The 122500-nt window shown below is 41.9% G+C and overlaps 3 protein-coding genes, 1 long non-coding RNA gene and 1 other non-coding gene across 5 annotated transcripts in view; 4 read left to right on the forward strand and 1 right to left on the reverse strand.

The window, feature by feature from the left end:
- Nucleotides 1–18618: 18618 nt before the first annotated feature.
- LOC119265470 lies at nucleotides 18619–18733 on the forward strand. Its single transcript, XR_005131664.1, has one exon. It is a non-coding gene; the product is annotated as a U5 spliceosomal RNA (small nuclear RNA).
- A 2878-nt stretch (nucleotides 18734–21611) lies between these two features.
- On the forward strand, nucleotides 21612–69271 carry prag1 (PEAK1 related, kinase-activating pseudokinase 1). The gene is made up of 6 exons (XM_017721057.2): nucleotides 21612–21799; nucleotides 31442–31840; nucleotides 33979–35513; nucleotides 53535–53677; nucleotides 59607–60352; nucleotides 65195–69271. Exons 2-6 carry the CDS (start codon nucleotides 31574–31576, stop codon nucleotides 66287–66289), a joined length of 3786 nt encoding a protein of 1261 aa, XP_017576546.1. The 5' UTR covers nucleotides 21612–21799; nucleotides 31442–31573; the 3' UTR covers nucleotides 66290–69271.
- Nucleotides 37458–38373, reverse strand: LOC119265409. The gene is made up of 2 exons (XR_005131638.1): nucleotides 37765–38373; nucleotides 37458–37565 (listed from the first exon to the last, which is right to left on the reverse strand). It is a non-coding gene; the product is annotated as an uncharacterized LOC119265409 (long non-coding RNA).
- A 7167-nt stretch (nucleotides 69272–76438) lies between the features above and the next one.
- Nucleotides 76439–85104, forward strand: oaz1b (ornithine decarboxylase antizyme 1b). The gene is given in 6 exon segments (XM_017681993.2): nucleotides 76439–76644; nucleotides 78708–78759; nucleotides 78761–78847; nucleotides 81082–81254; nucleotides 82323–82408; nucleotides 83954–85104. Coding segments are annotated over 6 exon segments (663 nt in total). The 5' UTR covers nucleotides 76439–76513; the 3' UTR covers nucleotides 84088–85104.
- Nucleotides 85105–89580: 4476 nt separating this feature from the next.
- LOC108410755 (E3 ubiquitin-protein ligase UHRF2) overlaps nucleotides 89581–122500 on the forward strand; it is a 112969-nt gene continuing 80049 nt past the window's right edge. Inside the window, exon 1 of the mRNA XM_017681998.2 lies at nucleotides 89581–89922. Coding sequence (XP_017537487.1) covers nucleotides 89770–89922 — 153 coding nt within the window. The 5' untranslated portion in view covers nucleotides 89581–89769. The remainder of the gene's footprint in view (nucleotides 89923–122500) is intronic.

The raw sequence follows: 122500 nt of genomic DNA on the forward strand, positions 1-122500 counted from the left end.
AGGAGTCAGAAATGTACTGAGAGGATGATGCGTGGCTGTGAAGCCTGAATTCTGACCACACTTTAGTCAATTTTTATTGACGACTGCATGTCATAGTATCTGAAAGCACATAAGCAAAGTATTTCTGAACACCTGGACATGGTTTGAGGCGACTATGTGATGATTTAGGCCTACAATTAGCAGTATGCTAATTAGCATGCTAGTAATCGTCTATTATTAGCAACATTAGCTTCATAGCTCCAGTGTAAAACTAAAACTAAACTAAGGTTCAGACATATTTTATCACATATTTTATATTTTATATTTACAAAAATGGCATGTTTAGAGAGTATTGGTTTTTAAGCCCACTCTGTTCTGATTGGTCAACCTCCAGAGTGGTTCCACCCCTCCATGTTCCGCCCCTGTCCTGCAGTCTGAGCAACGCATCATTTCTGCCGTATCAGTTTGATTCATTGTTGACTCTGAAAGTCCGGTCAGCATCTTCCCCACATGGCCACAACACTGAACACTCATCAGAAAAAGGTTCTATAAAGAACCATGAACTCTTAAAGAACCCTTTGCATGATTCAAGGGTTCTCTGCATCTTGAAAGCATTCTTTAGATTAATGCAGAATGTGCTGTAGATGGTTCTGTACAGAACCTTTTTGAAAAGGGTTCTATATAGCACCAAAAAAGGGGTCTTCAAACGTTAAGATTGTTAGATTTCTTTGCTAAGGAACCCTTGAAGAACACTCCTTTTTAAATGTATACAACACATTCTCCATCACTTTGAAGATTTCACCAATGCCGAGAACCATTTAAGCATGAATTGGCTTGGAATTCATGTTTGTAAAGGAACTCTCTCTTTACCAAAGAACACTTGGAGAACCATCTTTTTGAAGCGTGGGTGTTCAGGGATTAAGAAATTGCAGAGCACAAACATTCAGAAGGTGCAATTACTCTCTTAAGAAGATGGTGCTTCAAGGGTTCTTTAGTAAAGACAGTGGTTCTATAAAGAACCATGAACACTCAGAGAACCCTTTGTATGATTTAAAAGGCTTTCTGCATCATTATAAGGTTATTAAGAATGTGCTGTAGATGGTTCTACATAGCACCAAAAAATGGCTCTTCTGTTGTAACAATACCACAATACAATAGAATAACCATTTTTGGTGCTATGTAGAACCTTTTTCAAAAAGGTTCTGTGTAGAACCAGCTGTAGTGCATTCTCGTTCAATCTGAAGAACCCTTTCACCATGCAAAGAACCCTTTAATCATGCAAAGGGTTCTCTGAGTGTTCATGCTTCTATATAGAACCGCTTTCTTTACTAAAGACCCCTTAAAGAACCATCTTTTTAAGTGTGTAGATCAATTAGAAGATGAAAGGCTATTAAAGGCATCGATTGAGGATGTAAGCTCTTTGCCCACCACACACGTCAGAGGTTGTGGTCATTATGTGTGGACAACTGGACCGAACTGTCCTCTTATTAAATTATAATGATCCCTGTTGGTGGTCTGGAGGTTCAGGTGGGTAAGGATGTGTGTAGAAGCTTTTACCCCCGGCTGAGACAGCCCTCCTGGGGTAGTGGCTGAAGTAACCCCCGACACCCCCCCCACCCCCGCCGCCGCCTTCTCTGAGTTAGAGGACAGCGGTGGTGTGTTAAAGCCATTAGCCGGCCATGTAAAGCTGCTAACACACGCCAGAGCCGCTGATGGCAAAGCCAGATGGCAGCGTGTGTGTTTAGTGCTGCTGCAGAGGCGCAGATATACAGGAGAACAGCAGTGTGTGTGTGTGTGTGTGTGTGTGTGTGTGTGTCTGTGTCAAGTACATTACCTACACCAGCTTGAGTGTAATAAGTAATGGATGTTTGTGCATCGTCCAGCTGATGCTTCCATTAGTGAGGAGTGACCCCAGTGAGCATGCTCAAGAACCTTCGATTGACCCAGAATCCATGGCTGGCTGGCAAGGGATGCAGGATGTAGGGGAGCTGAGGGGGCTACAGCACCCCCAGATTTCAGGGCTGTTTTGCCACTTAAATGGCCAAGGCCCAAAAGCAGGCCTACAGTTTTATTACACACTTCTTGACCCAGTGGTCACTTCATTAGAAACACCCACTTTGTGCCTCCACTCTCTGGCCACTTTATTAGAAACACTCACTTTGTGCCTCCACTCTCTGGCCACTTTATTAGAAACACTCACCATGTACCTCCACTCACTGGCCACTTTATTAGAAACACCACCACCTTGTACCTCCACTAACTGGCCACTTTATTAGAAACACCACCACCTTGTGCCTCCATTCACTGGCCACTTTATTCGAAACACCACCACCTTGTGCCTCCACTCACTGACCGCTTTATTAGAAAGACCACGACCTTGTACCTCCACTAACTGGCCACTTTATTAGAAACACTGACCATGTACCTCCACTCACTGGCCGCTTCATTAGAAACACCTACCTTGTGCTTCAACTTATATGAATATACTAAATATATCATCTGAGAATAGCTCAGCCAGTTTGCACTGAAGTCTCTGTAGTTACTGAATCACACGCCTCAAGAGCTTAAGGGGTTAACTGTGAAAATGATAGAACAGTAACAGGTAACACTTTATTTTAGGGTCTGCTTCTTAACAAGTAATTCACTTTTAGCAGGTACTTAATAATATAGCCCTCCACTTCTTCCTTTTGAGACTGTCCTTGGTGCATTTATTTGTATGTTTGGGATCATTATCCCGAAGGTCCACAGATTGTTGTCTCATGTTCTCCTCAAGCTCTCTCTGGTATGAAAGAAAATCCACAGTCAATGGATTGTCTATATTCGTCTATATAGTCTATGATTGCAAGTTGTCCAGTACCTGAAGCAGTAAAGCAGCCCTAAACCATAAGACTACCACCACCATGCTTTGCAGCTGGTGCGAGGTTCTTCTGATCAGATGCTGTCTTTGGTTATCACAGAACAAAGCTTCTGGTGCTGCAATCAAACAACTATCTTTGTCTTGTCTGTTCAGAGCACATTGTTTCAGAAGTCCTATTCTTTGTCTAGATATTGATTAGCAAACTTTAGTCTTTAGTCTCACAGGCATCCTCCTGATGCACCTTCCATGTAAGTCACAGGCAAATGAGTCCATCAGCAGTGGCAAGAGCTACCTGCTGAAATTTTGGGGTTCTTAGAGACCTCTTTTAGCATCTTACAGTCTGATTTTGGATGAAAATTGCTGGGGTGGCCTGTCATGGATAACACACAGTGGTATGTGGTGTTGATACAGATAAAGAATATGAAAGGATGGCTGTGTTAGTGAAGTCGTACGTGAAAGGCAGAGCTGGGTTCATTTTTTCCTTGTGCTGTAATCGAGAGGGCTTTGTGCTTATAGCCCTGCCCGCACTATAAATTATGTTTTCAAGACTTTCAAAACATCATTTGGAGGGACTTCATTTCATAATCTGCATGCCAGGGAATCTTGTTGGAATCTTGAACGGCTTGTTTCAGCATGCAGTGGGTGAATGAACGGTGGGTGGAGAAACAAACGCGGTTAATCTGTGTATGTGAGAGTGTATATATAATACATATTATATACACTACATTACTGGTATTAGTGTTATTGTTACTCGTAGATACACACAGTTAAGATATCGCTGTTGTTAGGAAAAAAAAACCTTGTATCTCCATTTCTGAGGTTTTTCAGTTTTTGATATAATCTGAAAATGCCTGTTGTTTTTTACATCACGTGTAAAGTTCATGATAAATGGACCAAAAGAAACGGCCCAAAATGATTTGGAAAGACGTCTAGTTCCATTGACTTGCATTAAAAGTAAAGTAGGTTTTTTCCTTGTCCTGTAAAGTTACCATTTTGGATATATGGGACATATTATTAATATTATTATTACATGTGAGTATATATATATATATATATATATATATATATATATATATATATATATATATATATATATATACAACAGGGGGGACATATTTTTGTTACATACTCTTGGGACATATTATTATTATTATTATTATTATTATTATTACATATAGGTGCTTTGTGCAATTAATATACATGGAACCTAAGTTCATTATTTGAAACTGTGTATCTTTGCTATAGTTTAAGTGATACTTGTTAGTCCCACAAACAGGGAAATTCCACCTCCGCATTAAACCCATCCATGAAGTGAAACACCACATACACACTAGTGAGCACACACAGTAGGGGACAGTGAGCACACTTGCCTGGAGTGGTGGGCAGCCCTATCCACAGCACCCAGGTAGCAGTTGGGGGTTAGGTGTCTTGCCCAAGGACATCTCAGTCATGTACTGTCGGTGCTAGGGATCAAACTGGCAACCTTCCAGTCACAGGGCCAGTTCCCTAACTTTCAGCCCATGACTGCCCCTGTGTAAAACTGTATGTCATTATAATAAATGCAAATAAATGTATAAACACAGTAAAAGGTAAAACAACATTCTGGATTTTTTCTCAGTGCCTCCAGCCATACATGGATATGTTCAGTCTATCACCAGCACACTTGACTTAACATAGTGGAGTTTTGATTAGATACTCCAGACTATTGACACTCCAGACAATAGACTATTGGATGATAACTATAAATAACACTGGCCTTCCTCAAGGAGAGGTTTGGAAATGATTATACAAATACACTGGCATACATAAATTGGTACTTTTTGTATTCATGTTATTTTATCCTTTCTTCTAATATTTTTGTGTTTAGAAATACTTACTTTTATTTCCTTTCCTTTATTTTACCAGGAAGTCCCATTGAGATCAAAGACAGACCAGGCAGAGATAGCAGCCATACAGACTAACAACATATTACAATACAATTATATGACATAAAATATGACATATAGACCCTGATGAATTGAGTTCTCTCAAGAAAAATATACACATTTCTTATTCATCACATTCTTTATGGTGCATTTAAACTTTTCAGTAGACATGCACTTAATGGGGTTCTTTATTAAGAACACCTGTACATTCATACAATTATCTAATTAGCCACTCGTTTGGTTAGCAGTGCATAAAATCATGCAGATACAGAAAAAGTGACCTCAGTGATTTTGACCATGGCATTATTGTTGGTGCCAGACAGGCTGGTTTGAGTTCTATAACTGCTGATCACCTTGGATTTTCACACACAGCATCTCTAGAGTTGAAGCAATAAAGAAAAAAACCTCCAGTGAGTGTCTGGTTCTGTGGATGGAAATGCCTTGTCAGTGGCGTGGAGAATGGACAGACTGGTTCGAGTTGAAAGAAAGGCTGCAGTAACTCGGATAACCACTCTGTACAACTGTGCTGAGCAGAAAAGCATCTCAGAATGCACAACACGTTAAACTGCTGAGGTGGATGGGCTACAACAGCAGAAGACCACGTCTGGTTCCAATCCAGTCAGCCAAGAATAGAAAGCTAAGACTGCAGTGGACACCAACACTGGACAGTTGAAAGCTGGAGAAACATAGTCTGGTCTGATGAATCCAGATGATAGAGTCAAAATTTGGTGCCAACAGCATGAATACATGCACCCAACCTGCCTTGTGTGAACAGTCTAGGCTGGTGGAGGTGGTATAATGGGGTGAAGAATGCTTTCTTGGCACACTTTGGGCTTGTTAATACCAATCAATCATCACTTGAATGCCACCGCATATTTAAGTATTATTGCTGACCATGTTCAACACAATTTACCATCTTCTAAAGGTTACTTCTAGCTTGAAAATGCATCATGTCACAAAGCACAAGTCTCTGACAATGAGTCCAGCCTTCTTTCGTGACCTTCCCAGCCAGTCAGTCCAGTAGAACACCTTTGGGATGTGGTAGAACGAGAGATTCACAGCATGAAAGCGCAGCTGAAAAATCTGCTGTCAGGTCAACATGGAGTAGAATCTCAACGGAACATTTCCAACAGCTTACGGAATCCATGCCATAAAGAACTGCGGCTGTTTTGAGAGTGAAGAAAGGCTGTACCCAGCATCAGTGCAGTATTCCCAAGTTTTTCCCCCAAGTTTTCCCAAGATCTGTCAAACCCCAGGGTGCATGCAAGAGCAACCAGCTGGTAACTATCTGAGCTGAAACAAAGAAGAGTTCAGAAGTAAGTTGGAAGTTTACCTAGTATCACTTTATAGCTAAAAACATTATCATCATCTGTGAGTGGTCAGTGATGTCCAGACTTTGCATTTCTGTTAAAACAACCAGGCAACCAGACGAATCGAATGTTCTCAGGTGCCTTAAACTTTTCTGCAGTACTGTAAACACACTGACACCAGAGAGAGTGGATTTTAGGACGATGCCTGTTTTGTCACTCATTCAGAGCAAACACAGCAGGACACTGAACTCTGATCCTCCACCTTTTGGAGGAGTGTGCGTGTTGTGGGTGTGTGTGTTTGAGACGAGGGGGTCGGGGCGGGGGCACGAACGTGTGCTTTGTGCCTCAAATACATTCCAGGACAGCACGGCGTCCTCCTGTACAAAATAAATCAGAACAAAAAGCATCACCATTTGGACTGGCAGGTTCATTATGCTGCAGTTTTGGAGGCTGGTGGTGCTAACTGGTGAGTTATAGGCTTTCATTGCCTGTTAGCTTCAGTGCTAAAGCTAACTGACTGTAATCAGTTACACAGAAACATACAGTCATATGCAAGAAAACACCCCCAAAAATTGCACCTGTTTGTTGAGTGACAGTACGTTAGGACGTCTTCTACAGGGAACAAATGGGAATATGGTCATTTTCTGCTAATTTCAGGGCACAATTTCTGTTCATTTACTTGTTTAATATCATGGGGAAACATAAAACATACCATACGACATGCGTCATAACTTTTCCACAGGTCACACTGTAGGTTATATTTTTCCAATATGTTAAATTGGCAGTAAGTGTGTATCAAAATGTGCAGGTGTGTGTTCTCTGTGGAGGATGTGTAAACTTATTCACACCCAGAAAATGAACAAGTGCCACCAAAAATGAAAAAATACACCCAAACTTTTGCATTCATCTGTATGTTGACTAATTGCATTCATCCATCCATCCATTTTCAAAGTCGCTTCTCCATCAGGGTCGTGGGGGGGGTTCTGGAGCCTATCCCAGCAGTCTTCGGGCGGAAGGCAGGATACACCCTGGACAGGTCGCCAGTCCATCGCAGGGCAGACAGACAGACACAGAGAGTCACTCACACCCAGGGGCAATTTAGCATGTCCAGTTGGCCTGACTGCATGTCTTTGGACTGTGGGAGGAAACCCATGCAGACACGGGGAGAACATGCAAACTCCAAACAGAGAGGACCCTGGCCGCCCGGCCGGGGAATCGAACCCAGGCCCTCCTCGCTGTGAGGCGACAGCGCTACCCACCACACCACCGTGCCACCCTAACTGCATTCATTAATTATCTAATTATTTACACTCAGATTCAATTTGCATTTTCATGTATTATTAATGACAATCGCATAGTTAGTTAAATAATGCATTACATTCACAATTGTGCACAAAGGTTTGGGCGCCCTGGTCAAGTTACGTGTTGTTGATTGTTGTTGAGTGTGAATAAATGACTGCACAATTACTGTTTGTTTACAGAATTTAACATGGTGGACAAAACAGAAATTAAAATGTAGCCTGTGAAAGGTTTTGGCACATGCTGTATCGGATGTTTCATGGTTTTTCTGTTATGTTAAACTCCGGATGTAAATAGAAATTGTGCACTGAAATGAGCAGAAAAGTTACATTTGGCCCATGTAGAGGACGTGTTAACTTAGCATCACCTAGAAAATCAACAAAACATGTTATTTGATGGGGGAGTTTTTTTGTATATGACCGCATGTCACTGTGTGATGCTGATTACAGGCAGTTTTAGTGCAGAAGCTATGAGACTAATGTAACTACCAGGTAATGGAAGCTTGTACCCCACCGATTAGCACCACCAGCCTCCAAAACTGCAGCAGGATATATGTATATAGGTTATATTTTTTTTTTCACCAAAGATTTACAGAAGAATATTGTATTTAAGTTGCATGCGATAACTTATTTTCACTTAGATAATAACATATTTTACTTGAGAGGTGTTATATTATTATATGTGCGTTCTGTCTAGACATCTTTTCTTTGTTTTAATGTTAAATCTCTGGAGAACGTCTTGGTTATTTCATCTAAAGATGCACAAAGCCTTCAGAATACTTGGCCTAATGGTGCTAGTGGAAAATGATTTAAAGACACAAATGATTTTTCAGTGCTCCTCAATATTGTGTCATTAAAATTGCATGTGCAAACAGTTTTGCTATCAGCTAGGGGTCAGTCAGTGCTTCTCCTGAAATGAAGGTATTAATAGTGAGTTTGTGCTGCAGTAACAACCTCCACTCATCTGGAAGACTTGAAATGTTGGAACATTGCTGTGAGGACTTGATTGAGCATTAGTGAAGTCAGGTACTGATGTTGGATGGTCAGTTCTGGATCACTCCATCTCATCCCAGAGGTATTGGTTGGAGCTCCATCACTCCAGAGAACACAGCTCCACTACTCCACAGCCTGGGGGGCTGTATACCTTTCTAGCAGGAATTTGGCATGGTTGTGGTGAACCTGAACTATTCTGTTGTCCCATTCTGCTGGTCATTGAAGTTCTGTGGAGAATTGGCCACCTGTATCAGAAAAAAAGTGCACTTTGAAGTACACTACATGGGTAAAAGTATGTGGACACCCCTCCTAATTGTTGAATTCAGGTGTTTCATCCACAAACATTTTTAAACAAATGTTTAAAATCGAGCACATAGCCATGTAATCTCCATAGATACATACTGACAGTAGAATGGGTTATACTGAAGAGCTCTATGACTTTAAACATGGCTCTGACATAGAACATGCCACTTTCTACCCTGCTAGATCTGCTATAGACAACTGTAAGTGCTGTCAATTTGGAAGTATTTAGGGGTGACAGCATCTTAAGCACAAGGCAATAGACGATGCAAACTCATGGAGTGGAGCTGATGTGCTGAATCATATAGCGCGTAAAAATTGCACATCTCCTAAAATGTCCCTGGAAGCAACATCAGCACAAGAACTGTGTACCAGGAGCTTAATGAAGTGGGTTTTCATGTCTGAGCAGCTGCACACAAGCCTTAGATTACTATGTGCAATGCCAAGCGTTGGCTGGAGTGGTGTAAAGCATGGCCACTGAACTCTGGAGCAGTGGAAAGATGTTCTCTGGAGTGATGAATCAGTTTCTCTATCTGTCCGTCTCGTGATGAATCTGGGTTTGGTGGATGACAGGAGAAAATTACCTACTGGTATACATAGTGCAAACAGTAAAGTTTGGTGGAGGAGGGATAATGAGCTGGGGCTCTTTTTCAGGCCCCTTAGTTCCAGTGAAGAGTGATGTTGATGCTACAGCACAAAGACAATTTACGCAATTATATGCTTCCAGCTTTGTGGCAGCAGTTTGGGAAAGAGCCTTTCCTTTTCCTGCATGATTGAACCCCTGAGCACAAAGCAGCTCCATAAATACATAGAGTGACCAGTTTGGTGTTGAGGAACTCCAGTGGCCTTGACCTCAACCCCACTGAACACCTTTGGGATGAACTGGAACATCGACTGTGAGCCAGGCCCTCTCATCCAACATCAGTGTTAGTGTTGGACCTCACAAATGCTCTTTTGACTGAATGGGCACAAATTCCAACAGACACACTACAAAATCTTGTAGAAAGCTTCCCAGAAGGGCGTAAACTTACGGTTGCAAAGGGTGGCAACTTCATATAGAGTGACTGCCTTTATACTTTTAGAGATATAATGGAAATAACAAGTAATAACATGACGGATTCATGGAGTAGCTACCTCTGTAGCAGTGAGAGGATAGTAGAGTTGCTTCCAACACTGTATTGGATCCTGTTATCCAGTGAGGAACCAGGAGTATTACAGTTAGGCCTTTACTTTGAGGCATAAACGTCAAAACTCAGTCAAAAAACAAGAACACTTCTACAATAATGCTAGTTTCTGCTGGCACCACTATGGGATTTCCGACAGTATGTTAGCTCTGAGCTTAACTGGTGCATATGATCAATTTTTGGCTGTTCTATATTAACCACAGACACCTGAAGCCTTCAAAATACATTGCATATGTTTTATTTGAAGCTTATCAAACAAATTAACAGATAGCCTTGTATATATCAGTTTTACAGTGACTCCCTAAAGTGTCCTGGTGCTCCTGTCTTCCATTCCAAACAACTAACCCAGAGATACATCTAGAATGTCCAGAAGGAGCAGGGTGGCTTTTTTCACACTTATTGTAAATCAAAGCATGCTCTAGTGTATCTAACATGTAAGGTCTTCTGTTTAGCTCCTGAAGTCCTAAACAATGGGAGAGCTTGCTTGGCTGTATCTGCCTAGCCACCACAGAGAAAACGATTCTGATTGGACAGTTTTGCACCAGGCATTTCTAAGATGCTTCCAACCAAAACTGAAATAAGAATATTAGCAAAATAATTGCACCGTTTAAATACAAGCATGATGCATTTATTTAAATAGAAAAGAAACAAAGGTATTTGAATCATTAGACCTTCTCTGAAGGCTCAGAAGCCTCCTCAAAGCTTGTTATCTTAATAGACAAATGTATGTTGCATGAAGCTAACTGATGTGCTAACATTATTTGCTAACCACATTAGCCTTGTAGCTCCAGTGCTAAAACTAAACAAGCAAATTTCAGACACCAAACACGTTTTAGCTGATCTAATCTAAACTAAGCTTATCCCACAAGTGAATAAAACACATCACACAACACTGTTATGCAAAAATCATGTATATTCTTTTAGATTTTGTCCTTGGTTTGTTTTTGCGTAATTTGAAATCACCAGTTATCCTTTAAACTCTGCTTAAACATACAGTATAGACCGTACAGCCCGTACATGGAAACTAAGCCACAAAAACAGCCTGTTTGGAATGAATTGCTGTGGATGGTGAATGAATGGTTTTGTGATGTCACAAAAACCTACACATTTAGGCCTTGTTCAGATCCCCAGCCCACCCAAAGTAGGTGGTTTGAATGGCAACTCTAGTCCGATTTTTACAGATGTATCTTTGTTTGGACGCTCTGGACGCTCAAATCGGATTTCAAGGTAACTTTTCCGTCACTCCCAACACGACAAACAGTGACAATGTCAAAACGCCCGAGATGATGCTCCTCCATCTCTCCTGCATCCACGTTTGAAATATCAGGGTAGCTACTAAGTTTGTGAAGCCTACGCCATTACCACGGCAACCCATGCAGATAGACCGGTGATGTCTGGACGCACAAACCTGATCACTCGCAAACAACAGGGCAGACAGTCGAATCAAAACATCTGATCTGAGAAATTCTATAGAGACGTATATTCAGCCCAGTTTTAGCCCCGCCCCTCAACACTGAAGATATAAGGAGTGTTTCATCCTGCTTTCTGTATGAGGCACAGCCAATCAGAACAGAGATAATTTACCTAAAGGCACAGTAACAAAATTAGGTCTGGTAAAGATGAAAATGACTGGCTTTGTTAGGGTTAATTTGACAAACCCACTCACTGGCCAGTTGTTTAAGGGAGGCAAAGTCAAAATTTGCTGCTGTTTGGTGGTGCTTTTGTTTTTTCCGTCCTTCCCTCCTTTTATAGCACCTGTGACTGACTGTGCACTCATCACTCCCCCCTAGAGCAGAGAAGGAAGGTAGATTTTCTGAATTATTAACCCAAAGGTCAGAAGTCAGGGCACAGGCCAAAGGGACACTCCTGACAAAAGCGGTGCTGATGGGAACCAGCAGGTTTTAAAGTGATAGTTCAGCAGACAACATCTAATTTACACGAACCGGATGAAATGCAGGCTTTAGTTCAGTCCAATTTAATTCAGTTCAGCTTTATTTAAAGTATACATATACAGAGGTGCATAAATATCAAGACAACCACATGAGTGTACATGTGCTTGTCCGTTGACCATCACTACATATACACAGAATGTCCACTCCATTTTAACACATTTTCATAAGGTTTCTTTATTGTGCATTCATAACATCAATAAAACTGCAGTTGGATTGTTCTGATTCTGATTCAACAAAATACAGGTTACTCACAAAATTAAACTTTACTGAAGTTTATATATTTCTGTTTTGTTTATTAGCGACAGATAATCCCAGTGGTCATTTCATGTTTCAGAGTGAAAACCATTTAATGGACACAAGTTTCTTTGAGGTTGATATTTAACATCTTTACTATAAAACAAGCAGGTAAAGACATTAAATCTGAACACAAACAGCCGTTGATGGTCAGTATTAAACATCTATAAGTTCAGAGCTCGGACAGTCCTCGGGCTGAATCTCAGGCAGCTCACTGCTCCCTATATAGTGACTATGAGTTATGATATTTTGTCTTTTAAACCCAAATATTGGTCTTGGTGTCCAGTATGACTTGTGCTCTTTGTAGGGAGAAGGGAGCTGTTTGAGATTCTGCCTGGAACAGTTGGCGGCAATGTTAAGTCGCCTGACCCCATTACTGCAATCTGATTGGCTGAAAGGAGTTATCGAGTTCCGCTGGAGAACAGCGCTGGCTGTAAAATGTGAACTTGTGATGCCTTGACGATGAACAATAACATGACATCTTGCTGTAAATGTTCTGTAAGTGTGGGTGGGCTGCTGCAGGGGCTTCCGCAAGGCCCTACATGAGGTAGTTTCTCAGGATGCTGTCCACTGTGGACCTGTAGAAGCTGTAGAGAAGCTGTTGTGGCAGACTGACTCTCCTCAGCTTCCTGAGGAAAGTCAGAAAAGGCTTTGTTGGGCTTTTTTGATGAGGTATGAAGTGTTGAGTGACACACTTTATTCCATGTTTATAGATAACTGTATATGTCATACTATGTCAGGTTTTGAGGTCAATGTGTTGTTAGCAGCATTAGTCTTGTGGCTAAACTACAGAAGGAAACTTCAGACACCAAATATGTCCTAGCTGATCGACTACATTTGGGGTAAGAGGCAAAACAGCAGGACTTTTTTTGACAAATGATCACTTTGTGCTTGTGAAAAGAAAGAAAGTGAATCGTCAAGTTGTCCTATTTGAGTGAGAATGTTTTCACTGTCTGTCCATGCTAACTAAAATGTAGGATTCTCCCCATCTTGCCAAGTGTCTGTGTACATATCTCCAGTACAACTGTCGAATCTGCCAAACCTGCTGCTCTCACAAAAACGATGCAGTGGCCTGCCAAACAGAATGGATTTGGCTTGTTAGCCACCCAAAGCAGCTTGCGCTGCTCTCTGTCCTGCTGTCCTGAGCGAGAAGTCATATTGGGACAGAAACGTGTTGTGAGGACAACCAAGAGCGTCTCATCTGAGGGACTGAACCCGACCCAGGCACCTAAAGAAGAAAAGGTTTTGGGAAGCAACATCACGTTGCGCTATATTATGGAGCCATTCCGCCATATTCGCAAAGAGGAACACTGAGGACCTTCCAGGCCTTCAGAGAAAGCCTAATGATTTCTGGGAGCTAAAAAATACATATATAGCTCCAGCACCCCCCGCGGCTCTGAGGGCGAAGCAGCTTAGAAATGTGTGTGTGTGTGTGTGTGTCTATATATATATATATATATATATATTTTTTTTTTTTATTTTTTTTTTTTCATTTTTATTTAATTATCACATTATCAAGTATCACAGTACTATACATATAAATGTTTGGATAGAAAATGTTCAATTCTTAAAATACAGAGTGGAAAATAGGCCTTGTGGAATAGGAATTGTGTTTTTCCCCTGTGGTCTCTAGGTAGATATAGCTAAGCAAGCTTTCCTGTTGGTTAGGACTTCAGGAGCTGAACAGAAGTCCTAATGCATCAGATTAGCTATCAGCATAATTAGAAAGTGAAAGGAATCAACCAATCAGTTTTTGGTTTCTAATGGGTGGGACCAATTGTGTGAGATAAAACATCACTCTAAACCTGCTGGAAGTTCAAGATAAGTTATTGACTGATGTAATGCCTATATTCAGAGTCAGTTATTCATTCAACCTATTGAGAAACTGTAGAACAGATTTATATCACTACACACAACACACACACACACACTCAGAAATATATACATATATCCATCCATCCATCCATCATCTTCCGCTTCTCCGGGGTTCGGGTCGCGGGGGCAGCATCCTGAGCAATGAAGCCCAGACCTCCCTTTCCCCAGCCACTTCCACTAGCTCTCTGTGAGGGATTCCGAGGCGCTCCCAGGCCAGCTGGGTGATATAGTCACGCCAGCGTGTCCTGGGTCTTCCCCGGGGTCTCCTCCCCGGTGGACTTGCCTGTGACACCTCCCAAGGGAGGCGTCCAGGAGGCATCCTAACAAGATGCCCGAACCACCTCAACTGGCTCCTCTCGACGTGAAGAAGCAGCGGCTCTACTCCGAGTCCCTCCCGGATGACCGAACTTCTCACCCTATCTCTAAGGGAGAGTCCAGCCACCCTGCGGAGGAAACTCATTTCAGCCGCTTGTATTCGCGATCTCGTTCTTTCGGTCATTACCCAAAGCTCATGACCATAGGTGAGGGTGGGAACATAGATAGACCAGTAAATCGAGAGCCTTGCCTTATGGCTCAGCACTTTCTTTACCACAACAGACCGGTAAAGAGCCCGCATCACTGCTGACCCAGCACCAATCCGCCTGTCAATCTCCCGCTCCCTTGTACCATCACTCGTGAACAAGACCCCGAGATACTTAAACTCCTCCATTGAGGCAATAGCTCATCCCCGACCCAGAGAGGGCTCTCCACCCTTTCCTGCGTGAGAACCATGGCCTCGGATTTGGAGGTACGGATCCTCATCCCGGCCGCTTCACACTCGGCTGCAAACCGATCCAGTGAAAGCTGAAGTTCATGGCCTGATGTCCCCAATAGGACCACATCATCTGCAAACAGCAGCGATGTGACCCTGAGGTCACCAAACCGGACACCCTCCATCCCCTGACTGCGCCTAGAAATTCTATCCATAAAAATTATGAATAGAATCGGTGACAAAGGGCAGCCCTGACGGAGTCCAACTCTCACTGGGAAAAAGTCTGACTTACTGCCGGCCATGCGAACCAAGCTCCTGCTTTGTTTGTACAGGGCCTGAATGGCTCGTAGCAAAGAGCCATGTACCCCGTACTCCCGAAGCACCTCCCACAGAATACCCCGGGGAACACAGTCGAATGCCTTCTCCAAATCCACAAAGCACATGTGGACTGGTTGGGCAAACTCCCATGAACCCTCGAGAATCCTGGAGAGGGTAAAGAGTTGGTCCAGTGTTCCACGACCAGGGCGGAACCCGCACTGCTCCTCCTGAATCCGAGGTTCGACTATAAGCCGGACTCTCTTCTCCAGTACCCTTGCATAGACCTTACCAGGGAGGCTGAGGAGTGTGATTCCCCTGTAGTTGGAACACACCCTCCGGTCCCCCTTTTTAAAAAGAGGCACCACCACCCCAGTCTGCCAATCAAGTGGCACCACCCCCGATGTCCACGCAATGTTGAAAAGGCGTGTCAGCCAAGACAGCCCCACAACATCCAGAGCCTTGAGGAACTCGGGACGGATCTCATCCACCCCTGCAGCCCTGCCGCCAAGGAGCTTTTTAACTACCTTAGCGACTTCGGCCTCAGTAATGGACAAGCCTATTCCCGTGTCCCCAGACTCTGCCTCCTCACTGGAGAACGTGTTGGTGGGATTGAGAAGGTCCTCAAAGTATTCCTTCCACCGCCCAATGACGTCTTCAGTCGAAGTCAGCAGCACACCATCTCCACTATATACAGTGCTAGTGGCACACTGCTTTCCCCTTCTGAGTCGCCTGACGGTTTGCCAGAATCTTTTCAGAGCCGACTTAAAGTCACTTTCCAAGGCCTCACCGAACTCTTCCCACACCCGGGTTTTTGCCTTGGCAACGACTGAAGCCGCAGATCGCTTGGCCTGTCGATACCTGCCAGCTGCCTCTGGTGTCCTACAGGCCAACCATGTCCGGTAGGACTCCTTCTTCAGCTTGATGGCATCTCTGACCTGGGGTGTCCACCACCGGGTTCGAGGATTACCGCCCCGACAGGCACCAACTACCTTGCAACCACAGCTACAGTCAGCCGCTTCAACAATGGAGGAGCGGAACATGGCCCATTCTGAGTCAATGTCCCCCACCTCCCCCGATATCTGGTCAAAGTTCTGACGGAGGTGTGAGTTGAAGATCAATCTGACAGGTTCTTCTGCCAGACGTTCCCAGCAAACCCTCACTATACGTTTGGGTTTGCCTGGTCTGACTGGCATCTTCCCCCACCACTTGATCCAACTCACCACCAGGTGGTGATCAGTTGACAGCTCAGCTCCTCTCTTTACCCGAGTGTCCAGTACACATGGCCGCAAGTCCGCTGACACGACTACAAAGTCAATCATTGAACTGCGGCCTAGGGTGTCCTGGTGCCATGTGCACTTATGGACATCCTTGTGTTCAAACATGGTGTTCGTTATGGACAAACTGTGGTTTGCACAGAAGTCCAAAAACTGAACACCACTTGGGTTCAGATCAGAGAGGCCATTCCTCCCAATCACACCCCTCCAGGTCTTACTGTCGTTGCCCACGTGAGCGTTGAAGTCCCCCAGTAGGACAATCGAGTCTCCAGGAGGAGCACTTTCAAGCACCCCTTCCAAGGACTCTATGAAGGCTGGGTATTCTGAACTGCTGTTCGATGCATAAGCACAGACAACAGTCAGGACCCGTTCCCCAACCCGAAGGCGTAGGGAAGCTACCCTCTCGTCCACCGGGGAAAACCCCAACATACAGGCGCCGAGTCGAGGGGCTATGAGAAAGCCCACACCTGCCCGCCGCCTCTCACCATGGGCAACTCCAGAAAAGAAAAAAGTCCAGCCCCTCTCAAGGAGATTGGACCCACAGCCCAAGCTGTGTGTTGAGGTGAGCCCGACTATATCTAGCCGGTATCTCTCGACCTCGCGCACCAACTCAGGCTCCTTCCCCGCCAGTGAGGTAACGTTCCAAGTTCCAAAAGCCAGTTTCAGCAACCGAGGATCAGAACGCCAAGGCCCACGCCTTCGGACACTGCCCGATCCACAATGCACCGCACCCCTACTACTGCCCCTCCCATCGGTGGTGGGTCGATGGGAGGGATATATATATATATATATATATATATATATATATATACATATATCAGAATGTACACTTACGTAAGATTATCTGCTGTTATTGTAATTATTATCAGACTTTTCTAAGCAGCGCGATGGAGTCCGCAGGTGCCTCCAGGACAGGAAGCACAGCGCAGACTCCTGGACATGCCCACCAGCTTACTTACGTCCGTGTGCATCTAAAGCCTGAGAGGCTGATGTGCCAGTGGCGGCTCTCAGTGGGGCTGGACATGCCGGAGCATGTTCCTGTTTCACGCACAGCCTTCAGAAGCCTCGGAAAGAAAAGTCCTACACAGCCAAACTGCATTCCAAATCAACCTCAGACCTCTAATCCACAGTCTGAAATGGCTAACTTCCCCTCTGAGCTACAAACAACGTTCAGAGCCGGAATGTATAACATCTTATAGTGACACTTCTCCGAGAAATCGAAGTTGCACAGTATTTCACCTGAAAACGTAGCTCATCACTCAGGACATACTGGCTGTCTGAAGTTTGTTTCCTTAATTTTGGCACTGCAGCTTCGAGGCTAACAAGGAATGGAAGCGTAGTGCGGTTAGCTAATTAGCATGATGCTAACAGCACGCCTAAATCATCAAACATTTGCCTCAATTATGTTGACTTGTTAAATAATTTCAGATAGACTTACTTCCGCTCACTGCATGACATAATGTTCCCCAAAAACATGTAAACGAGTACATTAGCATAGCTAAAAACAGTTGTAGCAGCCATTTTGAAGAATCTCGTCTGTGCTTTTTGAATTCCTGCTGAAAGAAAGATAGAAACCTTTAAGTGGTTTTACAACGTGGCTTTTTATTGGGCTGATATCACAATGTAAAGGACCCTAATGGTCTAGCAGGTGACCAGTGTCCGATTAAAATGTATTTGATAGTTTCCTACTGGGATTTAAAGGTGTTCTACAGGAAATGAATGATGTCTATTGGCATTAGAAAGCAAAAACATTAGGTTGTAGTCCTTTTCCAGCAGGGATACACCTAACAACTAGACATAGTTTGAGGCAAATGTGATGATTCAGGCATACAATTAGCACCATGCTAATTTGTAGGGTGTTAGCATCTGTTACTTCTCGGCTGTGTCCCAATTGTGCACTACACACTAATACTGTACACTATATACTGCATGCTAATCTTAGTAGCATGAGCTTGACAGGTAAGTACACAAAATATTGACATACTACACCATTTTTACTATGCTTTGGTATGAAAACGCACATCATAGCAACCTAGACTCTGAAGGCTAGCTAACAAATTAACGTCCGTTTGCAAACAAATTTCTTCCAGAAACACTAACAAATGAAAACATTAGTAAGTAGAACACATTTGGGTTTTTTTACAGAATATATTACAAACTTGGAACAAACTCACATTTATACACCATTTCTGGTCCTGCTATGGCCGCAGCTGCTGTCGCGTTGCCGTCCGCCGTTTTTTCAGAATTTTCCAGACGCAAGAAGCTCCTCCCTTTCCATTTCCCATTGGACTGTGGGACAATCTCAGGATAGCTCGGGTTTCTCTTCATTCACGCACAAATCTTTCGCCTTTTACTAAAGATTTCCATGGAGGGGAACGTTGACGAGTTCTTCTTATTTTTGAAGGCTAAATCTGGGGCAGTCGTGGGCTGGAGGTTAGGGAACTGACCAGAAGGTTGCCAGTTCGATCCCCAGTGCCGACAGTCCATGACTGAGGTGTCCTTGAGCAAGACACCTAACCCCCAATTGCTCCCCGGGCGCCGTGGCCCATTGCTCCGGGCAAGTGTGCTCACTGCCCACTAGTGTGTATGTGGTGTTTCACTTCACGGATGGGTTAAATGCAGAGGTGGAATTTCCCCGTTTGTGGGATTCAAAAAGTATCACTTAACTTAATAGTGTCCATCCTTACTATACTCAAAAGTCAACTGGTTCTAAGTAGGCATTGTGGATTTTTGAGTATACTCAACTTTGACACTTGTGACTATGCTACATACTACATACTCAAACACTAGTTAGTATTAGTATTAAGCGTGTAATTGGGACGCAGCGCTTGACTACATTAGCCTCTAAGCTCCATTGTTAAAACGAAAGCAAAATTCAGACACCAAACATGTCTTGTCTGATCAGCTAAGGGGTGAAGACTTTGGGGATTTCATTTTTAGCCGAACTATCATGTTTAAAAGTGCCTGATTATCACTTATTATAGTTGATAAACACTGTTTTGAATCACAGCAATAGATTCCTCAAAATAATGGGGAGTCTAGCAAGCTAGTTCTCTCTGACTAGCACTTCACTCTGTCTTTGTGTTGCCAGTGATGTTTCACCTCTGCATTGTAGACAGATTCAGTCATCCAGCCTCATAAAGAGAGCCGTCAGGGGGTTCTTCTGGGAGGCTCCAGCCCAGCGCAAGCCTCTCCACGGGGGTTCTCCATTCATCCCACACTGCTGTCACAAACAGCAGCCTGTCAAAGGCCTCTGGAGCAGCTTTAAATGTTGACTTTAATTAGTTTTGGATTATTTTCTTTGCTCTGAGAGAACCGTCCAGTCATTAAGCCCACTCCGAGAGGTTGTCATCACTTGTCACCAGGCCAAGATATCCTTGCATGTGATGGGAAGCAAGATGAACAACCATTGAGTTCCCAAAGCAGCTTGCATAGAAATGCAGGTGCAGCCCTTCATTAAGTGTCACCAAAGGAGACAGTGTCAGAAAACAAACTCCTTAAAAACATGAGGAAGAACTACTGAGAGGAACCAAGACTCAAAAGGAAACTCCCTATGAGAATGAGGAAGAACCAATAAGAGGCACCAAGACTCAAATGGAGAAACTCTCTTAGACCCTGACGCAAGTTTCCACTGACAGGAACCAAGATTCAAATGAAGAACCTCTCTGAAAGCCTGAGGAGGAACCACTGGGAGGAACCAATTCTCAATGGAGAACCTCTCTGAGAACCTGAGGAGGAACCACTGGGAGAAACCAATTCTCAAATGGATAATTAGAGGTTCTCTTAGAGGCTGAGGAGGAACCACTGATGGGAAACAAGATTCAAAAGGAGAACCTCTTTAAGAGCATGAGGAAGTACCAGTTGGAGGAACCAAGATTCAAATGGAGAACCTCTATTTGAGCCTGAAGAGGAACCACTGAGAGGAACCAAGATTCAAAAGGAGAAACACCTTAAGAACATGAGGAAGAACCAATGAGAGGAACCAAGACTCAAAAGGAGAAACTCTCTAAGAGCACGAGGAACATATTTTTGTCTACATATGGACATTCTAAATTTGATGCCTGCAACATATTCCAAAAAAGTTAGCACAGAAACATGTTTACCACTGTGTTACATCACCTTTTCTTTAACAACCCTTATCAGTCGATTGGGTTTGGACAGTTCTGGACTGCAGGGAGGCCGGTCTAGGACCCACACTCTCTGATTACATAGCCATGCTTTGTAACAAGCAGAATGTGGCTTGCAGGTGTCATGAAGTATGTATAGTTGTTGATGAAAATGACATAGACAAAGCGTGTTTACATCTCTCAGCATTAGTGGTGCATTCAAAGATGTGCAAGTTACCCACAAGTGTGAGAGACCCTGACTTGAAATTTATGCTGGTAACAGTCTGGATGGTCCTTTACTTCTTTGGCCTGAAGAACACAATGTCCATTATTTCCATAAACAATCTGAAAGGTTGACTCGTCAGACCACAATACACGTTTCCACTGAGCATCAGATGAAATCAAACCCAGAGAAGTTGGCAGCATTTCTGGACATTGATTGATATTCCACCATGTATCGTAGAGTCTTAACCTGCATTTGTGGATTCAGTAGCAAACGATATTCATTTTTTAACATCTTTGCATCAGCCCATACAGAGATCTCCAATACAATAACATGCCTGTTTTTAATGTAGTGCCAACTAAAAAATAATTCACAGATGTTTGGTTGGTTTTCATCCTTTTCCTTTATGCACAGATTTCCCTGAGCCTCAGTGCCGGCTATCACTATGCTAAGGCTAATGTGGTTGGTTAGTGTAGTGGGTAACACCTCTGCCTTCTACACTGTAGACTGGGGTTCAATCCCCACCTGGGCGAACACCCTACACTATACCAATAAGGGTCCTTGGGCAAGACTCCTAACACAGCCTTGGCCTACCAATGTAAAATGATCAAACTGTAAGTCGCTCTGGATAAGAGCGTCAGCCAAATGCCATAAATGAAAATGTAATGCTAACGCTGAGAAAAACCCAATAGGGTTCAAACAGTTGTTTGTTACAAGAAGAGCACAAAGCAACCATATCATGATATAATTAAGCATAGAAGGAGACAAATTGGTAATTTATCCATTTACATTTGTGGAATAAGATGTTGACACGCTAATAGAGAGATTAATGAGAGATTAATGCACTGAATATTCCTCAAACAGAGCCCCTAAGGCCAGTGGGGGCGTGGCTGATCGAGCTCAGGCCTGCGTGGGCGTGTCTTCAGGTGGCCCCTCCCCTCTGCAGGAGTTTTTGCAGCTCACTCTCTCTCCCTCCATTCAGTCTGGCGCGCTCTGGCCACAGCAGCGCGCTCTGCCTCTGTAACCTGTCTGATGTGGACTTAAGGATTTAAGACTGTTTTCCTCCAAACGCCTAATCGGACCGCTCGGACTGGGATTTTGATCTTTTTGTGACTATTCTGACCCCGCTGGCTGTTACCCGGTGAAACCGAAGAGTCCAGGTGAGCTACACGGCCGCGTGTGTGCGGGAAATACAGTGAAACGCTGGCTTTGACCTGATGCCATTTTGAGCATGGTGTTAGGTCGCGTTAGAGAGACCAGCTCTGATGTTTGTGGTTTATAGAGAAACGACTCTAGCTGTTCTAGCGAGAAGCGACTGGACACGAAAACACGTGGTGTTTTTTTCTTTTCCCACCTGATTTTCGGAAAGTCCCGCCCCTCCCGCGCTGTGATTGGCTTGTGCGCGCCTCGGTTCTCTGCTCGGATTGGCTAGTAGTCCACGCTCTCGAGTAGTCCGCCTAGCGGGGCTTGCCGGAAAACGGGTGTTTCGAAAAAATAATGCAGCAAGCTCGTTTATGTTGGAGGTTCTATGGGATGTACCTACGTTTACAGACCTTGTAGACCAAAACTGACCAGAACTGACCTGTTTTGGACATCATCTGCAATTGTTGGTTCCCTTTTTCGCTCCAAAAGCGTGTCAAGAGGTGTAGAGACAGGTGTCGGGGTGGGCGATGTGGTATATAATATATAAAAGAGCTAAATTAGTCTGTTTTATCTGAATTTAGAATTCAGTTTTTATGTTACTTTTTCAAAATGTAGAATAAATATGGTTCGTTGGCGAAGACTATAGAACCATGAACACACAAAGAACCACTTGAATGCTTCAATGGTTCTTTTCAATGGTGAAATCTTCAGATTGGCTGTATATAACCCCTTTGAAAAGGGTTCTCTGTAGCACCAAAAAGGGTTCTGCTGTTTTTATGATGTCAAGCTTGTAACAGTAGAAGAACCCTTTTTTATAGAACAGTGGTTCTATATAGAACCATGAACATTCCAAGAATCCTTTGCATGACTAAAAGGTTCTTTGCAACAACAAATGGTACTTCAGAGGAATGGAGAATTTGTTGCATATGGTTCTACATAGAAAACGTCGGAAAAGGGTTCGTAATGGCACCAAAAAAGGTTCTGCTTTCCTTACGATGACAAGCTTTTAAAAACAGAAGAACCCGTTTTGGTGCTATACAGAAAAATATAGAACCATGTATGACCCATTCTCCATCAGTCTGAAAAACAATTTCACCATGCAAATAGAACTCATGTTTCTTAATAGAGCCATTGTTTTCACTAAAGAACCCTTGAAGAACCATCTTTTTTTGAAAGAATGCAGCACTACCGGCTCCTGTTTCTCAGTCTCAACTGTCCGGATGTCTGAAAAGGTAAATATCGTTACGTATCGTGATGTTCTCATGCTGCCGCATCGCTCGGCTCTAGAATAAAAGCCGGCGGGCAGGCCGAGGGTTCCGCTAAGCCCACATCTTTAGGTGAAAAGCCCCTCATTGTTGCAGGAGCTGTCAGCTGCTGAGTGTTGGTGTAACAGAAGCCTCGCCCTCTTCTCCTCTCGCCTATTGACTTGTCAAACCTGCAGCCAGCGAGTCTAACAGCATGAGCGAACTGGCCCTGAGCAAACAGAGGGGCTGTAGGGGGGGTAACTCTTCGCTCCTACAGACGGCTCTTCAAGGGTTCTTTAGGAAAGACATTGGCTCTGTTTAGAACTATGAGTGCTATATGAAACCATTTAGATGATTAAATGGTTCTCTGCATGGTGAAATGGTTCTTCAGATTGATTGAGAATGTGTTGAGTATGGTTCTGTACAGAAGCTTTGGTTCTATATAGCACCAAAAAGGGCTTTCCTGTTGTAACAAACTCGACATCTGACAATAGCAGAACCCTTTTTGGTGCTACTTACAAAAATGTCCTATATAAAGATAATAGATAAATGATCCTTATTAGTTCCACAACGGGGAAATTTCACCTCCGCATTTAACCCGTCCGTGAAGTGAAACACCACATACACACTAGTGAACACACACACAGACACACTAGGGGGCAATGAGCACACTTGCCCGGAGCGGTGGGCAGCCCTATCCACGGCGCCCAGGGAGCAGTTGCGGGTTAGGCGTCTTGCTCAAGGACACCTCACGTTTACTTTTACTTTAGCCAGTTTTCCTTCAGACAGCTTGGGTCGTTTGGGTGTTTATGGGGAGAACTTTTTGGGTGAAGTGGTTCAAAGGAACCCAGAGTTGATTAACTGTGTTGTCCTTTTTAGTCCAGATCAACGTTCTGGACTGATATGATATGAAAACAGCAAAAAAAAGTTGTTTTTTTTTTTACTAAAATAAAGTAAAAAAGTAATTCCGAGTGATTTTAATGTAAACTGTTCACAGTGGTTTTGATAGGAACCAGACGTCCACCTCTAAAAGCTCCCTCACACAAAGTCATTATTCATGGTGGAGGGATACATAACATGCAGGGCGCCGTGAGGCAAAATAGTCCCCAAAGAAAATGTACTATTTCAGATTTTCTGTATTTTCCATCATCAACGTTCCATGTGAATTCAGAAGGCTTGCTTAGGTTCACTGGTGGTTCTAGATAGTATATAAAATGTCTATATTTTTGTTGTAGTCATGGTGACCCCTGGTTCCCATCACCACCACTGTAAAGACATCTGAGCCACTTCATACCAAACTGCTCTGAATCACTCTGTTTACATCTTAGCAGTAGTGTTCCACTGCATTTTTGAAAAATTGGTGGAATTCCCCTTCAACATACATTAGGGAATGTTTGTGTTTCCTTCTCCAGGGACGTTTTTGAGATGCGACGTTTTTATGACAGGTGTATTTGGGGTTCGTTAAAAATGCGCCTGGTTTTCTGTCTCAGCTTTGTTAAAGCAAAGTAAACCTAAACCGGATCCGACAACACAAAATTCCAAATGTGGTTCAAGGAATTCCTGAGCTTTTCCGAGTTGAGGTCAAGGCACCTTCTTTAGGATGTTAGCGCTTTACCTGCAATGCACCTTCCAACTCCTCTCTGACAAACAGAGATGACAAAAAAGCAAACAGAGTGCTGTTGGAGAACCAATATTGGTTCCTTAAAGAGTCTTTCAGTAGATTTACTCTTAAAATTCTGCACCAATTAAAGGTTTTTCCTAAAAGTGAGTGTAAAACTGAACATCATGGCAAGAGCCTTTGCTTTTAGGGGGGTAGAACCACATGGCTAAGCCAAATGGTTTCATTTTTTGTAAGAGTCTAGAACTGGACCTCCAAGCCATTATTATTAAGAAAGTGTAACCATACCTCCAAGCTGGGAAACCTGTAGGAACCTAGAGGCCAGGTTGAGATGGTTTGGACATGTGTTGAGGAGGAATAGTGGATATTTTGGGCAAAGAATGTTGGAGATGGAGCTGCCGGGTAGAAGGAGAAGAGGTAGACCTCAGAGAAGGTTTATGGATGTAGTGAAGGTGGACATGGAGATGGTTGGTGTGAAAGTAGAGGAGGCAATGGATAGGGCAAGATGGAGGCAGATGAACCGCTGTGGCGACCCCTAAAGGGAGCAGCTGAAAGAAGAAGAAGAGAACCATACCATCAAGCCAAGAACCCTGTAGGAACCTTCTTTTCTAAGGGTGTCTAAGTAAAGAACTATTTAAGAAGCTTTATTTTTAAGAAAGTAGAACCATACCTCCAAGCCAAGAACCATTTAGGAACCTTCATTTCTATGAGTGTCCAAGCCAAGACCCATCTAGGAACCTTCAAGCCCCGACCCCCAGTCTAGAACCTTTCACCACATGAGTAAAATGTGAGTGCAGTGGTTGGTAAGCAGGTTTTAGGCCGCAGACAGTGAGCTGTGACGGTGCTGAAGTCGGTTCTCCGCGCTGCTCTCGGCTGGTCGGGTTTCTTTGTGGTGACTCACAGCTGCTGAAAAGTGAGGCTGGATTTATAAACCTGTCTAAACGTCTGTTGTGATATCGGACGGCGTCACGGGGGCGGAAGAACCCTCGGTGCTCGTGTCCACAGTGCCGTGTCAGGAACGCCGGTGATTTATCTGATCTGCTCGTGGGCCGCGTTTGATGGGTGGGGTGCTGTTGCCTCAGAGCCTGAATCAGGTTCCTGTGACGAAACTGAAAACAGTGGCCTGAGGACAAAGGTAAAGAGCTGCGCCCAGTTTCAGTTCCTACTGTTGCTCTTACTGCTGGACCTGGACATAGTTCTCAGAGAACCACGACACTGCATTTAACATGGACCAGCAGACAAGAAGATAAGGTGAACGGGAGTGTAAATACAGTATAGGCCACAGTGTAAACATGGGACAGGATACAGAACAATCAAAGGGGAATTCCACCCATTTTTCTAACTTTCTGCATAATTAAATGTTTAAGATGTAAATGAACAGAGCCTGTCAGAGTGGTCTGGTGTGAAATGCTCTGTTCTAGAGAAACGTAATTGATCAGTGTTGGTGATAGGAACCAGACGTCCACCTACATGAAATACTTATGAATACATATAATCTATACATAGTATTACGACCACCTCCTTGTTTCTACACTCATTGTCCACTTTATCAGCTCCACTTACTGTATAGCTGCACTTTGTAGTTCTACAGTTACAGACTGTAGTCCATCTGTTTCTCTGATACTCTGTTACCCTGTTCTTCAGGGGTCAGGACCCCCAAGGACCCTCACAGAGCAGGTACTATTTGGGTGGTGGATCATTCTCAGCACTGCAGTGACACTGACATGGCGGTGGTGTGTTAGTGTGTGTTGCGCTGCTCTGAGTGCTGGAGCATATACGAAGTGCACCTATATAGTAAGTGGATCTGATGAAATGGACAATGAGTGTAGAAACAAGGAGGTGGTTGTAATAGCACGTCTGATCTGTGTGTGTGTGTGTGTGTGTGTGTGTGTGTGTGTGTGTGTGTGTGTGTGTGTGTGTGTGTGTTTGTATATTTTGCATATTTGGCATCAAACCTTTCTGAATGACCTACACGTCAATAACCGAATTGAGCAAAAAAAAATTTAAAAATGGTGAAATTCCCCTTTAACGGTAAGGCAAAGTGTACAGTCAGCAGTAATAGAGCATTGTGTTAGTTTACTGAGCACATTTAGTGCAACATGAGCTGAAATAGACGCCCAGCCTTTTCAGCTTGAAGGGGAACCCCACCCATAATCTCCATAATTCAGTGTGTGAGGTGTAAGCAGAGTGATTCAGAATTGTTTGGTGTGAAATGGTTCGGATGTCTTTACAGTGGTGGTGATAGGAACCAGGCGTCGCCATGACTACAGCACAAATATAGACATTGTTTTTACTGTCCAAACCCCCAATGACCCTACACGAGTCTTCTGAGTTTATATGGAACGTTGATGATGGGAAAATAGTGGAAAATCTGAAATAATACGTTTTGTTTGGGGACTATTTTGCCTCATAACGCCCTGCATGTTATGTGTCCCTCCACCATGAATGTAGTTGAAGTTCTCACAACTCTCATAAATCAGCGTCTCAGTCATCAGGCAGTGAATTCAGAACCATTTCATGTAAGAACTCTCTGTGAGGGAGCTTTTAGAGGTGGACGCCTGGTTCCTATCACCACCACTGTGAACTATTCTATTTGTGTAGCTGTTTGTCTTGTTATGGTTACTAATACTAATCTATATTTTCTATTGGTGTTGGTTTAACATAAATACCAAATGCACAGTATATAGTATCACTCTGGAAGTAGCTTAGATGTACAGTAAATAACATTTACAGTTGTATTATAAATAGTAAGCACTTTGAATGATGCATATATATGAGTATACGCATCCTCTTCTGTTTGGTGGAGAGGGCTCCGGACCCCCGGCAGAAAGAGAGGCTGTGGTGTGTGAGTTTTCTCGCTGCGGGGTGTTTGCATGGTGTGCGAGGGGGCACGGTTGGACACTGTTGCGGCGTGAAGCTCACCATGGTGTGAATCTACCCCCCTAACCCCCCACCAGTGCATACCAGTCATTCCAGAGAACATTCCTCTACCTCTCTGCTAGGACGTGAGAAAGCGTTCTGAATTCCACACCACGGACCCCGACGATCCACGGGGTCAGAGCTGAGGACCTCTAATTTGGGAATCCTGGGAAAAATTGGGCGTGGCTTTTGATCTATTGTCATATTGCCCAGCCCTACTCCTAAATATAAGAATCCCAGTTCATTGGCATGTAGAGAACCTTTCAGTGGATGGTAAATGTGTGATGTGTGACAGTCTAAATGGTGCTTTCAGACTTTTGGTTCCACCAAAACGGGTCCTGGTGCGAATGCTGTGTTAGTGCAGTTCGTTAGAGCGAGTGTGAACGCTGCCATCTAATTCTGGAGCACTGGATAAGTGAGTGTGAACGCTAAACTAACCAGAACTAAAATACAACGACGTATCATAGATGGCATCTATCTGTCTGTCTATCTCCCTACCTGTCTGTCTGTCTGTCTTTCTGCTTGTCTGTCTATCTACCTACCTGTCTGTCTGTCTATCTGTCTGTCTGCTTGTCTGTCTATCTGCTTGTCTATCTGTTTATCTACCTACCTGTCTGTCTGTCAGTATGCTTGTCTGTTTGTCAGTATGCTTGCCTGTCTATCTGTCTGTGTATATGTGTTTGTATCTGTCTGTCTGTCTGTCTGTCTGTCTGTCTGTCTGTCTACCTGTCTCTGTCTGTCTGTCTACCTACCTGTCTCTGTCTGTCTGTCTGTCTGTCTGTCTATCTACCTACCTATTTATCTACCTGTCTGTCTGTCTGTCTGTCTGTCTGTCTGTCTGTCTATCTGCTTGTCTATCTGTTTATCTACCTACCTGTCTGTCAGTATGCTTGCCTGTCTATCTGTCTGTGTATATGTGTTTGTATCTGTGTATCTGTCAGTCTGTCTACCTACCTGTCTCTTTCTGTCTGTCTGTCTGCCTACCTACCTATTTATCTACGTGTCTGTCTGTCTGTCTATTTACCTGTCTGTCTCTGTATCTGTCTGTCTATGTAATCTGTCTCTGTTTTTTTTTTCTGTCTGTCTACCTGTGTATTTGGCTGTCTAGCAGTCTGTCTCGTTGTCTGTCTGTCTAGCCGTCTGCATGTCTGCCTGTCTGTCTGCCTGTCTATATAATCTGTCTGTTTGTCTATCCATCTGTCGGTCTCTGTTTTTTTTTTTCTGTCTGTGTATTTGTCTGTCTAGCCGTCTGCATTTCTGTCTATCTGTATTTCTATCTAATCTGTCTGTCTCTCTGTCTGTCTGTTTATCTATTTGTCTGTCTAGCTGTCAGCACATCTGTCTGTCTAGCTGTTATACTGATATGACTGATACATGCGCAGTGCTTTCAGTAAAGCCGAACAATTTTCAAACTTGAACTGGCCACATTGACCAATAAAAGATTGACTGCATAGCCTAAGAACTTATCAGTTTCTTTCTTTAGCTGTTAGTTTACGCTACCCTTCAACCGATATCAGCAGTCTTGCAACAAAGTAGTAGGTTTGAGTGGTTAGCGACTAGCACTCCCTGCTCGGTGCTGCACGGTTGTACCAAATGTTCGGTGGCACTGCTGCAGTGCTCTGTCTTAGTATACCAGAAGAGTTATGGCTGATTAGTGGACTTAGTGGCAGGACTGCCCTGTTCAGATTACATGCTGCAGACAGAACAGTCAGCAGTGGCAGGGTTAATAGTTTACTGGCACAGCGAAGGCCATTCATCCAGAATCAGGCAGGGCACTGAACCCATTAATGGGTCACTTTTTTTTTTTTTTTTTTTTTTAAGCTCCATTTGGTTGTTTTTAGGGAGCAGCGTTCAGATTATCTTTCATAAGTAGGGTGAAACAGGCCGGAGGAAATCATGCAGAAGGAATCAAGCCCACAGCCTAATGAACAGCTCTCTATCTTAGTTTTGCTTTGTAAAGTTTTGTGAATGAATCATTTGCACTGTTTTCCATGCTTGTGTTGTGTGTGTGTGTGTGTGTGTGTGTGTGTGTGTGTGTGTGTATATACACTGTATTGCCAAAAGTATTTGCTCGCCTGCCTTCACATGCATATTAAGTTTTGGGGAATATATATATATATATATGCATACACTGCTCAAAAAAGGGGACACTCAAATAACACATCCTAGATCTGAATGAATTAAATATTCTCATTGAATACTTTGTTCTGTACTAAGTTGAATGTGCTGACAACAAAATCACACAAAAATCAATGGAAATCAAATTTATTAACCAATGGAGGCCTGGATTTGGAGCCACACAAAAAATTAAAGTGGAAAAACACACGACAGGCTGATCCAACTTTGATGTGATGTCCTTAAAACAAGTCAAAATGAGGCTCAGTATTGTGTGTGTGGCCTCCACGTGTCTGTATGACCTCCCCACAACGCCTGGGCATGCTCCTGATGAGGTGGCGGTGGACTCCTGAGGGATCTCCTCCCAGACCTGGACTAAAGCATCCGCCAACTCCTGGACAGTCTGTCGTGCAATGTGGCGTTGGTGGATGGAGCGAGACATGATGTCCCAGATGTGCTCAATCAGATTCAGGTCTGGGGAACGGGCGGGCCAGTCCATAGCTTCAATGACTTCATCTTGCAGGAACTGCTGACACACTCCAGCCACATAAGGTTTAGCATTGTCCTGCATTAGGAGGAACCCAGGGCCAACCGCACCAGCATATGGTCTCACAAGGGGTCTGAGGATCTCATCTCGGTACCTAATGGTCAGGCTACCTCTGGCGAGCACATGGAGGGCTGTGCGGCCCTGCAAATTTGGGCTGTTGGGCTGTGAGCACAACCCCCATCTGTGGACGTCGGGCCCTCATACCATCCTCATGGAGTCGGTTTCTAACCGTTTGTGCAGACACATGCACATTTGTGGCCTGCAGGAGGTCATTTTGCAGGGCTCTGGCAGTGCTCCTCCTGTTTTGATTGAAATTGATTGTCAATCAGTGTTGCTTCCAGTTTGATTTGAAGTGGACAGTTTGATTTCCTCAAAGTTTGATTTACATGGAGTCATATTGTGTTGTTTAAGTGTTCCCTTTATTTTTTTGAGCAGTGTATATGTGTGCGTGTGTGAGAGAGAGAGAGATTCAGTTTATATCACAAAACCTACATTTAGAGTCGGTTATTCATTTCAAATGATATTTATTTTCAGTGTTTGAAAAGTATTAGAATAGATGCTAGAGCCTGGACACAGCCTGTAAAGGTCAGTTGAGTGGAGTATGAGTTTTCTAAATGAACGCCGGTGTAAACAGTGAAAGAGGATTGGAGAGTTTAAAGTAGGTGATGGCTTTTGGCTTCCCCGGGCGGGTGTTAGGTACTTTCATCTGATCGCTTAAGCCGAAGTCACTTACATAAGCCAGTATCCCATTCAAGAGACGAGTGTGTATGCGTTAAGCTGCAGAGAACAATTGAGCACAAAAATTGTTGTGGAGTCCCACAAGATTCAGTTTTAGGGCACTTGCTTTTCTCTTTGTATTTGTTACCTCATCAGGGAAAGTGACATCAATTTTCATAGTTTTGCTGATGACACAAAGACATACATTTTGTGTGGTGATTGACACCATAAATGTCACAAAATAAAAAAAATTCACCCAAAACAGACTGGGCCACTATCTTTTTCATAAGTGCCTGATTGGTCAGAAGCTCAGTCCTGATTAATCAAAAAGCTGTTTATGATATTTAATCCCGATCTTAACCTGCGTTGGAGCAGGTAAGCCAAGTGTTATGGCAAGTTGCCATGGTGATGCAGCTTATTGTCTAAGCCAGAAATCCCGCTTTGTGAGACAGACCCTTGTTTTTCTTCTGATTCTCTAATTCTGTTCCTCTGTTCTCAGGCTTCTCCTGCGGTCACCCACGCTCCCTCCCACACATGCTGCCCAAATGCCCCACCCTGTGCTCCACCGGCTCTGCCTGGCAGTGACCCACAGTTAGTCCTCCTCTTGCGGGACGTTCAGGTTCCCGTTAAAATGTCTGCGTGCGGCGAGTTTGCAGAGCACGTATGGAAACCTGGCTCGTGTAAGAACTGCTTCCACCCGCGCAGCGCCCACACGCAGACGGAAGCGGCCGGTGGCGTCTGCCGAAGCATCTGCATCAGGACCAGTGTGGGTGGGGATGAGGAGGATGGGGGCACTTCACCCTCCCCCTACAGCAAACCCACCATCGCTGTCCGGCCGACTATGATGAACACGGACATAAACGAAACCGCAACACACATCAACATGAACTCAGATCAGGTAAATGAGTGAAACGGACAAATAAATGAACTAAGTAGACATGTTCCGATTACAGGGGAATTCCTTTTTTTTCCCCCGAATTTCTGCATAATCAGTGGTTTGGTGAGAAATGGTTGATTTGTAGAGACTCAAATTTCTTTACAGTGGTGGTGATAGGAACCAGGGGTCGCCATGACTACAACACAAATGTACCCATTTTAGTCGCTATCCAAAACCACCAGTGAACCTACACAAGTCTTGTTTTTTTTATGGAATGTGGACGCCCAGGTCCCCTCAAACCATGCAGACATTGTTTACATCTTAACCATTCAGTTATGCAGAAATATTGCAAAAATTGCAAATGTTAAACCTTCGTCTTAATGTGATGTCATGCTAGTATCGGCAACTGTATGAACATTTCTTGCCTGGTTGCCCGCAGAGAATGTCAGACAGTAGTGGTGACTTGTGCTCTGACCACACAGAATCTGGACTGCGTCATATGTTAACATGAGGTTGAATTTCATATTTAAGTGTAAAACCATTGCTGGTATTTTTTCTAATCTTATGCACCAACACTTGTTACCGCTAAGAAGCTCTCCTCAACAGAGGAAGTCCTATTAGTGAAATGTGGTGTTTCATGGTTGAGCACAGTTTCAGCATCTGACAGGTTCAAGTGGGGTCTGTCTGGCCTGCAATACATTTCACAGACACCAGGCACGCTTTAATGAGCCAGAGTCAAAGCACGTCTTAAGCATCTCCGTGACTCATTACAAACTGTACTCATGTGGGAAACATTAATCACATCAAGGGGACATCTGCTGAACTGGGGAATAATTGAAGTGGCTTCCACAGATGGGCTGCCTATTATCAAATAGAGCGCAGTCTGTTGAAACGCTTTCTTAAATATCTAGATAATCTAAGTGTGTTTTCTTATCGCATCAACAGCTGGACTGTGGTTTCCTGGCTCAATATGAGGGATGTTTGACAAAGCTGGATTTCTCAGGAACTTAAGGATATTGTAGGCCCAAAATGAGGACCATCCAATAATTTCTTACCCCTACAGTTTCACAGGCTTAGGGTGTTACCTGCCAGCTAAAAATCCTGCTCTGTGAACTGTTATGACCTTTTGGGATATTTTTATATTATATGACCCATCATTATTAAGCCTTTTCCAGTAAAGCCACTGGTCTAGATTAAAAGTGCGTTCGGGCATTTGGGAGTGAACGATATTTGGAAAAATATGTATTGATTTCCTGACTGATACTGCGATTATGATTTTAATTGCGATTGTTTTCTATATAATGAGCCTTTTTTGGGCTAAGAAGACCAGCTTAACACAATATCTAAATTACTGTTAATAATAACAGTAATAATAACCTGGTATCTAAGTTCAGTAACGCAACAGCCTGCCACTTAATTGTGGTTTAGATGTTGAATGTGCACTACTTCAAATTGCAATTTCGAGATAAAAAGTAATAATATTGCAACCCTACTTTGCAGTAATGCTGATAAAAGGTCGATAAACGTGGGCCAGAATTCCGGACGTTCTGAGCTAAGACTGGGCGTTCGCTACATGGCTTAGCAAATCTTAACAGGTTGCTAAAACGAGAACATCACAAAATACCAATTTCTTTTGTTTTTGTTGTGAGGATGCTCACAACTAGATGACAAGGCAGAACAAGAGAATAACATGCATAACGAGTTTCAGCTGTGAGTAAGAACTGATAATATGTGGTGGAACCACAGTTAGCTCATTTTACAACAGCAGGTAAAAACTTTCTCAGTTAACTCAGGGTTAAACACTTGGGCTGTGTATGCTGCACATTAAAGCATAACATTTTCAGCAAATGGCCAATCACATGCAACGTGAAGGGGAAAGAAAGTAAGAAACCTGATGAGGTATCCTGGCAAAAAGTTAACCACCATCATGAGACAGAAAACCCAAAATGAGACTGAAGTAAGTCTCAAATTTGTTGGCTAAGCAAGAAATCCTTAGGTCTCAGAATAAGGATGCTCAGGAACCTGTAGACTCTGAATTTTATGAACCATGCGGGCAAACACAGCTGATGTCTTAATTAAAGTGTGTCTGTCACAGTGAGGTCCTCACCGGTAAGACCTCAGCGGTGCACTTTCACATTGGGGTGTGCATTGTGTTTCAGGAAACCCAGAAGAGCCCTGTCGGACTGAAGAAGATTCTGGATTTGGCTCCTCTGTACATAGACAGCAATGGCTGCAGTAAGGCACTGAGGGAGGCCGTGCTGCAGAACAGTATTTCCAGCAAACTGGATTATCCTAGCAGGTTTTCCCCGAGTGTGCTCTCTCCCACTGGTTTCCCCAAAGACTCTGTGATAACCAGCAGTGTCTTCGTCACTCAGGAGGATGGCCTCAACTCTCATAGTCTAAAGGAGAATGGGAATCGTGACCCATACAGGCCACAGGTGGCCAAATTGTCCAAGAGCACTTATACAGGTCCCCAGGATTTGATTCTTCACAATCAGGGACAGAGAAACCTTTCAGGAAGCTGTGATGGGGTTGCAAACGTAGGGTCTCCTGTACAGGACAAGCAAGCACCTCTTGGAATTGTGGCCATAATGAGTGTGCCTGGAAATGGTGTGAACTTTGTGAGCAAGGAGATGTCAAGTGCTTCATCTTCCCCTGCAGCAACCCCTGACTCCCGGAATGTCAGTTTGTCAGACTCTTGTTCTTACCGCAGCAGCACAGACTCAATGAGCGGAACGGATGTTTTCCACACTTGTGGTCCTGAGAGTACCTCTTCTTCAGGGCAGGCAAATGGGCAAGGGGATGGTGAGCCAATCTATGCTGAGAGTACCAAACGGAAACGGCGTCCACAGGTCAGTGCAAAGCCTCAGCAGGTGGATGTGGAGGTCAGCAGCAATGTGGAAAATCAGAGGGCAACTATAACTGTCATGGCAGCCCACACAGAAGAGAACAACCGGACTTTCTACCTGAGCAGCCCCGATTCTGCTGTGAGCACGCAGTGGGTTCACTTCAGTCCCACGACCCCAGACGACCCCTCCAGCCCAGCTTTCAGTTGGCCATCTTCTCCAGCTACCACAGAGACGACCCCTATGACCTCCACAGCTTCCATCCAGATGAAACCCCAATCCAGCCCACCCATTCCCCCCAAGAGAAACTCCCGATCTCCAAAACTGGGCACCTCGAGCCTGTCCCCGGTTCCCCTACCTGAGCTTAGTTTCCACTTGACTCTGGTTCCCAAAGAGGTAGCATCCAAGCCACCTCAGATGGACACCCTTGCTAGCACTCACCTGGAGTGGCGACAGAAGCTCCACAGCAACTCCAGGAGTCTGGAGGGTCGTATTGAGGAAGTAGAGGAGGAGTGTGAGCCTGAGCAGGGGACTGCCCAGAAGGGAGTCCCTCAAAATGGGTCCAGCAGCTCCATCAATGGTCCTGCTGTCTGGGGGTCAGACGCGAAAGAACTGAACCCTGCAGGGAAGGGCGAGGGCAACTCCACACCAGGCACCAGCAGCAACAATAGCACCAGTCAGAAGCAGGCAGGCGTCCGAGCCCAAGAGGGCACACAGTGTGGCAGCATGCTGGCCAGAGCCAGCTCCAATCCAGCTCCGCTCACAACCTCTCTAGAGCTTGCTTCATCAGGGACTGCAGCCAGCACTGACCCCAAACCTCCTCCACCACCTCCCAAAAAACATCACAGGTAAGAAGCAGTTTTGTGGGTATTTTTGGGGTTGTGTGCTTTTGTTTGTGATTCCTAATGTTGACATTTGGACTAACTGGCAACATTCAGACCAGTAGATATTGAACCATTCTTCAGTAGATAAATGAATACATTTTACACCTTAAAATTGCTCACTTGGCACAATCTTATTCTTATTGAGTTTTATCTTTAGTCAGGTATTTTATTTTAGGTTCTTCTTTTAAGACTTTTTGCTCAGTTGTGAGAGATACGTAGTCATGAATATTAATGCACTTCCACAACTTATAGTACTGGCTCAGGTGCTCTATTCACTGAAATAGATGTGATATGCTTAAATGGAAATTAGCTGTGAAATTTGTGCAATACCAAGAGTCAATGAATTTGATAAAGTTCTTGAGGTTGCAAAGAATGACTTCTCATGGCTGATCATTTTGACTAGTTTTAGAAAACATGAATGCAAGAGTTTCCCTTATCCCTTCAAAACTAGGTGTCAGTTTCACTCTGAAACATTTCTTTGCTCAGCACCAGCTTGGTCCTAAATGAAATGTTTAGCATTCAAAAGGCATCCGTTTAGCATTCATTTAGCACTCTCGCTCAGTCTGTCTCTGTCTCACTTTCTCTTTCTCTCCATTTCAAAGCCCATCAGCTGACTGTAGCCAGTGTGCAGACCCCGTGCTTCTTTTGGGCAGATACACATAGAAACACACCATAACCCCCCTTGTTTGTTTCCAGCGAGGCAAGCCAGTTGTCTCTCTCTCATTCTTTTCTCTCTCCATCTGGGGATTATAGAGCCTCTATCAGCCTCCACTCCAGGGCCTCACACTGTTTGGACCATGCTAGAATCCATCTGAAAGAATTCCTTGTTCTTTTAGCAAGTTGTGCTAAGTTGTTCTACTAGCTGTAGTGTCCTTTCTTCTTGTCAAAACAAAGTGGGTCATAAAAATCACATTGTTTGTTTTTGTTTGTTTTGTCTTGGACATTGCAGAGTACAATGGCCTAATTCTGATTTCAGTGGTACCCATCAAAGAATGGATATTCTTGTCCATATTTTATTGCTTAAAGATAAAGAACTGGGGGAGTACATTTTCAGCATGCCTTCTTTTAGGCATCCAGCCAGGCGTTCTTGAAGTTTGAGGCATATTTTTAAATATTTCACTTTAATGTAGCCCATTTGTAGAAGGCTGTACTAGTCAACATCAGGGATGCTTGAGTAGTCAACTCTTCCAGGCCGCCTCTCAACTACGCTCAGCTATTTTGATGTGGAGACAAGCTTTATTTTCTGTCTGCTCCGGATGACTCAAGCAGCTGAAAGCAGAAGAGGGCCAAGGACGGCGTTTGACTCAGTCAAATGACCATATCAAAATAAACCCCTGCTTAGGTGGGCATGTTTACATTTAAAACACAACTGTGAATTCCTCTCCACTGTTGCTTAGCTGCTTGAAGGCGGGTTAAGATACAACAGTGTGTTTGGAGATGGTATCCAGGCTCCCAGACGCCTGTTCTAACCTGGGATGAGCTGTAATCTGTCTCTAGGACCAAGACGTTGGCAGTTATGCATTATCATACCTCCGTTCTTGGGGATTGATGAGGCGTGACATTCTGGGAGCTGAAAGCCGCCTGGGCCTGTGTTTTTTGCATGGCTCACTAATGCACAGATTACCCCGACACTCTTCGACTTGTTCCCTCAAAGCCTCTTCACCCCTGAAAGACTGTCCATCAGAAACCTGAAGTTTTTAAGAATGGAACAGTGGCCAGGTTAGAGACTCAGGCTGCGGAGTACCCAGTAACGTTTGCTGATCCTGTTTCAGAGAGACCCTTATTTTTGTTGTAATACTAGCTTGGAGATGCATCTGCCCCCTATTATTACACAGCTAACATGCTGCAGATAAAAATACCGTAGCACCCGCACATGTAGGAACTCGCCTGTGTAAAGGACTGATCTGCTTTTGGGTATTTTGTGTTTATTGTGCTTTCATTGGGATGTGCAAATGCAACAGGTAATGCTGCGCATAAAATCCTCGTGTTTTGACAACAAGCCGTAGACACTGGCTCCTGCAAAGACAAACGATCCTGAGGTCAGTTCCACTGAAGGGTTCAGTTTATGTACAGTACTGTGCAAAAGTTCAAGACCATCCTTTAATTTCCCTTAATTTCCAGTCAAAATGGCCATTAAAAACGAGTTACTCGTTTTTCAATAACAGCTAAGTATAATACTGGCATTTTCAGTATTGTGTAGTGTGTCACTCTTTACCTTTTATTCCAGCTTCCATTCTTTTCAAGAGACTGTTTCGGTTCCTCAAAGTAATCTGCAGAGATACTTTTTCATATCTCCGAAGTTCAGTCATAGAAGTTCGTTGCATTTTCTGCTGTTCACCATCCAAGTAATCCTGAACATATTCAAATGGGCTCTGGGGAGGCCAGTCCATTGTTCTGAGAACACCAGCCGCTCAGGAATGGATTTTTAGCAGCTACGCATCCTTTCAGACCCATAGTGTTGAGGTGTCTTTTCCAAAACAGTTTGGTGGTCATCCAGGTCTTCTTTGGTTGTCATTAAAAGAGCAGAGCAATAGGTGAGATGATGTAACCCATCAAATTCATACTCGACACAGTCGCTCCTCTTCCTTCCTCCCCAGGCTAAGCAGCATTGCATCCAGCTTAGCCTGAAGTCACAACCATAGTGGTGCAGGCTGAGCTATGAGCAAGCACTTTTTGGCCTGTTGAATCATTGAAGAAGCAGATGGTGGAGGAAATCTGTTTTCCCCATCAGCAACAGCAGAAGCTGAGATCATTCTGAAAGCAGAGCTGTCACATCAGCCGCCACTACAGCAGTGGCAGGTGTTGTAAGGCTTTGTAGTCAGTTGGATGCTCGGCCTGATTGCTTTTTGCCCGACACCTCAAAGCAGTCTCTTCACCAGAATTGGCTAGGCTAAAGAAAGTTCTAGAGAAATGTGATGGGGCAGATTTTTGCCCCTGGTGTTTTGCTTCTCGTCCAAGCCTCTCCATGCCCTAGGACTCACTCTACCCCACCTCCCCTCCTTTCACGTACAACAGAGAAAAGATAGCATGTTGCTAGGTACGAAAGTCTTGTTCAGAGCCGAGCTAGCACGCTACAAGATGCAGATATTTTAATACGCGGCAGTTCATGTCGCCATCGCTTTATTTGTAGGCAAGAGACTTAAAATACACCCGCAGTGCTTGTGGTATGTGAACTGAAGTGCCTAAAAGCATGATGTCTCTACCGTTAACCTCAGACACCTTTGCTGTCTCCTACAGAGGTAGGTGCAGGTTGTTCTTAGCATCTCTTTAGCATTTCTGAGACTGTGTTGAGTTTTTTTGTAACGTGTTCCAGGTTTTTGGAGGTTCTTCATCTTTGAGGCGGGTTTGAATCTGGTGTTGCTAGCGTGTAGGTAGCAAGTTGCTTTTGTGTTTTTTTTTGTTTTTTTTTTGTGGGTGTGTTTGGGGGGGTTCTTTCAGGCAAATCTCCTGCTGCTTGACTTAGCAGAAGCTAGACCTTAGCAGTGCTTCATGCTGCTCTGAACCCATCTGTTCACTGACCTTTCCAAAGGTCCTGCTGGACGACATGTCAGGAACATAACATCTACGCTTATTGTGTTCTATTTGATGTTTATAACAGCACAAAGTCCTTCCTCTATACTGAACTAATCCGCTCCCATGGGGAATAACTAACGTTGCGGCGCTTGGTATTAGAACTGGCTGGGAATACCCGTGAAATCATCCAAAAATGGACCGTTGTCGTTTGTAGGCTAGTGTATGCTGATTGCTATGCCTTTTAACTCTTGATTAGCACTTTCTGCTAAGGTAAAACTCTTCCAGTGTTACCTTGACAAGTGAATTCATCTTAAATCTAGTTAAACTGTCCAGTGTGTGAAATGCTCCTTGGTATTCGAGGCTCTCATGTGGACTGGTTGATCCAGTGTTGGCTAACTACTAGCTTACTCACCATAGCGACGCTAGTGCAAGCTTTAATGGCGCTAAAATGTTCTGTTGTTCTGTAAAGTCTCCGTTCTACTGTGGTTCTGCGCTTGTCCTCACATTAACTGAGATCTTCCTCATCTCCTCTTCGGTCTACAGTGTGAGAAATGAGGAACAGTCACTCTTTACAACAAACTCTTGGGGAAACTGGGCGAGTTTTCAGATTTACAGACGTGCTGCAGCACATTGTAAAGTGTTTCAGAGGTATTCTGAGCATAGGTAAGCTATGAAGGACCAACTGGGTGAACTGATTTGCTACAGCACCACCCTGAGACAGAGTACTGCTGTTAATAATATTAAGTTCATAGATTGTGAACCAGATAAACAACGACCTGAGTTTGTATTTGAGTGTCTTGTTTCTCCCTAATGGACAAGAAAACTTCATGATGAGTCTAAGGGACCAGAAAGAATGTTTGATTTTGAGACATTTTGGGGGTCAGAAAGATTAATTTGCACCTTGGATGTAAGGTTCTAAGTCATTTAATGTTGTAAAATATTCCAAAACAAGCAACAAATGTCTAGAAACAAGTAGCACCAATCCCAAAGTGAGACTCACTAGATATATCAACTGGATCCAAGTTCATTTCCTTTCCCTAGATATTGTTTTCTGCAGACTAACTGCCCATTTAGCCGGAGTTGCACCATTTTTTTTTTTTCCAGCCTAAGGTATTTCCCTAACACTCTCAACCCCGCTTGACTGTGCCAACTCTTGGCAGGCTCTTCCTGGCACCAGGAATGCCAGGCTCATGGCTGGCAGCCCAGATCAGACTTTCAGTGTAAAACGTAAAGGCATGATAACTGAGAGCAAGAGTGAGAACCAGTTCCCCTTCACAGGTTTCTGATTACATAAAGCCCCTACAGCATCCCTGCCCTTTCCTGAGGGACTGGTAAGCGGCTGGCGGCATCGATCCAGACTCACTGATGCGTGAACAGGTTTCACCTAGAAGCCACGATACCGGAACGTTGGAACTGGTTGAATCCAGTAAGAGCCGTGAACTGTGCTTGACTTGAACATGCTCTGGGCATGTCCGAATGAATACCAACACACTGCCAAACGCTAAGACGGAAAGATTTCACAGAGAGAGAGAGAGAGAGAGAGAGTTCCACCATATACCTGTATGTGGTTTTAAATATGGATGAGTTTTGTCAGAGGGGAGATCTCAGAGCCTTCTAGGTCTTCAAAGAAGGCCTAATGATCTCTGGGAACTGAAAAATACACACCTGTCATTTTTATTTATTAGAGTCATCACACTTGGCGTATTCAAGCTCTGCAGGTGTTGTGGTAATGCTCTCGTTTCATTGTGAACTTGTGCTTAAATATTGAAAAACCATGTAAAATCGTCCAATCAGGGTTTTTTTTCCCCCATTGTGGTTTTTAGATATAGTCTAAAATACTGTTTTAGATACAGTCTCCCATTGGTTAGGCTTTCCTTTGCTGAACTGAAAATCAATCAATCATGTTTTGATTTAAAATTCACAATGGATGGAAAAGACTGGTCAGCTTAGTCTTTCTGGAAGTTCTAGATACATCATTGACTGTGAACAGGGGTGCAACTACATTCTTTCTGAGGTGGATGCAAACATATTATTGGCGCCCCCCCCCCCGCCCCTTAACTTAAAGTGACTGAAAAAAATTAAAATCAAATATTTAAGCAGGCGAGCTAAAATAAGGAACTTTATAAACAGAATACAAATTAAATGGTAAGAGCAAAAAACAAGCAAAGAGGATTTAATTAAGAAGAAATAAAATAATTCAGAATAAACTGATAAGTGGACAGGCTAAAATGTAACGCAATAAAATAGAGATTAATAATTAGAATAATAAAATATAAGCACAAAGAAAGAGGGTTAAAACACCAAGTTTATATAAAAAAGTAAATTATGGAAATAAAATAAACAGTAAAACAGAAGACAATAAATAAAAGGAAGAAATAAATGAAATAAAAAGGTAAAAGGTGAAAAGTATGGAATAAAATAAATAAAAAGGTAAAACAGAAAATTTAAATAAATAAAAGGACCAAATAAATAAAAATGTAAAGGAAAACTCAACTAAAACAGTTACAGGCTGAATGTGTCTGAATGTGGCTAGAAACTAAGAGTTTAAGATGATTTAGTGCCAAGAGGGAGCTGAGCTTTAGACCAGGCTACCACGGTTAGGATATTAACTAGAGTGTTGACTAGCTAGGTTAGCTAGCTAAACAGGCTACTATAAAGAGCTATGGCTTGACTAATGTCACTCGTTTTGAAGTTAAACCGACAAAATAACCAGTTCAGGGTTAATCAGTTAATCAGGTCGTAGCTGGAGAACCAAGTTTAGCTTTAACGTTAGCTTGCTGCCTCACTGCTATCGTTCATCTGGCTGGCTGGGTAATATTAATAGGGCTAGCCTTAGCTAGCACAGTAACATACACCTTAAACTGAAAAGGCGACCTCTTCTGATTGTGTGAATCTATTCACATTTTTCTGCAGTTTTGACATTAATGGCCTGATATGAAGGCTAGGCTGCAATACGGTTTGCCACTGGCGAGTGAAATCATCTAGTTGATGTATCTCTATATCTCATTTCGAGGTTGTTCTATGGATATCTAAGGCTGTTTACTTATTTTCAGACATTGTTTGTTTTAAGTCTTTATCTTTTCAAATAGTCTTAATCTGCCAAAACCAGTAACAAACCTCTAGAGCTAGAAAAGCCTAAAGATGTTGAGGCGTTAGCTTAGCGCTAACATACTGTTAAACATCCCACAGGGGCGCTAGAAGAAATTAGCATGATAGTAGAGGTGTTTGTTTCTCATTTTCTTGACCAAGATTTGGAAATTTATGACCTGAAATGAAGGCCTAGCTCTAGTAGTCATGGCTCACCACTTGCGAGTGGAATTTTAAGTCTACTCCTAGTTGATGTATCTGTAGATCTCATTTTGAGATGTTTGCACAGATATGATAAAATAGTGTAACTGATTTCTAGACTTTTTCTTACTAGTTTGCCTGTCATTTGGTAAAATGGTGCCAGTCTGCCAGAACAAGTACCAACATCTTAACCTTCAACTGCCAAAACATGTGAAAGCATTACCTTAGCTCTAATGTACTAGAACCCTACAATGGGACAAATTAGCATTGTAGCAGAGGTGTTTTTCCTCATTTTCTTAACAAAGTTTTGTCATTTAGGACCAGAAACGAAGGCCTAGCTCTAGTAGTCGTGATTCACTGCTGGCGAGTGAAATTTTAAGTCCAGGTCTAGTTATAACTCAAACATTAGCTTAGCACTAACATACTAGAAACCCCATGAGGGCGTTAGCAGAAATTAGCATTATAGCGTAATTGGGGTTTTTCTCCTTTTTTGAGCCAATTTTGACATTTATTGCCTGAAATGAAGGCCTAGCTGTAATGATCACAGTTCTGGACTGATTAAAATGGTGAAATCCAAAGCAAGGGAGATGGAGAGAGAGCGCGATAGAGAGAGAGATTAAGACAGAGAGGACCAGAGTTAGAGTGATAAAGGTTGTGATAGCTCCAGTTGAGTTGGCGGGTGATTAATATGAAGGAGATGCTTTATTGCTCTGTGTGTGTGTGTGTGTGTGTGTGTGTGTGTGTGTGTGTGTGTGTGTGTGTGTGTGTGTGTGTGTGTTCACATGACCCTTTCACAGACAATGAGCTTCATTCTCCTCATAGATTAATAAGTATCTGACTGCAACAACTCCAGGCCTGTAAACCCCAACCACAAACGTGTAACTGTTTCATTCATTCTCTCAGTTACAGCTGATCTAGGATCAGATTCCCCTCCATTTAACTCACTATGGGCTAAAATCTGGCTGATCTGTTAGGCGTTACCTGATAGTGTTGTGAATTACCTATAGATTGCCAGACTAGCTGTTTTTAACATCAGGTAATGCACTGAGTATTTTAGATGGACAAAACTAATCAAGCTTGTTTACTTTTAAAGTGTAGGCCATGTTTATATCAGTCTAAATACGCCGTCTGTCTTTGAGCTCTCTGTAGCAGCGCGAGGCAGCCGTTATCATGCTTGTTAAGCCGATAAAGCCGTGCTGCAGTCCCCTGTGATCGGAATGCCTTCCCCGCCGTTATGTTAAAGTTAATAAATACAAAAAAAAGACAAAACCTGTTATAGTTACAGGCCTTAGCTCGCTCATACAGATTGCTGGTGAAATGTGACTTATTTTTATTTATTTATTTATTTATTTATTTATTTGCTAGTTTTGAAGGGAAAGCAACAGGATGCCAGTGCAAGTGTATCTCACCTTCAGTGAAATCCTCATCTCTTATATTGTATTGTTTTGTAATGTATTGTGTAACAGACAGTCTGCTTTGTTCATTAGACATTAAGAAATCAAACTGAGGTAGACAGAAGGTCTGAGATGGTTTGAGTGTGTGTGCGTGCGTGTGTGTGCGCGTGTCTGCGCGTGTGTGTGCGTGTGTGAGTCATGGGAAACCGTGTCTGCAGCTGCCTATAAAGTGTGTCACTGTGGTTTTGGTTCATATTTACCTCGTTTTTGCGTCAAGTGAAACCACACGGGGTCTTTATTTAGAAAAGTGACCTTTTAGTATTGCTGTTTGCTCACGCAGTCAGAAGTGTATAATGAATATTAACTGGCAGTATGTACTGTCTGCTCACTGGCCACTTTATTAGAAACACGTACCTTGTGCTTCCACTCACTGGCCACTTTATTAGAAACATCCACCTTGTGCTTCCACTCACTGTGGAACTCCAAGTGAGGCGTTTCTGATAAAGTGTCCTGCAGATGTGAGTATTGAGAATCAAAGCTCAGACCACAGCTGCTCTCAGATGTCGCTCTGTCCTGTGATTATGGCGTTTTGAGAGTATATTCAGCTCTATTAATACAAAACAGGACCGGCATTCATTTCTGCTCACGGTCCAGTAATAGAATTTAGTGTAGGAAACGGTCAGTAATGTCCGCTTTCAGAAGAGATGATGGAGACAGACGTGCTGCAGAGAGTGAGAGTGAGGAGAAATGCACACTCGCCACTCCTGCAGCAGCTGCATTGATCACCACGAGCTTCCCAAGGTCAACTCAGACACAGGGCGAGAGACATGATGGGAGACATGATGCGCTCTCCCTTTCTTTCTCTCTCTCTCTCTCTCTCACACTCACACTCACACACACTCACACACACACACACACACACACACACACACACACACACACACACACACACACACACACACACACACACACACACTTGCTCTCCCCTTTTTCCTATTTTTCTCTCTCTCTTGTTCTCTCACACACACACAATTTCTCTCTAGCTCTCTCTTTTCTTTTTTCTGTCTCTTACTCACACACATTTTTCATTTATCTCTTTTTATCTCTCCTGTCTCTCTACAGTCTTTCTCTTTTCTTCTTTCTCTCCATCTCTGTCATTCTTCTATCCCCCTCTTTTCTTTCTCCCTTTCTTTTCTCTCTCACACTCTCTTGCTGGCTCTTCATCTTTCTTTCTTTCTTCTTTCTCTCTCTTGCTATCTTTCTTTTTTCCCATTTTTCTCTCTCTCTCTCACACTCTTTTCTTTCTCTCTCTGCCTCCCTTCTTTCCTTCCTTTTTTTTGTTCCCTCTTCTTTTCTTCTCTCTTATATTTCTCTTTCTTCCCCTCTCTCCTTTTCTATCTCGTTTTCTTTCTCTGTATTTTTTTTCTCCATTATTTTTTCTTACTTCTTTCTCTTTATGCCCCCCCCTCCATCTCTCTCTCTCTCTCTCTCTCTCTCTCTCTCTCTCTCTCTCTCTCTCTCTCTCTCTCTCTCTCTCTCTCTCTCTCTCTCTCTCTCTCTCTCTTTCTCTCTTTCTCTTTCTTTTCCTTCCTCTATGGTCGTCTCTCTGAATTTAAAGTTATTTATATGAGTCTGTTTCCCGTCTTGATCTGATAAATCAACACACTTTGTCATCTGTCTGCCACCTCTCTGTCTCTGTCTCTGTCTCTGTCTCTGTCTCTGTCTCTCTGTCTCTCTCTCTCTCTCTCTCTCTCTCTCTCTCTCTCTCTCTCTCTCTCTCTCTCTCTCTCTCTCTCTCTCTCTCTCTCTCTCTCTGTGTCTGTCTGTCTGTCTGTCTGTCTGTCTCTGTCTCGTAACTGCTCCCATTTGCTGTGAATTTTGTGCTCGTCTTTAAGTGCACTTTCATTAGTGGATGCTCTGTATTGTCATGTCACTGAACCTGTGCAGCTAATGTATGGCTCAGTCTATGCAACACTAAAAAAAAAAAAAGAAAAACACTGTTCATACACTGTATGGCTAAAAGTATGAGGACACCCCTCTTAGTTATTGAGTTCAGGTGTTTCAGCCACATCCATTGTTAACAGGTGTATAAAATCTCCATACACAAACACTGGCAGTAGAATGGGTCATACCGCTAGGTCTGCCATAGGCAACCGTAAGTGCTATTACTGTGGAATGAAACAGCTGAAGTGTGAAAACGTCTTTAGAAGCTAGTTAATCATTTTCTGAAGTAAATAAAGTTGGTTGATTTTGTTTTTTGATGTTGAGGTCTGGACTCTGGGGTGGTCAGTCCATTGTTCAGCTTCTTTGTTTGATGTGTCCGTCTCCTTTTCTCACTGAGGTTCTTCTTGACAGCTACACATCCTTTCAGACCCACAGCGCTGATTCGTCTTCTCACAGTGGAAGGATGGACAGAAACCCCTGTGGATGTTTTCAGATCTGAAGAAGCTTGATTTCCTCCTCTCTCTCAAAGATGAAAGCTTGAAGTGCTGTTTATCTGATGAGGCAGGTTTGGTGTCTGCCAGGTCTTCCAGGTAGTTGTTAGGAGGCCCGTTTTCTCAGGAGCTTTTGAACAGTTTTTGTCCTTTTTCCATTTATTGTCCGCCCACTTTCTGCTTCCTTATACAAGTGGATTATCTCATATCTGATCTCCTCAGAAATATTTTCTGAAAAATGAACACATTCTACGTAAGGACTGTTTTTGACTAGAAGTTCAATAAATGGATCTGCCTGTATGTTTAAATTGAGCTTAACTGTGCAGTCAAACCTAATACACATTTAATACATCATCCCGCACATAGAACATATCTGTATGTGTAAATGTCTTTGTATGGATTCCTACACACACACACACACACACACATACACTGGTGCCAGTAAACCCTGACTCGCTTCATTGGCTTGTCCAATCAGGGGAGATTTATGGTTCCCATGGCAATAGGATGGACAAATTAAGATAAACGTGCCATTGTCCGGTGTCAGAAGAGTGACCTTGGAGAAGGAGACGCAGCCGCTGATTGGGTTATCAGAGAGTGATTTAAGGAATGAAAACACACCTGATTCTGAAGCAGAGAGAATCATTTTTACAAACCTCTCCAAAGGAAAAGTGGAATAGCAGTGAGTGTGTACGATGACTTTAGGATGCACTATTGGATGCATTAGTTTTCTAACAGTTATTTTTTTTTTTTTTTTTTTTTTTTTTGTAAGTCAATCAGAATCAGCCCTAATGACCTGACCTGCTGGCTGGTTTTAGAACATTCTGTAGCAGCATGAGATGTGCATGAGATGTGCAGCCTTCCACACACCTCGCTGAAGCTTGGACATGGGCTTAAAAGATTTTTCCATTGTGATACGATTGTTAAAATGAAAAATGGTGCTACGTTTTGCTTTAGCCACTTTATTATTTTGTTAAGAGGCAGTTTATAGGACGTGTAGCAGAAACTACAAAACCACACAAAACAGCAAACCATACCAAGAACTATAAAAAAGAACTACCCCAAAAATAACAACCATTCCACAAGAACTACCAATCAACACCAAAAATGACCAAAGAGCCAAGCCATACCAGAGACTGCCATCAAACCATACCAAGAACTAGCAAACCCCACCAAAAACAAACCAAACCACACCAAAAACTACTCAACCTCACTAAAAACAACTAAACCTTGCCAAAGAGCTCAACCATAAAAATCACACCAAACTTAAAAAAACACCAGAAAAGACAAACCCTTCCAAGGATTGCCAGACCACACCAGGAACTACCAAACCATACCAAAACAACCAAACCATGCCAAGAACTACCAAACCACACCAAAAACAACCAAACCCTACAAGAAACTATTTAACCATACCACAAACTACCAAACCCTACGAAGAACAACTTGACCATACCAAGAACTACCAAACCCTATGAAAAACAACTTAACCATACCAAGGACTACTAAACCATGCCAAGAACTACCAAACCACACCACGAACTACTAAGCCCTAACACGAACAACCAAACCATACCAGAAGCTACCAAACCATACCAGGAGCTACAAGACCACACCAAAACCAACCAAACCATACCATGAACTGCCAGACCATTTCAAAATAGACAAAAGAAATTTACCATACCAGGAACTACGAAATCACACCAAAAACAACCAAACCACACCAAAGGAACCAAATCATACTAGAAGCTACAAAACCACAATAAGAATTACCAAACAATATTTTGTTGGCCTCAGAGGTAGCAGACATGTAACACATGGATATCCTCCACCCTTCCTATTCCACAGATTGTATTGGTCCTAGTGGGTCTGAGGAACGTCTTTTTATTCTGCATCTAAATGATGATTTGTACTGATTTCTTAAAACGTCAGGATGCTTTGGTGTGAAACGCTCTTCTAGAGGAACTTACCGAGTCAGAACTGCTCACAGTGGTGGTGATAGGAACCAGACGTCCACCTCTAAAAGCTCCCTCACAGAAAGTTACTACATGGTTATGAATTCACTGCCTGATGTCTGAGACACTGTTTTACGATAGTTTTGAGAAGATTTTGGCGTTAAACTCCACTCATGGTGGAGGGATACATAACCTGCAGGGCGCTGTGAGGCAAAATGGTCCCCAAAGAAAACTCATATTTTCCACAATTTTCCATCATCAACATTCCATATAAACTCAGAAGACGTTTCTTCTGTTCACTGGTGGTTTTGGACAGTAAATAAAATGTCTATTTGTGTTGTAGTCATGGCGACCCCTGGTTCCTATCACCACCACTGTAAAGACATTCTTCAGTTTTTTTTGGTTGTTTTCTGCATTTTGCAGTTGGATGTCACAGCACTGAAGAGGAAATACTATCACAGAGTAAGATGAAAGGGGTTTAACAGGCAGAGAGAGAGAGAGAGAAAGAGGGAGAGAAAGAAAGAGAAAGAAAGAGAGAGAGAGAGAGGTAAAGAGAGCAGCTCTGAGACACTGACAGGACTTCGGAGGAGGAGAAAGAGAAGAATGGACTGATGGTCATTTGAGTCATTAACTGCTGTAATGGGTGTCTGAATAGCCGTCACTCAACCTAATTGAGTTCAGTGATGAGACAGAAAAGAGATCCATTCATTCCTACAGAGATACGCACACTAATGAGGAGAGAGAGAGACACACACACACACAGAGAGAGACACACACAGAGAGAGAGAGAGAGAGACACACACACACAGAGAGACACACACAGAGAGAGAGAGACACAGAGAGAGACGCACAGAGACACAGAGAGAGACGCACAGAGAGAGAGAGAGAGACGCACAGAGAGAGAGAGAGAGACGCACAGAGAGAGAGAGAGAGAGAGAGACGCACAGAGAGAGAGAGAGAGAGAGAGACGCACAGAGAGAGAGAGAGAGAGAGAGACGCACAGAGAGAGAGAGAAAGAGACGCACAGAGAGAGAGAGACAGTGACAGAGACACAGAGAGACACAGAGAGAGAGACCTTTTAAAGCCATAGTTTTGGGTAGAAATCCTCATTGCTTCGTAAATGTTATTCAGTGCTAATGCATGCGTTATGTAGTGCCTATGCAGTTAGCCTTGAAATAAAGTCTCGCCTGAAAAACGAAATATCGTGGCGTATCGTGTTGTCAAAGTGTCTTGAAGTACCATGATGTTATTGTCCATCCCATAGGCAAGTCTGTTACATAATACTGACCACCAACACAGTCTAACGCAAGCAAGAGATGATCGAGGCCCACACTTAGCGCTGTGCTACTTGGCTAGCACTCATAAGCTTCCAGTACCTGTTAGCTTAGCCTCATAACGTCAGTTTAAAACTAAAGAAGCCGCCAAACATGTCTCGGCTGATCAACTACACGCTTAAAGTTGGTTCTTCGAGGGTTCTTTAGTAAAGGGAATGCTTCTAATTAGCTCCATGAGTTATACATAGAACCATTTGCATGCTTAAATGGCTCTTTGCATGGTGAAACGTTTCTTCAGAGTGATGGGGAATGTGTTTTACATGGTTCAGTAGAGCACCAAAAGGGTTCTTGTAACTATAGAAGAACCCTTTTTGGTGCTAAATAGAGCCATTTTCAAAAAGATTCTGTGTAGAACCATACGCAACACGTTCGCCATCAATCTGAAGAACGATTTCACCATGCAAAGATCCATTTAAGTATATGGATGGTACACTCTTAAAAAAAAAAAAAAAAAAAAAAAAAAAAAAAAGATGGTTCTTTACTAAAGACTAAGGGTTCTGTATTGAACCATGAACACTCAAAGAAGCGCTTGCATTTTTAAAAGGTTCTCTGCATAGTGAAGTTGTTCTTTGATGGAGATTGTATATGGTTCTATGCAGAATCTTTTTGATGTGGGGTTCTATATAACGTCATGCAAAGAACCACTTGCGCATGGAGATGGTTTGTTGAGTTTTCATGGTTCTATATAGAACCTTTTGCTTCACTAAAGAACCCTTAAAGAAGCATCTTTTTAACGAGTGTTAAACGGGCATCTATACGCAACCATCTGCATTAAATGGTTCTTTGCGTGGTGAAATGGTTCTTCAGATTATTGATCTTCAGAATGGAATGTATGTGGTTCTATATAGCAGCAAAAAGGGTTCTGCTATCGTTTCAAGGCTGAAAGCTCTTTTTGGCTTCATATGTAGAACCACATACAACACGTCCTCTATCAGTCTGAAAAAACACTTTGCCATTCAAAGAACCCTTTGATCCTTAAAAATGGTTCTTTGAGTGTTCATGGTTCTGTATAGAACCATTGCCTTCACTAAAGAATCCTTGAAGAGCCATCTTTTTTTTAAAGTGTACCAATGCAGGCAGAGTCTATCTAGAAGCATTTGCATGCTTAAATGATTCTTCAGACTGATGATCTTTATGATGTGTTATATATGGTTCAATGTTGCACCAAAAAGGGTTCTGTTATTTTTACAAAGCTGCTCTATGGAACCATATACAACATATTCTTCATCAGTCTGAAGAACCATTTCATCATGCAGAGAATCCTTTAGTCCTGCAAACGGTTCTGTAATTTTTCATGCTAATAAACAGAACTGATGTTTTCACTAAAGAACCCTTAAAGAACCATCTTTTTTTTTAAGAGTGTTCCAGTGCAGGCAGAATCTATATAGAACCATCTGCATGCTTAAATGATTCTTCAGATTGATGATCTAGGATGTGTTATATATGGTTCTAATGCATAACACCAAAAAGGGTTGTAACAATAGCAGAACCCTTTTTGGTGCTATATAGAGCCTCATACAACACATTCTCCACCAATCTGAAGAACCATTTCACCACGCAAAGAACATTTCAAGCGTGCAAATGGTTCTTTGAGTGTTCATCGTTCTATCTAGACACATTTGCCTTCACTAAAGAACCATCGTGGAACCCTTGAAGAACCATCTCATTTTAAGAGTGCCGAGTCAGCGGGATGAGGAGAGGTTTGAGGTTTTAAGGTTCAAAGGGGGGCACGTCTGCATGCCCCCACACGAAACGCACTTCACACACTTCACACTCTCTCTCTCGCTCTCTCTCTCGCTCTCTCTCTCGCTCTCGCTCTCTCTCTCTCTCTCTCTCTCTCTCTCTCGCTCTCTCTCTCTCTCGCGCTCTCTCTCGCGCTCTCGCTCTCTCTCGCTCTCTCTCTCGCTCTCTCTCTCTCGCGCTCTCTCTCTCTCTCGCGCTCTCTCTCTCTCTCTCGCGCTCTCGTTCTCTCTCGTGTGTTTACAGTTAGCCCTGTGAACATGTGCTCCCTTCCACACTCGGCCTCTCTGTTCCAGAGTTTTCCTTCCTTAATTTGGCTTTATTTCATTGTTCGAGGTGAATGAAGAAACACAAAGTGGGTAGTAGCACTTCCGCCTGAGTGTGTGAAATGTTTTAAACCCGGTACGTGTGGTGTGTGTGTGTGTGTGTGTGTGTGTGTGTGTGATGCAGGAGGAGGCCTGCGCCGCTCGTTTGTAGTTCAGACAGGTTAGCTCATGTTCACACACTCACAGTCACACGGCCGGGTGTTTCGATAGGGAGATCAAGGCCTTTCTGAGACGTTCCCGCAGCCGAGCCGCTGCCCGAAAGCGCTCCAGACGGGATGGGAGTGGGGAAGGAGGACAGCGCGTTAGATTCAGTCTGAAGTAGCACCGTTCCGATTTTCTGCCCGTTACGTCACACTGAGCTGCGATGTGTCGCTGTAATCCTTACAAATGCAGAACAAACAAACAACAAACAAACAACAGAACAAACACTGGTTCCCAACTGGAAAAAGACTGTAAAGCGTTCGAGAGGGCCAGGTTTGAAGGTGAGTCTACTTGTTTATCTACATTCTTGAAGAAGATGGTTCTTCAGGGGTTCTTTACTAAAGAACATAGTACTATATAGAACCCTTTGCCTACGTAAATGGTTCTCTGCATGGTGAAATGGTTCTTCAGATTTATGGAGAATGTGTTTTGTAGCATTAAAATGGGTTCTGCTATTGTTACGATGTCAAGCTTTTTGGTGCCATGAACCCTTTTCAAAGAGGTTCTGTATAGAACCATCTACATGAGTCTGAAGAACCCTTTTGCATGCTGAAGGACCGTCTGCACGGTTTTATGGTTCTTCAGATTGATGGGGAATGTGTCTCTGTAGCACTAAAAAGGGTTCTGCTATGGTTATGAAGTCAAGCGTTTTGGTGCCTTGAACTCTTCAAAAAATGTTCTATATAGAACCATCTACATCTGTCTGAAGAACCCTTTTGCATGCTTACATGGTTTTCTGCATGGTGATAGCAAGAAATGCTATATATAGCTTTATGTAGAACCTTTTTGAAAAAAAGAAAAAAATTTCTTTATTAAAGAACCCTTGAAGAACCATCTTGTAAGAGTGTAGGTGTGGCTAACTGGACGCTGCACATTGAGTGTTCAGACTGCAGGCGAGTCGGATTGTTCCTCAGATCAGATCTTTGTGAGTCGACTGTCCGCTTTGCCATTTGCAAGTTATCAGATTGTATTTGTGTGTCCAGACATCACCAGTCTATCTGCATGGGTTGCCGTGGTAGCAACGTAGGTGTCAGTCACTGTGTAGCTACGCTGGTGATGCGGATTTCAAACGCGGGTGCGGGCGAGATGGAGGAGCATCATCTCGGCCTCCAAACTCCTCGGAAGTCTGAATCTTTTGGAGTTCTTCTTGAATCCCAGCACTTCATCACTCTGGATTTGACGTCGTCGTTGTTTGTCCTGTTGCAAACAACACAAAAGACACTTGGAAATCCGCTTTGAGCATCCAGAGCCTCCAAACTGAGGCGCAGCAGAAAAAATCTGAATGGAGTCGCATTTCAAACCACCTCCAAATGTGGTTTGGATCAGATTTTTCGTGGGCTTTTTGCTGTCCAATCAATCTGGACATGACAAAAATCAGATTTGGGCTGGCAGACAGAACGAGGCCTTAGAGCACTCGGCCTTGGAGTACTTACAGCCAAAAACAAATAAAACATGATTCAAGGGAAAGCTTGGACAGAGGGCGAGCGAGAGAGAGAGAGAGCGAGAGAGACTGAAGGTGTTTATTGACCTGTTGAGTTGGTATGAGGGTGTGTTGGGGCGAGTCGGTCCAGAGACAACAAGGGAGAGATAAGATTTTTTGTTTATTCTGTAGGTCAGTTTTTACATTTTAGCGTCTGTCTGCCTTTGCTGAGTGTTCACATGCACAAACGTGTTGGTTAATTGTGTTCATTACACTGCAAGACATAAACAGTCAGCTTTAATTGATATAAAATTTGCGCAGATTTTTGCGAGTTCAACACGTAGAATCTTTTATTAAATATCTTGCTGTTTTTTTGCAGGGTGTGTGGTAAGCTGAGTGCGAGCAGTATGGAGCTGGACCGTCTCAGCCAGCAGGGGTCAGTAGAGTCTCTGCCTCACTCCCTACGAGGAATCCACAGCAACACGGCCTCAACCGACAGCCTGCAGGCACTGTCCGACTCTGGTGAGTGGACTACATCTACATACTACAACAGTCTACGTGTCTATAACAGTCCATTGGACTACATCTCCCACAATCCACTGCACCATATCTCCCACAGTCCAGTCCACCGAACTACATCTCCCACAGTCCACCGAACTACATCTCCCACTATACCTTGGATCACCTGTCCCACAATCCACTAAAATACATTTCCAACAGTCCATTCAACCACATCTCCCACAATCCAACAGATCACCTGTCCCACAGTCAGCTGCACCATGTTTCCCATAATCCACTGAACTACATCTCCCACAATACACTCAATCACCTCTCTTTCAATCCTTGGGCTGCGTCCATAATGGCGTACTTCCGTACTGTGTAGTATGCGAGAATAATGCATCCTAATACGGTAGTATTCATCAAACATGCAAAATTTCAGATGCCGTACTTCATTGGTTGAAATGCTGAAGCAACATGACGATTATCCCTACACTATACCAATACCTTGGGCAAGACTCCTAACACCACCTTGGCCTACCTGTGTAAAATGATCAAATTGTAAGTCGCTCTGGATAAGAACGTCAGCCATAAAATGTAAATATAAATGATAATCTATCTCTTCGTTTTAGTGTTAGGTATTCATAATTCTGCTATATATTTTGCTAAATCCACTCATTGTCTTGCAATAAACGCTCAATATGAGGTTCTAACAGTACACATTAGCGTTAGCTATGCTACCGGTATGATGCTAACTGCAGTCTCACTGTCGACTCTAATGCTGTTTGATATGCGCTGTGCCTCCATCCTGCTTCTGCAGTTTAAAACTGCAACGACGCGGCACAAGCGGCAAACCCGAACTACTCCCGGACACGGTTGTGGGGAAGCAGAGAGCATTTCAGTCCACATTTCTGTGTTTTTCTCCCAGTGGAATTATTTACCGTCAGATCGTCAGAAATGTGCTTTGCCACTCACGCACTCTGTTAATATTTCATATGTTTACAGGACGTTGGGCTACACAGGACTTTGCGAGCTTTTTGGGTTGTAACAGGATTTCTTGGCCAATGGAAAACCTGGATGTCATTAATATTTGGCAATATAATCACACTTATTATGAAAGTCTCAAACATTAGTAAGAGCTAAATGTCATTCCACCGATTTTTCCCATTTGAGTGTGTGGGATGTAAACAGAGATTCAGAGATGGTTTGGTGTGAAATGGTTCGGATGTCTTTACAGTGGTTGTGATGGGAACCAGGGGTCGCCATGACTACAACACAAATATAGCCATTTTATTTACTATCCAGAACCACTAGTGAACCTACACGAGTCTTCTGAGTTTATATGGAATGCTGATGATGGGAACTATTTTGCCTCACAACGCCCTGCATGATATGTATCCCTCCACCATGAATGGAGTTCTCAAAATGGTCTTAAAACTGTGTCTGTCATCAGGCAGCGAGTTCATAACCATTTCATGTAGTCATGTTCTGTGAGGGAGCTTTTAGAGGTGGATGTCTGGTTCCTATCACCACCAATTCTGAGCGTTTCACACCAAACCACTCTGAACGACTCGGTTTACATCTTAACCGATTGCTTATGTGGAAATCTTGGGAAATTGTTCCCCGTTAAGATGGATCGGTGTGATGCCAGGGTCTCGAGCTTGGGTCCTGGAGGGCACCGTTTGGTGAATTTCTTGCTTAAACACACCTGATGCACCTTAATTGCTCGATGTTACAGCAGTGAAATCATTCAGCTCTGCTAGTCGCCACCCCCCCCAGGCCTGGAACTCAAGACCTTTGGTGTACCAGCCACGTTCTAACTCTCCTTAAACAGTGAACGAAGACGCGATTCGACTTTTTATGAAAGGCATTCATTCAGCGTCAGCTCACGCCGGGTCTTACTTAAAGACTGGTTGGTGTCCCATAACTGCACGTAAGCGTGGTTTTCCAGGGAAAGAGGAGGGATAATGATGGAGAGAGGGAGATAAAGAAAGGATAATGATGGACAGAGAGAAGGAGATAAAGAAGGGATAATGAGAGGAAATAAGGGTGTTTTAGTCGTTTATCACAGGGAGTCGTTCCGATGTTCTTATTCCCCAAAGAAGCCACTAATCTGTGTCCCCACCTCTTAATTAAAGCTCTCTCTGTCTGTCTCTCTCTCTCTCTCTCTCTCTCTCTCTCTCTCTCTCTGTCTGCCTGAAGGATAGTGTAGTGAATGAAACCACACTCCATTCAGAACTGTTACGAGTTTCCCAGCAGCCCCTGGGTTGTGACTGCAATAATGTGCCGCTGTGATTTTTGACGTTTCCAGCAAAACGACACTGTAACCTCACTGTGATTAGCGTTAACAGTAGATTACTGCTCCAACTGAGGGATAATATCAGATACATTGCAGTAGAACGTTTGGAACAGGCATGCAGTGGTGCTAGCTTGTATACTAATAGCTTCCCTGTTAACTAGCTAACCAACTAAACCAAACGTTTTTTCTACGCATTATTTGCAAAACTAGCAACCAGCACATTAGGCTATCTTTATAGTTTCCATCCTAGCGACGAATTAGAGGTGTCCGTTTACGAAGGCTCTTCTAAAGCCCAAGAATCTCAAAATCTTGGAGGGAGGGCAGCTGATATGAAAGCTAATATGGAGGTTCATTGGGAAGCTAATAGTTCACAGCTCTTTGTGGTCTTGACAGCCATAAAAACCAATTATATACAGTTACTGTAACATACTCAACCAACATTTTCCAGCCTTTCAGCTCTGGAACATTGTTTTCTTTCATCTCCACATTTTTAAATTCGGAGCGTTGCTGTAGCTTGACGTCAGGAAGCGAATGCGAAAGTGAATAGGAAAGCTAATAGGGAGGCTAATAATTCATGGCTCTTTTGTGGGCTTGTTGTATACAGTTACTGTAACATACTCAACCAACATTTTCCAGCCTTTCAGCTCTGGAACATTGTTTTCTTTCATCTCCACATTTTTAAATTCGGAGCGTTGCTGTAGCTTGACGTCAGGAAGCGAATGCGAAAGTGAATAGGAAAGCTAATAGGGAGGCTAATAATTCATGGCTCTTTTGTGGGCTTGTTGTATACAGTTACTGTAACTTGCTCACCAACATTTTCCAGCCTTTCAGCTTTGGCTCATCATATATTTCTATATATTTGTCGTGTTGCTATAATTGGCGTATAGTCCACTAATATGCTCTGCTACGAGTGCTACCATCGCTGTTGTTCCGCCATCTTGATTTGCATTCGGTTCACCCCATTCTAGTGAAAAGACATCTGCACCCATCCAAATCATTGAATTCAGGTGTTCCATTCACTTCCATGGCCACAGGTGTATAATCCAAGCCCCTAGGCCTGCAGACTGCTTCTACAGACATTAGTGAAAGAATGGGTCGCTCTCAGGAGCTCAGTGCGTTCCAGTGTGGAACCGTTATTGTACGGCACCTGTGTAACAAGTCCAGTCGTGAAATTTCCTCACTACTAAATATTCCACAGTCAACTGTCAGTGGGATTATAACAAAGTGGAAGCGATTGGGAATGACAGCCACGAAGTGGTCGGCCACGTAAAACAACAGAGCGGGGTCAGCGGATGCTGAGGTACATAGTGCAAAGAGGTCACCAACTTTCTGCAGAGACAATCGCTCCAGACCTCCAAACTTCATGTGGCCTATAGATCAGCTCAAGAACAGCGTAGAGAGCTTCATGGAATGGGTTTCCATGGCCGAGCAGCTGCATCCAAGCCTTACATCACCAAGCGCAATGCAAAGCGTGGAATGCAGTGGTGTAAAGCGCCGCCACTGGACTCTAGAGCGGTGGAGACGTGTTCTCTGGAGTGACCAATCACGCTTCTCTGTCTGGCAATCTGATGGACGAGTCTGGGTTTGGCAGTTGCCAGGAGACGGTACTTGTCGAGTGAATACTTTGGGCAATATAGTGTATGTTGATGCTATAGTCAGCGTATAATCATCCGTGCTCTGCTGCGAGGGCTACCGCCACTTTTTATTTTTGTGATTTTAGAGGAAGCAGCGCAACCCTGAAAGGAGTACCTCCAGTACAGAAGCCGCGTGACAGTAAAAAGGCCCTAAATACATGTTCGATTTCAAAACTCGACGTGCCTCTTTTTCTGTCCAGACTGAGTGAATAGGTCTTCATTGTTATGTTGGTTTGGATCAGGCAGCATGGAAACACACACACTGGAGTGTGTGACTGTTGGCACAAACGCTAACTTCCCTCGACACACACCGTCTCTCTCTCTCTCTCTCTCTCTCTCTCTCTCTCTCTCTCTCTCTCTCTCTCTCTCTCTCTCTCTCTCTCTCTCTCTGTCTCTCTCTCTCTCTCTCTCTCTCTGTCTGTTAAACAGTAACTCGCCCACACCAGGAGGCAGGCAGTCTGTCTCTGCTCTAATCATCCGTCTGAACCTCTCTAGCCTCGTATCGCTGCTCTGTTATTGATAAAGTGGCAATAATGAATGTACACGAGTGAGGAATTTGAGGCGTGTTGAGCTGTGGCTGCGATTAGCCATCATAACTCCGTTATCAGTTCATCTGTGTTTCCTGGAGACAGGTCTTTATTTTCCTCTCTGACATTCCAGAGAGAGGGAGAGGATGGAAGGTGGGAACGTGTACAATGAATGGAGCTGCTTTGTTTCCAGGAAAGAATCTTCATCTGTGATATCGATGCTGTGATGTTAGGGAATCTAATTTGCCATTGACTGAACCGTATAGGAATGGATTGCGCTTGTGCTCACTTGTTCGCACGTTGATTTTGGCACCCTTCCGATAATGTATCATCAAATAAAACTCTTTAAAGTGCCCCCACTCCATCTCGCTTTCTCTGACTCACCCTGTCTCTCTCTCTCTCTCTCTCTCTCTCTCTCTCTCTCTCTCTCTCTCTCTCTCTCTCTCTCTCTCTCTCTCTCTCTCTCTCTCTCTCTCTCTCTCTCCCTCTCTCCCTCTGTCATTTTCAAGTTCAGTTCACTAAGCTGTGTTGTCGTGACTGTAGTTACAGTTAGAGCTGGGCGAAATTTTCACAATACACAGTTCAATACAATTTTCATCTAAAAAGTACAGCCACATTTTAAAAAACACTACCAGAAACTATATGCAATTATGCAACAATTACTATCATGTATACATTTTTTTTTATTCAAAGTTTCACTAAATCTGATTAAGCAGTGCTGTTTATGCTCTCTTAGTGACCAAACATGCTGCTGGGAGCTGTTTTTAAATACTGGCCAGATACTAAAAACTGATTGGTTGGCTGAAATTTCAGTTTTACAAGTGATGTTCTAGTGGTTGGTGTCCAATAGGGGACACTATACTGGTTGAAAATCTTCTTAAAGTATTAATAGTTTTATCATTATCGTTGTACTAGTATATCATGTAGAATAAACGTAGGTAACACGTTCTTTACTTTTCATGTAGTGGCTGCAGTTTCTGCTCAGTCAGACTATAGAGAGTTAACGAAGAAAAGAGAGTGGAAGGAAAAGCCAGTCTCTTGGGGTTAGCTGTCAGCCATTAACCTAGCATGGAGATTAGCTTTCCATGAGCTCTTCGCTCAGCCGTCTGATTCAGGCGACGCCACGGTCTCGGCCTACAAGTGGAGAGGTTCTGCAGCTTCTCAGTTAAAACTGATTTTAGCAAATTTATCACTTAACAGAAGCGTAAAAGACACATGTTTGAGACAAATGACTTTTGGACGTAAAACTACATTCGACACCATTTTTGCCTCTCAGAAAAGGTTGTAAGCAACATTTCTGTTTATATATTTTAAATTTCTGTTTTACTGTGTTGCAAAATAAAATATTTATTTTATTGATCCCAAAAGGAAATTAGATTTCTTAGAGATAGTCAACATGTTTATATATGTATATACATAAATGCACAAATGCACGTGTAAAATGTACATTTTACGTTATAATAGAATTCTTTCTCTCTCTTTTTTCCTTTCAGCTGGTCAGGACTCGACGCTCCGCTCTTGCCCATCTCCATTTCCCAGTAGTCCCTTGGCGTCCTCCCCCAGTTCCCCACGGCCTGACCCATTTCCTAGCAACAGTCTGGGCCGGCAGCTTCATCCTCCACCACTGCCAGAAAAGAAGCTGGTCAACCGCACTGTGTCGGCTCCGGGGGACTCCGGGGTCAAGGCAGTGGCCCGCGCTCGTCCACGGCTGCCTTTTGGAGGCTCAGAGAGCAATGTGAGCGGTGGTGACGCTGCAGGACTTCAGCCGTCCAGTCCTGTGGAGCCACGGCCCGTTTCGTCCTCCAGTGACTTGCTGGATGGCAGCCAGCGTCAGGCCAAGGGCCAGGGGCGTCTAGGGGGCCACAGCCGGGGAAGCGTGACTTCCTGCTCCTCTCCGCAGCTAAGCACCCTGGCGCAGTCCCATGGTGCGACCCATGGCACGCCGTCCGGCACGAACCCCATGGGTTCCACCCTGCAGCTCCACACCCTGCTGAGCAACATGGACAGCCGGGAGTGTGTCTACTCCAAGCTGGGCGGCCTGTATGCGGAGTCGCTGCGACGACTGGCGCTGAAGTGTGAAGAACATTTCACCCGGAGCCAGAAGGACCCGCTGCGCTTTGATGAGAGCAACTGGTCACTCTTCAAACTGACCTGCAATAAGGCCAGCTGCCTGGCAGGGGACGCAGTCTACTACTCGGCCTCCTGTGCCTCCGATGCCAGCAACATGTATGCAGTGAAGGTGAGCAGAAGACCATGTCTTGCCTGAGTTACTGAAATTCAGGGGGCATTAATACACAAATGGGAAGAAGCAATGACCACCGTAAAATTTAAAAGTACTTTTTCAAAAGATAGCTTGAGTAGAAATGCGAAAGAACAGTTGAAGGGGAATTCCACAGAATTGTTTCAAATTTCTGACACCTTAACCCCTAAATTACGCATTCAGAGTGGTTTGGCGTGAAACTAGTGTACTAAAGAAACTTGCTGAATCAGAGTTGTTTACAGTGTTGGTGATAGGAACCAGACGTCCACCTCTAAAATCTCCCTCACAGAAAGTTACAATGTGAAATGGTTATGAATTCACTGCCTGATGACTGAGATAGTAAGTATGTTTAAATGCTCTTAATCTGATAACTGCAAAAAAAATCAGATTGTGTCAGCAACTGGTTCAGTGTGTTTTCGTGCTCTTGAGTAATCAGATAAGGGGAAAACTCTGTGTAATCAGATCTCTGCTTTACAACCAGCCAATAAACTCACAGAAAAGACCTGATGTAAATGGAATGTAAAACGTCATGAGTTGCTTTTTTTTTTTTTTTTTTTAAACATTGAATCACTTCAGTGGAAGATACGAACATACATCATATAGAAGATGAAAATATTTTGAATGTTTAAAGTGTTTAAATCCTTAATTTCATCGAGCCTGTAGTCAGTTTCAGGGTTGCGTCTTGCAGGTGTTGCGTTAAACGCTGCATGCTTGTTTCTGGTGCCGCGGTCTGTTTTCACACATGCGCTGACTGATAGAAAGAAAGAAATCAGAGTAAGAGTTCACATGCACTGAGAAAGAGGCTGGATTTGAGCTCAGTAGTCAGATTTATCAGATTTCTTCATCAGATTTCTAGACAATCTCAATCAGTTCTAGACCTCAATTTGGAGTATGATATTTACATGACAAATTTAATAATCAGTTAAGTGCAGAAATTATGATTGGATTGTTGAGTGCGTATAAACACACTCACTGTTTTACGATAGTCTTCATGTGAGCTCTCGGCCTAAATTTTCTTTTTTAAGTGTGTTCATTGCGGAAGGGTTGATTGTATGGCAAAAGAATCCCCCAGAAAACATGTTTTTCAGATACTTTTCTATTTCCATTTAAAACTCCGAAGACACGTGCAGGTTCACTTCTGGTTTTGGTTACTAAACGAAATGCCTATATTTGTGACTGTGAAGAAACCAATCTCCACAATGAAGCATTTCCCACCAAACCACTCCGAATGACTTTATTTACATTCCAACAGTTGTTATTGAGTGAGTTTCAAACATCAGTGGTACCGAGTATCTTATAGAACTGCAGTGGAACGTCTTTGCCAGTCCAGCATTAATCAGCATTAGAACTACGAGACCGAAATTAGCTTATACTGATTATAACAAGGAGCTGGCAGGTAAGAATCCACATAGGAACTGAAGCTTTTCGAACTCTGTTCTTATCTTTTCGGATGTTGAAATGTTTGACAAACAAACCAAGAGACTCTGATTCCATCTTACAGCCCTGCTGTGGATGTCTGGGTGTGCACTGTCCTTGTGTCGGGGTTATTTATAGCCCAGAGGGAAGTTTTGGCTATGAATTGGCTGCAGTCGGGTTTATCCAGTGAAAGATGTGGCAGCTGCAATATGCCGAAACATCCTGATTCAGGAATACGCATACCTTTACATTCACGTTTACATTTACAGCATTTAGCAGACGCTCTTATCCAGAGCGACTTACAAGAAGAGCTTTTTCCATCTAGAGAAAGTATCTTTGCTGGATACCCATAGGTTAGAGAGAAAGCCGGTCCTGAGCTCAGATACTGCTAGAAACAAAGTCACTGTTGATACCCAAAGAAAAGGAATGGAGTTAAACACAGAGCTCTGTGCAATACACTACACTACACTACAATACACTACACTACAATACACTACAATACAATATAATACAATACACTACAATACACTTCAATACAATACACTACAATACACTACAATACACTACACTACAATACACTACAATACAATATAATACAATACACTACAATACACTTCAATACACTTCAATACAATACACTACAATACACTTCAATACAATACACTACAATACACTTCAATACACTACAATACACTACAATACAATACACTAAAATACACTACAATACACTAAAATACACTACAATACAATACACTACAATACACTTCAATACAATATAATACAATACACTACAATACACTTCAATACAATACACTACAATACACTTCAATACAATATAATACAATACACTTCAATACAATACAATACAATACACTTCAATACAATATAATACAATACACTTCAATACAATACACTTCAATACACTACAATACAATACACTACAATACAATACACTACAATACAATACACTACACTACAATACACTTCAATACAATACACTAGAATACACTTCAATACAATATAATACACTACAATACACTACAATACAATACACTACAATACACTACAATACAATACAATACACTACAATACACTTCAATACAATACACTAGAATACACTTCAATACAATACAATACACTAGAATACAGTACAATACAATATAATACAATACAATACAATATAATACAATAAACAAGTGCAGTTCAGTACATTACAATCATTACTTAATTCAGTGCTTATTTAAGTGCTGTGTAAAGAGACGTGTCTTCAGTCTGCGTTTGAAGTTCCGCAAGAGACTCCGCTGTTCGGACAGCCAGTGGGAGTTCGTCCCACCACTTGGGTTCCAGTACAGAGAACAGTCTTGATGCTTGTCTTCCACGCGCCTTAAACGATGGCGGGTCAAGCCGAGCTGTAGTCGAGGCTCGAAAGGCTCGTGGTACAGTTCCAGGTTTCACCAATGCCCTCAAGTAGGTAGGGGCTGGTCCATTTTTGGTTTTGTAGGCAAGCATTAGGGTTTTAAATCTGGTGCCACTGAAGCTACAGGAAGCCAGTGAAGAGAGCGCAGCAGTGGGGTGACGTGGCTGAACTTGGGGAGATTGAAGACGTGGTATATTAATAAGATATATTATATATATATGTATATATATAAAGAGCTCTTCGATTTATGATTTCAAGTTTGTCACATAAGAAGAACCCTATCTGATAGATGATGGTTTAATAGAACCATTTTCCAAAAGAATCTATATAAAATCATCTGCAGGACATTGTCAGTCAGTCTGAAGAACCCTTTTACCATGCAAAGAACCATTTAATCATGCAGAGGGTTCTTTGAGTGTGTATGGTTCTATATAGAACTACTTTCTTTACTAAAGAGCTCTTCAGGAATCTTCTTTTAAGTGTGTGCTGAAAAGGGAATTATTTGGGTGTGTGAGATGTAAACATAGTGATTCAGGGTGGTTTGGTGTGAAATGGTTCAAATGTCTTTACAGTGGTGGTGATGGGAAGCATGGGTCTCCATGACTACACCACGCATATAGACATTTTATTTACTATCTAGAACCACCAGTGAACCTACACGAGTCGTCTGAGTTTATGAGGAATGTTGATGAAGGGAAAATAGTGGAAAATAGGAAATAATCCGTTTTCTTTGGGGACTATTTTGCCTCACAGCGCCCTGCGTGTATCCCTCAACCAAAATATTCTCAAAACTGTTGTAAAACAGCGTCTCAGTCATCAGGCAGTGAATTCATAAGCATTTCATGTAGGAACTTTCTGTGAGGAGCTTTTAGAGGCGGACGTCTGGTTCCTATCACCACCACTGTGAACAACTCTGACTCGGTACGGTTTTCCAGAACAGTGTTGCATACCAAACCACTCCTTGTTTACACCGTGACCATTTAATTATGGTTCGAACACAGAATAAACGGTGCCTGTCTGCATGAATGTGTGTAAATCTGTTGGTCAGTCCTCTGTGTGTGTGTGTGTGTGTGTGTGTGTGTGTGTGTGTGTGTGTGTGTGTGTGGGGCAGTCCAGCAGGCAGGGCAATTATGTATTCTGCAGCATCATCAGCATGTGGAGAGATTGCATGAGGCGGACAGGATTTGGCCACTGGCTCTCTAATACTGATCTAACAGCAGTCACGCAGCCTGAACTGTACTACAGTACAGTCATTTCCACAAGCTTGTAAAGTCACTACATCACATGCAGACACAGCCCTAAAACACTGAGTACTGATTAATCAGCTACTGTAGCCAAACCCTGCAGCTCTACTGTAGTTCCATAACACAAAATCCACTTTACTTTCCCAGTGCATGCTCTGTGTTCACTGACAGCAAGAAACAACCCACTGTTCATGCACAAATTATCGTTGTGATCAATATTTGCAATTAACAGGTCCGAATATGATGAAATAAGGCAATAGGAGTGTAAATAGGGGTGTAAATCTGTGGTTAGGTAATCACTGATCATTTTAGAAATTTTTAAAAATAAACCTAGTACTCTTTCTATTTATTGTCTTACTTTGTTTTTTGGTTTTTTTGGCATGGGTTGCTGTATATGTACCTGGGGGGGTGGCTATACTACTTGCACAGTATTGACAACAAAAATGAAGTTTAAAAATAGCCTGAGGATTTTATTTTGGCCAAAAAATTGAGCACCAGCCAGTTTCCCAAAAGGATCGTTAGTTGAACTGTTGAACTGCCTCCTAGAGAAGATTTGAGATGCATTGATGCATATTTACAGCATCAGTATTTACTGCGAAAATATTTTGCAGTATGTCTACTCTGAGACTCCGAAGACAAGGTTGGAAAACATACCTCAAACATGAACGTTCATCCTGCCAGTCTAATAGGAAAACTAGCACTAATCTGTGATTCTCTTGCTCTGTTCTCTCTCCCTCTTTGTAGATCTGTAAAGGCCAGACAGCTGACGCTAAGCAGGCTCATCTTTACGGACTGTCCGTCCAGCAGAACATCCCCCCGCACTTCAACCTGCAGCAGGACTGCGGTCACTTCATCGCCTGCGTTCCCCAAAGCATGCTGCCTGGTGAGGACCCCAAAGCCTCTGGCCCCCCTGAGCAGGAGCGGGTGGTGGTCATCACCCGAGAGGTGCCCCGGCAGAGTGCGGCTGACTTTGTAAAGGAATGGGCGTCGTTCCACCGGGCGCAGCCGGAGGTGTATGAACGACGCGTGTGCTTCCTGCTCCTGCAGCTGTGTAATGGCCTGGAGCACCTTAAGACGCACGGCGTGATTCACCGTGATCTCTGCCTGGAGAACCTTCTGCTGGTGCCTCACCGGCGGCCCCTGCAAGCCCCAGAATCTCCCTCCTCTGCTGATCCCCAGCAGCAGCACCTGCCCCGCCTGCTCATCAGCAACTTCTCCAAAGCCAAGCAACGTGGTGGCACCGGTGCCGAAGACTCTGCCCCCCGGGACCACGCTCGCCTGGCGCCGGAGATTGTCTCTGCAGCACAGTACCGCAAGTTTGACGAGTTCCAGACAGGCATCCTGATCTACGAGCTGCTCCACCAGCCCAATCCATTCGAGGTGACACCTGCACTCCGTGAGCAGGAATACCGAGCTGAGGACCTGCCACCCATTCCTGCTGTCTCCATCTACTCAGCTGGACTCCAGCGCCTCGCCCGACTGCTACTCCAGCCTGACCCCATCAAGCGCATCCACATTCAGGAAGCCAAGCGGGGGTTGCAGAGCTTATTGTGGGGCCCGAGAAAGGAGCTCATGGAGCAGCAGATGGGACGGCCTGGGATTGGAGGCATGTCTGGGATCGGAACTGGAAACTTGGAACAGCCCAGGCACGACGGCCTCCTAAACTGGCTGGATGTGAAGAGAGCTCTGCTGATGATGAAGTTTGCAGAGCGCTCACTGGAGCCCGAAAGGAACGCCGAACTGGAGGACTGGCTGTGCTGCCAGTATTTCTCCACTGCACATCCCATGTCCCTGTGTCACACTGCTGAACTGCTGTATTCAATTAAGGCATCACACTGAGGACTCTGTGTGGGATGCACTTGCAAGTATTACATCTGTGGAAACAATGTGTTAGTGGTCACTATACCTCTTCCTGGAGATCTACCTTTCTATAGTCATGTCCAAGATCAGGAAAGTAGATCGCCAAGTGAAAGACTGGGGACCACTGCTTTGTGCTGTGTATCGTATTGTATAGACCAGAGTTTCTCAAACCAGGCCTCAGGGAATCCCTGATGGTCCATCTTTATGTGTATGAAACAAGAATGTGTACCATCTATGGATCTTTGAGATCTGGTCTGAGAACCACTGGTACAGACGTTCTAATACTTCCTGGAAACAACAGAAAATGTGACACCAACTGCCAACAAATCTGTTAAAACTGCCATCCAACTTCCGTATTTTCCTGTTTGAACACTTGCTGCTTCCAACAGTTGTCTGCTTTGGAAAATGACCCTCCTGTATTGGAGTGGAGTATCAAAACAAAGCACACCCTCACTGAGGAACTGGGACTCAGAGACTCAAGGACTCGCATCTGCATCTGTATCTGTATCTTATTTATTCTTTATTTCAACAAAAGCAATGAACAAACTCAAAGAATCTGAAACTCTCTCGCTCTACAGCTTCTTTTTCTTTCTTTTTACCCCAGCTAAGGGAAAAAGGAAGTTTGTTACTAGCATAGAACTGCTGGGTTTTCATCACTGACCCTTTTGATTTCTGTATTCTGCTATTGTCTCTTGATTAGACAATACAGGGATCTTCCAAAGGGCTTCCCTTATTTAGCCTGTTTCCTCAGCAATTCACATATTCTGCATTGAAGCTACACTTGCGGGATGTTGTGGGAACTATTTATTCATTGTTTGGCTTGAGCCGTCAGCAGATTAGACTTCTAGCCAGCATGATGTTGCATGAATCAGTCCAAACCATTCACCCCTCCTTTGAAGCTTTGAAAGGAAACTGTGAAACCGTCCAGTGTTTTGGACCAGGAATCCTGCTCCTGGTGGTCCAATCTGACCCTGATCCGGCACACCTGGTTCTGATGTTGCGTTCTTGAAGTCTTTAATTAATCGCAGTGTGTTAGATTAGGGCTGGAAAAAAGCTTGGCAAGGTAGTAGGTCGCACGGACGGCCATGTCAGAGTGACCCTCTGGTCCTGTTTTGAAAGCAGAGAGGGAAAGTGGACACTGGCATGATCTGCCTTGAGGGACGGTTTCTTCCCAGACCATTTAACAGTGGACAGCCTCCGTGGAGCCCCGGAGAAAACCTTATGGGTCATCCAGTAAACATCCAGCCCACACGCTGACTCAGCAAAACACTGCCACAATGCAGAGAGAGAGGGGAGGGAGAAAGGCGATAGATAGAGAGAGAGAGAGAGAAGGAGAGGGGATATCGGAGACTGTAAACACAGCCGGACACGCGGTTGATTCTCCTCATAAAAACCAGCACAGTAAAAACCAGGAGAACATCTCGTCTGCCTTTTAGGTCAGAGGCACATATGGGCTTCATTAACGGCACTGGTTTTCAAGTTTGTTTGAAAATGACCTGCTATAAACCCTTGAAAAGGCAAATGTACAGTTTCCACCCCTTAACCCGCATGTAGACAATCAGCCAAGTTATGTTTGCTGTCTGATGCTTTCTTGTTTAGTTTTAGCACAAGGCAAATAGATCCCAGTGTCATACAGTGGCCAAAGATTTTCTCCAATCCGATAAAATGCATTCCAATTTCAGACTAAGACCAGGTGGTTATTCTCACTCTGCTTAACATTCTGACGAAAACCTCTGTTTACATACACTTAAAATTTTTACTATGCCGCAAATGTACAGAACATGCTTAAACTTTCCGAATTGGGAATGTAATCAAATGTACAGGTGTTTAAACTGCTATTCTTCTTCTATTTAATGGATTATTAATAGGATTTCCCAGCTCGTTCAGTCGGATAGAAATTGTTTTCTGAATGGCCTCAATCAGACTAGTCTTATATGATCGAGGTGTTTACATTGACGAATTCTATTCCGATTGAGCTAGTAGTCGGATTACTAGTAGGATTATCAGGCTGCATGTAAACATGGCTAGTGAGTCTGTTTGAGATTGCTTAACAGCTCTACACGGTCTGAGGCAAGTGTGTGATGATGCAGTTAGTGCCATGCTGATCAATGGCGTGTAAGCCTCCAAAGAAATGTCTCCAAACATGTCTTGGCTGATTGGCTATTTATTGAAAGAGAGGAAACTGGCTACGTTATATTTTTTAACTTGAGCTGTTTAACCACACACACATTTTCTAAGCCGCTTCTCCCTCAGGGTCTGGGGGTGGGTTTGGGGGGGCTGGGGTGGCTGTGCTGGAGCCTATCCCAGCGGTCATCAGGCGGAAGGCAGGATACACCCTGGACAGGTCGCAAAATGCGATTACTGTTACTTTTGGAAATATTAATTATTGATTGTTCTTTCGTCAGCCTTTTGTTCTCTGCGGGGACGAGTGAAGTGAGGGAGCAAGAAACCCTGCTATAAATGTACAAAGTAAATCTCTGAGAAGAGATGGTGTGAAACTGGAATTTCACAGAAAAAAATCTTTTTTGCTTTCTTGTTTTGAAGTGAAAAACTTGTACATAAACTGTGACGAAATGGTGGGTCAAGCAGGTCTTAAAGGCTATTGGTTTATGGTTTATCTGAGCCCATCTGCTCTGGTCACTGGAATGCCTTTATTTGTTTATTTGTGTATTTGTTTTTTTGTTTGTTTGTTTTGGTCTCGTATCTGGAGCGGCATTGCCTGTGCATGCTTAAGCACCGCAAAACTGTGAGGCTTCTGCACAACGGCCGCAAACAAGGCCACCGACTGCAAGGAAAATAAAATAAAAGAACAGTTTGCTCATTGCTCGATGCCAAGATATAATGATGGTGTAACTTTACAGAAACTCTCCGAATCTTAACGTCCTGTATTAACCTGCCGTGTACTGTGTACTGACCACTCCGTCTTCATCTACCAATAAACTGTAAATATGTTTTCACTCATTCTGAAGGATCTTTTTGTTTTCAGAACAGCTTCTTTTCCAGGTTATGTCAAGGTGAAGAAAAAAAACAAGTCCCTTCATGGGAAAAGCAAACAGAAAGACTATGTTTACTCATTCCTGGTTATCTTCCAACCTTCCATACATGTGTGAAAGGATTTGCAACAAAGCAAAAATCACTTGATCAGTGTGTGAAATGTCCTCTGCTATTTGGGGGGTCTCATGTTGGCTGGCTGCTATCTCACTCGCCATAGCGATGCTGATGCTTTAAGGAGCAACAAACTGTTTATCATCTGTAAAGCCTGGTGTGGTTCTGCGCTCTTCCTCATTAACAGATCTTCCTCATCTCCTCTTTGGTCTTCGGTGTGAGAAACTGGAAACAATCACTCTTTACAGCAAACTCTTGGGAGTTTTCAGAATTAATTGTAAAGTTTTTCAGAGGAATCCGGACAGAGTTGCAGTTTCTAGACTATGAAGGACCAACTGGGTGAACCAGTCTGGTACAGTGCCACCCTGAGGTATATCACATGTAGGTGTAAATCTAAATGTAGATATTGTGATATAAACCGAGTCCGTTCTACAGTTTCTCATTAGGCTGAATGAATAACCGGCTCTAAATGTAGGTATTGTGATATAAACTGAGTCTGTTCTACAGTTTCTCATTAGGCTGAATGAATAACCGACTCTAAATGTAGGTATTGTGATATAAACCGAGTCCGTTCTACAGTTTCTCATTAGGCTGAATGAATAACCGGCTCTAAATGTAGGTATTGTGATATAAACTGAGTCTGTTCTACAGTTTCTCATTAGGCTGAATGAATAACCGACTCTAAATGTAGGTATTGTGATATAAACCGAGTCTGTTCTACAGTTTCTCATTAGACTAAATGAATAACCGACTCTAAATGTAGGTATTTTGATATAAACCGAGTCTGTTCTACAGTTTCTCATTAGACTGAATGAATAACCGGCCCTAAATGTAGGTATTGTGATATAAACCGAGTCTGTTCTACAGTTTCTCATTAGACTGAATGAATAACCGGCCCTAAATTTAGGTATTGTGATATAAACTGAGTCTGTTCTACAGTTTCTCATTAGGTTGAATGAAAAACTGACTCTAAATGTAGGTATATATTTCAAGCTTCTATGGAAGTTGAGGCCAAAGCAAATTTACACAGCTTCCCCAAATTCCAAGCTATGAAGCTAATGTAGCTAGCAATCAATGTAAGCTCAATGTAAGCTCACCTGTTGCCATGCTGCTAACTGCTCCAGGCATCACAAATTTGCCTCAAAGTCATCTCAAATTGACTCCCTCATGAACATGGTTCATATTTAGCTGCGACGGACTGTTTCAGCTCAAACAAGCACAATTCAGAGTTTGTGAATGTGACTTGCTAACATTAGCTGAACAATTTAAAAAGGCCTTCCTTGAAAACAAGCCGTTTTCCAGAGTCAGTGCTGCGTTTCTGTTTGCCGATCCATTGCAAGTGTTGATGCTGTGGCACGTCTTTCATCATTTATTTAAATGTGGGCCCTCTTGAGAAGAATCAAAAAGGAGGTAGGCTAGCTTGTTGCTTCTCCCGAAATCTGCCTGGTGATTTCGGATCCTCCACCCCTCCTTCCAACACCCCCCCCCCGTCACGCCCTTGATCCTGCCGTTGCTTTCTGCTCTGCGTCCCTGTCTGAAAAGCTTATTCCAGCCTTTTTGTCATAGGTGGAATGTGTTGCTATGGAACAGCAGCCAACGGAATGCAGTTCCTGAGGAAGACCCCTCCGACCCCCCCCCTCCCCGGACAAAAAGCTCCAGCTTGGCTCTTTTGTTTTCCCCACTGACTGCCCGGCTTGTGTCTCGCTGGACTGAAACACTTTACAAAGGGCTTTGTAAACAAGAGACAGTGGAGGCCTTTAAAACCAACTAATTAACTGAAACCTGAGTAAAGCATTAATATATCTGCAGTGTCGGATGACGAGGTGGGAAATGTGTCGGTGAAGTAAGCAGCTGGTGGATCGATGGCTTCGGTGAGCTTGAGTTGTTGTTTACAGAATCCTTCAAAGTCTGGAATCACTCTTTTCAACAATAAGAAAGCAATTTTGGTGTACAAGCATGTTTAACATTTGGCTAATATTATGCAGGGTACTTCACAACTTCATACATCTCAACAAGTTAGTAGGTAAACAAAAATGTAGGGTCCAGAATGAGTTGCAGAAAAATGTCAAATCATTTCCCAGAAATAATAAATTGATATCCAGAAAGAAGTTCTACAAAACTAACACCCAGAATGAAGTTCTAATAGAATTAAGATCCAGAATGAAGTGCTATAAAATTAACAGCCAGAAAGAAGTTCTAATAGAATTAAAATCCAGAATGAAGTTCTATAAAATTAACAGCCAGAATGAAGTTCTTTAAAAATTAACATCCAGAATGAAGTTCTAATATAATTAAGACCCAGAATGAAGTTCTTTAAAAACTAACACCCAGAATTAAGTCATATATAAGTAACATCCAGAATTAAATTCTATAAAAGTAAAACCCAGAATTAAGTTTTAATAAAATTAAGATCCAGAATGAAGTTCTTTAAAAATGAACATCCAGAATGCAATTATACAAAATTATAATACAGAATGAAGTTCTATCAAAGTAACATTCAGAATGAATTTCTAATTAAATTAAGATCCAGAATGAAGTTCTTTCAAAATTAACATGTAGAAAGCAATTCTATAAATTATCATCCAGAATGAATTTCTATAAAATTAATGTCCAGAACGAAGTTCTAATAAAATTAAGATCCAGAATGAAGTTCTTTAAAAATTAACATCCAGAATGCAGTTCTACAAAATTATAACCCAGAATAAAGTTCTACGAAACTAACACCCAGAATGAAGCTCTATAAAATTAATGTCCAGAATGAAGTTCTAATAGAGTTAAGATCCAGAATGATCTACATTTTCAGCAATTTGAAGAACCCTTTCATGATGCAAAGAACCCTTCGATCATTCGATGTTCTTTGAGTGTTCATGGTTCTATAAGAAATCATTTTATTTACTGAAGAACCCTTAAAGAACCATCATTTTAAAGTGTGTAGTAAAAAGCTGTAGCAAACACCTTAAAACCTGAATTTGTTCCATACGTTTGTCTACATTTATGTTTATATACAACAGTTTCTCATAGAGTTTGACTTTGTGTTATTAACCATGTAAAATTGTCTGAATGGCTCCATAAAGTGGGAATACTAGAACAATGTTTCTCCACCTTGTTCCTCGAGGCCCACTGCCCTGCATACTTTAGTGCTTTTCCTGCCTCTTTAACTACCTTAAACTTTAACCCCAGACTTATTTCATTTTCTTCTTTCGGGTTGTTCCCTTTAGGGGTCGCCACAGCGGATCATCTGCCTCCATCTTGCCCTATCTACTGCCTCCTCTTCTCCTTCTACCCGGCAGCTCCATCTCCAACATTCTTTGACCAATATATCCACTATTCCTCCCCAAACCATCTCAACCTGGCCTCTCTGGCTTTATCTCCAAACTGCTCCACCTTCACTGTCCCTCTGATCTGCTCATTTCTAATCTTGTCCATCCTTGTCACTCCCAACGAAAATCTCAGCATCTTCATCTCCGCCACCTCCAGCTCAGCCTCCTGTCTTTTAGACAGAGCCACAGTCTCCAAACCGTACATCATAGCAGGACGCACTACTGTCTTGTAAACCTTCCCTTTCACTCTTGCTGCTATCCTTCCGTCACACATCAGCCCAGACACCCGTCTCCACCCACTCCATCCTGCCTGCACCCTCTTCTTCACCTGTTTTCTACACTGTCCATTGCTCTGGATGGTTGACCCAAGATATTTGAAGTCATCCACCTTTACGACCTCTACTCCTTGCATCTTCACCTTTCCACCTGCCTCCCTCTCATTCACACACATGTATTCCGTCTTATCTCTACTGACCTTCATTCCTCTCTTCTCCAGTGCAAACCTCCACCTCTCCAGATTCTCTTCCACCTGCTCTCTACCAATCTCTCCTCTCTAGGTACATCATCTACCACTTCATCCATCTTACTCCAAAATTCCTTTCTCCTCTGACAACCAACCTGTGGTGCATATGAACTGACCACATTCAAAATTACACCATCAACCTCCAACCTCCAAAAACAGCATCTACACGTACTAAAGAACACAAAGGTGAGGAGAGTTCTGCGCTTTACGAACACAACATGTATCTGACGAAGACTTTTCTCAAGAGCACATTGAAGAACAAACTTACGAGGACACTGGAGAATGAGGCCCAACATCATACAGAGTCAGAACCCACATAATCAACACGGTTTGAGCCAAGTATGTGATGATTAGCCATGTAGTTAGCACCAGGCTAATTGGCTAATACAACATTACTACGTTAGCCTCGTAATTCCAGAGTTAAGCAAAGATGCAAACTTCAGACAACAAGCGCATCTTGGCTGATCAACTACACTTGATATAAGGCTAAAAAAACTAGTAAAATTGGCTTTTGGCCTGGTTTTATCTTTGAACACTGTAATGCAAATGTGCTGAAGCAAAGGAAGTGGTTGAATTCATCTTCTGTGTTTCACTTCTTCATCTCACACAAAACTAAAATAATACATTCACGCGGAAAATGAAACTCAGCAGTTGTGTGATGTTGGTAGGCATCCAACTTCAGAGAATATGAGCTAAGTTTGTGCCATTAAATGGGAAGTTTTGGTGCTTGGAATGCACCAAATATTTTTCTATATTCTGCTGCAGCTTCTCTGTTAGGATCTGTTTGTTATACAGGTGCAGTTTTTCCTCCAATAAAAGTAGCTGCAGCAGCTTTAAATGAAAAAAATAACATGCTGTTGTCAAATATATCAACTCAAAAATAACATTAACAGACCAGTGACCAAATTTAGAGATGGCGCTGTGGACCTCTAGTCAATACTGCCATCTGGTGGTCGCTTTAAAATTGGTGGCAATTTGCAGCATATCCAGCATGGAAGACACAAACTCACAAACACTGCCAGCTGCACTCACTGAACGCTTCCACTAACTGGCCACTTTATTAGAAACACCCACCTTGTGCTTCCACTCACTGGCCACTTTATTAGAAACACCCACCTTGTGCTTCCACTAACTGGCCACTTTATTAGAAACACCCACCTTGTATTTCTACTCACTGGCCACTTTGTTAGAAACACCCACCTTGTGCTTCCACTCACTGGCCACTTTATTAGAAACACCCACCTTGTGCTTCAACTCACTGGCCACTTTATTAGAAACACCCGCCTTGTGCTTCCAGTCACTGGCCACTTTATTAGAAACACCTGCCTTGTGCTTCCAGTCACTGGCTACTTTATTAGAAACACCCACCTTTTGCTTCAACTTACTGACCACTTTATTAGAAACACCCACCTTGTGCTTCCACTCACTGGCCACTTTATTAGAAACACCTGCCTTGTGCTTCCACTCACTGGCCACTTTATTAGAAACACCTGCCTTGTGCTTCCAGTCACTGGCCACTTTATTAGAAACACCCACCTTGTGCTTCAACTTACTGACCACTTTATTAGAAACACCCACCTTGTGCTTCCACTCACTGGCCACTTTATTAGAAACACCTGCCTTGTGCTTCCACTCACTGGCCACTTTATTAGAAACACCCACCTTGTGCTTCCACTCACTGGCCACTTTATTAGAAACACCTGCCTTGTGCTTCCACTCACTGGCCACTTTATTAGAAACACCCACCTTGTGCAAGATTACACACACATTAATGAGAACGCAGATTCACAAGCACAAACGGAATTGTCAAAAGTGGGGAATGAGACAAATACTGGATTTTCAAAGTGTGTGGGGGGGAAACACTGGATTTTCAAAAATAGGGAAGAAAGGAACACTGGATTTTCAGAAATGGGGAAGAGAGAAACACTGGATTTTCAGAAATAGGAGGGAGGACAAACACTGGATTTTCAAAAGTGGGGGAGGGGACAAACATTGGATTTTCAGAAGATGGGGAGGGGACAAACACTGCCATCTGAAAAGTTAGACAGGAGACTGAACAAAAACGAGTTTAAAAAGTGGGATGGGGACAAAACCTGGATTTTGGTAAAAAATCAAACCTTTGTTTTACAACTGGAATTGAAAAATGGTGTTTGGACAAAAAGAAACTGGACAACAGAGACAGTGTTTACCTCCCATCCACTCAGACACTGTCTGATATCTAATCTGCTGATCTGTCCACCTCACACTGTGCGGTAAATGATTGTCACAGATGAGGCCCATCAGACAGACGGCTTTCAGTTAAGGGATATAATCAGTAACAGACAGGGTAAAAACTCAGCTGGTCTTCAGACTTATGAAGATGTCCAGTCACGTCACTCACACTGCTCATGTCAGTGTATTTTGAGCTACATTACATGAAGAAAAATGAAAAGGGAAGGAATTTTGGGTGACGGGGCACAAGCCTCAGAAGAGCTGATGTATGTATGTATCCAATGTACTGGACTGAATAAAAATGTATTTAGTCTAGACTTAGGCTTAATTGGAGTCTGGGAACCCAGCCACCTTAAAACACTTTCAATTTGCTCTGTAATTCAGTATAAAGCTTATTCTGCAGTCTAGACAGACAACAGGACAAGCGCTTCTGATCAGGTTCACACAATCAAGACATCTAAGTAAAGACATATTAAGGTGTATATATATATATATATATATATATATATATATATATAATTGGCTGTTGTTTTTCTTGAGCAGCCCTTCATATATGTAAAAAAAAACTCTTTCGAAACGGATCGCGTAGGATGGGGCATGGTTGAAAATCAACACACAGCTTTCTCATTTCCTCCAGTGTTTTCTGCAGGGTTTCAGTAATTTTCCATTAGCTACAACGCCGCCCCCACGGATCCTCTTCACTTCTGCAGCTTGTTGTGTTTTCATTTTCTCTGTCTGCTGCGTAGCTTTAATTTTCTTTTCCACCCGAATCACGCCATATCCCACCTCTCCGTCCCTGCGATTGGCTAGTATTCATTCCTCTCGCGTGCTACGATTGGCTGGCGTTTCGTACTGACAAGCAGTTCGCCCTATGGCCTGCTGCTTAGTCCCGCTGGCCAATCCCAGCAAAGGATAGGCGGGCATATGGCTGAAAACGGGTGTAAACAAAGAGCCACATAACGCGATGCTACAGCGGCGCAGTTTTTCACTTCGTATCGGAGGCGAGAGCAGAGTGAGGCGGCCGTGAAACGTCCCCCGGGCCGGATGGTCAAATCCAACCTCCAGCGGATCCTGAACAGTCACTGCTTTGCTCGCGAAAAAGAAGGAAAAAGGCAAAACCAAACCGAGATGGACGCTTTAAGAAGTAGTAGTAATATTTGTGACATGATTGGCAAGTAAGTAAAAAAACAAGCTGGTGGGGGGAAGGGTTAGCTTAGCTTAGCATAGCTTAGTCTGGCCTCTCGTTACATATCTAATCACCAGCCGCTGAAGTCAGCTTCCTGTTCGGATTTCCCCGGTCCACCTTAAGTGGTGCCTCAGTAACTGCGGCACCACTTAAGGTGGAACGGGCAAATTCGACCAGGAAGCCTCGTTAGGCTAGCCTAGCTTAGCTCCCACTCTTCTCTATCTCGCTTTCTACAACGCCTGTCTGAACACCTGTCGTTAAAAAAACACTTTAAATATAACCAAATAAAAGCATTTGACATGTTTACGTTTATATTCGACTGCTTTTATTTCGTTTCACAGATCGAGTCAGCGCGAGCTCAGTTGCATAGCAACATGCTAACGTTAGCCAACTAGCTGCTGTCAACGATTACAAAAAAAAACCTTAAAATGAATAACGAGTTAAAAGGGCTGTAGTGTAACTTACACCTGTTTAGGTGTACTTATTAGTTCATAGAGTCATGACATCGAGCGCTAAGGGAAATTCTTTCCTTCGGCAGTAAAACGACGAAGCAGGCTAAGCTAAGCTACGTCAGGCTCCCGTCAGTTTAAAAGGCCCGTTAGCTTAGCGTAGCGAAGCTAACTGTGGCGTCTGTTTAAAGACGGTCGCTTTAATGTCGCTTTAATTCAGTTTTCTTGTTGAATATTTCATGTGACGCTGCTTTGTTTCGGTATGCTGTGGTGTCCCAACTGGTTGCTAAGGTGTTGCTCTGTTTACGTTTGGTTTTTATAGCGTTATTAGAAACGTTTCCGCGTCATCCGCCGTGACACCGCTGTTGTTTCAGTGGTGCGTCACAATAGCCCCGCGTTGAAGCGGTGACGTCATGAGCTCGCCAAGTGCGAATCCGTTAAAAATGACCTCACCAGTGCTAGATTTTAAATATAATCTAGTTATTTCCTTTGTGTGGGTTTCGTAGATATAGACGTATTATTATTTACGTGTATTGTTTACTTTGTTGTACTGCATACTACAGTTAAATAGAAAAATAAGGGTTTTACTGTTCCAAAAAACTTTTTTGTTTTTGTTAAATAAACATTTTTGCTTTTTACACTAACGTCATTCTCTGCTCTTCACTGTTGCATCACAGTATCTCAAGTAGGGCTGGGCAGTCTGACGATATTTATTGTTATTGTGACCCACAACATGCTTTTCTGAGTATATTGTGGATATCATCAGGATTTAAAGCCACATCCCAGCTGCGTGTTTGATTAGAGTGGAGTGTTGATTGCGAATAAATGTTTTAAAGTAATAATACATGGTACGCTTTAAAATGTGGAATTGTTTTGTTGATTTATTATTAGGTGTTATTGTAACAATGTATATTGTGTAGTAATATATAAAAACATCTTGGAAGTGTTGTGGATGTCACGTTTTTGCCTACCACCCAGCTCACGTCCCTCGCAATGATGTCATAGTTACCTGCTACTGAGTTTGGGAGCTGTTGATCACTGATGGGATTTGGTTTAGTTTTTTGAATGCTAGCCTACAGTTGTAGATTTGAAGTATTTCTAGACTGTTAAACAACCGGTTCAGTTAACTTGTAGTTCAGATGGATGTAATTTGGTTCCCAGACTTGTGTGCATGTCTAGGTTTGTTGCGCAATAAATGGTTCGTTCGGTTTGTCACGTCCAGCTGCTTCATGATGATGTGCGGGTTTATTGGGTTCAGTGTCAGGCCTTGAGCAGCATCAGCTCACCAACACCTGGGGTAGTTAAATATGCCACATGCAGTCAGAGGTGCATACTGTCGCCTGGATAAACAAATCTGACATTTTTCAAGCCAGACCAGATTATTTTAATCACAAATACCATCTCACCAGCCGCGCCCTTTTTCATTGTTACGTGGCTGCTTTGAGGTCCAGACGAGATCTACAGATAACTGCAGGACTTTCTGTACTGCGGCCTTTTTTTAGCAGCCTGATTATTATCAGTAGCATCGGCGCCGTCTTGCAGATGATGAATATTCATTGTGACAGATGTTTTGGTAACTCTTCTGCGTGTGCATGTGTTGCAGTCTGTCTCTACGCTGTAGTAGTACCCCTGGTCCCGGGCCTCTGTGGTGCTCCTGATGCCCCTCTCCCACCCCTGAAGATCCCAGGTGGGCGAGGGAATGGCACACGGGATCACCCTCCCACAGCTCGGCCGCTGTATTCAGTGAGTGCACACACATTTGTCTTGCGTTTCTAGCAAGGACTTCAGTGATTTCTGCTGATGTTTGTATTAATGCAGCCAATGCAAACCCTTTTTTTCCCTAACTACACTGTAAAACTGCCTCATGAGTTCATATGGTAGCGAGTAAATAAGTTTTTTATTCTAAATGGGTTTATTACACGAATGACTTTCAATCAGTGCCGTTTTTTTGAGTCGAATAAATGTAATTTGTTTATTACATGAAGTCATTTTTTTAGGTTGAATTGATGAGCCTTTTTAGTGTACCTCAACATATTAGTAGTATTTTGAGAACATGAATATTTTTTTTCTGTGTATGTCTAGTTATAGCTGTTTTGCTGCTATTTAATATGTTTAAAGGCAAAAACACGCTGACTGCGAGAGTTTGTTTGTATGCCTAATTTTGTTTGTGCATGTGTGTCTTTGGTCAGACATTTTAATGACGTTAAAATAAAATTAGATGACGTTTATTTGCTGACTTTAACGTATCGGAGAGAAAATAAAAACCATAACGTGCCGTAATGTTTTGGCCATGTTATTTATTTCTTTTTTCCCATAATATGTAAAACGTCTAGGAAATAAACACTATTTGAGCATTAAAATATGCAAAAGTATCCCCTCTGCAGGGGATACGTTAACATATTCTCACTTATTTGACTGAGAGAGTTACAGAAATATGGCCAACGTGTATTCGCTTTAACTTGGTATATGGGACACATAGCAAACGTGTGTGTGGCTTAAACCAGAAGAGTGTGTGACGTGCAGGAAGTGGCTGTATTTACTAACCACAGCAGCCTGCAGGGTAGTTTAATTTACATAGAGCTGCCACCGCCATGTTAGCATGTATATTAGGCAGCGAATCAGCAGTCTAGATTTTTCAGTAATCAAGTCATGGTTGGTACTATGAAAGTATGGAATTTCAGTTCTCAGCCTCTTGCATGTAGTTTGTGTTGGGGGGGGGAAAAATAGAAGCATTTAAACTGCGGTTATTTCTGACTGTCAATCTGTGAAGGAAGGTAGAAACTTCTGGTAGGTCAGTCTGCAGCTCACACACCGCATACACACAGGCTTTATCCCATCACATGACCTTGTGGTATCAGAGCGCACAGGACACACACACACACTCTCTCACGCCTCAACAAGGTGCTCATTGTTTATACGCACAGGCCTGTGTGCTCTTGTGTGCAGAGCCGAGAGCTTCTAGCAGGTTAAAGTGAAAATAAACAGTAGGTTCAGGAATTCAGTTGTCGAGATTTGAAGTCATTCAGAGTGGTTTGATGCGAAGTGGTTCATTGTGGTGCGTGGGGTTCTAAATAGCACCAAATAGGGTTGTTATGTTATTCCAGGCTTGCAACAGAACTCTTTGGTGCTACACAGAACCCTTTTCAAACAGGTTAAATATACATAAAAGTTAGCGTTCCCATACTTTACTCTTAAAGTTGGCTTCTCATGGGTTGTCTATCAAAAAAGTGCTTCTGTATCAAACCATGAATGCTCAAAGAACCCTTTACATCATGAGAGGTTCATCAGATAGATATAGCACCAAAAAGAGGTTCTTTTATTGTTACGATACCATTGTCGTAAGAGCAGAACCCGTTTTGGTGCCGTACAGAAGCATCTACAGCACATTCTCTGTCAGTCTGGAGAACGGTTTCGCTATGCGGAGAACCATTTAATCACACACATGGTTCTTTGAGTGTTCGTGGTTCTGTGCAGGACAATCTTTTATTTATATATATATATATATATATATATATATATATAAGTTATTGTCACTTTATGAACAGCTTCTCGGATGGTTTGGGTGGTTCTCTAAAATCTAATTCATTCTAGTTGGTCCGTATTGTGATAATTGTGTTTGTAATGGTGATTACAGAAGATCGCGATATGCAAATGAGCCTCTAACCAATCAGTGTTTGTTCACTGTGCGCTGTGAGCCTCCTGACCAATCACAGCTCCAGATGAGTTTCTATGGGTGATAAAATGAGGGGTTCATATAATCCAGCAAAAGTGTTATTGTGCGTAGAATAACGTCATATTTGATTCAGCAGTGTGTTTAAAGTATAATTAAGTGAATCGTAATTGCCATACATAGCAGCATAAACACTAATGTATAAATATTACACCCTAATATACTAATGTGCCGCCCTGGTGTCTCTCTCTCTCTCTCTCTCTCTCTCTCTCTCTCTCTCTCTCTCTCTCTCTCTCTCTCTGAGTAGGACAGGAAGTTGACTGTGACGGAGCAGCCTGCTGGGGCTGGTCGCCCCGGGATATTGCACTTCCAGAGCCGGCCCACCGTCTCCCGGGTGATAAACTGGGAGGCGGTGCTTCGTGGAGACGGCCTGTACGTCGAGATCCCTAACGACCCGCTCCCGGAGGGCAGCAAGGAGAGGTGAGGGGTCAGAAGGGATGCCTTTTAACGTAATTTAAATATAGCATATATAAAATATATAGCTTCCCCATCAGAATAGCAGAGTTTATATACACACAATTGGCATGGCAAGACAATAGAGAGAGAGAGGATTGGATGAAATAGAGCTTTAGGTGGACAAGGGCCCCCAAGGACGTTTATGACGTCCAGGAACATGCAGCCTTAACAACAGGTAGCGTTGGAACATCGCTGATCGGATATCATCGTCACTGTGAGTGATAGGCCAGCGTACCATAGGCCTGAACCCCACAGGTCATGATCTAGTCATGAACCCAGGATTGTGCATTGATCAGTATGCACTGACATTAGGATCTAACAGTCAGTCAGCAAAGTCATGTTTTGTGAGTGACGCTTGCTTCTTTAGTTTTAGCGCTGGAGCTGTAAGCCTAATGTAGCTCATAAGTAGTGGAAGTTTATACTAAACTAACTTTAGCTGTGGGGCACAGCTGGGGCTTCTTTTCTCTCTGATGAATGAATGTGTGTTGTGAAAACATTCTCGAGTATCGTGAGATTGTGTTTTTGCCATATCGCACACCCCTAGTTTATACCCACTAATCAGTGCAATGCTGAAATCGCCACGCTCGTCTCAAACTGTGTGAGATGATGTCCTGCTTATGTGGTTTTTGATACTGTATGACATGGACTGACGTTCAAGCTGCTGCTACTGCTTTTAGCTCTGCAGCATATTTTTGTTCATTTTCTTAACGGAATTTTTTAATATCTCGCTGCTGGCAGAACAAAACCTTGCATCTCCAGAGTGATAACTTGCTTTATTTTTAATGTCAGTCTGTGGAACCAAAAACCTTTTGGGCTGTTTATTTTTGATTTATTTACCTTGGAAATTTATACACAATGTAAAAGACAACAGGTGAAAAAGAAAAATGACAAAAATAGAGATACAAGGTTGTTCCGACAGCAGAAGTGGGACAGAGTAAGCGAGTGAGTTGTCAGCATGGTGTTAGTCAACAAGAGCATATGTGATTTAATGCATTGTGTGCTTAACTGCTGTGGTTTCATGTTTCCCTACAGCTTTGCTTCTCTGCTGGAATTTGCTGAAGAACATCTAAAAGTCGTCAGTGTGTATGTCTGCTTTTACAAGAACAGAGACGATCGTGGTATGTTAGCCGTTATTAATGTATTAAGGTTATTTATTGCATTACACCCCCACCCCCCCCCAAAGGATATTATATGAATTACGTCTCAAAATACTCAATTATTCAGTATAGAATTCAATAAATGAGAATATTTGGACATAGAACCCCTGCCCTGGTCCTCCCACCTTAAGTTTCAGCACTGGAGCTATGAGGTTAATGTAGCCAACAAGTAATACAAGCTTATGTACACCTATTATCATAGCACCAACTGCATAAAGGGACTTTATACCCATGAAGCTGTCTTATCTTTTAGTTTTATTATATTCAGAGAACATTACCTGTTCAGATTACATTGGATTGGGTTGAAAAGAATTACCATATTAAAGAATTACCATATTAAAACTCTTCCAGGTGTATTATTCAGTAGCTAAATGTATTACAATTCAAGTAGATGTTCTAAGCTTTTAACCTTCTATAATCTAAGTTGTTAAGTTTTGGCCTTTCAAGGGGTTTAAATTGCATCAATCTGTCAGGGAAATTTCAGTGGTTCTGTGGCCAGAAACTGTCCATTGGTGAAGAGCTAGAAGGCGGTAATCCAACATACTGAAAAGGCCGGGCAAGGAAAAATGGAAGAGGGTGAGCAGTGAGTGGAGCTAGATTTGCATGTGGCCACCCACTCAGCCCGTTACAGATTAGCTCTGCCCACTTATATTGAAGTTATAAGGAGTGTTTGTCTGGGTTGGTTTTTGGACGAGGCAGCCAGCCAGTCATTTACATGTCGGTCTTAAATGTACAGAAGCGAAAACATCCTCTTTAATCCTAAGGTAGAAAAAGTTGACTGTTACAAGCAGTTAATTCTGACTTTTTCAAAATCGTGCAGCATCCCTGAATCCTGGTTTTAGTCCTGATTCTCAGTCTAGCAGAGTCGGTGCTGGTTGGCTTTAGTCTGCAGATTTTAGGTCAGTCAGAGTCAACAGCTGGGAGAGAGAGAATCGAGTAAAGTGTGAGTAGTGTGTGATTCCCAATATTATTCACCCCCAAAAAAATCCACAGAAAGCAGTCGGATAGTGTCAGATGGGTATCCAGTCTGTTTATGGTCTAGCTCTTCTAGCACTTCTAGTCATTTCTACACTTAAAAAGATGGTTCTTTAGTAAAGAAAATGGTTCTGTATAGGCCCATGAACACTTTGCATGGTGAAATAGTTCTACAGATTGATGGCAAATGTTTTGTGTATGGTTCTATGCAGCACATAAAGGGGGTTCTTCTGTTGCTACAAGTTTGTCATTGTAACAGAACCAGTTTTGGTGCTGTATAGAACCCTTTTCAACAAGCTGCTGTTCTAGATCAGTCTAAAAAAAAAAAACATTTTAACATGCAAAAAAATACCCTTTAAGCATGCAAGAGGTTCTTTGAGTGTTCATGGTTCTATATAGAACCATTTTCTTTACTAAAGAACCATCTTTAAGAGTTTATTGTATCCAAGGCTTTAATATATTACATTATACAGAATATTGAGGTTGTAAAGGCTCTTAACCCCCTTTTTCCCCTCTCGTTCTTCTCCGCAGCTAAGCTGGTGCGTACGTTCAGCTTTCTGGGCTTTGAGATTGTGAATCCGGGCCATTCCCCCGTCCCGTCTCGACCCGACGTTTTCTTCATGGCCTACAACTTCGACAGGGATTCTTCTTCCGATGAAGATTAGTTCCGGACCCAAGACCTGAGACCTGCGACCCCTTCTTCACCCCCATCTCCTCCACCCTTTCGTCTTTCTCCTCCTCACTCAACCCCCTCAAACTCCATTTATCCTCTCTTCCCACCATTCCGTCTTTCCTCTACCTTTTACCCCTCACCCCCCCCCCTCCCCCATGGAATAAGCCCCACCCTGTACCCCTCTTTCAAAGTGAGCGCTTCTCTCCTCATGCTTTTGTGTTCAAATACAGCTGGATTTTTTGGTATTTTTCGATGTTAGTACGGCTCATCTTTTTATCCTTTATCCTCCTTCCTCTTTTTTTCCGTGTCATTCCTCTTTCAGTTGTGTCCACGTTCTTGTTACGAGGGAATCGTCCTGTAAGGGAATTACGAGCATATTGCAATTCTCACAATTATAAAGTATCAATCAGTGTGTTTTTATTTTATTTTCTTAAATTGTTCAATCTGTTTATGAAAAGTAGATGAAAAAAATGTTTTCTTTCTCTTGAATGTACAAAAAAAGGTCATTCAGTTTACACTTTTGGGTACGTTAGCACTGCATTTCGATTGGCTCGTGTGTCTAAAGTGAACTCGTCCTCCTTTAATGTGTCTGAAAATGTTTCATCGGTAATAAACACGTTGTCACGCACAGCGCTTTACTGTTACCTCGGAACGGAGGCCTCGTGGTACTACGCAGTTCAGTAGAACCGTCGGGACGAAGGTCGGCACGTTCGACAGTTTTAAATCGAGAGCAAGCCGCGAGAAAATCAGCCGAACAAATTGGTACAAAGCCAGAAGGTCAGGAGGAAGCGTAACATCCAAAGTGCTTTTACCTCTTTATTTCTGTTTCGTGAGTCAATCTTTGAGCCTCGTTTTTCGGAACCGTTTTGCTGTGCTCCTCTCATGAAGCTAGCATTCCTTCTCAGCTTTATTTTTTTTCCCCAACCTGGTGGTTTGAACGTTTTGATGTACACTTGCATAGTGGTGCCTGTTGTGCTTCTGTGATAATAAAAACGTTAAAAAAAAGTCACGAGGTGTCCGTCGTATCTGTTCCTATGCAGGTTGTCGAGTTTATGGTTTTCCATCTTGTGTTTTTATGGTAGTGCTATAAAACAAACTGGAGGAATGTTGATTAGGCAGTGAAATGTAGGAATTATTAGTGTTCAGAGTCGCCAAGTAGAGCTGGGCAATATGGCAAAAATATATTGCGATGCTTTGTGAAAGTTTCATGATAAATGTTATAGCATTTATTTTTTTTTATCTAATCAGTCATAGCAAAGACATACTCGAGACAGATTTTAGTCAGTATTTCACATACTGTTGCGTTGAATCCATGTAAACTTTGAGATGCGCAGTTGGTTGTATGTGTTAGGAAAACATTGCACTGTCATAATTTATCACAGTGATATAATCATATTGGCCTGGCCATCAGATATTTCACTGAGTAACACCCATAGCCACAGTGAGGACGTTTGTTTCATAAGTATGAGTGAAGTTGGTGTTTATCTCTTGGTGTGCTCTGATTTGGGATTAAATAGTAAAAATGAAATGAATCATTGGGTAAACAGTATTTGCTGCTCGGGTATTATTGTGGAAGGTTATTGAGGGTTATTTAAATGAATACTAAGTACGCTTAAATACCTCAGTGTGACATGAAGCTGCAGCGGCTATGCTAATTTAGTTTTGTTTAAGGACCTCTATCGCTAAGTCGCGTCACCTCACACCACTATAAATATATATATATATCATTGCTGTCAGAAGAAAACCTTGTATCTCCACTTTCAGCGTTTTTCAATTTTTGACATAATTTGAAAGTATCCGTTACTCTTTACATTGTTTGTCAATTTTATGATGAACAGCCTTAAAGAAATGACCCAAAATGACATGGGAAAATTCAGGTTCCATTGACTTGCATTGAAAGTGAGGTAGGTTTTTTCCTCCTCCTGTAAAGTTACCATTTTGGAGATACAAGGTTTTCTTCCGACAGCAGCGATATATAAGTATCGTAGTAATTAATGAGTATAAGTAATGTAGTTGAGTATATTTAAATGTTTTCTTGCCGACTTTCACTCAAATTTGCTCCTTTACAGTTTTAGCAGGGGAGCTACAAGGCTAATGTAGCTAACAAGCAGTGGAGGCGTGTTAGCCTTAAGTTAGCATGGTGCTAACTGCATGACTCTTCACGCGCTTCCCTCAAACTGTGTAAACTCATCTCTGACGTATTTATGATGTTTCTGACACTGTGAATCTAGAACAACGGACAAATGTATGTTAGCCTAGCTAAAAACAGTTAGCAGCCGGTTTAAAACCTGCATTTTGTCAACGTTTACCATTTTGTGAGGGAAAGTTCACACGTGACTGAACGCTATGCTAAATCTTTATTGAGGTTTTACAGATCTGCAGTTTGTTTGGCCAGTTTTGGCATCATCACATTACAGAAATCTAATATATGTAATAATGGGCATGTCAAATGAGCTGGGATGGAGTCAACCATGACTCAGTTATGTATGATCTATATATTATGCATAGAAGACCATAATATTTGGATGTCCACACAACATATATGTACATATAATTTCAAACAGATGTCCATATATGGCCTTCAGATTTCTGCATAAGACAACAATATAACATTTTATGGGCAGTAAATTAAATATAGGTTTGGGAAATCAATAATAATGATTGTTTTCTCGTATTAGGAAGGTTTAATGTGACCCGTTGACCTTGGTTATGAAATCAGATTTATCCAAATTCAGCTGCCAACCACAAGGTGGCATCACACACTTTAATAGTGGACTGCATTCAGCATGAGTTTACACCAAATAGGAGCTGAGAGACGCAGACACCTGTAGTTGGACGGAAATCTGAAATACCGGACTTTTTCTGTCATAAATAGCCACATTCAAATGCATTTTTGTCCATTTTATCGGCTCCACTTACCATATAGGTTCACTTTGTAGTACAGACTGACTGTAGTCCATCTGTTTCTCTGATACTTTGCCACCCTGTTCTTCAGTGGTCAGGACCTCCATGGACCCTCACAGAGCAGGTACTATTTGGGTGGTGGATCATTCTCAGCACTGCGGTGACACCAACACGGTGGTGGTGTGTTAGTGTGTGTTGCGCTGGTCTGAGTGGATCAGATACAGCAGTGCTGCTGGAGTTTTAAACAACCTCAGTGTCTCTGCTAGACTGAGAACCAAAAATATCCAGCCAACAGCGTCTTGAGGGCAGCGTCCTGTGACCACTGATGAAGGACTAGAGGATGATCAACACAAACTGTGCAGCAGCAGACGAGCTATCACCTCTGACTTTACATCTACAAGGTGGACTGACGAGGTAGGAGTGACTAATAGAGTGGACAGTGAGTGGACGCAGTGTTTAAAGACTCCAGCAGCACTGCTGTGTCTGATCCACTCATACCAGCGCAACACACACTAATACACCACCACCGCCTGTCACTGCAGTGCACACAAAAACTGCTTAATCGGTTATCGGTCAGTGTGTTTACGTCCACTTAATAATCTAAGTGCAGTAAATGAGATTGTCTCAGTAACTGGTTCAGTGTGTTTTCGTGCTCTTGGGTACTCAGATAACGGGAAAGCTACAGGAGTCGGACAATAATCGGATTTCTGCTTTATAACCGGCGAATAAACTCACAGAAGAAGACGCGACGTAAACGTAACTTGACACTCATTCTAAATATGAATAAACATCATCTAGAAGACTGATATTTAAACTCTTTATGTTGTTGAGCAAAAGTGCCGTGTAGCGTCTCGGGGTGCCGTGTTGAACGCTGCTCGCTGTTTCCGGGACGGCACTCTGTTTTCACACACGCTCAGACTGAGGGAAACGAAAGAAATCAGAGTAAGAGTACACATGCACTGAAACACCCATCCCGTTACTGAACCCACATCCAGCCTCTTTATCAGACTCCTAGACCTTAATCTGATCTAAGGAATCAGAGTTTGCTGTTTACACCACCACTTAATAATCAGACAGCTGCTGAAAATCAGATTATGATCAGATTATTAAGTCAATGTAAAGGCACTTAGTGTTGCCAACTCCTAAAGTAGCTAAAGCCGTGTTTGAAAAGTCAGTAGATGACGCCATGTGCTAATTAGCATATTTGTGACATCATTGCATCATATTTGCATTCTGCCTGGTGTCAGGTGGTGTCAGCCCTTTGTGTCTGGCCTCTCTCTCCTGCTCTCTGTGCTCATATATACTGTATTTTAATACAAGTGGATTCTCATAAAGCTGCTGTCATTATATAATACTAACGACGGGCAACATTGTTCCTCGTTCACCAACCTTTCTTAAGAAGAAATTTCTTCTTAAACCCACTTACGCAGTGTTCACGAAGATTCTGACATTCACCAGTGTTTTCTTATTTGGGATTTGTTCTGAGGTAAGAACAGAATCTACACACACTCAAGAGAACGAAGATGAGAACAGTTCTTTACTTTAAGAACAGGACACTAAATCTAGCGTAAAAGTCAGCATTATTGTTACTAGTAGCTCCCCCTTGTGGTGAATCCTCAAACTGCTAAACATGTGGGAGAGAATGAGTGAAACCCATAGAGCCCCGGGTGAGATCTATTCGATGACCCCTGCTCTATCCCTTAATCAGTGGTCAGGTTCTGACCACAGTGACGCTCTTGCCCGTATGAAGATATGAATTAGAATTTGATGACACCTTTTTTAGGTATTTGGATTTAATAGATGCATGGTGACATGTTTCTTCAGACTGATGTAGAATGTGTGGTACAGGGTTCTAGCACCGTCCTGTTTTAACAACAGAAGAACCCTTTTTGGTGCTATGTAGAATACGTTTTTCGAAAAGGCTCATTCTATAAACATAGAACCATCATGCGAAGAACTATTTAATCATGTGTACATAGAACCAATTACTTTACTAAAGAACCAGCATTTTATACATATTTTATACATATCCTCCATCAGTATTTCCCCACACAAAGAACCATTTAAGCATGCGTGTAGGTCTACATAGAACTCATGGTTCTAAAAGCAAAACAATCACGGTTCCCTCATAACGGTTCTTGTGGTCTTTTTTCAGCAGGGATAGAACCCTTGAAGAACCATCGTTTTTAAGAGTGTATATTAAAAAGGTCTAACTGTCGTTATTAATAAAATCAACAAATCATTTTCCCCCCAACTTGTTCAAAAATCGCAAAGCTAAAATAAATAAAAGCCGCCTGTGTCTTTAAATGCACATTTCATCTTTAATTTCGCGAGATTTGAGTTGGAGCTTTTATTTCCCACCTGCTTTCCGCCAAGTCCCGCCACTTTCGGCGTTCCGATTGGCTGCTCCTGCGCGGGCAGCGTCACTGTGATTGGCTGCGAGTTTTTCCGCAGCGCTAGCCAATCCCAGCGCACGTATGTAGCCAATCAGCGCACAGGAAGAGGCGGGACCTTTAGGAAAACGGGTGCGATTAAAAAACAACGCCTCTTCTCGGCTAGAAAGTGTGTGTATATATGTGTGTGTGTGTGTGCGTGCGTGCGTGTGTATGTGTATGTGTGTGTATGTATGTGTGTGTATATGTGTGTACGCATGGCACCGTGAGCACTTTGAGACCGAGTTGCCCCTCTTTCCCCCCCCAAAACCCCCTGAAAGAAGAGCATTTTTGCGCAAAAAAAAAAAAAACTAAACAGAAAAACTGCACACCCGGAGATGTGGATCCAAGTCCGGACCATAGACGGGAAGGAGACCCGGACTGTGGAGGATTTGTCCCGGCTGACCAAAATCGAGTCCCTGCGCCTGAAGATCCAGGACATTTTCCACGTTAGTCCGGAGCAGCAGCGCCTGTTTTACAGGGGCAAGCAGGTAAACAGGGACGAGGCTTCCTCTTCGCCAGCTTTCGGCTTCGAATTTTCCCGTTCCACCTTAAACGGTGCAGCAGTTACAGGCGCCAGAATGTTACTGCTGTACCATTTAAGGTGGACCGGGGGAATTCGAAGAAGAAACTGACTCCAGCTTCATGAAACAGGGTTCGTGTGCGCGCGCGCTCGCATGTATACACACATATATATTCGTGTGTGTGTTCAGCGTGTGTATCGATGTGTGTGTGTGTGTGTGTGTGTTGGGATTAATCAAGCTTCCTGTTTGGATGGGAACTTGCGCAAGGACCCGAATTGCACCGCAAGCGTGCGCAGGGTTTCAAGGTTTTTGCGCTAATATTCGTGTTTTTTTTTGTAATTTTGGGGCAACTGCGCTGCGTCGCTTTAAGCTCGCGCTGGCTGGCCTTCACGTGCACGCGAGGACACAAACACGCAGCGCGAGAGCTTTTAGTTGGTGCATAAACACATGGGTTGGTTTTCTGCACCATGCTTGTGACAGCACTGGGTCTTCCCTACACACTGAAACTACCAATAAACGGTTCTTTGGTGAAGACAGTGGTTCTGTATAGAACCATGAACACTTAAAGAACCCATAGCATGCTTAAAGGGTTCTCTGCGTGGTCAAATGGCTCTTCATGTTGAGGGAGAATGTGTCATGGCTTGATACACTCTCCTAAAAGGTAGTCCTTTGGTGAAGACAGTGGTTCTGTGTAGAACCACAAACACTCAGAGGACCCTTTACCTGTGTAAGTGGTTCTGTGCATGGTGAAAGGGTTCTTTCTGTAGTATTGTTATGTGTATGTGTAGATATAGTTGGACATAGCTATATATACTCAATATGTTGTTGATGATTCTAGATAGCACCAATGAGGGTTCTGCTATAGCAACAACTCAATCTCTTCTAGCAATAGATGAACCCCTTTTGGTGCTATCTAGAACATTTCACCATGCAGAGAAGCGTTTAAGCATGCAAAGGGTTTAAGGTTCTAAACAGAACCACAGCTTTCACTAAAGAACTGTCTTCAAGAGTGAAACCATCAAGTGTGTCTGAGGGTTCTGCGGTATCTACAGTGTCAAGCTTGTAGCAATAGCGAAAGCGCTTTTGGTGCTATCTAGAACCTTTCAGCATGCAGAGAAGCGTTTAAGCATGCATCGGGCTCTTTGAGTGTTTAAGGTTCTAAACAGAACTACTGCTTTCACTAAAGAACCGTCTTCAAGAGTGAAACCGTCAAGTGTGTCTGAGGGTTCTGCTGTATCTGCAGTGTCAAGCTTGTAGCAGCAGTAGAACCCTTTTTTTCATGCTATCTAGAACATTTCACCATACAAGTAAGCATTTAAGCGTGCCTTGAGTGTTTCTGGTTCTAAACAGAACCACTGCTTTTACTAAAGAACCATTTTTCTGGCTTGTTATTCCACTCCTAATCTAGCGATAAATCAACATCACTCCGGTGTTGTGGTTCTACTGCTAATCCAGCCTCGACCAAAACGATAATCCCTGACGTTAGTTGAACGTTTGTCTGCTGTATTGATCGTTTATCCTCTTATCTAACGTCTAATTCATTGATTAATCATCTTTAATCTACCATTTATTGCTAATCTGACGTTAATCCAATGATAATGTAGCACTAGGATCGCCCATTATATCTGCATTAATGAGGTAGAACAATAAGAGTAGCTTGTTTGTTTGTTTGTTGTTGTTTTGGCCTTGCAGTCTTCCTGCAGCCTGTTTGTTTACGTCGCGTGAGGACGCGCCAGAGCACGTGCTGCTCAGAGAGAGAGAGAGAGAGAGGGAGGGAGAGAGAGAGAGAGAGAGAGAGAGAGAGAGAGCTAGCTGGGTACTGCTTCAGAATAAGATTACCATTATTGGGTTTATAAACGGCTTACAGTGAGTTGATTGATGCTTATAACGTAGGCATAAACATCATTAGCAAGCACGTAACACATAAATAAAAGGGGAAACAGTGACTTGTTTGCCTAATAGTGAACCCACCTTCATCTACAATGTCAAACCTCCCATTCTGATGTTTGCTGATCTCCGTCAGGTGCTGTTAAACCTGTCAATTTAAATCACATGTTCATCTTCACACCCATATTCATCAGATATAACATCTCTGTTTTCTTATTAATGTGTTACAACTGCTTAATAATCGTTTTCAAGTGTCATACAACTATTAATTGTTGTATTCTCTCAGTTTGTTTCTCTCAGTCATCATATGTTTCATATCAAAATGCTCCGTTATCTTCATCGCTGCTTTCCAAAAGCGCTGCAGCAGCTGTAAACTCTCCGTAGGCCGTTTCACACGCGTCTCCAATGTGGACTGAATGAAGAATGAAGGGTGTCCGGCGTGACGGTCAGTCCTTCGTGATTTCTCGAGTGTCCATTGGTCAGTTTCACTGTGGACGGACACACTAATCCAGCAGTTCCGCACAGATGATGTGTATCTCAGCCCCTCTTCATAGGCTCATAACTCTGGCTGTGAGTCACAGATGATCTCGTGATGAGATGGAATGTAAAAGGTGACTCTACAGATTGCAAATGCACGGATACCACTTTTTCCCTTCCGATACTGATACCTGATCCTTAAACTTGTGTCAATACCGATACTTTATTCACCCTAACGGACCTTGACATTTATACAGTTGCATGTTTTGGTAAAATCTGTTCAGTGTCACAAATAAAACACAGTCAGCTAGACTTGCTCAATTAGGTATTTACAAATTGGATTATTTATTTTTATTTATTTATTCATTCATTCATTCATTCATATTCATCCATTTAATCGAAAAGGCCCCAAATATTCTGTAATAACTCTCGCTAGGATGAAACTATATATATATATATATTTGTATATACATAAGAAACATGTAGAAGGAAAAAACCCATATCTCCACAATGGTAACTTGAGAGGAGAAGGAAAAAACCTACTACGAATTTTTAAATTTTAGGCCATTTATTTTGGTCCATTCATCATGAAATTTACACACAACATAAAGGACAACAGCCATTTTGAAGTTATATCAAAAACTGAAGAATGGCAAAATGTCACTATTGGCTCCTCCCACTCAGTGTGCTTTTTGTTTTGGTCTTCCATGTGCATTTGTTTTGGTCCTGCCCCCTCGTTTCATGACTCCACCCCTGATGTCTCCACCTGTTTTCCACCTGTCCCTTGTTTTCCATCTATATTTAAGCCCTGTGTTTGCCCCTTGTGTTTGCTGTGCTTTGTTGGTGTTTAAATTGTTGTCTGAACTGTTTGCATTGTTGGTTGCTGGTTATTCTGGTTACTGTGTGTTTGAACCTACTTATTGTTTATTGTTGGTTTGTCATGTCTGCCCCCCGTTCTATCCGTGTTGGCTCTATGACCCTGGACCATGGTATTGACCATGACCCTGGATTTGCCCTTAATAAATCTCGCTTATCTCCGCATATGCGTCCGCCTCCTCGCTCCCCGTTGCACAAAATCTGACATACGAGATTTTCTTCCGACAACAGCGAAATAAATGAAGAACAAAAAAGAAAAATGACAAAAATGCGCTAGGGTTTGTTCCAACTACAACGATACATTAGATGCATAAGAAAACCTATTTTTGTACATTTGCTGTATATATTCCTTTATGATATAATTAGTAAGTAGAACCATATTTAACAATCGAAATGGAAAATACCTTTATTGTGTAAAACAATGTGTTTACACATCAACAAACAGCAGCTTCTCTGGCTGCAGAACAGAGCTGAATGTTGTTTCACATCCAAATTTTTTGAGTTGTTTGTCTCACATATGTGTTTCTTTGTTTTGTAAATATCATCGTTGTTCATGCTGTCAAAAAGCCTTGAGTGTTTTTTCCGGCTTGGTTGAAGTGACGGGCCACGAGACCCCGCTGCTGAGTGGTGCAGTTGACTAATAGATTACTAGCGTGCTGCTGTGCTAAAGGCTAAATCGAGGCTAAAGGCATTCTCATTACACTGAGAATCTGGTGGTTCCTTCTGCTCCCTCAATAAGAACCTGGAATAACTAAGTCAACTTTAAGTTGAGCTAACTTTAACTTTAAGAGTTTCACAGTAGCAGATGACTGATCAGTGCTAGATCTGAGGATGTAATGTTCTCCCGTACTCTTACTGTACTTCATCTCAGCACCGTTTTAATCCCTCGATTTATTTTAATTGCTCTTTCATTGTCTTATATGTTGAAATGAAATATGAAATGTGATTTCAAATGCGACTTCAGGGTGCCTTGAGAATAATTGCAGTTGTGTTTCTGACCTCTTATGTCTTTATAACAATCCTGCGAAAGTCTTTCTGAGCTGCTGGTTCTCATGAATGTTATTAGCTGCATTAATATCTAATGCTTTATTTTCTCTTTGTGTAAAGCTATTTGAATTGCCACTGTGTATGAAAGCTGCTGTAAAACTTGCCGTTCAGGTAAGCAGCTCCCATTAGCAGCTATAGCTGAGCTAAAGCTTAAAGCAGAGCAAGGTAAGTTTGCGTTTTTGTTTGTTATATTTTTTTCGGCTCTACTAGAACATTAGCACATACTGAGGCTGAAAGATGAATCATGTTCTATCAAACTTTAAGAGGTCAGTTTTTTGGAAATTCTACCCTGCATTATCAATTTGAAGTTTTAAATGGGAAAACTGAACCTAAGTTTGTGAACTGCCTGTATATGAGCTGCAAACCTTTATGTGCTTTGGTCAAACCTCAAGGCAGAAAAAGTGGACATTCTGAACTTCTTGGCCAAAAAAGAATAGTTTCAATATTAGTGCAGTTAGATATTTTTCCCCAAATCTTTCTGCCCTTCCTGGACATGTTTACAGCCAAGATATTAAACTGTTACACCCATAATATAAATATAAAATGTGGCTCCTAAAGTGGTTCGATTTTTGTTAAAACAGGACATAATGGCTTTTCTTGGCATTTGGGTTGCCAAACACTGCGTTAGCTGTGTTTTTCCCCACAAAATGCTGACGTTACCAATTTTGCCATGAGGACTTTTACTGTTTTACAGTGTTTCCTCTAGGATTCTTTTCAGCAGCGGTGGTAGGCCACAAGCCCCCATAAAACCAGGTCAAGACCACCCTCCCTGCGTAACTTCCGCCACCATTAGCTTGATTTCTTTGCTGTCCATCCACTGAAGATCAGGCTCAGGCCTTCAGCCTTACTGTTTCATTCAGTACATTTTCTTGCTGTAAAGTGCTTAACAGTACGTCGCCCTCGCTGGCTAACTGGCTAGCATTAGCACATTACTGCGAGCGATTTGTCAGGCTTACACAGAATAAAAGAGGTCATTTTGACCCACTTTAGTCACATTTCAGACCCAAACTGCCCAAAAAAGTTAGCAAAATGTAAAACTGAACTTAAGAACGTTGCAGAATGTAGTCACTCCAACCTCTTCACGGGGTGCTAAGATAGCCTGAACAGTCCAGTCCCCTTCATTCAACTCCGCTCTGACTGTTCGCACAATGCTCGTGACCATCGTTTCAAATGAAAAGCCTTCTGCACTCTTAAAAATAAAGGTAGTAAACTGACACTGGGGTGGGACCCTTGGTGCCTTTAGTCAGGGAACATAACTGAACCACCATCCACTGAAATGATATGTTCTAAGCTGTACCCCCCCCCACCCGACTCGCCTCCAGGCTTTTTATTTTGTTGTTCTGTTTTAAAACATTCAGTTATGAAAAAATGAACTTTTCACCTGGAAAAACTTTTAAGGTGCACAATTGGACCTTTAAACCACTGCTGTACCTCTTGAGGGGATATTGACGTTGTTTGTACATTGAGAAACGAAAACGGACCTGTGCAGAACCTTCAGTGTGCAAAGTTTCCTTGCTTTATAAGGGTGGGCTTATTCTAGATGGAGGAGAAGGAGGGATATAGCACATTGCTGTATGCCTTTGTTTGTCTTTAGTTGTGTAACAGCATGGTTACTACACAGCGCTGCAGCTTTATTACTGATAGTAGTGCAATAATAACTACTAATATAATAACGCTAATAATAGCTCAGGCCTTCCAGGCTGTAATTATATCTCACTGCCTGCACCAGTGGACTTCAATTACATGCTAATTGAGGCGCATAACAAACATATTTTCCCGTTGCTTATTTAATTGCTTTGTGTAATGTGTTTCCATGGATATAATGATACATATATATATATAATACACGTAGTTGCCCAGCGATTTACAGAAGCAGCTTTATACACTAATGCTGTGTAAGTCAGGACTGTATTTGTTTCACTCTTTCCTGTGAAGCCAACTTTGTTACATTTGCGTAATTTTATGCAACAAAATCAGTGATATTTCATGTCTGTCCAGCACTTGGAGTTAAAGAGGCTGTGCCTTTAAGACTAATGTATGCAAATGAGCTCTGTTCTTATTGGCTGCCCTGTATGGCACTTCATTCAGAAAGCAGTCCAGGCTGAAACGCTTCTTATAACTTCAGCAGGAGTGGGCGGGCTAAACTGCTGTACGCTGAACAGGCAGATGTATGTAAATGTGTTCATGTGACATCACAAAAACTGAATTCCAAAATCTTAATAATATGTATGGACTTTGGTGTCAACAGTAATGTTTGGAACTTTAGCAGCATTTGCATAAGATATTTTGACTGAAATGTGAAGTTAGAAGTAACTTGTATCTTGACGTCAAGGATTTTAAAGACAATCCAAATAAATCACATTTTAATGAAAAAAACTTAGGTAAACAGTCAGTTTAGGCTGTTTTCCTTCCTTAACCAAAATTTAGCTAATCAGCCCGAGACATGTTAGGTGTCTGAAGTTTTAGGGCCGGAGCTACAAGGCTAATGCGGCTACTGAGTAACGGAATTAACGAAAAATTATGATTGACTGGCCTCTCAGACGAGCACCTGATAATCTGGAGGGTGCAGCTGTTTTTATTTTATTCCTGAGGCATCAAATTTTTAAAAATAAACTCTGTAAAAGGCCAAGCTCACAGCTTAAATTCAAAACTAGAAACAGACAGGCTTACACTAATTCTAAGGTTAGCTAATCCTTGTCTGGGTTACTGTAGCTAGCTATCTAGCAACTTACAGTTACCTTGATAAATCAGTCAGATTAAACAAGGTTGTACGTCATTGATATTTCAATTAAAAACATTCTGTACGGTTAAATATTAATGTACTTTACATTTTTTATTTAAAATAACTTTTAAAATGATTAAAATTAAAATTTCCCAAAAAGACTTTGAGTAAAAGGTGGAGTCCTCCTTCCCCTCTGGCTAGCTCCTGTGTTAGCTTTAGCATTAGCTCATCTGAAGGGGCAGCTTCTGTCGCCGAAGCTTCCTGCTTTTAGACATGCGAATGACTGCTTTAACGTTAAGTGCCTTGAAATAATTTCCTTGGTTTAATGAAGATCATTTCTTATTGTTTAAATTTGCCTAGAAATGTGAACATTTGTAGATTCACCTCATCTTGCTGTGTAACATAAAAGTAGAAAGATTTCTTAAACGGAGCTGTCAAGTAGCACGTTGAGTCTAACTGCTGTAAAGTAGAGTGGTTGTTGTGATTAATTATGCAGTTGAAGGATTGTGGGTGAAGTAATATTTCCAAGAAATGTTAATAATATGTAAAAAACGGAAAAAAACAAAGCGAAAAAATTCAGACGTCAAAGTCGTGATGTAAATGAGAGCAACTTTATTCAGAACAGCCAGGGGCCATCGATGTCGTAAAATCTGTGACAAATTAATAATACGGCTTAATAATAAAAATGAAATATAAAGTGTTTTCAAATGGTAAACCATATTAATACAAGCTCTGCAACAACAGCACACAAAGCAGCTTTGTCTATTTTTTGCTCCCAAAATAAAATTCGTACAGCGTTTTGAATTGTTCACTCGCAAGTGACAGAAAAAGAAAATCTGCAGAAACTTCACAAAACCCACGTTAATGAACTTGGTTTAAAAATGCTTTCCAGTGATAAATCGGTGGGTCATGGGGTGGAAAAGGTTGAGAACACAAGGGTAAGCAACTCCATTTAACATTACTTAGCAACTCGACGTGGTATTGAGGTGAGTGTATGATGTTTCAGGCCTGAAGCTAGCACCATGCTAATTAGCTGGACTTTAGCATCCATTACCTATTAGCTGCATTAGCTTTGTAGCCCCAGTACTAAAACTAAAGAAGATAAGATTCTCACCTCTCGAGTCTTGACTGACCAATCAAATTTGGAGTGACGGAGTACATCTGGTTTTTCGCTAAATTATCGTTTTAACTCTGAGGTTTTTCTTTGCTAAAGACGGATTGTTCTAGATTGTTCTTTTTCTTGCCTGAGGCCTGCACATCCAGGCCGAAGGAGCTGTTGCAGTCCCGCATTTCAGTTGAGTTCATTTGAGTCGACTAGTAATTCGAGAAGGGGGTAAAAACGGTCAGGATATTTTCACGCTGTTCTCTGACTGGAACTCGCAAAAGAGTGATAAGAGCTGCTCTACTTTCCCCACAAAAAGTACAGATGAAATCGGGCTGCTGTTACTGTGTTTAGCTTTGCTAACTTACTTTAGTCCACGCTGTAGAACAGCCTGTCATGAGGTGTTAGAAACCACATAAGCAAGTCTACTAGAGAGTATTTTACTATTTGACACAGCCTGAGGTGGATGTGTGATGATATACTAATATCTTTTATCCAGAAATTTAAAGCCCCCCCCATGTGCTGTGAACTATCAGTGGTTCTCAAACTACTACAGGTGTGGATAGCTTAGGTGTGTTACAGGTTTGGTTAGGTTAGGTTAGATGCGTTAGAGGTGTGGTCAGGTTAGGCGTGTTACATATGTGGTTATGTTAGTTTAGGTGTGTTACAGGTGTGGTTAGGTTAGATGCGTTACAGGTGTGGTCAGGTTAGGTGTGTTACATATGTGGTTGGGTTAGGTGTGTTATATGTGTACTTAGGTTAGGTGTGTTACAGGTGTGGTTAGGTTGGGTTAGGTGTGTTACAGGTGTGATTATGTTAGTTTAGGTGTGTTACAGGTGTGGTTAGGTTAGGTTAGGTTAGATGTGTTACAGGTGTGGTTAAGTTAGGGATGTTAAAGGTGTGGTTATGTTAGGTTAGGCGTGTTACAAGTGTGGTTAAGTTAGGTTAGATGTGTTACAGGTGTGGACAGCTTAGGTGTGTTACATGTGTGGTTGGGTTAGGTGTGTTACATGTGTACTTACGTGTGTTTCAGGTGTGGTTATGTTAGGTTAGGTGTGGTTAATTTAGGTTAGGTGTGTAACAGGTGTGGTTAAGTTAGGTTAGGTGTTTTACAGGTGTGGTTATGTTAGGTTAGGTGTGTTGCAGGTGTGGTTATGTTAGGTTAGGTGTGTTACAGGTGTGGTTAAGTTAGGGATGTTACAGGTGTGGTTATGTTAGGTTAGGTGTGTTACATGTGTGGTTAAGTTAGGTTAGATGTGTTACATGTGTGGTTGGGTTAGGTGTGTTATAAGTGTACTTACGTGTGTTACAGGTGTGGTTATGTTAGGTTAGGTGTGGTTAATTTAGGATAGGTGTGTAACAGGTGTGGTTAAGTTAGGTTAGGTGTTTTACAGGTGTGGTTATGTTAGGTTAGGTGTGTTGCAGGTGTGGTTATATTAGGTTAGGTGTGTTGAAGGTGTGGTTATATTAGGTTAGGTGTGTTGAAGGTGTGGTTAGGTTAGGTGTGTTGAAGGTGTGGTTATGTTAGGTTAGGTGTTTTACAGGTGTTGTTAGGTTAGGTGTGTTGCAGGTGTGGTTATGTTGGGTGTGTTGCAGGTGTGGTTATGTTAGGTTAGGTGTGTTGAAGGTGTGGTTATGTTAGGTTAGGTGTTTTACAGGTGTTGTTAGGTTAGGTGTGTTGCAGGTGTGGTTATGTTGGGTGTGTTGCAGGTGTGGTTATGTTAGGTTAGGTGTGTTGAAGGTGTGGTTATGTTAGGTTAGGTGTTTTACAGGTGTTGTTAGGTTAGGTGTGTTGCAGGTGTGGTTATGTTGGGTGTGTTGCAGGTGTGGTTATGTTAGGTTAGGTGTGTTGCAGGTGTGGTTATATTAGGTTAGGTGTGTTGAAGGTGTGGTTATGTTAGGTTAGGTGCGTTACGGGTGTGGTTAGGTTAGGTGTGTTGCAAATATGGTTATGTTAGGTTAGGTGTGTTACAGGTATGGATATGTTAGGTTAGGTGTGTTGAAGGTGTGGTCAGATTAGGTTAGGTGTGTTGCAGGTGTGGTTATGTTAGGTGTGTTGCAGGTGTGGTTATGTTAGGTAAGAGGTGTTGCAGGTGTGGTTAGGTTAGGTGTGTTGCAGGTGTGGTTATGTTAGGTAAGATGTGTTGCAGGTGTGGTTATGTTAGGTTAGGTGTGTTGCAGGTGTGGATATGTTAGGCTGGGTGTGTTGCAGGTGTGGTTATGTTTGGTTAGGTGTGTTGCAGGTGTGGTTATGTTAGGTTAGGTGTGTTAGAGGTATGGATATGTTAGGTTAGGTGTGTTGCAGGTGTGGTTATGTTAGGTTAGGTGTGTTAGAGGTATGGATATGTTAGGTTAGGTGTGTTGCAGGTGTGGTTATGTTAGGTTAGGTGTGTTGCAGGTGTGGATATGTTAGGCTGGGTGTGTTGCAGGTGTGGTTATGTTTGGTTAGGTGTGTTGCAGGTGTGGTTATGTTAGGTTAGGTGTGTTGCAGGTGTGGTTATGTTAGGTTAGGTGTGTTGCAGGTGTAACGTGTCTGCAACTTTGAGGATATTTTATGCTTGCTGAAGTTTTGAGGGGTAAAAATCTTTTCTGAATAATGCTGCGGCATTAAAATGTTTTTTGTAGTACTTCAGTCTTGTTTTTCCTTTCTATTCATTTTTATTTCTGTTCTGCTCCAGTTACAGTCTCCCATTAGACACAGTGAGGTATACAGAATTAAAAACCTTTTAAAGCATCAGTATCGGATCAGTACTCGGTATCAGCCAATACCCATATTCAGTTTAGGTACTGGAAGAGAAGAACTGGGATCACTAGTTAATTTTATGCCCATTTGTCCCCATTAAATTAGGAAAAGTCATTAAATATGAAATAAAAACGACTTCAATAATTTATTCAAAGATGTTGAATGCTGAATGGAGGTCATATTGACTCCCAAGATAATTCATAGCAATTAGCGTCATGCTAATGGTTGAGGTGTAACCATTTACTACTTTACTTTTGTTCAAATGTACGCATTTAGGTTGGAGTGTCTGCAGATCTGTAGAGTAAATCTGAGGGACTTTGTCCACCTGGCTGGCTAATATTGACCAGTAGAGTTTTGAATCATTCACTCTCGCTGGCGAATGGAAAGAAAAAGACAGAGCTCTTGGCACTTTTCCACCACAGGGGCTAATTATCACGAAACTTTCGCGTTTAGCTCCCAGAGCTTTAAAAAACCCAGAGGCCTTGACAGGGGGAGAGTCGACTTCTGGCGTCAAACCAAATGTCCACAGCGTCTCCCCTGTAGTGTCTGAAGTTTGCTTCTTTAGTTTTAGCAGTGGAGCTACGATGCTAATGTAGCTAATGGAAGCCAGTTAGCATGCTGCTGGCTGTGTGCTTTGCCTCAAACTGTGTAGAGTTGTTTAGTTGTCTTTAGCAGACTTGCTAATGGGCTTTCTGACGCTGTGACATGCTGCTATCTATAAACATGGACTAAAGAACATTAGCGCAGCTAAAAACAGTAGCAACAGCCATTTCGTAGCCTGAATTTGGGCCCGGCCTCTGCATGCCAATGTAAAATGTCAGCGTCTACATTTGCAGTCTTGCCGTGTGTGTGTGTGTGTGTGTGTGTGTGTGTGTGTGTTAGTTAGAGGAGCGCGGGAGCACAATGGCGGCGGATTGGGAAAGAGCACAAAGCCAGCATCGTATCTGCCGTTAGCCTGAATGATCAGCTGTGGTGGATACGCCGCGGGCTGTCAGGAAGCAACGGCGAGGCGGTTAATTGCTTTAGCTTTGTGGTCCACTGTAATGGATAATAAGCTGAGGGACACAAACGTCCTCTGAAAAAAGTGCTTCGTACGTGGCTGGGTGTGCATTCGTCTCGAGAGAGTACGTTTACGAAGGAATTCATGATCCTTCAGAAAGAATATTTCATTGAACTGTGTGTTGTTTCCTGCCTCGAGACGCACAGTGATATCAGAGTCGCATCGGTATGGCTTAAAAAATGTCTGCTTCAGTCAGATTTGATGTATATTTCACACTTACGGCTGGTCGGCATGACAGTGTACATTGTTATTGTGATCAATTATGTGACAGTATAATACAGTAGGTTTATCCGAACATATTGAGTGTATATTAAAAGAGCAAAATTAGTCAGGTTTAACTGGTTTTAGTGCCAGATATTAATTGTATTTTTTAAAACTTAGCACTACTGGTTGTTTGTTTTCTCTGTTATCTGGTCAGATGTGTTAAAAAATATATTGAGACGCATCTTTTATGGCAAAGATTTATTAAAGCATCGTGATTTGATTTTATGCCATATCGCCAACCTTGAAGTTTGATGTCAATATATATCGCTGCTGATGGAAGAAAACCTCATATCTCCATTTTTGTCATTTTTCAGTTTTTGACATCATTTCAAAGGACCTGTTGCTCTTTCCATGGTGTGTAAATTTCACGATGAATGGACCAAAAGAAAAAGCCCAAAATGACTTGAAAAGACGTTTGGTTCCATTGACTTACTTTAAAAGTACAGTACGTTTTTTCTTACTCCTGTAAAGTTATCATTTTGGAGATACAAGGTTTTGTTCCAACAGCAGCGATATTGTACTCTGGAAGAGCACAGTGTTTTGGGCTACTGCGTAGAGGTGGGCGAACTTCATTCATATGATATCATTAATCGTGTTTAAGTTGAAGTCACAGTTTTTAAATCGCAAGAGCTGTAATTTTCTTTACAGCCTATATTAATAACGCTGTTATCTTTAGCTTTAAACATGGTGCTTGTAATCTGCCTGTGAATGAGTTAGGCCAAACAAAAGCATGTAGATGTAAAAAATATGGTGATATTTTATTGGTATCATTTTATTGGCAGTTTTGTTAGCCTGATTAACTGGCAGCTTGGTGTACTACGTTTTGTGTTCAAGCCTCAAATCAGAGAAAAATTGTCCTTCGTTTATAGAAAATAATCACAATTTAAAGTGCAGTCAACATTATCGCATAAAAATATCGCAATTGGATATTTTTCCTGAATCGTACAGCCCTACATGATGAGCATGTTATTCATAAAACTACTAACCAGCAATGGTGAGGAACAGTGTACTAGTTTTAAGTTTTACTGCTTGCCTTATGGGCGGCAGTGCCTTGCCTTATACGGTGGGTAGCGCTGTCGCCTCACAGTGAGGAGGGCCTGGGTTCGATTCCCCGGCTGGGCGGCCAGGGTCCTCTCTGTGTGGAGTTTGCATGTTCTCCCCGTGTCTGCGTGGGTTTCCTCCAGGTTCTCCGGTTTCCTCCCACAGTCAAAAGACATGCAGTCAGGCCAATTGGACGTGCTAGATTGCCCTTGGGTGTGAGTGACTGTCTGTGTCTGTCTGTCTGCCCTGCGATGGACTGGCGACCTGTCCAGGGTGTATCCTGCCTTCAGCCCGATGACCACTGGGATAGGCTCCAGCACCCCCCCGCGACCCTGAGGGAGAAGCGGCTTAGAAAATGGATGGATGGATGGATGCTTGACTTATCAAGATGTTTTATGAATGTATTCTGAGTGAATGTTTCACACATGTAGTGTTTTCGGTGTTCAGCTATCAGCATTCAGGTCAACCTGGCAGCATCGCTGTTAAGTGTAAAAGTCTCCTGACTGAAGAACCTGTGGCTCCATATGGACACATTGCACATTATTCCTGTATTAAAACGTCTCCTTTTTGTCTCGACCCCGTTATTCATCATTTTCCAGTCAGCGCTCTGTTGCTCCGTGCTAGCTGTTTATCTGTTAGCCCGCTCGTTCGCTGAGGCAGCTTTGAGTGGAAAACCCTCCTTGTTTTGCAAGGAGACGGCGGCCATCTTGGATGGCTGTGCTGGCTTTGTCAACTGCAGAAACACACACACACACACACACACGCACTGAAACCCGACCGCGAGTTGAATTATTTAGAGATTTTTTTCCCCGTATTCTCTCATTGTTTACTGAACCCAGTGTTTTTCATATTTTTCTTTAAACCAAAAGGTAAAAAATCAAATTTACCCAGAACTTCCACCTCAAACATAGTCGATCAGTCAGGACGTTTGGTGTCTGAAGTCTGTTTATTCATCTGGAGCAGAGCTGGGCGATATGGCCAAACATGTTATCACGATAAGTAGAATTCATATCGTTCGATATTGATACGTATCGTGATAAATGTCAAATCTTTTATTTCTTTTAAGTTTGAAGGCTGATTTTTGCTCCTGGGTGATTAATCGCTGTTTTAAACTATCCTTTATGGTCAGAACACGACAAACGCCAATCAGCGGAACATTTCACAGATCTGTCATGGGCAGTGGGAGAAAGCGTCTGGTGAGCTGTTTTTATCAGATTATTTTTAGCCGTCTGGTGACGAGCGCTCGGCTATCCCGTTACTAATGCACAACAAGTGGCCAACAACAGAGCTGAACAGTTTAGTTTCTCAACAACGTCAGCTTAGTACGAACAGCAAACATTTACTGGCTCGGTACGTCGGTGATGGGTCACACAGCCGCCTAGCCAGCCTGACTCCTACCGCATCCATGGCAGAGCATATCACTGTATTCGAACACCAGCTAGCAGACGACTGGGTTTCTCTATTCTATCGTAGTGTTTGAGGGGTGAACCGCAATATATCAACACCAGACAAGCAGAGTAGTCCTTTTAGGTACATTTAAACTGAAAGTGGTGCTTTTGTGTCGTGTTTGATCTACAGTATCGTCAGTTCGCCGTGTTGTGCGAGTGACAGAGCGCTGCTTCAAGTTAGCCAGTTAAAACAGCTAGCCTGGAAAAATTGTGTTCTCTCGCTTTCCAATGCCTCACAGCTTCCTCAGTTTACTTTCATTTAAATCAGGGCTGTAACTCACATGAACCCACTTCTTTCTTTCACTTTCGTTGCTCAGGAATGGACTAATACTAAAATATGATGGGTTGGCGCTGTAACACAACGCTGCAGACGTGATTTAACGCTGCTAAAGCTTGTTAGGATGCTGGGGAAGAGGTGAGTTCACTGTAGGACAGCACAGTTACGTCTATGATCTTGTCACTTACACTCTGTCACAGGAGAACCGATCGCCGGTCGCTCCACTCAAACAGGGAATGTATAACTCTACATTTCAGGTGTTGCTAAAGTATATTTGGCGACTCATTTCATTCAGCGCCCACCTCTCTAATCATGTCGAAAAACTCAGATGTGTGCCTTCTCCTGGCGACAGCAGAGTAGTGTCGCTTTCCTTGCAGTAGAAAAGGCCACCAGGACTGTCACTCAACATGGAAGTGTGAGGACGGTCTAAAATTGATCAAACCTTCCGTAAAGTTATATTGCGATACTTACCGTTATCATGTTATCGCCCAGTCCTAATCTGGAGTAATCCTAACTCCAGCTAAGTCACTGGACCTGTGAGGCAAACGTGGCTAGCTGGTGTCAGCATGCGGCTAACTGCATGCCCAAATCATCACACACGTCTAATTTCTAACAACTTTTGTGATGTGGCTTCTGTTTGAATGTATAAAAGTGGCGAGAAAAACCAAATGTATAGTTTCTCCAGCATATTAATCAAAATGTAGTCCATCAGCAAACACGTGTTTGGTGTCTGAAGTTTGCTCCTTTAGTTTTAGCTCTGGAGCTACAGGGCTAATGCCACCACACACTTGCCTCAAACTGGGTCGAGTTGTTTAGTAATGTCAGAAAGACTGGCTAATGTTGCTACTCCAACTGAATGAGTCAGGAAGTACCAAAAGTCTGCTTGACCACAAAATACACACCCACATGAATCAAAATGTAGTTGTGCTGCTTTAGTTTTAGCGCTGGAGCTACGAGGCTAATGTAATGAGTAAGGGAAGCTAACTAGCCTCCAGTTAGCACGGTGCTAACTGTGAGCCTAAATCATCACATGCTTACTTCAGTTGTCGAGTTGATAAATAATCTTATGCTAGTGTGGCTTCTGACCCTGTATGAATGTAGAAATGGATAAAAGTATGCTGGCATGGCTAAAAACAGGAGCAGCCGTCAAAAACCTGCGTTTTTTCAGCATCGCGCAATTTTTAAAGAACCTCTTTTGTGTTATTGTAATTTGTATTTTGTACACATTTTAAAAAATGTACTTCAGAGGTTCTTTAGTAAAGGGATTCTGTTCAAAACCATATTATGTATAAATATGTTTGCATGGTGAAATAGTTCTTCAGCTTGAGGGAGAATGTGTATATGGGCCTATACAGCACTGAAAAGGGTTCTTGTATTGTTAAGCTTAACATCGTAACAATAAAAGAACCCTTTCTGATGCTGTCTAGAACCATCTTCAAAAACGGTTCTATACAGAGCCATGTATAACACATTTTCGTCAATCTGAAGAACCATTTCTCCATATAAAACATGTAGACGTGAAATAGTTCTATATAGAACTCATGGTTCTAAATATGACCGTTCACTGTATTAAAGATCCCTAGAGGAATGTGTCGGACAGTAAAAAGCCAGAAGATTTCTGACGCTGTTTGACGTACTGATATCTGTAAACGTGGACTAAAGTACGTTAGTACAGCTGAAAACAGGAGCAGCGTCTTTAAGGCCTTTCTCTCTCTCTCTCTCTCTCTCTCTCTCTCTCTCTCCCTTACTCTATTTCCCTCTCTCCCTCTCTCTTTCTCTCTCTCTCTCTCTCTCTCTCTCTCTCTCTCTCTCTCTCTCCCCCTCACTCAAATCACTCTTTCTTTCTTTCTTTCTCTCTCTCTCATTCTGTCGCTCTCTGTCTCTCACTCTCTCTCTCTGTCTCTCTCTCTCACTCTCTGTTGCGCTCTCTCTCTCTCTCTCTCTCTCTCTCTCTCTCTCTCTCTCTTTTTCCTTCCTTTCCCTACTGAGCTCCATGAATAAGTCGTCTAACACTCGGTGTGTGTCCGGGCCTCGTAAACATACTTGTGTCTCACCCACACACACACACACACACACACACACACACACACACACACACACACACACACCCCCACTGCTTCCTCATAGCTCTCGCTTGCCCTTTTAGCCTGATTCAGGACCAGTGGCCGTCCAACAGGAAGTTGTTTTGAATCGGTGCCTGTAACAGCTGATGGGAGTTTATTTATTCATTCACTGCGTGTCTGCCATTATTCATTCTCTCTCTCTCTCTCTCCCTCGCTTTCTCTATCTAAAGGGTTAACAGACCAGCGGCTCGCCCTGGCGACAGCCACTCTCTCGACCGTTTCTCTCCTGCCTCCTCATTGGCTGCTCGCTCCTCTGCCCTCCAGTGATTGGCTGTTTTTAAAAATATGCGTGTTGGCTATTGGCTAGTTCAGGCTAACGTGTCGTTTGCTCAGAGGCCAGACGAGTTCCTGCGTACATTCAACATAAACATATTTTTCAGTGTTGAATCTTAATGAACCAACAATCGTATGTTAGTGTTTGTCTCTAAAGCCCAAAGATTCTAGAGTAATTCCAGCAATTCGTTAAAATGTCTGCATTCAGTGTGTGAGATGTAAACAGAGTGATTCAGGGTGGTTTGGTGTGAAATGGTTCAGATGTCTTTACAGTGGTGGGGTGGGGGGGGGGGGGGTGTCGCCTTGACTACAACACAAATATAGACATTTTATTTACTATCAAAACCACCAGTGAACCTACACGAGTCTTCTGAGTTTATATGGAACGTTGATGATGGAAAAATTGTAGAAAATCTGAAATAATGTTTTTCGTTTAGGGACTATTTTGCCTCACAGCGCCCTGCATGTTATGTATCCCTCCACTACGAATGGAGTTTGTTCTCAACACTATCATAAAACAGCGTCTCAGACATCAGGCAGTGAATTCAGAACCATCTCATGTAGGATCTTTCTGTGAGGAGCTTTTAGAGGTGGACGTCTGGTTCCTATCACCACCACTGTAAACAATTCTGCATTTCATGCCAAAATCAGTACCCCTTTAAACGTAGCATAGACAGAATTAGCTGATGGATTTTTTGTATATTAGCAAAACTCATTAATAACAGAGATTTAATTAAGGGTCAAAACGTACTTCTTAGCTTTGCGATGCGAGTTTTGCCCACCTTATTTCCCCAGTAGCCGTGTTAGTTGGACTGAGGGGCATGTAGCACTAGCTAAAATATTGTGAGTGTGTGTGTGTGTGTGTGTGTGTGTGTGTGTTAGCGGTTTTGGCTTCTGCCGTGCATGTGCTGCAGACACGCACTCCACTGTGCTGGCTGCAGGCCTGTTTGGAAGAGCTGATCGTGTTGGAGGGAACCAGAGGGGGAGAGCGAGAGAGAGAGAGAGAGAGAGAAAGAGGCCTAGCGTCTCTTATCAGCCTCTCTGATCCTGGCACGGTGACCAGTGACCAACGGCTGAAGCCGACAGCCTTTACAAGCACTTCACTGACCTCAGCTTTTGCTGTTTGGGTGGCCTACTTGCTGGGGTCTGTTGTCAGACTTAAAGCTGCACTATGTAAGATTTTTGTTGCTAAAACAAGGGATGCATGGCACTGTTATCAGGTATTGGGTCGGTACCAAGCTCATTTACTCTTAAAAATTCACCAATACCAACATTACGATATCAGCTGAAACCGTGTGCCGTAAGCCGAGTGTAGCTGCTGCGCTAATGAACAAACGCAGTGAAGAAGGATCGGCTCAGACCGAGAAGAGTTACTGATTCGCACCAGGAATACATTTTAGCTCGTTTATAAATACACAGATGAAGACACGTAGGCTAACAAAACGGAGGCGAAAAAGTCGGTGTCTGCTACCAAAGTCTATATGAGACTTTACCCTGTTTGACTGAATAAAATTTCAAGATATAAATGTTTATTTTGAGATTGTTTGAGGCCCAAACATGGGGTCGGAACTTCTTTTTGAGTTTGTGCGTGTGATGTTAATACGTAAAGACATGCAACGTGGTGTGAAAACTTTTAAATGATTGTTTCAGGCTTTACAGGGCGACTGCCAGCAGCTCACGCTCACCATACTCCCACCATGTCCCACAATTTTGGCATATGGTGGCATATACGACTGTGAAACTGTTTGATTCATTCTAACCAATCAGGCTTTTCTGAATTCTTTCCATGCCTGACCTACTTTTAATTGAAGTGAGTTTCACGCCGTGACATTTTAACAGGAACGAGAAGGTGCTGGTTGTGGCTTTAACGCAGTTTGTTGGAGGGTGTAATGAGCTGAAGGGGTTCGGGCTCTCTGATCTCAGCTCTCACTGCTCTAACTTCTTCCCGTGCAGTTAGAGGTGAATACGTTCTTGTCTGTGGGAGTGAGTCAACAGGCCGTCATTCCAAAGCAGCTGCTGGAGCCTTTAGGAGTCTGTTAAGCTGTCAGCGGAGTTTTAGTAATGTTGTATATTCTTCAGTACATTAGATGCACCTGTAGCTCTTCGTCATATTGCTTTACCACCTTCCTGATGGGGTTAGTAGGCCTGACTACCTTGGTTTGAGCTGTTTATGACCCACAGTGATTAGATTTCACTGTTTACAGAATGTGGATATGTTTTCTGCTTGATTGCTGCATAATTTTCAGTAAATTTAAAGGTACAGTATTATCTACTGCATCTACTATAAACATGGTTACTCACCTCCTATAGTTTTGCTGGTGATCTAGAGTGAGATTTTCCAGTTGAATGGTGCGATATGTGTTTATTCAGTATTTTAAATTGTTCTCTGACGTCTACATAAAAGGTCTGTGACTGTTTGGGCTGGAACAGGAAAATTTGACATTTTGAAATAACGCTAGGTGATGATTTGAAATAACTGGACAAGATCTTGAAATAACGCTAGGTGAGATTTTCAAATAATGCAAGACTAGATTTTGAAATAATGCAAGAGGACATTTTGAAATTACACTAAACGAGATCTTGAAATAATACTAGATGAGTTTTTGAAAGAACGCAAGATGAAATTTTTAAATTATGTTAGACAGGGTTTTGAAATAATGGTAGACAAGATTTTGAAATAACGCAAGATTAGGTTATGAAATGATGCAAAACGAGATTCAGAAATGACACTAGGTGACACTTTGAAATAACACAAGATGAGATTTTAAAATAATACTAGGCGACATTTTGAACTAACACTAGACAAGATTTTGAAATAACGGCAGGAAAGATCTTGAAATAATGCTAGGTGACATTTTGAAATAACACAAGACAAGATCTTGAAATAATGCTAGGTGACATTTTGAAATACCACTAGACAAGATTTTAAAATAATGCTAGATGAAGTTTTGAAATAATGCTAGACAAGGTTCTGAAATAAAACTAGGTGAAATTTTGAAATAACACAAGGCAAGATCTTGAAATAACACCAGGCGAGATCTTGAAATAAAGCTAAGTGACATTTCGAACTTATGCAAGACGAGGTCTTGAAATAATGCTAGACAAGATCTTGAGATAATGCCAGGTGAAATCTTGAAATAATGTTAGACGAGGTTTTGAAATGATGCAAGATGCGATCTTGAAATAACAGCAGACAAGGTTTTGAAATAACACAATGACATCTTGAAATAATACAAGAAGAGATTTTGAAATAATGTTAGACGAGATCTTGAAATAACACAAGACGAGATGTTGAACTAACGCAAGACGAGATTTTAAACTAACGAAAGATGAGATGTTGAACTAACGCAAGACTAGATCTTGAACTAATGCAAGATGAGACCTTGAATTAATGCAAGGTGAGACCTTGAACTAATGCAAGGCGAGTTCTTGAAATAACGCTAGTCAAGATCTTGAAATAACACAAGACGAGATTTTCAAATAACGTTAGACAAGGTTTTGAAATAACGCAAGACGAGATCTTGAAATAACACAAGACTAGATCTTGAACTAAGGCAAGACAAGATCTTGAACTACTGCTAGGCAAGATCTAGAAATAATGCTTGACAAGATCTTGAAATAACGCCCAGTGAAATCTTGAAATAATGTTAGACAATGTTTTGAAATAATGCAAGATGAGATCTTGAAATAACACAAGACGAGATTTTCAAATAACACAAGACAAGTTTTTAAAATAATGCTAGATGAGGTTTTGAAATAACGCAAGTCGAGATCTTGAAATACCATTAGGCAAGATTGTGAACTAAGGCAAGACGAGATGTTGAACTAACGCAAGACGAGATGGTGAACTAACACAAGACGAGATGTTGAACTAACGCAAGACTAGATCTTGAAATAACAGGATGAGATCTTGAAATAACACAAGACGAGATTTTCAAATAATGTTAGACGAGGTTTTGAAATAACGCAAGATGAGATCTTGAAATGATAGGCAAGATTATGAAATAAGGCAAGACGAGATGTTGAACTAACGCAAGACGAGATGTTGAACTAACGCAAGACGAGATGTTGAACTAACGCAAGATGAGATGTTGAACTAACCCGTCAAGATCTTGAACTACCACTAGGCAAGATCTTGAAATAACGCTAGGCGAGATGTTGAACTAACGCAATAAGAGATCTTGAACTACTACTAGGCAAGATCTTGAAATAATGCTAGGTGAGATGTTGTATTAACGCAAGACGAGATTTTAAACTAACGCAAGACTAGATGTTGAACTAACGCAAGACTAGATCTTGAACTAACGCAATACGAGATCTTGACTAACGCAAGACTAGATCTTGAACTAATGCAAGGCGAGACCTTGAACTAATGCAAGGCGAGATTTTGAAATAACACAAGATGAGATCTTGAAATAACACAAGACCAGTTCTTGAAATAACACAACACCAGATTTTCAAATCGTGTTAGACGAGGTTTTGAAATAATGCAAAACCAAATCTTGAAATGACACAAGACGAGGTCTTGAAATAACACAAGACGAGATTTTCAAATAATGTTAGATGAGGTTTTGAAATAACACAAGACGAGATCTTGAAATAACGCTAGGCAAGATTATGAAATAAGGCAAGACAAGACGTTGAACTAACGCAAGACTAGATCTTGAACTAACACAAGAGTAGATCTTGAACTAATGCAAGACAAGACCTTGAATTAATGCAAGGCGAGACCACAAACTAATTCAAGGCAAGATCTTGAAATAACGTTAGATGAGATCTTGAAATAACACAAGACGAGATTTTGAAATAACGCAAGATGAGATCTTGAAGCAACACAAGACCAGATCTTGAAATAACACAAGACCAGATTTTCAAATAATGTTAGACAAGGTTTTGAAATAACACAAGTCGAGATCTTGAAATAATGCAAGACCAGATCTTGAAATAACACAAGACCAGATTTTCAAATAATGTTAGACAAGGTTTTGAAATAACACAAGACGAGATCTTGAAATAACACAAGACGAGATTTTCAAATAATGTTAGACGAGGTTTTGAAGTAACACAAGACGAGATCTTGAAATAATGCTGGGCGAGATTATGAACTAAGTCAAGACTAGATCTTGAACTAACACAAGACAGGATCCTGAACTACTGCTAGGCCAGATCTAGAAATAATGGTAGACGGTATCTTGAAGTAACGCCAGGTGAAATCTTGAAATAATGTTAGACAATGTTTTGAAATAATGCAAGATATGATCTTGAAATAACACAAGACCAGATTTTCATATAATGTAAGACGAGGTTTTGAAATAATGCAAGACGAGATGTTGAAATAACACAAGACGAGATTTTCAAATAACACAAGACAAGTTTTTAAAATAATGCTAGATGAGGTTTTGAAATAACGCAAGTCGAGATCTTGAAATAACATTAGGCAAGATTGTGAACTAATGCAAGACGAGATGTTGAACTAACGCAAGACTAGATCTTGAACTAAGGCAAGACAAGATCTTGAACTACTGCTAGGCAAGATCTAGAAATAATGCTTGACAAGATCTTGAAATAACGCCCAGTGAAATCTTGAAATAATGTTAGACAATGTTTTGAAATAATGCAAGATGAGATCTTGAAATAACACAAGACGAGATTTTCAAATAACACAAGACAAGTTTTTAAAATAATGCTAGATGAGGTTTTGAAATAACGCAAGTCGAGATCTTGAAATAACATTAGGCAAGATTGTGAACTAAGGCAAGACGAGATGTTGAACTAACGCAAGACGAGATGGTGAACTAACACAAGACGAGATGTTGAACTAACGCAAGACTAGATCTTGAAATAACAGGATGAGATCTTGAAATAACACAAGACGAGATTTTCAAATAATGTTAGACGAGGTTTTGAAATAACGCAAGATGAGATCTTGAAATGATAGGCAAGATTATGAAATAAGGCAAGACGAGATGTTGAACTAACGCAAGACGAGATGTTGAACTAACGCAAGACGAGATGTTGAACTAACGCAAGATGAGATGTTGAACTAACGCAAGACTAGATCTTGAACTAACGCGTCAAGATCTTGAACTACCACTAGGCAAGATCTTGAAATAACGCTAGGCGAGATGTTGAACTAACGCAATACGAGATCTTGAACTACTACTAGGCAAGATCTTGAAATAATGCTAGGTGAGATGTTGTATTAACGCAAGACGAGATTTTAAACTAACGCAAGACGAGATGTTGAACTAACGCAAGACTAGATCTTGAACTAACGCAATACGAGATCTTGACTAACGCAAGACTAGATCTTGAACTAATGCAAGGCGAGACCTTGAACTAATGCAAGGCGAGATTTTGAAATAACACAAGATGAGATCTTGAAATAACACAAGACCAGTTCTTGAAATAACACAACACCAGATTTTCAAATCGTGTTAGACGAGGTTTTGATATAATGCAAAACCAAATCTTGAAATGACACAAGACGAGGTCTTGAAATAACACAAGACGAGATTTTCAAATAATGTTAGATGAGGTTTTGAAGTAACACAAGACGAGATCTTGAAATAATGCTAGGCGAGATTATGAACTAAGTCAAGACTAGATCTTGAACTAACGCAAGACTAGATCTTGAACTAACACAAGAGTAGATCTTGAACTAATGCAAGACAAGACCTTGAATTAATGCAAGGCGAGACCACGAACTAATTCAAGGCAAGATCTTGAAATAACGCTAGACGAGATCTTGATGCAACACAAGACCAGATCTTGAAATAACACAAGAACAGATTTTCAAATAATGTTAGACAAGGTTTTGAAATAACACAAGACGAGATCTTGAAATAATGCAAGACCAGATCTTGAAATAACACAAGACCAGATTTTCAAATAATGTTAGACAAGGTTTTGAAATATCACAAGACGAGATCTTGAAATAACACAAGACGAGATTTTCAAATAATGTTAGACGAGGTTTTGAAGTAACACAAGACGAGATTTGAAATAATGCTAGGCGAGATTATGAACTAAGTCAAATAATTTTCAAATAATGTTAGATGAGGTTTTGAAGTAACACAAGACGAGATCTTGAAATAATGCTAGGCGAGATTATGAACTAAGTCAAGACTAGATCTTGAACTAACGCAAGACTAGATCTTGAACTAACACAAGAGTAGATCTTGAACTAATGCAAGACAAGACCTTGAATTAATGCAAGGCGAGACCACGAACTAATTCAAGGCAAGATCTTGAAATAACGCTAGACGAGATCTTGATGCAACACAAGACCAGATCTTGAAATAACACAAGAACAGATTTTCAAATAATGTTAGACAAGGTTTTGAAATAACACAAGACGAGATCTTGAAATAATGCAAGACCAGATCTTGAAATAACACAAGACCAGATTTTCAAATAATGTTAGACAAGGTTTTGAAATATCACAAGACGAGATCTTGAAATAACACAAGACGAGATTTTCAAATAATGTTAGACGAGGTTTTGAAGTAACACAAGACGAGATTTGAAATAATGCTAGGCGAGATTATGAACTAAGTCAAGACTAGATCTTGAACTAACACAAGACAGGATCCTGAACTACTGCTAGGCCAGATCTAGAAATAATGGTAGACGGTATCTTGAAGTAACGCCAGGTGAAATCTTGAAATAATGTTAGACAATGTTTTGAAATAATGCAAGATATGATCTTGAAATAACACAAGACCAGATTTTCATATAATGTAAGACGAGGTTTTGAAATAATGCAAGACGAGATCTTCAAATAACACAAGACCTGATTTTCAAATAACACAAGACAAGTTTTTAAAATAATGCTAGATGAGGTTTTGAAATAACGCAAGTCGAGATCTTGAAATAACATTAGGCAAGATTGTGAACTAAGGCAAGACGAGATGTTGAACTAACGCAAGACGAGATGGTGAACTAACGCAAGACTAGATCTTGAACTAACGCGTCAAGATCTTGAACTACCACTAGGCAAGATCTTGAAATAACGCTAGGCGAGATGTTGAACTAACGCAATACGAGATCTTGAACTACTACTAGGCAAGATCTTGAAATAATGCTAGGCGAGATGTTGTATTAACGCAAGACGAGATTTTAAACTAACGCAAGACGAGATGTTGAACTAACGCAAGACTAGATCTTGAACTAACGCAATACGAGATCTTGACTAACGCAAGACTAGATCTTGAACTAATGCAAGGTGAGACCTTGAACTAATGCAAGCCGAGATTTTGAAATAACACAAGATGAGATCTTGAAATAACACAAAACCAGTTCTTGAAATAACACAACACCAGATTTTCAAATCGTGTTAGACGAGGTTTTGAAATAATGCAAAACCAAATCTTGAAATGACACAAGACGAGGTCTTGAAATAACACAAGACGAGATTTTCAAATAATGTTAGATGAGGTTTTGAAATAACACAAGACGAGATCTTGAAATAACGCTAGGCAAGATTATGAAATAAGGCAAGACAAGACGTTGAACTAACGCAAGACTAGATCTTGAACTAACACAAGAGTAGATCTTGAACTAATGCAAGACAAGACCTTGAAATAATGCAAGGCGAGACCTCGAACTAATTCAAGGCAAGATCTTGAAATAACGCTAGACGAGATCTTGAAATAACACAAGACGAGATTTTGAAATAACGCAAGATGAGATCTTGAAGCAACACAAGACCAGATATTGAAATAACACAAGACCAGTTCTTGAAATAACACAACACCAGATTTTCAAATCGTGTTAGACGAGGTTTTGAAATAATGCAAAACCAAATCTTGAAATGACACAAGACGAGGTCTTGAAATAACACAAGACGAGATTTTCAAATAATGTTAGATGAGGTTTTGAAATAACACAAGACGAGATCTTGAAATAACGCTAGGCAAGATTATGAAATAAGGCAAGACAAGACGTTGAACTAACGCAAGACTAGATCTTGAACTAACACAAGAGTAGATCTTGAACTAATGCAAGACAAGACCTTGAAATAATGCAAGGCGAGACCTCGAACTAATTCAAGGCAAGATCTTGAAATAACGCTAGACGAGATCTTGAAATAACACAAGACGAGATTTTGAAATAACGCAAGATGAGATCTTGAAATAATGCAAGACCAGATCTTGAAATAACACAAGACCAGATTTTCAAATAATGTTAGACAAGGTTTTGAAATAACACAAGACGAGATCTTGAAATAACACAAGACGAGATTTTCAAATAATGTTAGATGAGGTTTTGAAGTAACACAAGACGAGATCTTGAAATAATGCTAGGCGAGATTATGAACTAAGTCAAGACTAGATCTTGAACTAACACGAGACAGGATCCTGAACTGCTAGGCCAGATCTAGAAATAATGGTAGACGGTATCTTGAAGTAACGCCAGGTGAAATCTTGAAATAATGTTAGACAATGTTTTGAAATAATGCAAGATATGATCTTGAAATAACACAAGACCAGATTTTCATATAATGTAAGACGAGGTTTTGAAATAATGCAAGACGAGATCTTGAAATAACACAAGATGAGGTCTTGAAATAACACAAGACAAGGTTTTCAAATAATGTTAGACAAGATTTTGAAATAACGCAAGACGAGATCTTGAAATAACGCTAGGCGAGATTATGAAATAAGGCAAGACGAGATGTTGAACTAATGCAAGATAAGATCTTAAAATAACGCTGGTCGAGATGTTGAACTAACGCAAGACCAGATGTTGAACTGATGCCAGACGAGATGTTGAACTATCGCAAGACTAGATCTTGAACTAATGAAAGAAGAGACCTTGAATTAATTCAAGGCGAGACCTTGAACTAATGCAAGGCGAGATCTTGAAATAACATTAGGCAAGATTGTGAACTAAGGCAAGACGAGATGTTGAACTAACGCAAGACGAGATGGTGAACTAACGCAAGACTAGATCTTGAAATAACAGGATGAGATCTTGAAATAACACAAGACGAGATTTTCAAATAATGTTAGACGAGGTTTTGAAATAACGCAAGATGAGATCTTGAAATAATGCTAGGCAAGATTATGAAATAAGGCAAGACGAGATGTTGAACTAACGCAAGACGAGATGTTGAACTAACGCAAGACTAGATCTTGAACTAACGCGTCAAGATCTTGAACTACCACTAGGCAAGATCTTGAAATAACGCTAGGCGAGATGTTGAACTAACGCAATACGAGATCTTGAACTACTACTAGGCAAGATCTTGAAATAATGCTAGGCGAGATGTTGTATTAACGCAAGACGAGATTTTAAACTAACGCAAGACGAGATGTTGAACTAACGCAAGACTAGATCTTGAACTAACGCAATACGAGATCTTGACTAACGCAAGACTAGATCTTGAACTAATGCAAGGCGAGACCTTGAACTAATGCAAGGCGAGATTTTGAAATAACACAAGATGAGATCTTGAAATAACACAAGACCAGTTCTTGAAATAACACAACACCAGATTTTCAAATCGTGTTAGACGAGGTTTTGAAATAATGCAAAACCAAATCTTGAAATGACACAAGACGAGGTCTTGAAATAACACAAGATGAGATTTTCAAATAATGTTAGATGAGGTTTTGAAATAACACAAGACGAGATCTTGAAATAACGCTAGGCAAGATTATGAAATAAGGCAAGACAAGACGTTGAACTAACGCAAGACTAGATCTTGAACTAACACAAGAGTAGATCTTGAACTAATGCAAGACAAGACCTTGAAATAATGCAAGGCGAGACCTCGAACTAATTCAAGGCAAGATCTTGAAATAACGCTAGACGAGATCTTGAAATAACACAAGACGAGATTTTGAAATAACGCAAGATGAGATCTTGAAGCAACACAAGACCAGATCTTGAAATAACACAAGACCAGATTTTCAAATAATGTTAGACAAGGTTTTGAAATAACACAAGACGAGATCTTGAAATAACACAAGAGGAGATCTTGAAATAACACAAGACGAGATCTTGAAATAATGCAAGACGAGATCTTGAAATAACACAAGACGAGATTTTGATATAATGTTAGACGAGGTTTTGAAGTAACACAAGACGAGATCTTGAAATAATGCTAGACGAGATTATGAACTAAGTCAAGACTAGATCTTGAACTAACACAAGACAGGATCCTGAACTTCTAGGCCAGATCTAGAAATAATGGTAGACGGTATCTTGAAGTAACGCCAGGTGAAATCTTGAAATAATGTTAGACAATGTTTTGAAATAATGCAAGATATGATCTTGAAATAACACAAGACCAGATTTTCATATAATGTAAGACGAGGTTTTGAAATAATGCAAGACGAGATCTTGAAATAACACAAGATGAGGTCTTGAAATAACACAAGACAAGGTTTTCAAATAATGTTAGACAAGATTTTGAAATAACGCAAGACGAGATCTTGAAATAACGCTAGGCGAGATTATGAAATAAGGCAAGACGAGATGTTGAACTAATGCAAGATAAGATCTTAAAATAACGCTGGTCGAGATGTTGAACTAACGCAAGACCAGATGTTGAACTGATGCCAGACGAGATGTTGAACTATCGCAAGACTAGATCTTGAACTAATGAAAGAAGAGACCTTGAATTAATTCAAGGCGAGACCTTGAACTAATGCAAGGCGAGATCTTGAAATAACACTAGACGAGATTTTGAAATAACACAAGATGAGCTCTTGAAATAACACAAGACCAGATTTTCAAATAATGTAAGACGAGGTTTTGAAATAACACAAGACGAGATTTTGAAATAACGCAAGAGGAGATCTTGAAATAACACAAGACGAGATTTTCAAATAACACAAGACAAGTTTTTAAAATAATGCTAGATGAGGTTTTGAAATAACGCAAGACGAGATCTTGAAATAACATTAGGCAAGATTGTGAACTAAGGCAAGACGAGATGTTGAACTAACGCAAGACGAGATGGTGAACTAACGCAAGACTAGATCTTGAAATAACAGGATGAGATCTTGAAATAACACAAGACGAGATTTTTAAAATAATGCTAGATGAGGTTTTGAAATAACGCAAGTCGAGATCTTGAAATAACATTAGGCAAGATTGTGAACTAAGGCAAGACGAGATGTTGAACTAACGCAAGACGAGATGGTGAACTAACACAAGACGAGATGGTGAACTAACGCAAGACTAGATCTTGAAATAACAGGATGAGATCTTGAAATAACACAAGACGAGATTTTCAAATAATGTTAGACGAGGTTTTGAAATAACGCAAGATGAGATCTTGAAATAATGATAGGCAAGATTATGAAATAATGCAAGACGAGATGTTGAACTAACACAAGACGAGATGTTGAACTAACGCAAGACTAGATCTTGAACTAACACATCAAGATCTTGAACTACCACTAGGCAAGATCTTGAAATAACGCTAGGCGAGATGTTGAACTATCGCAAGACTAGATCTTGAACTAATGAAAGAAGAGACCTTGAATTAATTCAAGGCGAGACCTTGAACTAATGCAAGGCGAGATCTTGAAATAACACTAGACGAGATTTTGAAATAACACAAGATGAGCTCTTGAAATAACACAAGACCAGATTTTCAAATAATGTAAGACGAGGTTTTGAAATAACACAAGACGAGATTTTGAAATAACGCAAGAGGAGATCTTGAAATAACACAAGACGAGATTTTCAAATAACACAAGACAAGTTTTTAAAATAATGCTAGATGAGGTTTTGAAATAACGCAAGTCGAGATCTTGAAATAACATTAGGCAAGATTGTGAACTAAGGCAAGACGAGATGTTGAACTAACGCAAGACGAGATGGTGAACTAACGCAAGACTAGATCTTGAAATAACAGGATGAGATCTTGAAATAACACAAGACGAGATTTTCAAATAATGTTAGACGAGGTTTTGAAATAACGCAAGATGAGATCTTGAAATAATGATAGGCAAGATTATGAAATAAGGCAAGACGAGATGTTGAACTAACACAAGACGAGATGTTGAACTAACGCAAGACTAGATCTTGAACTAACGCATCAAGATCTTGAACTACCACTAGGCAAGATCTTGAAATAACGCTAGGCGAGATGTTGAACTAACGCAATACGAGATCTTGAACTACTACTAGGCAAGATCTTGAAATAATGCTAGGCGAGATGTTGAACTAACGCAAGACTAGATCTTGAACTAACGCAATACGAGATCTTGACTAACGCAAGACTAGATCTTGAACTAATGCAAGGTGAGACCTTGAACTAATGTAAGGCGAGATTTTGAAATAACACAAGATGAGATCTTGAAATAACACAAGACCAGTTCTTGAAATAACACACCAGATTTTCAAATCGTGTTAGACGAGGTTTTGAAATAATGCAAAACCAAATCTTGAAATGACACAAGACGAGGTCTTGAAATAACACAAGATGAGATTTTCAAATAATGTTAGATGAGGTTTTGAAATAACACAAGACGAGATCTTGAAATAACGCTAGGCAAGATTATGAAATAAGGCAAGACAAGACGTTGAACTAACGCAAGACTAGATCTTGAACTAACACAAGAGTAGATCTTGAACTAATGCAAGACAAGACCTTGAAATAATGCAAGGCGAGACCTCGAACTAATTCAAGGCAAGATCTTGAAATAACGCTAGACGAGATCTTGAAATAACACAAGACGAGATTTTGAAATAACGCAAGATGAGATCTTGAAGCAACACAAGACCAGATCTTGAAATAATGCAAGACCAGATCTTGAAATAACACAAGACCAGATTTTCAAATAATGTTAGACAAGGTTTTGAAATAACACAAGACGAGATCTTGAAATAACACAAGACGAGATTTTCAAATAATGTTAGACGAGGTTTTGAAGTAACACAAGACGAGATCTTGAAATAATGCTAGGCAAGATTATGAACTAAGTCAAGACTAGATCTTGAACTAACACAAGACAGGATCCTGAACTGCTAGGCCAGATCTAGAAATAATGGTAGACGGTATCTTGAAGTAACGCCAGGTGAAATCTTGAAATAATGTTAGACAATGTTTTGAAATAATGCAAGATATTATCTTGAAATAACACAAGACCAGATTTTCATATAATGTAAGACGAGGTTTTGAAATAATGCAAGACGAGATCTTGAAATAACACAAGATGAGGTCTTGAAATAACACAAGACAAGGTTTTCAAATAATGTTAGACAAGATTTTGAAATAACGAAAGACGAGGTCTTGAAATAAAGCTAGGCGAGATTATGAAATAAGGCAAGACGAGATGTTGAACTAATGCAAGATAAGATCTTGAAATAACGCTGGTCGAGATGTTGAACTAACGCAAGACCAGATGTTGAACTGATGCCAGACGAGATGTTGAACTATCGCAAGACTAGATCTTGAACTAATGAAAGAAGAGACCTTGAATTAATTCAAGGCGAGACCTTGAACTAATGCAAGGCGAGATCATGAAATAACACTAGACGAGATTTTGAAATAAAACAAGATGAGCTCTTGAAATAACACAAGACCAGATTTTCAAATAATGTAAGACGAGGTTTTGAAATAATGCAAGACGAGATTTTCAAATAACGTTAGATGAGGTTTTGAAATAACACAAGACGAGATCTTGAAATAACGGTAGGCGAGATTGTGAAATAAGGCAAGATGAGATGTTGTACTAATGCAAGACGAGATGTTGAACTAACGCAAGACTAGATCTTGAACAAACGCAAGACTAGATCTTGATCTAATACAAGATGAGATGTTAACCAAACTCAAGACTAGCTCTTGAAGTAACGCAATGTGAGACCTTGAACTAATGCAAGGCAAAATCTTGAAATAACACAAGACGAGATCTTGAAATAACACAAGACGAGATCTTGAAATAACACTAGACGAGATTTTGAAATAACACAAGACGAGATCTTGAAATAACACTGTGAGATTATGAAATAAGGCAAGACGTGATGTTGAACTAATGCAAGATGAGATCTTGAACTAATGCAAGACGAGATCTTGAACTAACGCAAGATGAGATCTTGAAATAGCACAAGACGAAATTTTCAAATAATGTTAGACGAGGTTTTGAAATAACACAACATGAGATCTTGAAATAGTGGTAGGCAAGATTGTAAAATAAGGCAAGATGAGATGTTGAACTAATGCAAAACAAGATTTTGAACT

This window comes from Pygocentrus nattereri, chromosome 16 (assembly GCF_015220715.1).
Source record: "Pygocentrus nattereri isolate fPygNat1 chromosome 16, fPygNat1.pri, whole genome shotgun sequence".
Lineage (NCBI taxonomy): Eukaryota > Metazoa > Chordata > Actinopteri > Characiformes > Serrasalmidae > Pygocentrus > Pygocentrus nattereri.

Bases quoted from the DNA above. Each gene is read 5' to 3' on its own strand.
- prag1 (XM_017721057.2), top strand. From the start codon at position 31,574: ATGTCTGCGTGCGGCGAGTTTGCAGAGCACGTATGGAAACCTGGCTCG. The intron at 31,841-33,978 runs GTAAATGAGTGA...ATTGTGTTTCAG, and splicing joins TCAACATGAACTCAGATCAG to GAAACCCAGAAGAGCCCTGT. The intron at 60,353-65,194 runs GTGAGCAGAAGA...CCCTCTTTGTAG, and splicing joins GCAACATGTATGCAGTGAAG to ATCTGTAAAGGCCAGACAGC.